The 125,290-nt window shown below is 38.2% G+C and overlaps 3 protein-coding genes and 1 long non-coding RNA gene across 32 annotated transcripts; 3 read left to right on the forward strand and 1 right to left on the reverse strand.

The window, feature by feature from the left end:
• Window positions 1-2,997: 2,997 nt before the first annotated feature.
• Window positions 2,998-79,425, reverse strand: SLMAP (sarcolemma associated protein). 29 transcript variants are annotated; one of them, XM_085072657.1, is made up of 25 exons: window positions 79,300-79,425; window positions 77,827-79,181; window positions 47,282-47,429; window positions 41,518-41,590; window positions 40,672-40,708; window positions 39,174-39,236; window positions 38,061-38,156; window positions 37,710-37,781; window positions 36,879-37,019; window positions 36,108-36,245; window positions 35,093-35,261; window positions 34,957-35,007; window positions 34,406-34,456; window positions 31,364-31,426; window positions 25,721-25,777; window positions 22,225-22,308; window positions 21,906-21,965; window positions 16,997-17,119; window positions 16,355-16,429; window positions 12,384-12,704; window positions 11,544-11,661; window positions 11,055-11,226; window positions 9,484-9,618; window positions 5,955-6,044; window positions 2,998-4,930 (listed from the first exon to the last, which is right to left on the reverse strand). In XM_085072657.1, the coding sequence occupies exons 2-24, from the start codon at window positions 78,022-78,024 to the stop codon at window positions 5,961-5,963; spliced, it is 2,529 nt and encodes an 842-aa protein (XP_084928783.1). In that variant the 5' UTR covers window positions 78,025-79,181; window positions 79,300-79,425; the 3' UTR covers window positions 2,998-4,930; window positions 5,955-5,960. The 29 variants fall into 29 exon arrangements, with proteins under 29 accessions (XP_084928783.1, XP_084928781.1, XP_084928789.1 ...); XM_085072655.1 differs by having other exon boundaries at window positions 47,276-47,429; XM_085072663.1 differs by lacking the exon at window positions 31,364-31,426.
• An 85-nt stretch (window positions 79,426-79,510) lies between these two features.
• Window positions 79,511-84,735, forward strand: LOC146431718 (uncharacterized). The gene is made up of 2 exons (XR_014854738.1): window positions 79,511-79,610; window positions 80,158-84,735. It is a non-coding gene; the product is annotated as an uncharacterized LOC146431718 (long non-coding RNA).
• Window positions 84,736-86,435: 1,700 nt separating this feature from the next.
• DENND6A (DENN domain containing 6A) lies at window positions 86,436-108,321 on the forward strand. Its single transcript, XM_085072685.1, has 20 exons — window positions 86,436-86,687; window positions 89,262-89,300; window positions 89,407-89,449; window positions 92,165-92,277; window positions 93,287-93,367; window positions 93,740-93,845; window positions 94,958-95,037; window positions 96,473-96,535; window positions 97,180-97,235; window positions 97,574-97,696; window positions 97,875-97,970; window positions 100,012-100,106; window positions 101,870-101,935; window positions 102,027-102,091; window positions 102,735-102,824; window positions 103,511-103,564; window positions 103,645-103,754; window positions 104,317-104,419; window positions 105,914-105,988; window positions 106,464-108,321. Exons 1-20 carry the CDS (start codon window positions 86,487-86,489, stop codon window positions 106,593-106,595), a joined length of 1,791 nt encoding a protein of 596 aa, XP_084928811.1. The 5' UTR covers window positions 86,436-86,486; the 3' UTR covers window positions 106,596-108,321.
• Window positions 108,322-109,793: 1,472 nt separating this feature from the next.
• On the forward strand, window positions 109,794-120,485 carry ARF4 (ARF GTPase 4). The gene is made up of 6 exons (XM_085072687.1): window positions 109,794-110,099; window positions 116,106-116,186; window positions 116,685-116,794; window positions 117,942-118,013; window positions 118,516-118,641; window positions 119,531-120,485. Exons 1-6 carry the CDS (start codon window positions 110,033-110,035, stop codon window positions 119,615-119,617), a joined length of 543 nt encoding a protein of 180 aa, XP_084928813.1. The 5' UTR covers window positions 109,794-110,032; the 3' UTR covers window positions 119,618-120,485.
• Window positions 120,486-125,290: the final 4,805 nt, after the last annotated feature.

Here is a 125,290-nt window from a genome sequence, read left to right on the forward strand (position 1 = left end):
TAGAAGTCAGTGAATCACAAAAAAAGTTCTGGTAGACAGTCAAACAGGAATACCAGAGCAGGATATAAAGCTTATTGTCTATTTATATGATGTTAGTAAGGTAATTAATGTAAGGACACGTTCTATTCTGGCATCTACTCTTCAAAAAAGAACATTCAGAAAATGAAATAAGTTTTAAAAGCTGACAATAAAAATTAGAGGGATGAAGAAAAAATTTAAGAAATTCAATCCATTAATATAAAGCTAAGATTGGAAGGTATGATCATGGTATGTCAAATCCCTGGATCAGGACAACATTTGCAGCAAAAGAACATCCTCCAAGAGAGATGTATTGGAGTCCAATTTTTGGAAGCCAAAGCAAAATGAACTCAAACACAGGGCTGGGTTTTGGTTTGGGTTTTTTTTAAGAGGACAGTAGTTGCTTATGTACCTTACCTACAGAGGCGACTGAGCATTTTTCTGAAGTCCTTAAAGCAAGAATTCTTTTTTTCTAACAGATGTTGAACTTCTTCGCATTCTGATGCTGCTGAAATCAGTCAGTGAAGTTTTATGACTGTGATATCCAGATTAGTGATCAGATGAGTTCCCCTTACCTTTATAAATGGGAACTTGAGCCTGTAATGTCCCTTCCCACCAAAACCTGTGTTTCAGTTGCTGATTTACCTTCTCCTGCTGGGAGCCTTTAGTCAGACAGTGGCAGCACCCAGCCTTTAAAGCAGTAATGGACGCAGCCCCTCTCTTCCAAGCAGAAGAACCTGGCTCTGTAGACAAACCTCTGCTCACTTTAAACAAGTTAGTACAAACTAAAAACCCAGGAAGGCAAAAAATTCCCCCTATACTGCAGCCCAATTCCCCACCAGAGAAGAAAGAGGAATTCTGTGTTCATAAACACATGAAAAGAGGGACAGGGATGAGCAAATCAGCTGGATCTGGGGAATTCAACGCAGCTGTTTGCAGGAAGCAATCACCCTTCAAACAGACCCAGAGGTATATGCAAGAGAGAAGGAAAGAATATGGCTTCTAATTCTTTTATATGACCAATTACTATTATTAATGGAGAATCAACATTTTGAGACAGCTGCTAATGAAACACTAACGGTGGATGAACAGTCAGAGGGGAGAAAAGGCCCCTGGTGAAACCCAGCCAGCACCACTTGCAGAGCCAGTGCAAAGGACAGTGGCTTCCCAAAAGCCATAGTGGTGACCTGGTGTCTTAAAGCACTCAGATGCTGCTGGTGGAATGAATTCGGCAGTGGATTTGTCATGGAGAAGATTCAAGCTGAAGAAATGATTCTTGCAAGTGGCAGAACCCTATGGATTAAGGCAGGAAACATTCAAAATCTTACATAAAGCACACAGAAATCTGAAACAGGTAACATACTTCAGAAGACTTGATTAGAAAAATAACTTAGGGATATACCCCCAAAAATACATGCACAGGTGATTGGTTACCTTTGCTTCAGCCATCAGTCATTTGATACTAATTCTCACTGTTTTATGAGAACTCTTGCAATGTATTGTGCAGGCTCACAATTCTCCATTTAGCACCAAAAAATCCAGACATTCTGCAAAAATAATGAGGCTCTGGAAGAAGACTCTGGAAGAACATTTAATTCAGCTACAGTGAACAGGAAAGTCACACTAAATTTTTTACATATTTATATTTTTAAATAAAAGGCCTGCTATTGTAGTCCCCATATAGGTAAAATTCTTTCAGAATTTAAAAAAGGTGCCTCAGTCAAGACACCAGGACAAATCTGAAGAAGTGTTCAGATATTCTACTGTACTAAATCTTCCAAATTGAACTAGCAACTGATAAAACAACTCTCTGACTAACTTTGCTACTATGAGGAACCTTTTTAAAACCTCAAACTTCAGTGCAAGCTCAGAGCACTTGTTTTACAAGTGCAGCATCTCACCTGTGAAAAGCTGCTCATTACAGTAACTCCAAGGCTTAGCTAATCAAGCCTCACAAAAGAAAGAACCTAAATATGAATGTAAAAGAGCACACGCATTTACCATTAAAAAAAAAAGCAATAAAAAACCAGAAAGGTTTGTGCAAGGAGTCCTTGCAAAATAACTCCACTTGCTGTTTTAGTATCGAAGCACTGAAGAACAGCAGCTTCCCAGTTACTCAACCCTTCTCCAGGGATTCTCACAACAAAAGAGTGAACTGTGCATTTTAGCTCATTCCTCATCATTCTGAACATGCAAATGTCAAGAACTCCTGGAAAAGGCACTGTATTAGGGAACCACAGGTATACTTGGTAAGCACAAACCCCCATGCAATGTGTACTATGCACCTGTGTATTTAATATAAATACGCACACATGCACATAATGAAATTAGAAATATTCCTCCTTTAATACAACCATGTTGGGCCTCAAACTGCAGCTCTCGATGCTCTTAAGATTTCTGAAAACACATTTGTCTTTAATACAGGGACAAGACGAAGCCCCAGGCAGCACTGCTGCAGTGCAGGGCTCCCCACTGCTCCCAGGGAACCTGGCACCTTCCCTGCTGCCAGTGGGGAGGAACCCACAGCTCCACCTCCTCATGCCACCTCGACATGCTACCAGCAGGGAGGAGGGAAGAGAATCCACTGCAAAACAAACAGCAGCTGGAAGAGCGACAAATAGGGAGTTTGAGGTGCTGCAGAGATGAGGAGGCAGCATCAGGCTCCCTTCCTCTATTGCCCAGGACCTGCAGCTCCTCCCATCTCACCACCCCTGCCACGGGCACATCCACCTGCAGCTCGGAACACCTTTGTCCTCCTCCATGGCTCTCTCCTACCCCACTTCCTTCTGAAAACCACCGAGGGATCAGCTAGACCAAAACTCAAATCAGTGCAAATGTGAAATAAAAGATAAAAAAAAAGTCTTTTGCTCTTACTGGACATGCTGCAGACATTGTGCCTAGTAACTGTGGCAATATCTAGTGCAAAAGAAACTTAGCATGAATCTCTTGTTTTCAAATGACATTCAACTCAAACATGCATAGGGAGAGTAAAGTTATTTTATTAAATCATGCACATCACGTGTGTTAGTGCAAATAGTTTAATCTGTACTCCAGAAATTCTATTGTATTTTTATATCTTTACAAAATAGATTTAAAACAATTATTTACTTTAAAAAATGTAATTCTGAAGTTAAGCATTTCAGAACAATATTTGCAATAACCTATATACAAGAGGTACTAAGTACCACTGGCATACGAGTGTTTTGTGGTTGGGTGGCTTCCTGCAACTGAAAAGGATGAAATGAATGAACTAAATGACAATAGTTATTTTCTACAAGTCACTTGTGGACTATTTTCTCCAACTAATAATCCTCCCATTAGCAAATCCCATGTAACTTAAGATAGAACCTTTAATTAAAGGACAATGACCCTTAAAACCTCACAAAGTAAATTATATGCTAAAATTCTATTTAAATATTTAAACTGTCGATTGCCACAACATTCTTTAAAGCCAATTGAATTGCTGAGATTACCTCCCTATTTTGAAGTTTTCTTTAGCAGAGCCATTTTATTTTACCATTCTTTAGCATATTATTTAAGTCTTTAATAAACTTTTTCGACAGAACTGTTGAGCTGAACAAGACAACTACTGTCTACATATAATTCAGCACTAACTACAGTGATTCCCACCAAAAGTCAGCAAATAGCAATAGTTATAGTACTTAGATAAGGAAAATAAACTTTGTAATGGGGACCACTGCATCATACTTACAGCCATGTGATAAGGATCCACAAAATTTTACTACCAAATCAAAATCATCCTCCCCTGACAATATTTCATCAGGTATATGATTCCAATTTCATAGTATTTTATGTATCTAGATTTTCTCAGCTGATCACAGACGTACTGTAGCAGTTCTCTTAATAAAGTTACGTCCACAAAAGCTTATTCTAAAGAGCTTCTCCAGCTCAAGTCAGAAAGTATCAAATGACTGAAAAAATAAACTGATACATGTGATATGTGAGAATGTATTCATACTTTTAAAGAATGTATCTCTTTAAATATATGAAATTTAATAAATTACATTCAAACTAAAGTTACCATAAGTTGAACCACTGCACTATGTCCATCAAATGACCAAGTACTTGCTCCCAGAAACACCTTAGTTCACTCAAGAACACACACATGCTTACACTCGCACACGCGCACACTAAATACTTTAGGCTGGTCTTCACCATCAGTATCTCTATCTCTTTAAGGCTGGACATGAATTGTGTTTATTCCCAAAACCCATTAATAAAGCAATCCTTATGAAAGAAAAATATGCTTCCTTTGAAAGGCGTGGTAAGAGAAGTTTTCTTTAGTCTTGTTCCCAACAGCTCAGTGACTAACAGCAAGTAAAATGATATACTAGTTTAAAATAAAATAGATCATACTGAAAGGCACTGAGCACACTGCATCTGTTTCCCAAGTATCTGCAAGGTTACTTGGCTTGGATGTCCAAATCAGTATTTTCCTCTTAAATCTAGCAATCAGATTCTAAAGTCAGTGTCCACAACCCTAGCCATTATAAATAATTTGGTACCAAGAAGCCTACTTTAGGCCACCATTATAATATTCAGAATCCCAACATACTAATTTAAAACTTGCATGAAGTTGTAAGCAAAAATATTGCTCACAGTATGATGAATCACAATTTTATTCCCTCTTTATAGACAGATACATTTTATACAGTTTAAAGCAAATGACCCTACTGCTGTTCTCACGCAGAGCTGTGCTGTATTAAGAGGTAAAAAGGAAGAGAATTAATCTGTTTTCCCTCAGTATATGAATGTTGCCAGCTTCTAAAGGGAGGACGGTGTATGGATTCAACAACAGTTCTCATGGAGAAGCTCTGGTTAGGCCTGGGTACAGCACCACGGCTGTTACAGCAACCAAAGCTGCCATCACAGGCATCCAAGGCCATTGTCTCTGTGTGGAGAGAAAAAAGAAATCAATATCATATTTGTTCTAATTCATACTAATCAGTTTACCTCGTGGTTCTTGCAAGTCCTGAGTACCTGTTGATAGGCATCTCTACAGCATTACCCACGAGCTCTGCTGCAGGCTAGTCCTGACTTGGAGCACCACAGCAAACCACGTTTCTCTAGCACAGGGAACTCCACACCTCTTCATGACTGAGGATCATCTGGAGGACTTTTGGCAGCTCCGTGTTCACAGGTTTGTTACTGTACACACCTCAGAGAAATCTGCCACTGAACATGCGAGGGCTTGAGATGTTTAAAACATCGTTTGTGCCAAGGCAAGGCTAGACACGGGTTTTTGCACATCTTTAACTTTGGACCGTTTAAATCCAGATCTGTGACGTTAGTTTGTAGCAGATCCTTACAACATCATTTTTAACAGACTGTCACAACATTGCATGACAACAATGGCATTTTAAGAGGAGGACACACTGAGAGACATAGGAGAAAATGCAAGCTGAGAGTTCAGAATACAAACCAACCACCTATTTCTTGTCTTTTTTTCCATCTTCCCATCAGCAATAGTGAGAAAAATTAAAGTGTTTAGAGCCAGAGAGGAATTTCTTAGTCCATAGATAGGAACCAAAGCTTGTTGAATTTTATTATTAGAGGCAAACTCTTCATTTTTTCATAGTTAATTAAGCAATTAAGTTTTCTTACAAGCCCTAGCATCACAGCATTGTGCAAAAGGCAGCCCATTTGCTAAAGACAAACTGAGACCGAGTTAGAAGAGGCACGTTCAAGCACCAGTTAGAACAAAATTAATTGTTAGAATTAAAGAAATCACAGAGATGTTAAATGATTAGTGGATCGCTCAGCTCGTCAGTGTCAACAAAATGGCATATTAAATGAAGGGTTTGCTTCAGGTACATAAATACCTGTGAGCATTTCACCATGCACTATTTGATACAGAAATGGCACAAACAGGTGAGAGGGACAAACATACATTGACTGAACAGTAGTGCTTGTACCTTTCGCTACCACAATGGGCCGTAACACCAATACAGGAAAGCCAGGATTAGGCCGATGAATACGGCTGGGACGGGTTGTAATATGGAAGGCTAAAGAAGGGAAGGGATATTAAAAATCACTTTGTGCTACAAATCAATCAGGTAAAGATGATTTAGAGAGGGGAAAATAAGTCAGTGAGTTTTGTTTTAATTGAAATGTATTAAAGACATCTAACACACTGCAGCATTATCTAATCTGGTATACAAAGTTAGTACACCATTCTACTCAAATGAACTGGGAAGTTTAAAAATAAAGGGAAGTAAGCAGAAAATGTTCCAAGAAACCTCTTGTCACAACTTGGAATTTAGCACTTGAAAACATTACTAATCTTAAACTGATTTGCCTGTATCTTATTTATAGTTGGTTGCAGTTTTTTTAAGTGAGAGGAAATCCCATTTGGATTTCTTGAAAGACAGACTCACACCAAATATTGGATTTTTCAGCTATTTCTTCATTCCTTGCTAGTTAGCCTTTTCCATTTTCCATCGCCAGCCTCCGGAAAAACAATCTTTTTCCTCCATTAGTGAATCAATTACAGCTATGTCCACAGGCAAACCCAGTAGCTCAGACATTTCCGTGAGATTGTAACGTAACTGTACAATCCACACTCAGTTACTAAAAAGCAGAGAAGCACATTTCCATCAGAGATACCACAAAGCTCAGCATCTCTGCCAGGTCAGCAGCCTTGTGACCAAATGCAATTCTGAAAATTGATCAAATGCTGCAGCTGGGCCAAACCAGCAGCTGGCCAGACTGCAGGGTTCATCCAGTTTATGGCCTCCTCAGAACCATTCACAAGTTTTCTCAGCTATGTTCAATTCATGTAAACTACTGCATGTTCTGGATGAACAACCTCTATCTGTGCTATGATAAATTAAAAGCAAAAATGGACCTAAATTCTTTTTAAGCTGTCCTTGGAAGACATCTGCTTTCTCTGATCCTACTCTATATATCTGTGCACACACAAAGACACACAAAGGTTAAGGTCAAACCATGCCAAATATTTTTAAAACTGTTTGTGCTGAAGCTACCTTGATTTTGTCCAGTCAAATAAACAAATGATAAATTCATGCTTAACTTTTCTAAAACATTGTGATTAATAAGTAAAATCTCATCCTGCTATGAATTTGTAGGAATCACTTATTCATAGAACCTCCAGTATGGTTCAAAACACAGGAATGAAGGTCTCGTCCAATTAAATTTTTTTTCAATCAAGGCAAATACTTAACAGAAAAGTCATGTGTAACTATTGATGTCTTTTCCATGCAAGATTATTTTGTGTCATGAGTGCCATGAATCACAGTGCCACCTTCCCACAGAAAGCATATTGGCAGAAATAATCACAGCAGTGTTCAAAAAGGTGCCAGAAGTTTAAATCAACCAGAGCAGCTGATGTTCTCAAACCATTTTGCATCATTAAATGTCATGTAAAGCGCATCAGGAAGTAACCAGTGACTACAAGCATGCAAGCACAAGGAGTACACCACAGTGCTAAGCATTTCATAAACACAACACTGCAATTTTTTTTGAAGTAAAACTTAAATATTAAAACTTAATATTTAAATGATATCCCAAATGGAGTACAGAAGCCTTGTCTTTTCTATGTGAACAATTCTATTTTTTCTTTTTTTTTTTTTTTGGTAGGTTATACACATTCATGGCTGTGGCATCTTGGCAAATGAAACCAATGATAAATATCCATCACATTCAATGAGATCACCTCCAAATGATCAGATTTGCTCCTCACAAACTTATCAATACACAATGAATCTCCCTATTGTCAAGGAGCATTTAACTAGGTGTAGCAACAAAATTGTGCATCTTTTATCAGAATAAGAAGAGATGCAAACTCAGACACAGATGGGCTGCAAAAGGAAACAAATCCCAAAGTGGGAAGTCGTTTTCTGTCCTCGGAAATGAAGTAGCAGATAATGATTCCAGCATAAGGGGGCAATGGTACTTGAAAAATTTGACCTTGGAACTCAGCCCAGGATCCATGATGTTTGAAACAATCCCCAAGATGGATATGTTTTACATTACTGACTGTGAGTAATGTTTGCTGAGCAGCGAGTTTGCCCTTATATGGAGGATGCTCTTCATCACACCCTGACCTCCAGGTTTCAACTGTCACAATTAACTCCTCTTCTCCACGCAGATTTTGGCAACTGCTACGGTTCCTGCTTTCATTTTAATACTCACCTCTAATTCTTCCTAAAATTTTCTTTTAGCTTTTTCACTTTCATCAGGTGCTCCAATTTCCTTCACAGTATTTCAACCCTTTACTATGCTCCTTTTTCCACTGATCATTTTGATTCTGAGGTTAATGTTTCTAACAGAGCAGAAAATCTTACATTCACAATTACCTATTCAGTGTGATTTTAAAATGGGGTGGGTTTTTTGTCTGGTTGTTTTTGACTTCTGTTTTAAGTAACTCAAATAACTCAGCATTATCTGAGCACTGCAGAAAAATTCTAAGCAAGAATCAGGTTCCAAGAGAATTATGAAGTCATATTCCTGAAAATATGGCTGAGAAAAGTGAGGAAGGCTTTGAATTCTTTACATCTTTTGACAGCTCTATGATGTTAAAGGTTTATATTCAAGAATTGATTATGACAAGGATATTCATACAAACTTTGGGCATCCAGCTTTAGAGGATGGGACCTGTACAATTTTTTCTTTGTAGTCAAAGAAACAGTTTGCTGAAGTCTGTTACAGAGCATTCATTATCCTTCTGTTTTGTACTGTGCATTACAGGAGCTGTTCACCCTGCACTGACCACAGAGGCACTACAGGAAGACAATACAAGCCCTCCCAGTATAGTAAGGGACCTAAAATAAGGCTATGACCACCTTATGATGGTTCTGCCACACCCTTAATGTTTGGAGGATTTCAGAATCTCAGTAAAATTAAAAGTTGTCTCTAGAACTGATTCTCAGCTAATGATACAACCTCTCAAATTGCAACAGAAAACAGTATTTTCATTAGTGAATAGAAAGGACAGTTCAACTGTACTGTTTAAAGCATGAACCCATCAGAGATAACCACAGTTAAGAAGCATGAGCAAGAGTAAGGAGGGAACATCCATTGTAATAAATACTAATAAAACAAGAGCAGCTTGAAAAAGCTTGCTTAATTCATTTGGATACAGGTTTCTCAGCTTTTACCCCTGTATCCTTCTTTGAAATCAGAAGTTTTACTTAGCTCTGATTCGCTAGTATTTAAGCCACATGTTTTCAAGCCAGCAGATATCTAAGGACATACTTAAAACTGTCAAGCAACTGTAAATTTAACTTTCATGCATAATTGTAACAGTGTAATGATCTGCAAATCTGCACAGGCAGGACCAGGATGGAATTTTGCATAATATGGTACACAGCCTTTTTTTTAAAGTCCATCCTTTTCTATTTGACTCTTCCATAACCATTCCTTCAATGAACAGGACTGCCAGTGTCATAACCTGACTTCCCCACACATTTGGTACAGACTTACGTTGTTTCCTTTTTCTTGTAGCAGCTTCAGGTTTTCTTTACATTGTTTGAGCTCTTCCGCGAGTGACTGGTTTTGCTGTTCAGCCACCTCATACTTTGCCTTCAGCTCCGAGAGCACAGTCTGTGTTCTTTCATACTAAAGACAAAGAGAGAACAATCTGTGGACCCCTGGACACCCAACACATGCTGACATCTGCTTAGCATACAGCTTCCTTTTCTGTCATCTGCCTAGACTAACTCGCCTTGGATCAGTGCACTGTCTTTTCATAAAAGCAGGGTAGAATTTAGATTTCTTTTTTTTTTCTAAATTCAGATATTTTGCCCAGCTTGGCAGGGCTAGGATTACTAAACCCAAGGAAATACAAGGTAAATGCAAAGCCCTAATTAATATCTCATTCCATTTATTCATTATTATATTGGAAAGGACTGTGAAAACTACAAAGAGACAACAAGAAACAGGGGAACAAGGAGTCCTTCACATTTGAATAGGGGTCTTACATCTAGGCTGCAGCTTAAATACCTACACCCCTTTAATAGGTGCAAAAATCAACACTTTATATTAAGTAAATCAAACCATCTTTCTACACACCAAATTCAACCATAAGAGCAAGGCAGGCATTAAAAAAATATTATGCCTTGGTACTGCCATGCCATAATCCTCAGTGTGGGTCAAATACAAACAGTACTGGGTGAATGTGACATGTTCCTACAGAATGGATAGCTTTTCCTTTTTCAAACCCACATTCCATTTTTTCCTACAGATCACAAGCTTTCTAGCAGTCCTCCTGACTGGGCTTAGTAAGGACGGAACCAATGACTTTCAGTACTGGCATTTACCACAAATTTAGAAGATGAAACATCTTTGAAAATACTGATCTGATTACAAAATAGAGGTTAGGTAACTGGGATTTTCAGATTCTGAGAATTGTAAGGAATGTGACATGGATGAATTAACCACAAAGCAAACAAAAGGACTGCAAAAGAAACTAAGAGCAGTGACTGGGGAAACACTCAGAATGCTCATAAGAGGAAGCAAATAAGTGTTGGAGACTACAGTCTTCTACCAGACATAATCTTTAGAGGCCAAGAAGATTAAATACATGCTTAGAATGCTGGCTCTTCCTCATGCACGTACAAATCCGCTAAGATAAACTGAGTTCTTTGTAAAGAATGTGTAGTCCCATTGTCAAATAAAAGAGTTCAAATCTAACTAGGAAGATCAGACTGTAAAGAAGAATTTACTTTGACTCATAACAGCTAAAGAAACTCTGGACCGTGATGTCCATGAAGATTCTGAATAAGGATTTACCTGTCTGAACAGCTTAAAAGTAAATTCACTACAGTAGTGCATGAAACGAAGGTTTAGGAAGTTACCAAAGAACATGTGTTTTTACCTGAAATCTTCATATTTAGATTTGATTCCCATTTTATATTTTCTTAGCTACCATTTAAACTGCTTGCAATAAACATATAAAAAGGATTCATTACTAGAAAACTTCCCCTTTTCTTTTGGCTTAAAAAGGTCAGTCATTGGGCATTACATTCTTGCAAAATGGAAATATTTCATGTTACCTCTTTCTGAACGTCTTTTGCTTGACTCTCAGCTTCACTGAGTTGAGTTTTCAGACTGGCTGCATCCCGCTGATGTTTTTCTTTCAAAGATCCCATCTGATTTTCAAGCTCCTTTCGAGACATTTCAAGAACACTTATATCGCTGGTTAGTGCTAAACTCTGCTTCTGAGAGCTGAAAAACAAAATCCAATTGATTCCTTACGCATTTTAAATTTAAACAAACAGGCACTTTTCATCCTTGAAAGCTTAACACACTGGTTTTATTATGTAAATATCAGCTCAGAGCAGTCATAGAAGTACAGACCATTATTACTGTCCCCCTATCCAGAGTGCTGACACCAAAGGCTAGCCATGGTGCTGCTCTTAAATATATGTCCACAGCTTAGTATGTATAATTAACATTTAGCACTTCTTTTGAGAGGAAAAGCCACCACCACCAAAACTCTTCAGCTGCTGTGGTACCTCCTGGACAAACCGTTGTGCCCTTACCTAGAAAGCTCCTTCTCTTGTCGCTGAAGTTCAGATGTAAGTAAAGTATTTTCCTTCCTCAGTTTAACACATTCAGCTTCCAGTGCAATCCACTCTGCCTTCAACTTTTCAAGCTCACCTGCAGTGAATAAATTTAATTCAATTAAGTAAAATTATTTCATGACTACTTCATGTAATATTAGCTAATAAACAGAGGAAAAGCTGGTATCAGCTGTAAATCTCAAATATACTTGTTTGTAATCATGTCACATTAATTCTTTCATGAGCACCTGTAAAACATTACAGTATCTTCTTCTGTTATGAGATTTGTGACTCATTCCTAGGCAAGCTACTTTTTTCATTAAAGCTTTTTTTCTCAGGTAAAAGGAAGTAAAAAAGTCTTTTTATGGGTCAAGTCCAGTATATTAGAAATAGTGGTAAAAAGCTTGCTTGAAGAAAGTAACTTCTCAGGCTTGAAAATAGCAAGAGAATCATTAGATACCATGCCTCTGTTACAAGGAAAACTATGTTTAAAGCAAAAAGCTCTGGGGAAGCTTTGGTAGAATTAAAAAGTCAAGAGCTCCCCCTTTATGGGCGTTAACCATAGAGAAGTTACACAAGTCCTCTTGGAAATCTCTGGCAGTATGGATCCCTCAAACTCTAAGTTTTCCATCTTTTCTAAGTGGAATTATACTTGATCTACTCCAGATATAAAAGAGTACCTAAGTCAATTTAGGCATAACTGACAATTATATTTAAAGAAGCATACAAAAAAAAATAGCAATTTGGATAACTGGCATTCACCACCTTGAGCAGGATGCTCTTTTAGCCATGCTCTGTGACATCCTTTCAAACAAGTACCTTTAAGGCGAGAGGCCTCTTCTTTCTGCTGCTCCTCGCACTGCTGGCATTTGAGCTGAAAACTGGCTTGCAGATTGACAATTTCTTTTTCATAATCCGAGGCATCTTTCCTCCACCGTTCAAGCTCCGCTCGCACCGTCTGCAGCTCGGCTTGCAATGTAGAAATATCTGTGTCTCGTTCTGAAGCTGTCTTTTCTGCTACTTTTTGAAGTGACAGAATCTCATTTTGAGCACTGACTAGTTCATTTCGAGTGGTTGAAATTTCATTCTCCTTTTCCTTGCGAAGATTCTCAATTTCTTCTTGTAACCTTCGCAACTGAGCTGGAAAGGAGATATTCACAAGACATTTTTACAAACTGCATTTAAAAAAATGTAAGGACCCTACCTCCCTTTCTTAATCTGTTGATGTTTAACAGGACTAAAGAAGCCTATGCAATTGAAAAAATACATTAATCTTGTCAAATGCTGTACTCTTTAAAGAGACAAGTATGTGGGCCATGTAACACAGAGAGGAAAAAGAAACAAAAATTATGTCTGGACAAAACTTTCTTAGAAAAGGCTTTGTTGTGTGTGTGATACCAAAGCAACTTTCCAAAATCTGAAACCAAGATTTATATCCAACATCACTGCAAGCAAAACAAGTATTACAGGACAAGGACATTGGGGCTTTCAGGGACAAGAGGAATAGCAAGAAAGCTTCTGTGATAAGCCAAACATTTGCAAAGGTACACTGGAAATGTCTGCCTGTTCAGCAGTTAACTGGTGATGTCCATAAATATTTGAGGCAAAGAGTAATTTCTACTCCATTCTCAGCATGCAGGAGAGGAAATAAACATTATTTTGCAAATGCAAAAAGCATTTTTCAAAGCAAAAGATGAATTTTAAATTGAAAGGGACAGCTGCACAAAATATACTGAGCTTGAAGAAGGTTCTTTAGCATTTACAGCTTACTGTAAATGTGCAGCAGTCACACACATACATGAGGCCACTTGACACTTCTGCATGAGGCAAATCTTATAAATTATTCCCATCTAAAACCCTCTCATTACTAAAGACATCTCTGAGCACCATTTTTAATAAACATGCACAAATAGAATCCAGTGCAAACAGCTGGAATAAAAAATTACAATACAGTGGAAAGAGAAGTATGAAAGAACAACAAAACTACAGTTATAAACCTGATTGGTGGGAGCAAAGTGTTTTATTTGCTGTGGTTTTGTTTCACTTTTTTAAAACCATGGATTTCACTGATTTCAACATGCAAAAATCAATTATTAAATTATTAATAATTTCTCAGAGAAGAAAAGGTAAAATTCTTAAGAGCACTTGAAAACCTAATGTAAAATACTGTAGAGGATCAGAATTACACATTCAAAGTGGTATATTTAAGAACCAAAGGGCAAAACAAGGACAATGAAAAGTATAGGGTGGATAACCAAGCCTGAGTAACCTTCCTAGATTACTTGTATTTATTTTTGTCCTCTCAATCCATTATAGAACATGACAGGAAGAATGTGAGTGAGTCTTGCTGTAAACTGATAGAGCTACTCAAGAGAAACTTGCACCTCCATGACAATTATACTTGATGTTTTTCAGTAGCTACATATACAGCAATAGAGAAAGAACGCATATAATGGTACAACCTAGAAACTTTATTGATGCAACTTAATTGATGTACAATGAAGAAGAGAAATTCACCTTTTTTGCTCCCTCCTCTAAAAAGGCTCCAACAAGACACTTGTCTCATTAGATACACTAAAGAAGCGAAGAATTAGCCAATTCCCCACTTTGAAGGAAGAAGACATAACGGGAAAAAATATGGTACTTATTACATATTCTAATACCTAAGAGCTATTATAGACAACAGTAAATTTATTTCAAGCAATTCTCTGTAAGATGAAACAGTCTATCTGTTCCATAACAAAGTCATTTGCAGCATGATGGATTTTGAAATACAGATGAGCAAAGTGAGGGTTACTACCACCTTGTTTGTTTGAAAACAATTTCTACAGGCTTAGACTAACAGAATAGTAAATGAAATAGTGGATGAGAACAACCTGACAGTAAGACAACACATCAACAATTGCCTTTCCATGTATCCTTACATTAGAAGCCTTGAACCAACCAAAAACAATATGCTCTAAAACACAAAGAACTACAACTTGCTGGTACAGCAGGTGCCTGAGCAAAGGAATGCAAACCACATCTTCCTGATAGTATTTATCTTCATGCAGCCAAATTAAACTCCTGCTTCTTGGTATTGGCAGCATTTCAAAGAAAGGTGTTTTTTTTATTTGTGCATGTTGTTGATGAACAACTCTCCCTTTAGATGTTCAGGCGTGAAAATAAGCACAGTCTTGGACTGGAAATCCAAAGACACGCGTGAGTTCTAAGTTTGGTGGAGTTGTAGAAATAACTCACACAGGAAAATTACCACTAAGAATACTGGAATGGTTTCTGAAGCACTGGATATAATTTGAGAGGACAATTAGAAAGAAAACTTCCATTACATCTCTCGTTTACGTAAGCCATTACCTCATCTAAATGGAATGCTTAGCTTCTTTTATTTTCCTTAAATAAGGAGCAACAAGTTACTTGAATTTCCTTGTTCTACCTATCTGTTAATCTAATGGACCTGACATGTAGAGACACGACCTCAGTTGTTTCTCTGGCACTTTCTCTTCCCTATCACAAAGCCAACAACACTGGCTGGCCTAAAATACTGATTTCATGAAAATACTTCTAGAAATGTTATTGCATGAAGTGGCCAGTTGTTTGGGTTTTTTTTTCCCTGCAGTTCACAGGGGCTGCCAAGGGAGAATCCTGACAACTTTTCCCAAATTGTGAGATGTGTCACACCCTAAAAGTTTGGGAAGCAGCAAAGCATACAACGAACATCAGAACATTTTGAACTACAACACAGAGAGAAGAAAACATTAGCAAGACCTCTCTTGAGAAGGATCCAGAAAACAAAAAAAGTACTCAATTGAGAAGAGGCATCTTGAAGTTAAGTTTGGCTCTGTCAAACTTCTACTTTCATTCTCTCTTTCTAGGAGGAAAAAACCCTTTCTGTTCTGCATAGAAGTAACTATCAAATATTTTCTAATTTTTGTTACAGTATTTACTACTTGAAGAATTTTCATTATTCGCATAATAACTACTGCCCAGAGAGTGATTTTCTGGGGTTATTTTGACTTGCTAAGAAAGTCAGGACTGGCAGACAACCTGCCTTCCTGCTCGTCTGTCTTCAGGCCATTTTTGGGTCCAAACCAAATGACAAGCTGACAAAGATCCCAAGGGATGAAACTCCTAAGTTTTGTAACAATCAGTAACTAAATAGCTCCATAAACTAATGCTTGCTCTAAGGAAGTCACAACATAAGATAACCTTTACTGGCCTTAAGGCAGGACAGACTGACAGACTCTTGACCAACAAGCTCAATCACACGGACAGATGACAAATTACCCTGAAACACAGTATGTGACTCAGAAGTTATGTGAAGCATGGGATTACATCCTGCTGTCATCATTTTGGGCTGAAAAGAGCATGGAAAGCATGGACAGGGTCTCTGTTGCAGAAACTTTACTGCATGCTCTGAGGTTGGATGTGGATGAAAAATTTCTTTAAGAGGATCCTATAATGAAGTGAAGAGACTGAGTAGCACAAAAACACCTGAAGCTTCTGAGTGCTGTGAATGCAATCACAGTAAGAATCCCTGGATCATTCAGATCTGAGAAAGACTGAAGAGAGATGAACAAGAGGTATTTACTACCGATTACATCTTTTGCATTTTCTAAATTACTATTATAACTATAGGAATTGACAGGAAACATTCCACAATAAAATTAAAAGATACAGTGACAAATCAGATTTAAAACATACACTCAAACATTTTCCTTTATTGGTGATTATGATGCCACAGAAACAGTCAAAACTATGTATTTTCCCTAAAGAGTGAAAAGAATTCCTACCTTGCAGAGCATTTATTTGCTTGTTAGATTCTTCAACTTGCACTCGATATGCTTTTCTCTCCTCTTCCAAGAGTGCTATAAATAAAAGTGAAAATGTGCCCAAGAGTTTTTGTTATTAACATGTATTTCAGCTGTGTAATTAATTTTAGACAACTTCCCCTTAAATGAAATATTAAACAAACATATTATTTCAGGAAGTTAAAGGTAGTAGCTGTGTAAGTAGTTTAATAAAAGTTAATACTAAGACATCATTCCATTATTGTGGTAGTATTACAATTAATATGAAATTAATATAATCTGTTGCCTGATCCGAAAACTCCATGTGTGCTAAATTCAAACTGGTGTGGGAGGAAGAACAGAAAAAAAGCTGTAAATATAACCCCTAAAGAACACTGAACAATATGCAATTTAATTGGACTATACTATTTCCTCTCAAAAACAACAGCTACATAGCTGGTAGGCTGATCTAACAAAGAGCTAGTGAAGACATTCAATTACATCCATTCTGACTGAAACAAGGATGGAATATACAGAGTTCAAGTATGAATCTACTACTATGAAAACATGTTGGTTTATCTTGAACTACCTGATAAGTACAATTTTAATGAATACCCTACAGAACCAAGTTGATCTGGGTCTCACCTTGAAGTTCAAAGCATTTTTGTTTACTTGTCCTAGCTAGCTCTTGGGCTTCAATCAGCTCCTTGTGCAGTTGCTGAATTTCTTGCTTAGCCTCAGTCTCTGATTGTGCACCCTGCAATTCATCTGATAAAAGAACATTTTCTTTAAATCATAAATTTGGACAACAGCTTAATTTGCACTGCCATGTGATGATTGGAGACTTTTTACTCTAATCTTCCAAAGTTAGTTAAAGTGAACTCAAAATTGGATTAGGCAAATATTAGCAAAAATATTAATACACTTTTAAAAGGAATAAAACATATGCAAACTTTAAAACATTGATTATACATTACATGCAGCATGAAACAAAAAATAACAAGGAAGAATTAGAGAGTTTTTAAAAACACTATAGGTTGGCAAGAGCTTCTGGATTGACAAAAACACGGAACAACAAGCCTAAGACAATCCTTGACTGTTTTTACAACTTGTCTCTTATTAAAGGAAGCTGCTCTAAGCCTGTCTCAGTGCACAGGCTCAGGCAAGAGCTGCTATTCCATGTTTCACTACTGCCACCCACCCACCACATTGCCAGGCTCAGCCTCTCCCTCTCCCTCTGGGGACCAACAAGGAAAGAAAAAACTTACAGAAATTTTCTAAAACGAAATTAAGAAGGAAATTACAGCCTCCTCATTTCATTCAGTGGCCTTAGTGAATACAAAGATAAATTTTGCAACTGACTTTTTTATTATATTGGAAAATATTAGGTATATCTTTAATAAGATAATATGTCTATGCACATTATTTAAACTCTACATAAAAATATTTGCTCTTCCCCATAAGTTTTGTATTAGCTAAAATAGATATTAAATGCCTCTTGGGTTTACAAGAGATGACTTGCAGTCACAGACAAATTAAATACTTTTACAGCCGAAGTTTTGGGAGAACTGGAAAGAGGAAAACTAAGTGTTTGTAACTAAGAGCAGGGTCCTCTAATGGGCACACACTAGAAACTAGATGCAGGAACACTTTAGCCTGCAGGCAGCTGCAAAGCCAGGAACAGCATCCAGCAAACTCTCATTTACTAGATTTTCCTTAAGTAGTATCTGTGCAGAAACAGATCTTTCAATAGGCACAAACAGCACTAATAAACTCTATCGGTAGAAGGCTAAAACTTAATATAAAACTTGTTTGGTGAGAAAGGTAAAGGAAGGAAATTGGTGAAAGAATTCCAGCTGTGTATCATGGGAGAAAGGGAACAGAAAAGATGTAACAGGGGTAGCTGTTATACAGCTACCTGGTCAGTAAATGTCTGCAACTACAGACCATATGGATTTAAAATAAAGGCTTAGAAAAAAATATTACTTTGGTTGTCTGAACCTTTCACTAATAAGGAAAAAATAAAAATAAGCTATAATTTAGTTCATCATTATACTTTTGACATTCTCATTTAGCTGTGTACGCTACCAATAAAGTAATTGTAGGTTTTTTTCTTGTTCTGTTAATTAAGAAAGCTGTTTAGCAAATCATGCTAAAGTATTCATACTGCATCTCTCTAAGGGGCTGTTTTTCTTGCTCTCACAGTAATGAATTGGTGGGTTTGAGTAGAGCTGAGGACACACATGTGCTTTTAGACTTTTTCAGAATGAAATTATGAGAGCAGAAAGAACAGAGAGGACTATGTATTTCATCCAAATACTTTGTTTTATAGTTTATTAGTTTCAAATCCAAGTTTCTCTTTACTGAACATGTTTTGTTCTTAGCTTCTCATGGATAAAGATTTGGGGCAATTAGACTTTCAACCCTCCTTAATGAGACTTTTCAGAAGAAATGGATGAGGAAGTTGACAAATTATGCTCAAATCATGCCTGATAAAGAAGCAGTGTCCCAAATCCAACAACAGACACCCTAAATGAACTTTGTGGTGTTTTTTAGTCAATGAAAGCATACATCATAGAAGTATTGCTTCAAAGTACTGCTTCAAAGGAGACAAGACAGTACTGCTTCAAAGGAGACAAGAGTCTCAGTTTAAGGGACAACATAATCTGTTTAGCAAAGGCACACTCAAGGTAAAAATTCTTTCCTACTTCAACATAAAAGGGGAATTTCCATGTGCCTGACATGGTTCTAAATCAAAAACCAAGAAACATAAGCACAAAAAAATATTAGCTTTTTAGTCTTACTCCAACCGAAAATTTCTTTGTCTTTTAGTTCAAAGCAAATACAATCTTTGTGCTAATTCTAGTTTTGAAAAGGAATTCTTCAGTAAGTAGGATTGCCCTATTTATAAATAATAAAATGAGTAAATATCATTCTTACAATCAGTTCCCTTAAGAAGCAAATTCACATCATCACTAACTGTTCTCAGAGAAGGCTAAGGAGTTATCACTAATTACAACCAGGTGCCAGAAAAAATTAAATAAAAAAGAAAAGGTCAAATACAGCAGTTTGAGAACCCTCAATTTTTTCTACCTTATGGAAAATTTTATTCTGTGATCAGTTTGTTTGTGATCAACAAGAAATGTTCTCAAATAATATCACTTTGTTTCCCACACAAGTACAGTGAGGCTTCCCTTAACATTTACTCTAATGGTAATCTAAAAATCATTTAAAAGCTTTTTTAAAATTGGATTAGGCAAATATCCTAATCCTAATTGTTTAAAAAAAGCTTTTTTAAACAATTTTAATTTTAAAAAAATCTATAAAGAGATAATACAGAACCACACATAGGCTGTGGTCTTAACTGATCCCTTATCTGTATGTGCCTGGCCTGTGGAAGCAACTTTATGAGCAGCCTGGTATTTCTTCAAGCCTCCCTTCTGAAAGTTCACTTTCAGAAGTTTGCAGGATTTCTCAGGGTATTCAGAAGACAATTTTCAGGGTAGTCAGGCGAAGTCAGACAAAACAATTAAAAACCTGGGGTTTTTTTAGCTTCATAAGATCCACATGAAGGAAATTGCATCATATATTTAAAATAAAGTATCTGGCTATTCTGACATAAAACAACAGTTCCCAAACCTTCTGAGCCAACAGACCACTACTGATTTTCAAAATTTCTTATATAAATTACCACTATTCAACAAACCCTCAGCTGAAAACACTTCCTACTAAGATTCCATGGATCAGTCTTGTAGTTAAAATGAAAAGACAGGGACATTGGTAAGAACAAGATTACCAACCTTCCAATGACATTTATAGTTTCTTTTCATCTGTTTAACCTTTACCTATCCTTAACTTTGCAGTAAGTAGTCACAAACAGCCTGTTTAACCAGAAGTGTCCAGGGAACTGTTATGAATGGTTAATAAAGTCATTTACCTCATGGGGGAAAAAAACAAAGCTAATTAATCTGTGACAGCTTTCCCCCTTCCCCTCCCTGACAGATTCTGACTTGTAGGAAGTTGAATCAAATTCTGAATGTACTCAAAAATGTTGATGAAAAATACTTGGAGGAAACTACAGCAATTAGAAGTCTCATAATTTTCTTGTTCCATTAATTTGTTTTGTAAATTCCAACAAGACCGCTGCCTTTTCCAGCGGCCGTTTCCGCATTCCAAACAGAAATGTTCTCACTCTTCCTTAATTGTATGACAAGTCCACTTGAAAAACTTTCTGTGGCAAATAAGATCCTTTTTAGGGCAAAGTCAGGCACATGAAGTAGCTCTCTGAAAAAAACTCAAACAAAACTGTTGGTTTATAGGCTCTTCATAAAAATTAAAAGGGCAAATGATTCATTGCACAGATATTTTTTAATGGTTTCGTGAGAGCGAAATAGGAATGCCCATAAATAGCCTCAAGAGGAAGAGAAAAGTTGCTGCCAACCTCAATTTTATAACCAGAAATAAGACTATCAAAATCAGTACAAACAACATTATCAAATTCTACCTTCTAGCATAGGAAGTCACTGAATATACTTCTTATTATTTGCAGATATCAGAGCAAACCCCAAATGGAACATGCTCAGTATCTCAAACACTCCTTTCTAAACTGCACTGCTGAACTGATGTCCACAGGGAAATATCAAACTCCATTTTATACATGTTGCCAAACAGCAAAAGTAATTTGTGCAATTTTTGGAAGCCTTTCTGTCGTAAAATTAGGGAGTGTAAACAACTGCAGAAAAAAGCTCTTTTACAGGTCTCCTACATTCCATTATGGTTTCCTGTCCTTCTGAATCACAATGAACTGTGACATTCTTTTTACTTGTGATCCCAATAGGAGCATAATTTTAAGATCTTATCAAGTGTCTAATTGTACAAAAAGCCTAACATTATTTTCAGTAGGCTAAATGTAACAACTAATTAATTTTCAGCTAATGAATATGTAAATATCAGTTTCCTAATTAAGTTTTAAGTACATACCTTCAGTGCAAAAAACAATAAGAAATTTTACTTTGATAGCAATGAAGCTCAAAGCTAAGCCTCACCAACATTCTAAATTCAGCTACAACACAAACTTCAAATCTTGATTGTGTTAAAAAAAAATCTAAAATCTTGTTTTGATTAACCCATCAGCTGCAAACCAACAGAAGCATTTCTGACAGTGATGGAAGCTTTGCAAGTAAAATTTGACAATGCTTGAAAAATGTCAGTGATGGAAGAATACCTCCTCCCCACAGCTATCAGTCTTAAACGTGTGCTGACTCTACTTCTCAAGTCGAAGTTATAACATGTAAATTCCTAGCAGAGCATTGGTGAGTGCAGAGATTACCTTTATACACAGATTATTTCTATAGCAACACTCTAAAGTGTGCTTTTATATCACATCACCCAAAGGTGTCATTACTGATATTTAAATTTAACTCTTCCATACTACATTATTAAAATCTTTGAATTTCAGCATTTTACTTCAATGCACATTTGATAAAAACCAGGGAGGTAAAAAGACTACATATACAGATTATGTATCTAAGGTGGCAAAAGTAAATTTCTTTACCTTTTAGAAGAGCTACTTTAGCAATAGGTTCATTTAGATCTTGGTCATCCATTTGAGCATCTAAAAAAAAACCCCACACCTTTCAGAGAGCAGGCAGACTGCAGACAGTTCTCATAGACACATTCTTTACATGGAGAGAAGCTTTTATGTTCTTCTCAATTTACAAGAGTTAATTATGAAACCACGAAACAGATAACACTGCTCTAAGCTTGTATCTGACTCTGCATAATACACTCCATTCTTCTAAGAAAAAGTTCACGATTAATTAGATTTACTTCAAACTAATTAGAAGTTAGAGAAATCTCAGTTAAACTCTTACCTGTAGTGTCGTCGCTGCTTTTCTCCTTGCTTGGGCTAAGGGTATCAGACAAATCGTTCGATTCTTTGACTCGTGCTTGATTCTCTGCAAGAGACAGGGAAAAGCAACTACAATCAATAAATGCTTTGTTCATAATTTCTCCTATACACCAAACTAAATGTCAGTAGAAAACAGCTTGGTTCAAGAAACAGTTAAAAACCTGGTGGTTGCTTATTTCTTTGCAAGTCTGGGCTAAAATGGATTCCGCATCCCTGGAGTCATTAACCCAGCCTAGCCTCTAATACGGGATGCAACTGCCTCGTGCACAGCTTGAACTTGGGTTAATGCTGTGTTCTTGCCAGCTGGAACTGGGCAAAAGCTGATTCAATCAGCAAACAAGTAAGAAAAGAAAACTAGAACAATGCAGATACTGTAGCAAGTAAGAAAGAAATTGCTGTTAAGAATAAAACTGTGCTTTAGTATTTTGGACAAATAAAATAACAAGTCTTGTACATAGTGTATTGTTCAAAAGAAGTGTAGAGTGAACCATTTAAGAATCACAGCAATATAAATCAATAGACTAATTTCTAGAATGAATTTTCAGTTTAAATTGTATTAAGAGAAAGCAGTATATGTTCTTTCCACCAAAAAAAAAAAACCCCATGAAATATCTGTTCATATGTAATTCCGTACTTTATTATGGAATTAGTGAATTTATTATGGCTTAGTGAAGCCACACAGGGTTTTTTTGTTGTTGTTGTTTGCTGGTTTGTTGTTGTTGGGGTTTTTTTCCCCAGTTCTAGATTTTCAGCAGAGACCACATATTTTCAGAAGATGAGGGGATTTAATTATACCAGTGCATCCCTTTCCCACACAGTATCACCCCGACTCAAAGCCTAAATATTATATGTAACTGAAATATATTTTAAAATTTTTTTCTTAAATAACGATTCCAGTTTAGTGTTGATGGGTCCATAAAAGAAGGACACACCATCTCTGGTGTGAGCTAATCCAGCAGGTCTGTCAGCAAGGAACTGTCACCAACATGCAGGTGAGGTTAAGCAAAATATCCTTCTTGGCTGCCTATTCAGAGCCTTGCTTTGACAGCACTGCTGCCCACCTGCAGATTAACACAGAGGCTTCCTCTGAGTCTCAAGTTCCAGGCAGAGATATTATATAAAAAGGGATGAATACAGCATTCCCAGTACACAGACTTTACTTCTACCATTCATGCAAAAAAGGACAGTGAACACAAATAATTTCACCACATAGAGATAATGTGCATGCAACAATGAAATAGCAGGACATGGGAAGAAAGAAGCACATCAATAAATAAATAGTGTTATACCAACAGGGTTAGTGTACGAAAATAAGTAAAAACCAAAGGAGTAATGAGACATCTTTTAAAATAACAAGAGAATACACAGAACTAAATTCCCCCAAAACAAAAAAAGTGGAAACTAGAGACAACCTGTGCACCTACTACATGGGGAAATCAACATGACAGAACACGGACAAGTTACCAGGAAAAAACCCCAAATTTTCCTTCCTCTACCATGAACAGTTTTCTATCACTCTGTGCCAGAATAATATCCACTTGTACATGAAACAGAAGGCAGCAAGTACAAACAAAGCAGCTGATGAAGAGATTCTTTCCATCCTAATGCAACTGAAATCACTGGAGAGGAGGAAGAGGAAAAGCACCTGTACAGTTAAAGCACACTAGAGGTTCAGACCTGGCAGCTATTCCAAACACAACTACCATGATTTCAGCAGACTTCAAAGTTCATAATGACTGCTGTAGTTAAAAACTTAACTTTTGGGGGTGGTTCTTTGCTAAAACAAAAAAGGGTTCTTTCTCATTTTTAGGAATAAGGTTTTTAATGAATATCTAAAGATATTACAAATCAAAACATTTTACATTATCATACAGAACCAAACTCACAGGATTGTCATTGAAACTGTAGTAATTACTAAACCAAGTAATACATTCTTTCTAAAGGATTAAGAAAAGTATAACCTAAAAGCCTCACCCATGTCACTTTTATTAGTAGCCGGTCCAGAAGCACTAAGCTGAGCAAGATCCATATCCAACTAACTTTACCATATCTGGGCATCCATGGAAATAATGCTTTCCTGCTCTGTGTAAAATGGGAGGAACAGTGCAAGCTCCAACCACTGCATTAATTTTCTCTCACATAGCTCCCCCTTATATACTTCCCTCCCACCCACCCTTGGTGCACCAGCTTCTTCCTCCCTCCTGTCCTCCTCCCTCTGAAACAAGGCACAAACGATTAGGCACCAGAAGAAAGATGCACTAGTTCTACATGCGAAACAGCAGAAGTCAAAAAGAGAAATTATTAGAAACCTGCTTTCTATTCTGGAACTACAGTCATAAGCACAAAGCTCCTTCCTGTACTATATTATATCACAGCAGTTGTTCCTATTTCCCATAATAAAACTGAGCTGAATAAATATAGCCAAAGTGATGAAGTATATTAAAATGTGTTGACATCATACTTGATGAGTTAGAATATATTACCAAACACTAAAAATAGCTCGGGGCTTTGCAATGGAAGGAGTATGCAAGTGTTACGTTACATTTATTGTATGCATTCTTTTGCCAAATATGGCACCTTGTCTATAGCTTCCTCACATACAGAAAGGAGTTAAAGGTGCCATTCCATGCATGAAGGGAAGATAAATTAAAATGCCTCTAAAACACTGGACCTTTGAACAAGCTAACATTTTTTCAATGCAACAACACTTTGCAGAAGGACAGAGGGTAAAGAAATGAGGTAGTGTGTCTAGACATCCATAAAAAGCTGCAAGAGACGAGTGAGCCTACAAGTCCAAACAATCTTACATTATTAGACACATGGGAAGTATTGACCTCCACACTTTGTAACATTCCTGACTTCAGCACTGCAAGGTAAGGATAATCGTTCCTGGACAAGATAAGTCTTTTCTAATTAGCTCCCTTAATTTAACTTGCTTTATACATTAGAGAAGAGTTAGAGATGCACAGATATATTTTACTCAGAAAAGACACATTTAGGAGGTTAATACTTATTTTAAAGTTATGAGGGTATAAGTGAGAAAATAGACAAATTAATGTATTATTTAAAACTTAAAATGACACCAAACATTATTTCTATGTAGCCCTATAATAAAACCAAAATCCTTTTTGGAATTCATGCAGGCAATAAAGCTTGAATTGAATTTACAAAAATTACTGTATTTTAAATTCTTTTAGAATGCATTTTCAGGTAAGAACTCAGTCAATACTGAGAATAGCATTTCATGCACTCAATCTGCAAAAATGGTTTCCATTAGATCTTTTTACCCTACAATAGTATTTGGAGTAGAATTCAGCAAACAATTTCCCTCCCCTTTATTGAATTTCTCCTCAAATGCGTATTCAATCAAATCTCAAACTGCTAGCTTAACACAGAACATGCACTGAGTGACAGGAAAAGCATGCTTCAAAAACAGTTAAATAATCCAGAAGTCTAACCTTTCAAAAGCTTTGTTTCTTCCACTTTGGTTAGATGTCCTTCATCTATGATCTTGTCTGCCAAACAAAATAAGTGTTACTTTCCAAGCTCAAATTTAACCAGCTTTTCCCTGCACGCATCTACGTAGAGTACATTCCATGACCAAATTAAAAGCTGATAATATTACTTCCTACTCAGGCTTGAACAAAAACTTTATTCTGGCATGGAATAATGAAACAGAGCACACAAGCTTACCAGAACTTTGTGATACAGTGCATAATGATTTCTCCTTATTAACTTACATAATGCTGCAGTTCACTAATGAGACTTTAGAAAAATTAATTTTATGTACTTAAAAAAAATCTAATCAGAATCAGTAAATAACTAACGCATTACTCAAGTTTAGCTATCAAAAAAGGAATTTGAAGAGCTGATTGCCTGAAATAGACATCAACCCAACACCGGAGAAATGTGGAAATAACACCACAGTAAAACAGCAATAGAGAAGTCCCCTCCGCATCACAATTGCTTTTAATAGTGCCTGTGAAAGGTACATGGAGACAGCCTTTCTTCAGTTAAGTCTTTCAGGAGAGCTGCACAAACCCCCACAAAACTAGAAATGCATCACAGTCAAGTTCATGAAAAATGGAGGTTTTATATCAAGTCTACTTTAGGGAAGTCTACTCATGTGCGTCAGGTGCAAAAACCTTAGCAGTGGAATTTGAGACTAGATTGCTAACTCCTGCTAGGACATGAAGGTAAACAAAAACACGAAGGGAAGAACAGGACTGGATTACTCAAAGACACTAAAAGAACTATTGAATAATTGATTTCTTTTTTCAGATGAGATTTCATTTTTTCCCATTCCTTGGGAAGTGATGCCAACACAGAATTATTGAGGGTCCCATCTTACAGATCACATCCTCAACTTCTATGCAGTAGATTTTGCCACTGAGACCATGTTGAAAGCTGTTAATAGCCCCTGAAACATTAGGCTTGAAGCTGCCTCTGCCTCCCCTCCGTGCTCCCCCTGCCAGATCCCTGATAACCAGGCAGGAACACAGTTTGCTGGATAACTCCATGTGCTGTTAACGGGTAACAAACACAGAGAAGACTGAATGAACAGCACGAATAGGAGAGTTCATAGCAAGGAAGCTGGAGGACAGTAAATCCTCTTCAAATTTTTAATTAAAAAGAAAAGAACTTTCCTCATCATTTCCAGCTTCAAGTATCTCTGAAGATTAACTCTTCCCTCTACTCCTCTGATGGCATGCTGCTGCAACTATGGCAATCTAAGGACAGATGCAGGACAGGATCTGGGAGAAGCTATCTTTAACAACCCTAGATGGCAGACAACCTTTCAGACAAAAAGCCCTGAGGTCTGAAATACTGTTTGTATGGCCAAGAGGTTATCCTATCCTCTTGCCTCCCCACAGTCAGATAAACCAGTCTAAAAGAGATGTTCCCTCCACCTTTTATCTAAAAATATTGTCCTGCATTACTGTAACCTTTTACTAATACTGTTCCAGAAATACATGGAACAGCACAGTGGATTTTCAGAACTGGCTTTAGGTCTCAAGCAACTGTAGGAGATCACTCATCATCCAAGTTCAGAACAGCCTCAAGTTCCTCAGAGCTGGTGAGAATGACTGTGCCTAGACTGAGGAAGGCACCGTGGAGGGAATCAAGTTACTGGCAGCCACAAGTCAGGAGTTCGAGTGATAGATATCATGAGTCCTCTTCCATTTCAAAATAAATCTAAACAAAAGTCTTTGTATATAATTATTCCAGAACTCAGCTGTGGCTGGAAGAGGGGTGGAAGGAAAGGCAGCAAGAAAAGAGCTGACGAATTCTCCCTGTAGATCTGAAAAAAATCAGCTGAATGCAAAAACAAGTGGCTATGAACTGCTTGATCTGAAGGGGTAACACCTCATCTATGCTAGACTGCTAGCTTAAAATAGGCTTCTATAATCAGCTTACAGAAGAAAACCTAGCATTATGAATTGATGGATCTTCTAGCTCTCACAATTCAGTAAGTGCTAAATCCCAAATAATTACAATACAAACCAGAAACTACCCTTCTTGACACGTTTTCCAAACAAACTTTTGCAGCAGTTCTTTACTCTCCATTCCCATGACTAAAAGAAGCTGCAGACTTGGTTGGATTTTTTTTTTTTTTTTCATTTTTTCACTGGCTTACTGTTTCCTAGTGCCCATTACTGATTTCACCATTTGTACAAAAGGTGTCTCCTTGGCACTATTCAGCCAAGACCTTGAGCAGCAGCACACGAGTCCCTTTGCCCAGCCTGACCAAAGCTGGCACAGCCCATGTTTTTCACTTGGTGACTGACACCTCTCCTGACTTCCAGAACAAATGAACCTTCTCTGTTGCAAGAATGCTACCATTAGTATATGGCATAAGCCAACAAAAAAATAGTTTATTTCAGCATGCTGGTGTGTATTTAGATAATAGACAGAAAATTGGATGTTGGTATCACTGAACTACATAGAATCTTATTTTTCACTGTTACTATCCTAGTCACTAAAAATGGAAGAATCCAGACAACAATCAGAAAGTAAAAGATAAAGAGATACTGTCTTTAAAATATCTCTTTCAAATCTCTGCATTTTTTTCATTTTACTATTTCAGAAAACTTCATATACCTGACTTATTTTCAAATCAATTAGTGTTTTCCCTGAATCAAGACAAGCAATCTTGGCTACCAAAATATAAATTAGGGTGAGGATCCTATCTTTAATTTCCAGCCCAAAAGAATTTTAGCTGTAGTGCTATCTAGTGACCACTTAGCAGAAAGGAGAGAGATACATATAACTAATGTTTTTACTGACACAATGTGTTATGACGTTAAGCTTTCAGTTCATCTTTAAGATAATTGACATTTCCTTTTGCTGATGAATGCAGCTTAAAGCTGGCTTTCCTTTAGGTTTTTAGGCATTTCCTGTATTTTCAATTTAAGAACTCCATTTTCGATTTAGGTTGCCTATCACTATGTGCAATGTAACAGCTAAGATCTGTTAACGTTACAATTATCACTTAGGTAACATGGCCCCTCTACATTTATATTTTGGCATCAAAATAGTCTTTGAAGTAGGCCAGGTTTGAAAACCAATAAAAAACCTGGCCCTCAACACACAAATTTCCAACCATCTGAAAAAAGTAATATTAAACTGCTTTAACTTTACTTGACACCTGCAGGTCAAAGGAAAAGTTAAAAATAACCATTCTATCCATCCAAAAACTACTATTAATAAATTTGAAAAAATCAGCTTGGTGAAAAGAAAAAAAAGTTGACTTGCATTTAAAACCAAATGCAAAAATCACAAACTAAGAGGAAAAATAAGGACACAAATAAAGAAGGGTTAGATTGGAGTGAAAGACAGGAAGCTAGCAGGGCAACAAATTTCACTTTGGTCTATACATCATCACATTTTTGCTAATAATGTACTAATCAAAAAGAAGCACCATGACTTTTGCTGTTGATATCACTGTTTTTCACCAGTGGTTACTGAAAAAAAAAAGCTATGGAATGAGCAACAAGTGAACTGATGTAATGATCAGAAAGTAACAGACTTCCCAGATCATTCAGAGCTGGATTTTGTAACAGTCCACAGATGTTACAAATCGGGACACTTTATCGATGATTTGTGAGCGCGTTGTGCTTAAAAAATAATTACAAAATATCTTTAAAAAACTACAGAAACTGGATTTTACAAACCATCTGGTTACTGGGATTTTTATTGTGTTATTATTGTTTAAGTAATAAACCTGCTCCTTTGAATACTTGAACCTCTGGGTAAAACCCCAACGTACTACCACATGATGAACTTTATATTCTTTCTCTATACTGCGAATCTTTATGATATTGTTCTACACTATTTGCTGGGTGCCTTAAAACTCCAGCTCCTGACAATCTCTGGAACAGTAACTTTTCTCCCCAGGAGTTCCCAACCCTTGATGCTACACAGAGCAAAGAACAGGAGTAGGACTGAAGGGCAGCATTTACATACAAAAGGAAAATAATAGATCCTGCAGTTTTTAACCTGATGATATTGTGAGGCCTGACTAAACAAATTTGAATGTCCGAAAGGCAAACTTTCAGTCCAAGAAGTACAAGAGCCAATGAGCTGGAATTTTTCTTGATGTGAGAGTAAAAACTTGTAAAATGCAAAATACTGAACCCGTTTGAACTGACATTCATTCCTTTAAAAGTGAGGCAGTCAAGGCCTTGCAGTGTCTTCACTCTGTAGCTTTCAATGTCTCAAGAAAGGATAGGCATAACTACACTGTTTTTATTTCAGTCTTAATAGTACTTCTATCACATCTTAGAATCTTTTACTAGATACTGTTGATCACTTTTCCTTCTCAATAGTAACAAGACTGGTCACATTTAATTTGCAGAAGGGCTACTAATCAAAGGTTTGCCAAAAGGTTAAGCTAACATCCAAACAATGAAAACAGGCAACCAATTTGTATTTGAACATCACACCGTGAGCTCTTCATGCTCAGTCTAGACAAAAAAAAAGTGTTTACTCAAATATTTAACTTCATTTTTACATACTGAACAAAAATGATTCATACAAGATCTCTGCAAAATTTAGAATTATTTTAAACTGCAGCCTGACAGAAGACAGCTACCAGTCATTAATTTTTTAAAATAAACATTTTTCAAATAAATAAAGTTTCAATTTTCTTAGACAAACGTTAGCAGTATCACATGATTTGGTTTATAAAACTGCAATCTGGATCACAAGCAGTAAAGTCAAACAAGTCTGCTACACTTCCTCATGAAAATTTGAGAGGAAAGCGTCCAATGGGCATAGTGTCAAAAAAAGATACTGTCTTATTTCTGCTTCTAAATGCACCTCTGCTCAACTTTAGGTACATAATTTCCATAAACTCTGAAGTTTTAAAAAAGCAGGTTTTTTTAAGCTTAATACCACTTTGCTCTCTTCATTCTAATACATTTTGCCTACCAAGAAAAAAAAGCATTAACACCTTTGGTTTCACTTTAATTATGTGCAGACAGTGCTGTTTCATTACTCATTTTCAAAAGCCATTTGCTCTGAAAAACATCTTTCACATTCCAGCATAACATCTCTTGCTAAAGACTGGTACTGCACATTTATTTTCTGTTTTTCTTAAAACAGTCTCTTGGATTTCCACATACAAACCATGGACTTGTTTTCCTTTTTGTTCTTTGTTACAACTAATTTGGAGAACATATAAGGCCTTTAATTATCAGATAAATGATAGATACACGAAAGGCACCTTATCTCTGTCCTGCTGCTGCCTGATGTTTGGTTAAGCTGACAGTGTTAGGCTTTCAACTTAATTTGGAACAGGTGAAAAATTACACTCAGTTTTAAACATCATGTGGCAGTATCATCACCCTTCTGTTGGTCAGGGCACAATAAGGGATGAACTGATAAGAAGAAACAATGTGATCATCACTTTGCAAGAGCAAAGATATCCTATTACTGCTTCTACCAGGTATCTGCTTAATACCACCATGTCACAATTCTACACCTAGAAAATTTCTGCTACTACAGAAAAATTAAATAGTAGTGAAAATTCTTGTTTTATCCACCTTTTCTGGGTTTTCTGTTGTTTTTAAAGCAAATGTGAACACTCTTGTACTCACTCTGACATTCTATGAATTGATGAATAAAAGTGCAGTCCCCTCCACTCTTTGAAAGAAAGTGCTCTAGTAGAGAAAGAAACACTTCAGTTTATATCTTCTTATCATTTTCAAATTGATGCAACAAAGAATTTGAAAGGCATATTAACAACATTTGTCACAGTGTATTCACAATGGACTTTTGAAATCTGAGTTAATATGCAAACAGACAAAACATAAAATTGAAATGATGTCTGAGTGATACTAGGAAATAGATTACTCTTTTGAGCTGATCAGAAGAAAGAAGTACTTCAACTGCATTTTCAAAAGAAACATTTTAAACCTATATTCTTTAGCGTATTTTTTAGCTTTAAAAGGGTATTTTCTAAGTTTTTCATTAGTCTTCATGTTCATTTTTCATATCTAACACCCTCTATTTTAAAAGTGTTGTTGAATATATCCCTACACTTTTTAAACAGTTTCACTTTGAAAAGACAGTTCTACAGCAGAGTTCCTAAAACTGAGCTCCATCCCCAATTTACTCAAGTCCTTGTTCTGCTCCCAACTCCATCAGAATCCTGCATCTTGTCAAGGTGGAAACACTTCCTAAGAACCTCAAAAATTCTTTGACCAAGAATCCAGAGTCTGAAAAGGCTGTCATTAGCACAAACCTGGACAATGTGATACATTCTAACCAAATTGTTCAATCATTAGCTCTGACATCAGCTCAGCCACAATACTAAGCTTTACTATATTTCAAAGTTAGTCTAGAAAGTAAACTTTTTTTAACCCACAAGGACAGAGCCTTTAAAAAACAGCACCATGGCTATAGAGTTCATTTTTCAAATTTAAACTTGCCTTTCCCCCCTCCCCATTTTTACCTGGTTCTCTATGTGACTCTATACAAATTTCTTGTATCCCTCTTTAGGTAATATATGGCTCAAAAAATTTAAAGATGGAAGCCAGGTGTGGTGCAACTCACTGGGAAAAATACCACTTTTTGAAACAACTTAGTTCTACACAACTTTTATCAGGGGCTTGATGCACAAATAAGTTCCTCTCTTCTGTACTGGCTTTTCCATAAGTGCTATGAGAGAAAAAGAATGCCTAACCATCATCCTCTGAACACACTTTTTAATGAAAAGCCTGTACAGAGGCTATAACATGAATTCTTTGATCTTCTACTCTGAATACAGCTCTTGACTGCTACAGCCACAGAAAAAAGTAATGTAAAATCATTATTCTTGTCATGGCCACGTAGTGTGCTTGTGCACACACTTTGAGGACTTGACCTGAAGTCTTGAGAGAGAAAGAGAGAGACAAAAGGAATTTTAAAAAGCATACTGATTTAACATGGTTTTACAGTTTTCCTCCTTCGTTCCCAAAATTGCTCAATCTGCATTATAAACCCAAAATTCTTAGCTCTTCTAAAATAATGCAAAACTAACACAGAAGAAAAAAAACCCAAAAACCACCAAACCAAAAACCCAGCAGTAACTGTCTCCTGCTGCTTTTAAGGGAACGAAATCCAAAATCTGGCAGAGCAAATAACTGCCCATCTGTCATACAAGGGCTACATAAGGGACCGGAAGATGCAGAAAGGCACAGACTGTCATGAAGAGAACACAGGGCAGCAAGCTGTAAAATGCCAGAGAAATGGGGATGGATCAGGTAAGGCGGAGATGCAGAAAATGGGGTACCACTGACAGAATAAAAAACTACACTAAAATGCAGAATAATGAAATAGCACGGTATGTGCATGACAAAAAAAGGTGATAGATTGTATAAACACACAGAAAGACAATTTGAATGAGCAGTTATATGTTGTCTGTACTCAAAGAAAAATAACTTGGCAAACAGCTTCCTAAAACTTCCAGGAAAACTTTAAGCACAAGTTGCACTGTCACTAATAGGAGGGAGGAATCTATCTTGTCATGCATCCATTCAGATGACATTGACTCTCATGCAATCCAAAACCTCAGTGTGCACCCCAGCTAAGTGCCTAAAAGGCTAAGACACTTAATAGCAAGCAGTACTCTTAGATTGAGGGAAGGTTTTGGTACAGTTCCTGTGCATGTTTAACAGGTCTCTCCTCCTGCTGCCAATAAGGACTACCCATGAGATTATGTCATGAACAACTTCTGATTTTGCTGCTGATCTTCCTAGCTAAGAACCATGTAACTTACAAATAGGCATATGGAGCTTTAAAATTCTGTTACAAATACAGTAAGCCTTAAACACTGTGAACATTACTTAAAACCAAGAGTTCTCTATAGAGGTCCCTGAACCTTCATACTAATACTGCCACCATTCCTCAAATTGCAGAGGCAAGCTACATCTAGGAAAAAAATAAGATTGACATAAGGGGACAAATATATCTCAGCCAATTAAACAATTTGGAATCATAACAGGAATACTCTTTGCTGTATGGGATATTAGACAATTTTACTCAAAAAAATCCACGCATATGTTAAGACACATGAACTAAAATATTTGGCTTTAAGTAACTGGCCTTTAAAAAACCCTGTCACTTAGTTCAATCTGTTTTAATTCCTGTTTCCCATAAAAACACTCCTGAGTTTTAAAAAGTTAGTTTCCACTATTTATAAATTTTATATACTCACATTTTTCATATTAAAGTTACCAAAAAAAATAGGTTTTGCTGACTTTACTTAGCATACCCAACTTTACTAGAAAAATACTGTATGCCTGTGTGTCACAAGGGAAAATTAAAAGGAAAAACAGTCAATGAGTTCTCCACTTTCTTGTGTCACAAGCCAGGCATCATTCATTCAGTAGATGTCTACAGATTCCAGTGACAGCCCACCAAAACAAACAAACAAAAAATTAAAAAAAGACAACCTCCAAAGTGATTTAGTAGTATTTTACAGAACTTTCTAAAAACACTGTGACTGGAAGCATAAGCAAATATAAATGCTGGTCAGGAGTGGACAAATTCATTTTCAAAGAGAGTATTATTCAATGCAAAAACTTTAGAGAACATTTTGAATTTGTTCATCTTCAAACATCAACCATAAGACAAAAGGTAGCCTTCAGATACACTACCTTTCTCTGTGCTCCCATTAATTTTAGGTATGAAGTCGTCAACTTGTATGCCTAGGATTAAGAAAGGGCATTATTTTTGGAACCAAGAAAAATGTTTTGGGTTTTGTTTCTTTATAAACACAGCATTTTGAGATGTACCTGGCTTTTCACACCACCTCCTCACAAGCACCTAATCAGACAAACCAGGCAAAGTTTGATGTGTTTCCTACTACAGATCACGTTGCTGTTTGTTCAAACGCATCAGAGGTTACTAACTCCACAGAATTACTGCCTACTGCATACATAAATGTGTGTTTATACATAAAAAAGTGTTTAAAAGGGAATGGCTCTGAGGCCCCTCCCAGCCGCGGGCTCCGGGCCAGAGCGAACACCCGCAACAGCAGCGCCCTCTGCCGGCCCTGCCCCGGCACGGCACCACCACCCCGGAGAGCTCTCCGCTGGGCTAACTGGGATCAGGACTGCCAGACACCGAGAGCACAGAGCAGTACAGCAAAAGGAACTGAACAGCAAATCCGGAAACCAGCTCGAAACAAGAAACTGATCGCACCTACCTAAGCTGTTGTGTTCTTTAAGAGTTTTCTCTTGAAGGTGTTCTAACCGTACTGTAAACAGAAGTCCAAGAAAAAGGTATTTCACAGATTAAAAGAAAAACAAATAATCAAAGTTTCTTCCCCGCTAGTGACTAACCTTGTAAAGCAGTCAGTCGCTCATTGGTGAAGTCGTTATCAGCCTGCAAAGCTTCTATTTTTGCTTGAAGCTCTTGCTCTCTTTCTTCCATTTCATCTATTTTATGCTGCAATTCCTTTTTCTCAGCAAGTCCTTTCTGTTGGATTTCTTCTTGTCTTCCTTCTGCTAGCTGCTCAAAAAGATTTTAAAAATTCCCAAACAAATCTAAATTAATCGAAAGTTTCAAACAGTCTCCTCCCTCAAAACAATGATGAACTCATTACTGGGAAACCAACTGCCTCAAGACCAGCAATTAAACATTTTAATTTGGAAAGAAAAATTTCTGTGAGGTGCTGAACTAGGAACCTAGGTTCCAATTCCAGTATTTATCCAAGACAAATGCAACAACTATGTCAGGTCTCCAGAGGTAACACCATGACCTTCCTCCTCCACAACTCCTATTTAACTAGATTGGAGACTCTTGGAGAAAAGGCTTTATCATAAAGTGATTATTCTGTTCTCTAGTATAAAGGACCTTAAATATTAATATACTTAGACATTTAGTTTAATAACAAACCTGACACCAAGATGGAAGATGAGCCATATTATTACTATGTGGTGGACTTCTTATGTTTGTAATTGCACAGAGGCAACGTGAAATGCAAATTTATTTCTAATTCTAGTTTTCATTCCTCTTTAAGATGTTTCGTTTTCAAATTGTCTGTACAAAAGCAGCTGGATATAAAGTTTTACACTACACATCATTTTATACTATAATATATTTCAGCTCCAAAAATATGGTAACTTTCAAAGTGAATGAAGAGGAAAGCTTTTTAGGAAGCTACTTCACTGATGACAGTTTCAATTGCATTAAAACTAAACTTAAAGAATATGTTAAAGATGCTAGGCATCTTTCTATTGTTAACATCCTGTTTAACTAAAGTTTCTTAACCTTTTTTGTTTGCTACATTAGAAATTAAATGTATTATTTGTTCATCACAACTCTATCCTTGGTCAGATGAAGTTCTGTCATTACCTTTAGCTTGTCAGAAAGATCTTTAATTTCATTTACAGCTCCGTTGTACTTATTAGCTAATTCCCTTAATTCTTCCTGAGTCCGTTCATTCATTTCTTTCAGGTGTGTACATTCATCTTCTGTATTACTCAAACTCCGCTGCAAGACAGAATTATTATGCACTAAATAATAACAAAAGACAGACAACAAACTACCAAACACAGCAGATGATCTATTTTTTCCAAACAGTATATATGCACAGGATACCAACTAGTCTTATGAGACTTCTTGACCAAGGGAATATAGCAAATAATGATAAAAGTAAAGAAAATAAATGAAAAGAGAGTAATGAGAGATATTATAGGGACAGAAATCTTATTTGAAGAAAGTGTCCAACACTTTAATTGTAAAAGCTCATTGTAAAGTGTACTTTGTACAAGTGGTGAAGCATAGGTTTCCATAAATTCTACAATTTAAACAAGGTCTTCCAGCATTTTTTTAAATGCATGTTACGTCATTTTCCCCTCATGTATGTCCCACACACAGTAACTTTTCTAAGACAGCTTCATGAATTTTGAAACCAGGCAGAAAAGGGAGGAGCTGAAAGAACAGTTTCTCATTAACTGTTTAACAATCTTAGTCCTGTCCAACAGGAGAAACAAACACTACTAAACATCCTGCAAGTGTCAGAGTACAACAGATACCAGCATATTACAGCAACAAAACAGGGATCTAAACAGCAGCAGTTACAACTATTTCAGCATTTCCAGACTAGGCATCAAACTTCAATACCTCCACTTCAGACAATTTTCTGACCACTTCAATTTTCTCCTGAAGGACCCGCCTCAGGGACTCTTTGGCTGTTGTCTCATAGTTGTGTTTGTCTTCCTGTAATGCTATAAGTTCTTTTCGTATACTGTCTTCTGTTTGATTCTGCACATATAAGATAATTCAAAGACAGAATATAAATTACTATTTTGCTCATTAAATAAATTACATTGTGATAAAGCCTGTTCTATTAAAAATGTTTAGCCATTTCTGATAGATGAGAAAATGTTACATACAAGTCAGTGATCAAAGATTCTTGACATGACTGGGTGTAAACAAGTTATTTTTTGAAGTTATGTATAGTTGCACACATTCAATGGTCAGCTTTGATTCCAGAAAAATGATGGGTTTTTTTTTTGAGTACAGCTAAGAAAATGTCAAGCCTAGGAGACCTACAATTGGACAAAACAAAAACCTGCCAGGTGCAAGAGGAAAGACCTTAAACTTGACCTGCAGAAGAAATTCTTAGAATGTACAGTTGAGAGTAAATAGAAATAAAATAAAAATTAAAATCCAAGGCAGGCACAGGTGGCCTAAACAACAATCAGAACAGCTCATGCTTGTAACTGCATATCAGACAGGACATGGGCAATGAAAACAACAGCCACTTATTGAGGTGCTTTGAATTACAGAGCAGATCTACAGTTTTTCTGCTGCTCAGATTATCAGAACTGCACAGGCTCATTTTGGAAAGTTTACATTTCAAATGCTTTCCTACAACTAGCTACTTTCAAAACACTTGAAAAGAGTTGCCTTTCAGCATTCCTACCATTCGACTTCAAGTGAACTACTTACCTTTGAACAAGCCTGTAACTGATTTCCCATAACCTCTAGTCTTGATAGCAGCCTGTCTTCATCTATTAAAGCCTAGAAGAAAAGAAGTATCACCTTAGAATTATCATGTGCTTAGTGTAGAGCCAATGGAGTTCTGCTTTAAAGACCTGAATTTTTTTTTAGTACTTACTGCTAACAGCTATTTCAAACTGGTACACAACCACTAGATTTATTAAATGTTGACTTTTGCACAGTCCTGGAGAACCACCATAAAGTTCTTATTATTTCTGCTGCTTTTTTACCCCATTAATAGCTAAAATTTATATGGCACTGCATAGTTCAGTCCATAAGGAAAAGAATGCCTGCAGATACCTGCCAACTAGTATCTGAAGCCTCTTGTGTGACAGCAAGTAGTCGCTGAAGGGTTGCCAGCTTCTGTTCCAACATTTGTTCCCGATGTAAGGCTTCCTGTGAAGAGAGCAGGGCACCAGTCAGTTCAGCTAGAACAGCTCAGGAAATCAGAAGCAACAGAAGAGATTCCAAAACACAACAAAAAAAGGAAATGTGAGTAGCAAACACTGTCACTTCTTCAAAACCTTAATAAGCCCATTCCATTTTATCCATCCACACATTTATTTGGATAGTTTAATTAGAAAATGCTATCCTATAACCTCAGGTTCCTCAAACCTTCATTTTTCATGCATATGTTGCACATGCTGAGGACACACTGTTTTTCTTTCCAAGACTTAAAGACACTTTGTCTTGTCAATAATTTGAGTAACAGAACTGCAGACACCAAAAGGCAGCTTGGCAGCTCCCATGCAATGAGCTGTTCATCCTCAAATGAGGTCACAAAAGAAAAATGCCAAGCAAGAACAACTATTTTTGTTTGAATTTTGGTTTATAACAGGAAGATAGAAGAGCGTCGTTGTTAACAACTCCAGGATATGGAGAGTGAACAGATTGGAGAGTGAGTATGTATTTGGCTTCCCAAGAAAGAGCATCTGCATGAGCTGCTTCCTGCTATGTCAGCAAATACATATAAAGATAATATCCATCTCAAAAGCCTTGATGTGAACAAATAAAAATTACCATTATCAAACAAAACCAGACAAAATAAATTAATAAAACTTACACACAGTTAAACCTGGACAGAATTTACCAGCAAAAAAGCTTTCATTTTTTTTCCAGCAAGCTGATTTTATCATCCTTTCTAAAGAGTTTACTTTTATCTATCAGCACACAGTTTAATGTGCTGCCATTCTGCAGTCTCACTCTTTTGTGACATGCCATCTTGGGAAAAAACACAACTATTAAAATTGACACAGAAGCAGGCACAGAAAGGCTGGTGATGCCAGGGAGAAGGAAGAGCTGCCAGCACTGTCCTTTCCTTTGTAGTTTCCAATAGATACTAGCCACAGTATAAGATTTGCATTTTGAACAAAAATATCTAGCCAAACTAAATGCCCTTAAAAGAAAACTTACTTGAAGATACTGTGAAAGCTGAAACAATTCCTGAGAATACATACTGGGAGTGTTAGCAGCAACCTGGAAAGGAAGATAATTAAGAATCAGAATGGTTTTTGATTTTTCAATAAATTTCACTTAAAATTTAAAAATTCAAAGTCACCTAAATCTAGTCACAAAGGTAAACTTCAGATTACCTAATAACAGCATTTTCCTTCATTTATTGTTCTGTCACTATTTATGCTTTTATCATAGAACTTTCCAACTCAAGACATAGGACCCACTGAGTTTGCACAAGTTCTTGAACCACCAATACACCAATGAGTTTAAAGCTTTTGTTACAGCTTAGACTAAACTGACAAAAAAGAAACAAGGGGTACAAAGGTGAAGCCATTCAGCCCAAGGACAAACACGAACTGTGGGCTTCCAACTCGATGTCATCCCACATATTACAATTGCACATTTCCTGCTGACCTACTCATCATCATCATCATCATCATCATCATCTCCCGGTATAAGTTTCTATCGATTTAAGGAATACCTGTAGTATCGCTAAATAACAATGAACTGTTGCTCACTTGGAGAGAAGTAGGGGGCTGTTCCATGGGTTTATTTCAGCCAATCTATTTATTCTATAATTCTTGTAGGCTTCCTACACTGAAATAATTTTTAACTGTTTTCCCACAGTTATACCTGCAGTTCCTCCTTAGGACTTCTACCCTTGCCCTGGATTCAAGCCACACATATCATTTTGAAATCTCAACTTAAACACAGTCTATAAACTCCTCAGGCTGCTGGCTTCACAAGTAAGTTTCCACTGTTCCTTGAAATTTTGCTCTTCATGTTTAAAACTCTGACTGGAACCTATTCAATTCTTCTTTTTAGAGACCAGAGAAATAATCAACTCCTGGTCACTTTTCTCAGGGGAATATCTATTACCAGCTTTTCTACAAGACCTCCAGATTACCAAAACTGAGTTTAAGAATTACATTTGACAATACTGACTCCATGATTCTACAGTGAGCAACTCTGGTTATACAAGAGAAGCAGAGAGGTTTGGTCTCAATCTTCCTTGGGAACATGACAGGACCTTCCAGACAGTGCAGCACAGCTTCTCCTCCATAAAAAACATGATACAAAGAAAACACACCTCATCCAAACACCAAATCAAGAGCTACTCTTGGGTCCCACAGAACCTCAAGCATTAAATTATGCAAGACCTGTTACTCTGTCAATCTGTACCTGTAAATTAACCATCTTAATATCAATGGTTCTGTTCCAAAGCCACATTTCAGGTGCCACAATGTAAAAAGTCAACCTACCTTCCAATATAAACTGTAATATTTTATTACCTTCTCTACCTTAAATGTCACTCAAAATATTAAACTAGGTAAAAACAGGCAGTGGAAAACATCAAAATGTAACTGGACAGATTTCACTATTTCTTCATCCATACAGCAAGTCTGAAAACAGCATGTGGTGGAATAAGGCATACACCAGCAAGTTACTGAATTACCTTGTCAACAGGACTTGGTAATGGAGCATGGATGACACTAGAAAATAAAAAAAAAAGGAAATTAACACAAAATGTGTAAATGCTGTACTTGGACATTTTCATCAAAACTAAATTTTTAATACCATACATTTCTACTATTTCTTATTTGGACATGCATTTATATGGAAAATCTCTCATAATTTACTTTTACTTATCTTCCCACAAGCAAAGACACCATAAAGCTTTGTGCAAGTATTTCTGGATACTAATGATAAAAGGACATTTAAGTAAGCAATAAACCCCATAAAATTGTTGATAATGAAAGATGACTAAAATTACACCATTTGAGATTAGCACTCAGTGCAAACAAAATGATAATGTTTCTGGTTTCTACTACTCTTGGAAAATTTCTCACAAATGTGCACATATACACAGAAAATGCTGTCAATATTCATCTGAGTTTCCATTAACTTCACTTTAGTTAAGTCTATGCGCATTTAAAAGAGCAAAAATAATAATCCCAAATAAAGAAAGAGGGCAGGAGAATTTTCTCATTTGCTTTCTTTTTCTCTATATTTCTCTGTTTCTAATACCTATTTCAGTAGAGTAAACCACAGCCAGAGAAGCCCGACTTCATAAGAACTTTATTCTTCTTTTAAAGAACTTTATTGTTTGTAGTTGTCCTAATTACTAAAAACAACAAGCAAATATTTTTTTTTTCTCATAACTTCTGCAAAAAACCATACTCTCAGTTACTTGCTTTGCAGGATGACAGGAAAATAAACTGTTCCTATGGTTATTTTAAACAAAATGTCCATCAAATCTTCATCATAGAGTAGTTGAATTTTGGTCTATGTGAATACTTACTCCGATCGTAATCGAGCTTCCATGCCATCTGGAAGGAACAGTTTGATTGTGGAGACTATACATCCATGGGTAACTGAAAAGAAACAAATACTAAGTCATCACAATCCATTACTATTTAATTTTAAGTTCAGTGCTCAATGTTATAGTAACCAAACAAACTGTCTTAAGAAACTTTGAGACAGGCAAAGAGGAGGAGGAGGAGGCATGAACGCCTTCAAGCACCAATGCCTGAGCACCTTCTCAAACCTCCTCTGGATGCAGGGAACTTCATCCTTACACACTTGAAGAGGTTATGCTGTGTGCTCAGTCCTGGCTGTGGAGCAGCTCCAGCTCCAACTCTTCCATGTGCAGCAATACCTCAAACTTGTCTTTACTACAGTAAGCTCAGAAAGTGAATGGTATGTTTTGATCATAAAATGAGGGAAGAGGAATGCATCTTACCTGAGCTAGGTAACGGGAATGCAGAGGTATAAACAAAATAATGAGCTGCCTTTTTGACAAGATTCCTACAAGCTTACCCAGGGAATTAAAAGATAACACACCCAATTTGTGTCAGTCACTTCAAGATCTGGAACTTGCCAAGTGATTATTATTTACAAACAAGGATCAGAAAGGGAATGCAGAGAAAATGTGTAGAAACTGCTGAGTACATCCTTTTGAACACCATAAGCAGCATCACTCAAGACAACACATCTCTATTTCAGGATGCTTGTAGTGCACATCTAATGCATAGCCCTAGACAAGTGGCCTTTCATTTCAGAAGAGGTAAACTTGCTCCTTGAGGACTGAATTCAAGATTCTTTGAACTCTAGAAAGATCCTAAGGAATAAGAGGAGGAAATGCAATATTTGACTCTTACATCAAGTTCAAATTTTCTACGCAGTGTTTCAAAAAATGTTACTGATACCATTTTCAATGCTTTTGCAAACAGTCAAATTATGTCTGTGTCTTGGTCGGGGTTTTTTTTTATCCCTATATGGTTTTATGAACTGGGAAGTAAAAATTATTTCCAGATACATGGAAAGATAGCTATACATTGTTCCCAAAATATTACCACAAGTGAGATGCAAACAAGTATGCTGTCACCTATCATGTACCACTAAATCCAGCACCCACTAACATACAAAGACAAATAGTGCTCTACTTTCTCAGTTATTAATATCATCAAAACAGTTAATCTGGCTTTGAAAAAAAGGGCAATGGGCGTTTTAGGACATTGGTAGTACTCCAGGGAAATGAGACAGGTCTTTAAGGAAGCTACCTCAATAGAATCTAAAAATACAGGAAAAATGACCCAACCAAGAGGAGTTGTTTTTAACATTTATTTATAGCTAAAAGATAATGCTTTGGAGACATATTCTCCTGGCTAGAGCACCTTGTTTTTCCAAGCTGACCTGATAAAGTATTAAATTTACATGCCAGGGCAGAACAGATTAATCTGCAGGGTTTGGGGTCTTTATTTATAATGAAATAAATCCAGTTTGGAAAAACATTTTAAAAATACATCAGCAATATTAGCTGTAGCCTGTAATACACAGATTTCATAATGAAGAAATTTTCTTTAAAAGGAAATTAATTATTTTAATAAGAAAACATTAGTATACCTGACATTAAATACCAACAGACAGCTTTACCTTTGGGTCACATATCGGAAGGTCTGCTGTAAGATTATATAATTCTGAAGTTTTTCTGTCAACAGCTAGACTGACAAAAATCTCCTAAAATCTGCAGGAGCTTTATTTGTGCCAAATTCAGATATAATGGATATCTAGCAAAAGATCTCAAATAGACAGTGACTGGGAAAAGGTACCAAGCATTTTAATAAATTTATAAAATTAAAATAATAAGAAAGGAAACAACAGCCAAACCCTGCAGTCTGACCTTTAGCTATCAGTTCATTGCAATTGGAAAAACAAGGAGAAAGCCCGAGGGAAAGGCAAAGCGACACAGAAAACAAGAATACAGTACTGACCGCACAGGACAGCAGCAATGGTTTGAATTCAGGTCTATAGTCATTCTTTCGGGGAATTAATAAGCAAAGGCAGTAGAGAAAGCCCCGGTTTCCCGGCGGGCTGAGACACCCCCTGTGCCCGTCGCTCACCCGCTCCATCCCACTCACCTGCGGGCGCTCCGCGGGAACGCCGCTCAGCCCGGCCCGGCCCGGCGGGCATGGCGCAGCGACACCGCCAGGGGGAGCCCCAGCGCCAGCCACCGCGCCTGCCAGCCCGACCCGACCCGCCCCGCGCCCCGCCGGAGCGGCAGCGGCCTCGCCACAGCCAGCGCTTCATCACCGCTTCATCCACACACAGCCAGCGCTTCATCACCGCTTCATCCACGGACTGAAACAGCCTCCCCACGGCCACCGCTTCATCCATAGCCACTGCTCCCTCCTCAAACTGAAACAGCCGCCCCACATCCACTGCTTCATCCACAACCACCGCTTCATCCACATCCACAGCTCCCTCCACGGACTGGAACAGCCTCACCACATCCACTGCTCCCCCTCCACATCCACAGCTCCCTCTCTACAGAATGAAACCTCACTCCTGCTCCATACTCCAGTCACTAACTTGTGACTCCCCTCCCAAACACGGAGCTGCCCCACACTTCACAGCTCCAAAACCCCTCAGACCTGCCCTGAACCCCGACAGTTCTGCTGCACTGGAGCATAATGAGAACATAGAAACCATTTCTGTTTGTCTCAAGATTTCCTTCCCAGAGAGACAATTCACCAATGATGCCCTTGTTCTTATTTTCACTCGTTAATAGGGTACCCAGCTCCGAGGAGCCCCCATGCCCCTCGGGGGTCTGTGCACTGCCCTCTAGCACACTGAGCTCCCCACTTACACAACCTCCCTCCAACACCCCATGACAGAAGAGATGCATGAGAGTCCAAACCTGACTAGGAAAAAGTGCATAAACTGTAGTTGAACTAAATCACCTTGGTATTTTTGACCCTGTTTTGCAACGCTGCTGGTCCTTTCCATGCAGGGAAATATCACCAGTTAACTCTTGGAATGCTTTACCACCGAGTAGGAAATTTAGAAAGTGCTAAAAGAATACAAACCAAGCTTACACAGAGAAAAGCACAGTGAGATGTTAATAGGTAAGTGCTGTGTTAAGGAGAGGGAAACGGCCAGGCCCCTGTGCTTGTGAATAATACAGCAAGTGGACAAATAAGAAAGCTGAAAGGATGCAAACACTTCTCCAGGAGCTGTTACTGACTTTGGCTCAGCAGCAGGAAGCTGAGGAATTGGTGCTCATACCTGATAACCTGAAAAATCACATACTGAACATGCCACTATTTTAATGAACCAAATCTAGATCACATTTGCAAGGAAATTACTTACTAAAACACAGCCTGAACAATACAATGAATGTATTCTAGCAGCATTGACACAATTCAGAATTTACATGGGCAAGTACACTCGTCCTGTCCTGTCATTATCTTATAATTGCAGACAGCAGATTGTTGAAGTATCTGGTGCAAGTAAGGCATTATGTAAATACCAGAGAGCAAAGTGCTTTTAAAGGGAATCAGCAATTTAAAAACTACTTTTCTGCCTGTTTCATGACTAGATTAGATTAACAGTGACATCTAAGACTACTGAAATGAACTGGTGTTTATATGCACTCCAACTGCATTTCCAATGCACAGGTAAACACCCTGTGATGATACAATCTTCATTCACTGCTTGGGGGAGCAGAAAGGGAGGAAAGCAAACTCGTATCCTCTTCCCATTAGCAAGCTCAACACATTCATGAGTAACATGAGCACAGCTTCCATGTTCAAAGCTAAAGAAAAGGACAAGGAAGGCTGCATAATCTGATCACTCATTACACAAATGCCAGGCCACTGGGATCATGCTTTGTAAAACTAACATAAAACCACAGCTAAGAACTACTACTGGCAAAAGTTCATGGCAAGGATTTGCTTACCATGAACTTTCCACAAATGTTTCCATAAACTCACTGCAAACTGCTGATAAAAACAAGTCAAGTCCAATTTTTCTTCCAACTAAATCTTATAACAAAAATTGTTTTAGTCTAAATACACTTGAACAAATTCAGCTTCTCTTAGCAAGGACAGCATCTCATCAAATTAATAGCTCCAATTTCATTAGATGCAATGCATTCCTTTGATTTCTTCCATTTATACTGTTAGCATTCATAAATATTTGCAATCACTTCACATGGAAACATTTTAAGTAACTCCCAGGCAATTTCAGTTAGGCATCCTGGAGTATTCTGAATCTTTGCAATATCAGTTTTGAGAAAGGTAAAACAATGTGATGAGACCTTCACTGCAATGAATCACTCAAAAATACCACAGCTCCAAAAGTTATCCATGACAAAATACTTAACCACCACCATTATTTAGCAATGTTTTCTTTAAAGACAGTCATTGACCTTCCTCTGATACTACAGAGCTGAAAACTACAACCCACCTGGCTAAAGACAGAGTAACAGAGCCAGGTGTGATCTTCAGGTTTTGTTCACTTAATGTCCTTTAACAAATTCTCCCATTGTACTGTGGTTTGGTTTGTTGTTCTTTGGTGGGTTGGTTTGAGAGGTTTGCTTTGATGGATATTTTGGTTTTTTGTTTTAAAGAACTTTATCATCAGTATTCCAATTTAATATTACTCTTTCATTATTTTCTAATACACTACTCTTTAAGGATAAGCTCTGTGAAGGTCTTGGTCAGAAAAGTAGTAAAGTAGGAAAGGAGTGATGGCAGTTCTGACGTTGTATTGCCAAATCTGGGTGTCACTGAGTAGGTAGGATTCTACAGAACATGGCCAGAAGTTCAATGCTTGCAGAAAGCAGCAGATCCATTAGGAAAGTTTTTAAAGTCTTGGCAATACTGATTACAAGCTAATATCCCCATACAGACCAGTCTCCAGAAAGAAAAAGAAATGGTTCCTGAAATACTATGTAATTTCAAAAGAAAAGAGATTGAGGCTGCATTTGAATTAACACATATACAGAACACATAATAATAATATCTCCTGAGTGTGCATACTGGGAAGAAGACAGCAAGAAAAATAAACCAAACAAAAATGCCATCACCTCATTCGTCAGCTAGCAACCTTTTTCTGTTGTCATTTTAAAGTACCTACAGAAATCAAAATCACTAGCAGTCACAGAAAGAAACAGTGTGTATCTTGAAAATAAGTATGTTAGTTTGTTTCAAACCTATGCTGACTACTCGATCAAGAAAATTCAGTTTCACACTTCAGCCACACTATTAGCTGAAACCTTACGGTTCAAAGGGCTTGAAAGAAAGGTAATTACAATTATAAGATAATAACAAACTCCAAACACAAAAAGCCCAACACAGCACTACATAAACATGCTTATGTTGCACTTTTAAAACTGCTGCAGGTCAATTTAAGTCAGGCAATAGATGAAGATGTGGCCCCAGTTGAGCCTCCTTTTCCAGACTTGCATTTCCCCTGCACACAGTAGCAGCCACACAGCCACAGAAGAAGGTAGGCCACGGAAATAACCCAGTAAAAATCCATCTGGGGGCGTTGGGGTAGAAATAGAGTCTGTGTTCTCAGCAGAGGAGTTCCTTGATCCGGTACCACATGGGCACAGGGCTCCCTGCCAGCACAAAGGAGGGAAGAAGTAACAAAAAACCCACCCAACAAAACTATGTTCTTACAATGGGAATGCCATTTAGTTTTAAAGACTGGATTGCAATAAGATGCTCTAAACAAATATACTTGAAAAGAAACCAAAAAATGATCCATACCCTTACCTTTCCGCGTGTTCTCCGTCACATCTACACCAAACTGGATGATGTCACCTGACATAATTTCACATGGTGGGCTTTCCTCAGATCCTCTACTCAGTCTCTGACTATTAATAAAGGTACCATTACTACTTTTAGTGTCTTGAAGATAGAACTGTAAAAAAAAAAAAACAAACAAACAAAAAGAATGGTAAAATATCTGGGAAAAGTAAGACAAGAAATACAAGCTTAAGTAAAATTTTATTTACATAAAACTTATTTACAGAAGATAACAAATGTATCAAATTCCAAACACCCTCCTCAGGATGCAACACCTTCCCATTATCAAGAAATACTTGTATTTGATTTTGAGTTGTTTAATGTATGAGTGAATTCTAGCACATACACTATGCAAATAATTGCTACAAAATGTACCTGAACTACTGCTTGCAGTAGAGAATCAGAGAACATTAACAACAATACTTTTTGCCACATACATGTAACAATTCACATTTAAGTTGGTCAACACAGAAATTCTAATTGCTTATACATTTAAGGTAACACTGTTGTATGACAAACATGCTAGTAGGGAAGGCTACCACTGAGGGCACAAGGAAAACCTCTGGCAGAAGACAGAATTCAGGAATTGCAATAAAAGACCATGGTGAAGCTAAAGAAAAGCAACAGGATGCTTTTACTTCTCAGCAATACTGGTTCACATCATTAACTTAATTTCAAGATTGATGTATCACCAAATACATACACATTTGTAGAGTTAATTAAAAGTTAATAGCAACTTATTGAATCTGAAACTGCTTATTACACAAGACTTGTAGTCAAAACTGCCACATCTGAGAAGAGGTTACAAATGAGTCACCTGGCAGAAGACCGGAGTGACTGGCTAAGACCTGAGCAGTGAGAGCATAAAAGAGATGACCAGAACGTTACTGACAGCCAGGTGTAACTACTGGAATGAGTCAATCTCAGTACTCCAAGATAACAATAGCTTCTACAGGAACTTGGTGGAATGGTAGAAATCCCTGGCTTCCTGCACTCAAAGAGTCTCATCGACTCATAAAGCAGGCATAAGGTTGGGGGAACAGATGATGTGTTCAGAGAAATGAATGTATTCCCATGTTTTTCTTATAAAAGCAGTTAACTTTTTTTTTTTCAGGATTCCTTGCAAAATTTTTCATGCTTTTATTTGCCTCTATTATCACACTCCTCAAAAAAACTGATACACAGCTCAAAACCATGGTGTTGAAGGGAAAGACAGGTTTAGAATGCAGTGAGAATGCAGCACCAGGGCTCTTCAGATCTCGTACTGGACAATGACACCAAGTGTATGATATGGATCTTACATGGAATAACACAGTGGCCCTAAACAGAGAGGGACAGGACAGAGGACTTGATTACTGAGTCCAGGACACAGGACTCAGTAATCAAGGGGAATGCCAGCACAGGAAAGCTCAGGCAGGTGTTTGAAATGAAACACAGTATGTGAAAAGAATAAAAAGCAGTTCGTGAAACCTTTTTTTCCCCTAACAGATATGCCTTAGATCTTCAATTGAAGGAAAAGAAAATAAGAATCAGTCATAAGTTGATAAAGATGAAGGTAAACATAAATTATGAATAGATCAAGAAATTATGACTGCCTTCACTGTATTAATAAGCAGACCCACCCTACTCTAAATAATACTCTCCATATTGTGAAATATTATTAGCATAATAGTATATAATATAGCTTTTATAACAGTTACATACTTAAAAGACAATCAAATTAATTAGCTCTTTAATTTAATAGCCTGAAAGTACCAAACCCTCTCACGGTTCAGTGCAGAGGTAATTATTTCTTGCTTCCTGTTTGTTTTGAATTAGCCTTCTTCATTTGAAAATTCTTTTGTTATGAAAAAGTGAGTCACAGGCAAAGAGAAACAAACATGCTTCTGCTTATTTGCTTTTCCCCACCCTTTTCTTCTCTGTGCATATCTGCCTTTTATCCCTCCCAATGTTTTGATCAATCATTGTCCCTTGTAAACACATTTTTGCAGAATCTGCAACTGGGGCTCAGACAAGATGGCACAAAGAAATACACAACAGTGACCCCAGGAAAAGACGTGCAACATAACATCAGCCATACAAATCTTATAAAATAATAGCAGACACAAAATTCAAACTGAAAAAGGATATTTGTAAACAAATGTCCACAGAAAATACACATGACATTTAATATTACGTAACTGATGTCCACTTAAGTGCACACTACTGAATTGCATTACATAAATTTTAGAAAAGTGATGTTCTTCAAGTCTTTTCATCCTGTTTGTAAATACTCCTCTTCCTGCATCTAGTGAACAAGTAATACCAGCCACATGTTAATAGTTGATGTCTAAGGAAGGGAAAACACACTGACTTCAAATCTTGCTATAAAGGATTCATTTATCTTTAATGTAGTTATTGCTTGGGAACCCACTGAGCTGGTCCCTTTCAAATAGCAAATTCAAATGTTACTTCCATGCCGGTTTTCACTAGTTCAAATGGTCTTTTCTCAAAGGTCAATCCCTCCATGCCTTTTGCATAATTACTAAAGTTATCTTCAGGAAATAAAATCAAGCGCAAGCCCTGAAACAAATGTGTCTATATATTAACTAGCACTTGTTACAGTATACTGATTTTTAATGTACTATTTAATTATGCAGCCTCCTTAGAGGGCTCTCTGATTGGCAAACCAATGCCTTTTCCACAGCAGCTGTGGAGCACGGCGCCTTCTGTGAACCCAGCACCATTTGTCCTTCCTGCTCCCCAGCTCGGGCAGCAGTGCCAGCTCTCATCACAGAGCAGTGATGAATTCTGCCTTTCCCAGCTCTCACTGCCGATGAATCCTGCCCTTCCCAGCTCTCACTGCTGAGCTGTGCCACCACCTCCTCACTTGGACTGGCTCAGGCGCTTGTTTAGTCACTGCAAACCAGTTTCGAGCTGATGCAAGGTACCCGAGCAGGTGCTTCAGCCGGTGCCACCAGAAAAAAGGGCAGCATATACTGGCCTAATTACACTTGCTTTTATAATTCACTCCTCTCTTCAGAGCAGAGCCCCAGCCCTTTTGTATCTCATATTAACAGCAAGCCCAATGTAGGGCAGAGATGGCACCTCACACACATTCAAAACAACTCAGCTTTATGAAGACTTCTAAAGAATGATCACATCCTTAATTCAGGTGATAGCTGTACGTATCACTCGAGTGCTGGTTTCCCCTCCTTTCTTAAAAAATACAAGGTAACACAAAGTATTCAAGAAACTTTCTCTCCAATATCATAACAGGTCTCAACAAAAAAAAAAAATTCCAAGCCTCTGTTTCTTCTCTAGTAATTTATTGTTTACATCCCCTCTCACTTACACACCATTAATAAGATCAGTTAACTGCAGACACCTCACCCTGCTGCTTCCACCAAGTTCATGAAGGTTTTATTCTAAAGTAAAACTTACAGTTCATCTGTACATTTAAACTCCTCCAGTAAAGCCCACCTTCCTTAGAAACTACATTATGGAAGTTTCAAAAAAACTATGGATTTTTGTTTCCCTGCTCTGCAATGAATGATGTACTTATTTCACAAATTTAGTATTTATAATATTTCAAGTTACTATTCAGTTTTGCAATCAGAACAAATGTACCTCCTCTGCTCTGACCTGAGGTGTATAAAAATCACATTCCTTCTTCTAGGTCAATGACTCAGAAGAGCATCAACAACCTGCCTAATCACAGTTCATGTGTTATTTTCATGCAGTTGGATACCACTGTGATTCTTCCCCTATAACATGTTCCTAGTATTTTCTGATTAGAGGAATAGAAGATTCTTCTGTAGGGATCCTAAACTATAATACAACAAAACTAAGCACATAAAATATATTAATTCTAACCGATACTAGGAAGTTGCAAATTGCTATGCTCCAGGAGGACAGATTTTAACCTTACTTATGAAATGTAGGTAATCTGTTTTCTTCAAAGTAATAAAACCAAAAACAACAAGAAAACCCACTCTGTTTAGTGATTACTTCTGCAAGTTCTTCCAGGAGGCAGGCAGAAGAGAAATCCTTACTTAGCCTGACAAGTGAGAAAGTCATGAGGTGTTTTCTTTCCCAGGCCATATGCAGGCCTGATACAGGATGAGACACTTCTGAAGGATCTCAGAGAAGACAGAAAACGGGCTCAGAGATGCACAGAAAAATCTTGAAAAGAAAGTAGCACACTTCTTCAGTGATTTAATAACCTGGATTTAATTACAGTAGAACTACAGGAACAAACAACTGGCCAGCTTTTTAATATTTCTTAATATTTGCTATTACCATGTACAGCCATTCTTTACCATTTTAAGAGCACATTACTGCTACTCCATTTAACCCAGCTTGAAACTACAGCTCAGTACAATTATTCTGAGACTTCAAGTGAGGAGAATTGCTGGAGAACTGAGGCAGTTTGTCCACAGACATGTGAGATTCAGTATGTGAAGAGGAACAACTTCTACATCAAAAAATGCAGACATAGACTCCAGCATATAATTAAACCTATTTCAGCCTCATTCCAAAGCTGAATTAATAATTACATAAATAAGTACCAAAAGGTAGGCTATTGCCTTTTACAGAAAGTAAAAAATTAATATATTTTATTTATTAAATGTATTTTCACTGCCTAAACAACTAATGTAGAAAGAGAACCCTAATTTCAGAATCTCCTAGTTTACCATTCTTTTTCTCATCTCTTCCTTCCTTTGTGAAACAAGTACACACAACTCCCATGTGTTTCAGGGCCCTATTATCCTTTTATGGCTTTAGCTTAAACCAGAAAAATGTAAATTGATTTGTCAAATTATGAACTATAACAAGTAAGGAGATGGCAGCTTCATTTCTGCCATGGTTACTGCCACAAAGGGGCAGCAAGGCTGTCAGCCAGTGCAGTTAAGCCATAAAATGCTGCAGTTAACGATGACAGATTCTTCCCCTACTCACAGTAAATAATCATTGAACAATTAATGCAGGCATTATAAATGCACCCCTTGAGTACTAAAGCTAATACTCAAAAGCAGCAAGTGAACAGGGATCTAGAAACTGGAATACTTGCCCTGGAGTAATACTTGAGCTAAAAATTTGACTAAGCAGTTATACAACTGTGTTCGTTCTCTCATTGCAAGCTGAGAATTCTACCACAAAGTGAAGTACACTGTGCATGAGTCCAGCTGTGCAAAGCCAAAGACTTTAAAACAACACATACCAGGGTCAAAAGAACATGGCCAACATTTGTCACACTGTGGCTAGAAAGCTTTTTCTCTCATATTGTTAAAAGATTATTTTATCGTCTCTGAAGGCTTAACAGCGTGTATTTTCTCATTTTGGGAGCAGCACTCTGCTAGCAGGGTACACTGTGCAAACCATACTAAATTCCAGGTCAGTCCTTAGCCTGTAAAATAGAGAAGTTCAAACGCTAAATTATCTCCAGATACATTTGATTGAGTTCCTCATTCTGGTCTGCTTAGACAGATCCTGAATTCCTTTCCTCTCACTTGCCTAACTCCACCCGCCTATCAAGGAAGTAGAAGTATTTGTCTCCATAAGCAAGCATAATTCAAAGGGTGGGGTACATCAAGCAAAATTGCTTTTCTATTTAGTTTTCTGTTTCTTAAACACACAGATCTAATAGCTCTTTGCTTACTAAACCCCTGCTCCTTCAACTTAGAAACAAAACTTGTGCATTAAGTTTTTAGTTCTTATGAAATCTCCTTTTTAAAAATTATTCTAACCACCCGAGGCAGGCATACACTATGAAACTAAAAGCAATCAGCCGTGAAGAAAGGGATTTTCCAGGCAGATTGAACAGACTGAAGGAGTGGCACTTGGCTTTTCAGGGACCATAAGCATTGGATTTCTCAAGTGAAGTAAAACTTGCTAATAAATTTTCAGTTAAGTTTTCTAAAAAACTAAGAAAGTTAACCAATCTTTCTGTGCAGTAATAAAAAAAAAAAAGGAGAAAAAATTAACATTCTTTGACACAGCACTGGACAAAAAAGTCACTGCGTTTTTAACTTAAAGTGTAAGCCGAATGTAAATCCAGTTACACTGATGAAAAAAGGTTGAATTTTTACCCAGGAATTCAACATTATTCTTCCAAAGTTGCCAGTAGTTCAAATGAGTAGAGGGGAAAGAACAGCAGGGAATATGCTCTTCTGCTGACCACGTTGTTCCCGTGTCTGTTTACACCTTGAAGTTTTGTTGTCTGTACTGCCAGGACAACCCTGCTGGTTGCTCATACCTGTTGTCAAGCAAAATAAACTGTGCCAGTAAAAGCAGCTTTGTGCCAGCATAACTGAGTCTGAGTATAAACACAGTTTGGCCTTTCTAGATGTATTATTTGAGGTGCTATAAAATATTAATCCCTGTGCTCCTTGCCATGTCCTGGTCGTTCAAATGCTTTGGAGTTCACTATAGGCTCTGTCACTCAGCTTAACTTTTGTGGGAGTGGAGTCAGCAGACTTCGCCTGAAAAGGACACAAGGGACTATGACTGGGAAGGGAAGATGGATGGATTTGTGGAGAGGAAGAGGAAGCACTATAGGCAGGTAGAAAGGCAGTGCCCAGCACTGAGAGGCACCAAGAGATGAACTGTGCACAAAACGTGTTTGTCTACAATCCTGAGTTCCTCCAGTGCCTTCCTCAGCAGCAAAATGTCACCTTTTTCAACAGAACAAAGCAAACATGTCCAAGTTGTACCTGCAAACATTTCAGCACAGACTTTTTTTGACACATGACTTGGCAATGCTTATTTTAACTGCTGACTTTTACAGAAACACACCTATCAGAATTTTAAATTCTGGCATATTAAAATCATTGACAAAAAAGAAAAACACAAAAGCATATTTGCAGACTTAATGCCACCTCTTATGTGCTGTGCCCATTTAAGCATTGTATTTGCCTTCTAAATCACTATTCAAATCCCATGTTTGTTAGTAGTTATAACTCAATTTACTCATCTGAAGGTGAAAAGCTCAAGACTCAGGATTACTATTATTCAATAGCTCTATAATGTTCTTCAACATCTGCAGTTCCAGATAATCTACTTTACATCCAAAAATTCATAAATAGGATATTAGACATTTATTTTACAAGGATTTTTGATTTTTATTAGGAAGAGGTCATCATTAACAGAAAAGCTACTAAAAATATTAAGCAATACTTTCTAATTATTCAGTTTCACAACTAGCTACACGAAGCTTAAAAATACTCCCCTTAAATGGTTTGAGCTATTTTTATCAAATCTAATTCTCAGGCAGCATTGTTGTGTTTTTCCAAGTAATTCAGACTTCAGAGAATGGCAGAAGATGGCTAAAAGTTTAAGTGTAGGACCTGAAACTATATCACAATCCAAGTTCTCTAGTTTAAAAGCAAAGCCCCATGCTCACAATTCAAAATTTGTGCATGAATATGAAAATGAGGAGAAAAATCTCTACCATTTGCCTTCAAAAGTTTGTGTGAGTATGCATGGCTGCCCTCAACTTTAACCCGTAGTCCCCCACACCTTTCACAACCACTACACCTATCCAGACTGATGGCTTCAACTCACACATGGAAACAGACAAAAGAAATGAGGCAGCTGCACCAGGATGGTGGTGTGTTATCTGCTCCTTAGCCATCACAGAAAGCAGCAAAGTTGGCTTGATGGCAGGGACAGCTGAAAACTCAGTGTGGTTTTAGAATTCTTATCATTTTCAGTTTGTCTAATTTGCTTGATATATAACAATGACCTGAGCTAAAAATGAGCAAACTTCAGAAGCTGGCTCCTAAGCCACACACTCACACCTCCCACAGCAGTAGCATCAGTCATGAAGAGAATGGCAGAGAGCAGGCTGTATTTACAGTGTCAGCCACCTGACTTCTGTCATTGTTATATGTCAGAATCAGTACATAAATTACATAAGTACCTGAAGTACAGTTCACAACCAGAATTTGAAGGTCTCTGTATTAAGATGCAATGGTTTCCAGCTGAATTAAATTAAGCAAACCATGACCTGCACCACCTTTGCTTTCATGAAACACATGTTCCTTCATAAAATATATAGTTCTGGGTACATTGGTATAGGGCAGACATGCAGCTCCTGGAGCAGGTCCAGCAGAGGCCACAAGGATGATTAAGGGACTGGAGCATGTCTCTTATGAGGGAATGCTGAGGGAGCTGGGGCTGCTCAGCCTCAAGAAGGGACAGCTGAGAGGAGACCTCATCAATGTCTACCAGTATCTGCAGGGAGGTGTCAGAGGTTAGAGCTGGGCTCTAATTAGTGGTGCCAAGCAATGGGACACAAGGCAATGGGCAGAAACTGATTTATTCTATGATTGTGCACTATGACTTTGCACAAGCAATGTGAATGGAAACATTATCAGAAAGGATGGTTCCCCTTGCTAAGCTATTTGCCTTCACCTTCCTTCAGCAGAACTGGGGGGATTCAAGTAACTACGCAAACTATTTTCTAGAAACAAACATTTCTAGCCTAAGCTGACAGTTGTGAAGTTAACACCTCCCAGTAATCACATTCCATAACGAAAAATGCAGAACACCGAGTCACAGAAGAACAAGTCCTGGACACTCACTATTATGCAGTAAAGCCTCCTCAACATTCTGTAGTAAGTACACTCTTCTACAAGATTCATGTTGAAGAATGTAAGCTGAAGCAATCCCAGGCATGATACAAAATACTCATTCCTCTTCTAAATAAAATTTTCCGCAGGAAACACAACGTGTGGAATGAAGTAATTGCAAAAGGTAGAAGTTGCTCATCTACCTGAGTGCTGATTTATCCCTAGATTATTCCAATAATCCAAAAAGGCATTCACTGTCAAAAGGAGTGGATTGACAAGATACTTACCAAAAACCTCAAGATGAAATGTTTTACCACACAATACGACAACACCGTACAAAAATAGACCCCTCTCTACACATCAATGTCACTAGTTTTGATGCAAAAAGCTATTTTTAAAGAGAAGAGATGTAGAGGAAGAGTTCTAATTTACAAGTAATTTGGTTTATATATAGCTGACTGACTTGCTACAGTGAGACATCTGTCACCATAGTTACTAATTACTACTCTTTAGAATATCTCTTTTACTTAACTTTTGTCCTCACAGTTCACAAGAATTTCTGTATATCAGCCTTCTGCTTCAAGTGCTGGATGGTTTCAGGATAACTAGAAGAATTTTATATTTATTCTGTTCACAGCAGAATGAGTCTGTCCCTTCACACATGCCATGCTGTAAAACTTCCTTTTGTACATGAATCACAAAATAGATTAAGGACATTAACACTCTCAGAAAAGATGCAATTCCATTCTGAATATAGCACAAAAAGCACAAAAGCTTTCCACAAAAAAGAATACCCAACTCAGTACTAGTTATATACAATATTCTTGAGGAAACTGAATTTTCAGCCTACATGAAAATTCTCAAGTACCATTTTAATTCCATCCTCAAAATGCTGAGAGAATTTTAAGGTACATCGCTGCTTTACGTGCAAAGCAAAAATCCATTAACAATAAAGTACAATCAATGGAAAGATTCCCCAAGAAATGGTTACTCACACATCATCCCAAGACACTCAAATTGACTCATTAGAATACTAAAACAATATAAAGAAGAGACTTATTTTGTCTCACTGCTGTCATAGACAACAATATCTTACATAACACAGAGAGACTTGGGAGGAGTTTTTCCTGCTCCATATTAAAATGCTGACTTGTGCAATGGACTCATAAAACCAGTAAAAAGTAGATAAAAACAGGTTTCTAGAAGGAAATTGTACTTCTTGCAAAGAAGTTTTCTGCTTTATTTCATTAAAGAAGCTCAGCCTCTTATTACATGAGACATTTATACAGCTACATATCATGTGTCATTGTGACACCAGAGATTACTTCGTATAATTTACATCAACTTCTATCATCACATGAAACATGTGATGGACCCTGGGGAAAACATACAGCCAGGTGACTTTTGGTTTCTGAAGTTTCACTTAATGCTTCTGTGTTCTCTAAATTAATCAATTACAGTAATATACTTAATGCAGCTTTAAAATAAAGAAACAAAATGCCCTAATAGGCCATTACCCACAAATCCAGGCTTCTTCAGGATAATTACTTCTAAGTGTAAAATATTGCTGAAATACTCATCAATCCTGATGCCCTTATAGGAATACTTTCCTACAAAACTAGACTGAAAGCTAAACTTTATCATTTACACTAATAAATGTAATTAAAACTTGGCAACATGACACACTCAAACTTTGCAGTAAGTAAAGTTAATATACTCTCAAAAGTGTAAAAATTCCCAAAGACTGTATTTGTAGGACACATCTGTCCAGGTAAAATAAATATGCTCCGCAAAGAGCATGTTCCCATATACAATCTTAATTTCTTTTCAAATACATGTTTCTAAAGGCTTGTAATATATTATTGCAACTTACTCTTACCTTCAGGAGGAAAACCACCCATAAATATTCTGCACTAGAGAAAAACACTAGTCCAGGAAATTAAAACTTTTATTCTTAAATTCACAATCAAAGAATGGAATCTTGATAGTTAACATTCTCTGGCCAACTTAATGAAGCACAAGACCAAAATTAAGTGTGGTTTTGTCTCTAACTACTACAATGAAAAGTATGGCAAAGAGGGAGATTTGTCATGTTTGGACACAGCTGTGCCCTAATTTAAGAGCAGAGGTAAGGCATAAATCTCTCCTGGTTTTTAGATTTTGACTGACCTTATTACAATCTTGCATTAATAAAAACTAAAATCAAATTTTTGTAACACCTTAAGAAACTCAACTAATTGTTTTTATGGCAAAACATTGAAGAATAATCAGAAATGACAGAAAAAGTAGAAGACAAATGAAAAACAAACGTTATAAAAAAGCAATCTTGAAATACTATCAGCATCTGTCAGTAAATACTCAGAATGAGAAATCCAACACCAACATTACGCATCGTTTCTGCTTCCTCAAAAATCTTGAGCTAATGACAAGTAAATAACTAGTAAAAAAGTTAACCAAAATGGAAATTTTTCTTTAAGAAAATTACACTACTGAACTTCTATCAGCAAACAATTACATTTTCATTTGCAAGCAAATTGGAGAAAAACCACAACAGAAGCCAAGATTACCAGATACTCTGCCAGAAGAGGAGATCTACTCATACAAAAGCGAAAGGTTATGAGGCAGCTCGTTAGTTTATCAGGAAACTCCAACTCCCAACATAATCCCAGACATTTCAAGGCAGGTGCAGAACTGCAAAAGCTGCTTAACTGTCTTGCTACTTGCTGCTAAGTTTCTAAATTAGTTAATCATTACATCAAAGCTTCTCTACTCCTGACAAAGAAGAACCTCTTCTCATATGCTGACTTTTCAACTGTTTAGAGAATAAAGGGAGTTACTGAAACTATTTCAAACTATTTCTCATTTCCACTCCTTCCACAAGGCATTATGTTTACCTACTATCATTAATCCCATACTGCTGCTGGTTTATGGTGGAGAAAACTCCCAGTGATCACACATTCAGATAAAGAAAAAAAACCCCATATCAGATTTCACAGACACCTCCAAATGCAATGCAAAAGTAGTTTTGTATCATCACAATATATATAAAAACTCCCAAAATATCCTGAAAAATTTAGGACAGTTTCTACCTTTTATTAAGGCACATATTCCAGCTGAAAGGACTTGTCTAATATCACTACAGTTTGGTTTTTGCAAACAAACATCTGCAGCAGGCCTAGTTAATTCATCTGTCCTTTGCACAAAGTCTTCTTGCTATCTGCCATCATCTGCTCCTGAACTATTTATTAACAGAGCACAGGTGTCACAAGGAAAATAATATTCAGCACATTTCTAAACTACAATTAAAATGCCCATACTGAGGATAAGCTTAATGTTACGTGATATACATTCAAGGCAGCCAATAAAGATGCAGAAGTCCTAACTGAAGGGAACTGCCTTAGTACAAATGACACTGCACTAATTTTAATAATGTCAAACAAGATATTTTTGTAAGAGGTCCAAACCACAAATATTACCCAAATAGAGTGTAGTGAGAGTTCACTGCACAGTTCCTCAAACTGAAAACAACGGGTCACCAGAGCAATATGCTCCTCCTTGCTTTTCTGAAGATGTCTCTGCATCAAGGACAGACCAAAACTTGAAAAGAAAAAAAACTAAATTTAATTTATTTTCATTCTGTTCAATCTGTGTTTTGAACTTCAGCATTCCACACAGAGAGCAAATGCAATTAACTGGAAACCAAACACTGAAAGAGAAGGGTGCGGCTCCATCCAAAGATGGAAAATTCATTTTCCAGCACAGAGGAGAAATCTGACAATTGGGAGTTTAATATTTGTACTCAAGGCATTGCCAAGCCATACCTCCAACAAAGTGAGATCGAAAATACCCTGGGAGGAGCCTGTATTTATTTGCAATGCATTCCTAGGTTAGGACATTCAAAGCAAGTAGTAATTAAATACTGGTATTCATGAACAAAGGCTGATTTATTCTGGTACTCCTTTGAGATCAACAGTTTCACAATAAAGAAAAAGATCATTTATTTTAAACTTATGTTAAGAAATCCATATATGGAGATGGGTCTACCAGCAATGGGAGACAACATATGAGCTGGTTTTTGATAGGCAATCTTACAAAATATTGATCAGCCATTTATTTAGTTGTGTCCTACTGACTGCAAAACAAGGGGCAACCATCTCACAGGTTCACAACGTCAGAACAACCCCACAGAGGAACAGGCAGAGAGCAGATAAGGTGTTCAAGGATATGGTAATTACAGCATAAAACACTGTGACTCATGATTCATACCTCTTAGTCAAGGGCAAAAATCACATCCACGGTACATTGGATCACAGATTAGAAGGGTTGCTAACACGGCAAAACTTGCCAAGGTACAGCTTTCTACACAGACAAGTATTTTGCTGGCTTTTTTCTTGGCTATTGTCCATCAGGGTCATCAGGGATGTGACACTGGTAACACCTGTGCCCATAAATGTGATTCTTCAGACAAACTAAAAATAAAAACAACACACACACACGCACACACACACACAAATAACCCAAATCTCTTAATCTCTTTGTCAATAGAAATGTACCCAGAACAGACCAGTGCCCATGACCAATCTGCCAGTGCGCATTAGGAGCAGGGGAACTGCAAAGTACTGCTGGCAATCCCACACCCTTTCAGCTGAACAGCCTCAGGGAGTGGTCGTCCACAACTCTTAAAAGTCATTATCAAGCCTTGTAATTTTTTGTACTAAATGTGCCGTATTTCCCTCTAGAATACAGACTAAAAATTTCAAAGTACAAAAAGAACCTCTTTCTAGCATCAGAGGTTCTGGATTGTCAGTCTAAGAAGAAATAGCCTCCACTGATGTTTTAATTCTTTAAACCACCTTAAGGAAATTTTCCAAATCCCTTCCTTAAGCACTAAAATGCCTTTTCCTTTCACTATTTGAAGTTGAGTTGCAGCCACTAGAGGGCAAGGCCACAATTCACAACACACTGCCCGGCCCGGGTAATGCAAGACCAACGCCACAAGAAGCACAGCAGAAACTACAGCTGAAGACCATTTATATGATGAAGATTTCGTTGTTCAGGGTTTTTTTTAAATACTGAAGTTTCCATTAATTATAGGAATATACCCACATATTCTGTGGGATGCCTAAACTGTTAATTCCATCTTTACAGTCTAAAGCCTCCCAGACAAGCTATTTCTACACTTCAACATCCACATTAACAATCCTCGTACTTCTCAGATTTTAAAATTAGGTTTCTCAACTTCAGTGTTCCTGATACTGAAATTATGCAAGTTATTGGAATTCTACCCAGAATAAGCAAGCATACGTAACAACCAGAATGCTGTCAAAGGCTTTTCCCATTAAATATAGAAATTGAACTTCCTAATCAATGGTAAAAAATATCTAGCTAGAAATCGGCCATATGCTGCAAAAAGAACCGGAATTAACATGCAGATTTTTTTCTGTGTCTAATCAGCATTTCAAAAAAATTGCTGTTCTGAGAACACTTAGGCTTTTTCTGTACAAAGATGGCCCTTTGTTGAAATGTATTCTTGACATTTAATATATTAAATTCTGCTACAATCCATTATCTATGCTCTTAGAAGAACAAAAAACAAAGTCCAGAAGCTAAAGCAAACCAGGAGAATGAGTCATTTACTAAAAGAAAAAAACCCCATGCAACAGAAGGACACACACTGGCAGCTTAAAACAAAAACATTTAAAGAATTACTTCAAAATCTATGGTTCCAACAGAACATGGAAGACAGCTCAGCAAGCTTGTCATTAAAAATGATGACACTTAATAATAGTGGCAATGCACTGGTACTGTGCATGAAATCAGTCCCATCTACACTGGCCCATCTACTCTATGGAAAAAAAGCATCTGCACTATATATCACCAAAACAGATGAGCCCTCAAATTAAGTTCACATAACATTCAAACTGCACTCTCAGTACAAACACAGCCTTCCCACAAAAAACATGTTTGCTGTTAAGTAATAAGCTTTGACATACCAAGAGGTTTGTCATCCAAGCTTAAATTTAATACAGCTGCAGACAAGATTACACTTTGATTAAAGAAAAATCAGCAAGACTTTTACACTACCTATAATTAGTCTACTATTAGTACAAAGTTTTAATAAACTTTAATTAGGATTAGATGCTATCCAAAGCTTGTTTCAAAGGATATTTTCCTTTGGATGGGCCACTGAGAATTGGCAGCATTAAGAGCAACATGGTTAAATACAAGTTTAAGAGAAACATGTGTGTCCCTATTTCTTCTTTCAACTTTTTTGGAAAAAGGTTTTCTTCTGGAGCTAAGTAGTGTATTCAGGTCCCAAGCAAATACAAGGCATATCAAACCCAATACATGATGCATGTTGGCAGAATGTTTCATTGGATTATTACAGCTTTCCACTATTTCATTAAAAAAAAGAAGATTTAAAAATCCCAAACAAATCTGTGACACTTGCGTTCAATGAATTTTAAAGTATTTACCATAAAAAATGCTTCACAAGTTTGCCCAGACAGACTTAAAACAATTAGGATGTTATTCTTATAATAAAAACAGAATATGAAATTTGTATATAGACCAGTAACAGCTCTCCTGATTGCTTAGACACTAATTCATGTGAATATACACCGAAGCTACAAAATGTAGGAGATACAGGAAACAAGTAAAGGCCCTCTCACACAAAAGCACCTTTCCACACTGCTCTAGTTAGTAGGCAGGAATTAGTCTGTCTACCGCAGACTTACCAAGAAGTATGCTAGTCCTTCTCCCACTTGATCTTAAAATTATTCCCTGCCTCTGTTGCCACCTGACAGCAGCTCCTCGGGGCTGAGGAAGCGGCTGTATTTTAGACACTCTTAAATGACAGACTGCAACAGCAAAGCGCTGCAGGCACAGCCTCAGCCTTTACATCTCTCTTGGCTTCACTGCATAGTGCTTTCCTTGACTGCACTCTGAATCTCCCGTCTAGGCTTCCAGGGAAGTGTCATGAATCAGCTCTCTGCTTTCTTCTCTCTGTATTTCAAGTAGTTTTCATCCCACCAAGTTCCCCTGTTCCCACCAGGTCTATGCTGGGAGCAGTAACATTTCACAGCAACTGTGGACACACACCCTGTGCAGTACACAGCTGTTGTGCTCTCCCTAACATCCGCTTCAAGGGTTGCACCACGGGACATCTCCAGCTTCCTCCCTGTTTATACGTTCTGGTTTCTTTTGGAATAGACAAAACCCTCATGGACACACGGTAGAAGTGAGTGTAGAGCAGCTCCCACCCAGCACACAACTGCAACAGGTGCAAAGCACACAAGAGACTAGAAAAACATCACAGAATATACTCTTTCAACCTGTACTCTTTCAACCTTCAGCAAGGTACTCTAAAAACAAAGGGGCGCTGAACTTCTGAACTGACATGATATTAGTTAATTCTTAACAACCTCTCATGGAACAAACAAAGTGAATTTTTCCTACATTTACTTCAGGGCTTGCTTCTCTGTCTCTTAAAATTACTTCAAGTCAAATAAAATAAACATGTACTGTTAACAAAGGTGCCTCATTTACCTTGTTACATTACACTTTTCACGCTTAATTCAAAACTGGACAACTTGAGCAGCTTATCTACCTCCTGACTGCACCAACTGGATGGACTGCCACCTTCCAGACTCGTCAGCTGAGTGTCTCCAGACTTCCAACACCATCCACTCATCCAGTGCCAAGCAGCACTAATGCAAAGCATGACACACTATCATCAACCACCACCCAGCAGCTTTCTGCCACCTGTTTCTCAACCTCAGTGTTTCTTAACAGGCACAGCAGGAACGTTGATGTTTTCTTCACTTCCCTTTGAAAGGTTTAGCTTGAGAACTTCAGTACCAGAAACAGCAAACTAGTAAACAAAATTGTGCAAACCACATCAATAGTTCAGAGTAACAAAACAGAGAAGAAAAATCCCAAGAGAACTCACACAGCTACTATTCTAAAAGCAAAAAATGGTAGGCATTTCAAACCAACTGAACTTAAACCTTTATTCCTAACCATTCTCCAAATATGTAAATATTTTGCAAAAAATAATTTACAAATATAAATTCTTACTATTTCAGTAGGTCCTTTTGGATTTTATCAGTCACTCATACATACAATAACCAATATGCAAATTATTAATCCAGTTTTCACTTTTGACTTTACAAAGAAAACTCATGATCATTTACAAAAAGGAAGCCACTTGACAGTAATATTCCATGATAAGTTACAATAGAAGTATTCTTGCAAGTCCCAATATAAACCTTAAAAAATACCTATTTAAAAACAGGTGAAGTTGTCAACAATAAGTGTCTCAAATATGGCAGAGAGACAGCACACTCCTATCACTAGGAACAGCCTTATATAAAGAGCTGAAACTATTTTTCCTAAAATCTTTCATGGCAGATGACCCATCTTCCAACTACATGACTAGCTCAATTAAAAAAATAATAAAAATATCTGTCTGCTCTACAAATACTTTGCTTCACTACAAATGAAGCTACTTACAACTGCCATTCCTGCATTGCTTGTAACAATGACTCTTTTCAACACACTAAAAATATTTTGACAGAAGCTGAGAAATTAGGCTGAGAGAAGTAAGCATTTTTTAAAATTAGGTATTGAAACAGCAGAACACATTAAATTGCCAATAAAGAGCTCTGTTACCTTAAATGATAATTTTAATGTTTACAATCATTTTTCAGCAGCGCAGAACTCTGCTCTTCGGGCACCTATGATAATGGTACAAGCAAATTTAAAAAGGAGAAGTAGAAATGCATGTTTCCTGCTGGTTTTTTCTTTTTTTTTTTTTTTTTTTTTTTAGAAAGGGCAACTTGCAGTCTAGAGTGTGCAATTGTGACTTCAATTGCTCTTCAGTTTCAATATTCCCTTTTGCATCACTTCATCCACTTGTTACACTGATCCCTTTGTCTCTACCCCATCCCATGCAAACTCCACAGTATCTTCAGTGATATGCTGATATGAAACTCATCTCAACAGTTCTCCAACCTGACCATACAGATGTGCTTCCTGCCCTCACAGCACCTGAGCACCTGCAGACCACCAGTGGGGAGGTGTTGTGAAAAACAGACAGGTAACTCTTTTAAAAACCAGGAATTCTTTTGATCCCAAGGACTGGAAGGAAGACAGCACATAACAGAGCACAGACAAAGGAGCTGAAGTCTAAGTTTAGTTGTTTTAAGAGCAGCCCAAGTGTGAGAATCAGCATAAGGATAGGATGAATAATGGACCTGTTACGCAGAAGGGCTCACCCAGCATTTGACAACTGGTTTAGAAATATTCTGTGCAGCCATAATCTTTTCTGCCACAGATTTGTTCCTGTATCTTCAGTTTTGTCAAATAACCTTCCTAAGAATCAGTATTTTGCAGAACATTTTATTTTTCACTTTCTCAACTAGAAAAAAATAAAGGGAAATTTAATTCTACAGCCTGAAGTATTGTATTTTCTGATGGTAACATATATACATTAAAAATGAAAGGACGCTAGTACCCAGCAATTGACAATGAAACACAGCACAGAGAGGAACTCCCTGCTACAGAGGCTTTAAGCCTCAAGAGGATCATCTAAATGAAACAAGAAACACCCTACTCTGATGTTGGGGCTCATTGTGCCTTTTTCTGCCTACTCCAATTCACTATTCCTTTTCAGTTAGATTACTGCCCTAATGGTGGCAAGAGCACCTTGCTCTAAATCAGTGTTTCCATCAACATTTTCAGAAACTTATAGGTTCAGTGACCTTGGATTTTATAAAATGTATTTTCACTGAACAGTGCAAGCTGACAAGGTTTTGTTGTATGCTATTTGCTTTAGTTTTCTCTCAAAGGTACTAGAAAGCACAGAGGAACATAGAAATCAATAGTGAAAAAAGTACCTTTCAAATTGGAACAAAATTCTGTAAGAGTAGAACTGAAACTGAAAAGCATGAGTTCTCTCTGCACCAAAGCTCTGAGTTTTCCAGCAAATAAAAAAAGACTCTATATCCCACCACAGTTTTCATAAGGCAATTTCTCATTAGCATTGTGAGAAGATGCAAGACATGCAGGCTTTCTTCTGTGGGACATCTTTAACAGTTCTACCCAAGCAGAATATCAACCCATCTGAAAAAAAACCTGTTAACACCTTTATAAAGAACAGTTACCCGTGTCTATTCTCCAGAACCTGAAGCTCTAATACTTGAAAAAACCTAAACAACTCAAGTATTTAAATGATAATGTTCTCAAAACTTGTAAGTTTGGCTTCATACACTGCTAACATTTTAAACAAGTATGTTAATTATCATAATTCAGACATTTAAATCATAATACCCTTACTATGCCTTGAGTGTAGGCAGGTATCTAAGTGTTTTACACTGTAAACAAGCCACATTTAACTGGATTTACCACTTGTGATTATATAAAATAAATATACAAGACATTCCTCTCATCATAATCCTTCTTCAAGCAAGGTCATAGAGCTCTTTCCAAAGGCTTGTTTATCAAAGCAGATAAACTTTCTCCTCGTTCTTTTAAGATGCCAGCAAACAACGCTCTCACTTCAAAAGCTGCATTTAAAAGGCAAGTACAGCTCATATCTTTCAAATGCGCAAAAATGCAATGCGTGAAGGAAATAAGGAGCTCACCTCCACCAGCCTAAGCCTACAAAGCACAAACCAAAAGAACCTTGCCATCAAAATAGCCCTCAGACCTGCTCATGGACACATGATACAACTGATGAAAGTGCACTCCTGACAGCTGTATGAGCAAATGCAGTGCACATACTACCTATCTGATTTTGTGGTCATTTATTACTGGTGTGCTTTTCTTCCACTGAAATGGGACATTTCATCAGGAATTATTAAAAGCACTGACAGAAATTGTACTGCTTTGGAACACAGAAATAACAACTACTACTACTATACTAGTACTTAATGAGTACAATGCAGTTAAAAATACCAAGAGAGGAATAACGATGGGGGAAAAAGAAAACCCCAAACAACTGGAAGGTGTCCCATCTCTAGAACTGCTCAAGGCCAGCTTGGATGGAGCTCTGAGCAACCAGGTCTAGTGGGAGGTGTCCTTGCTCATGGCAAGGCTGTTGGAATTTGATGATCTTTAAGGTGCCTTCCAATCCAAAGCATTCTGTAATTCTGTGATCAGTAGCAGATACAGTGATCCTGTCCATTCACTGTATCATCTCTAGCTTTACAAAAAGGAAACCCCAGAGCAGGATTTATATGGGTCAAAAAAAAAAGACTGAATTGGCCCATTTTTCATATTTGACTCAGTACACTCACTAAAATACTTTTTCATATCCTAGCAATTACATTGTCACTGCTTATACTAAAATGAAAAAAAAGTTGGCCCTTTCCTATATTCCAAAATATTTGTTTTGCTTGTGACTTTTTTTTACCACACTATTTATAAATTCAAGCAGAATTTAACAGAAGTCACAACTTCGTTTCACATAGAAGAGACCTAGAAAGCTGATGTACCTAGAAAGCCGATTTGCCTCTTCTTTCTTTTTTTGTCTCCACTATCTCACCCATTAAATATAAATATTAAACATAATTTTAATATATTAAATGAGTTTTGAAATAAAAATACATGTTGGCTGTCTCTGTAAATATAGTAATTAAACTTTAAAGTTAAAAATATTTTCTGTCCATACATAATCACAAATTCTCATTTTAAAATAGATCCTTACACTGCAACTGTCCCATGAAAAAGAATATTTGGGATGCCTCAACATGAGTGTAGCAGTTGAAAAAAATTACCTCTTCCAAACATCTACAGGTATTACCAAGCACTTACTATTTCTTAAATCCTTCTATTGTCTGAAAAACTTTGGTCTGGACGAGACAGAAGAGTCGCCACTCAGCTTTGCTCACCTGTATAATAACTGTCTAAAGCAATATTGAAAGCAGAATGGTTTAAGATACTTTCTAGATTTGAGGCACAATACCAGCAAGAAGATCCAGTCACCGAAATAATGTTAGAAGATTACAGGTACCCTAACATTAGACTGAAAACTACATCTTCATAAAGGCTTTAAAGGATATTACCAAGCTGTTATTTACAAAACAGCAATTATGAAAGAAGATGCGTACAGCAAGTTTAAACTATAAAACACATCAAAGAGAGCACAAGTTACAGATCTCAAAATAAAGAGCAGTAGTCATCAAGATCCTTTAATATTAGTTTATAAAACTCAGACCATCTAAAATTTATCCAGCAACACTTGTCCTGGGAAGACTCAACATTAAGCTGTGTGGGAAAGGAAGGAAGGAAAATGAGCACACTTGCATTTGATAACCAGGGGAGACCAAAAAAAGACCCTTTTACCTGCCTATCTGCAAAACTGTTCAACTGCAGGCATATTTACACCAACCAGTGAAGCAAACAAAATCCCAGAACCCCTAAGGAACCCACAGGAATGCAATCTGGATGTCCCAGAGTGGCTCAGCGAAAGCAGGACAGCTGTGTTGGTGCAGTGTTTTGCCAAACCCTTCCCAAGCCCACTTCTGGAACATGGGGTCAGGGAAGGTCAATCTGCAGCTAAAATGCAGATCTGCATTAAATTTATCAGGAGGCAATATCCTGCAACAGGATGGATGTACAATCTGTGCTGACCTCAATCAGTGAGACAGCATATATACAGAGATTGCAAATCAAAACATGAGTTTTGAAAGAAAGGTTGTCCTTGCGTGTTGATGCAATGCATTTGTTCAAGTACCAAAACCTCCAGAAACATTTTCCTTTCTGTTAACATGGAAATTAGAAGTTATCTAAACACAGCACACTTAACTTTCTAATTAAGAGTCATTCATAAATGTAACCAAAGATCAGTATGACGCCATGGGTAAAGAGCATTCAAATAGACTTAGAACATCCACATGCCTTTCTGTGTTATAGGTAACATATTATTAATATAAATAGCAGACTATCAGTTCTTCCCTTAATTACACGGACTAAATCACTGGCCTTCACTGCCACAGACAATATTTATATACCTACCAAAGCTCTGCTTAAGCAGCACAACCAGCAGCTTTACCTAATGTCAACCAGCTACAAAGATTGCAAAAACAAATATGCCCTTTCCGTGACAATTTGTATTCCTGGCTTTCTCTTACAAGTCCTGGAATATGCAGTGTATGAAAAGTCCTCAAACAGGAAGACTGAAACAAAAAAATTTCCCCTTTGAGTTCTCAAAAAGGAAGTAGTGGTTGACAGCTATAAGTGAAAGTGTTGTATTATTTCCACCCTTATGGAATTAGGGGTGGAACTAGGAACACTCTTATGCCTTTCATTTAGTGCTTCTTTTCCTCCAGAAATTATTTTAAAATTTACCTGACACATTTTGGTGGTAATTTTAAGTTACACTATAAAAGAAGTACTCCAGATTTGTCATAATACTAAATTCTATCTGTCTATACATACACTGCAAGTCAGAAACATAACTTAAGGCAACAGCAACACATGCTAACCTACCAGCTAATAGTCTAACAATGACCTACAAACTTATTTCCTGGTAGGGATTAATGTTGTACCCAAAATCATCTACCAAGTCCATAAGCAACCTCAACTCATTAGATCTGCTGTGGACCAGCAGACTGGACTGGAAAACCTGCTGAGGCCCACACCAACCTTGGTATCCTCTGCCATTTCATCCATGTCATAGAATTTGCTGTCCTTGTTCACAGTATTGTAACCTCCCTCAAAGTAGATACCACTCAGACTACTTAATGACCTAAAGTTCTAGAATCCACAGAAACAAAAACTTCATCAAACTTATTCTTTGTCCCTTAAAAATATGTGTTAATATTGACATAACCTTAAAAATCCTCTGACATCCAGCAAGAGGAATCCCTGTAATGACAGCAAGAAAAAAGCAAGGAATTGCTACTACCTACAGAGATCAAAGACCTGCAAAAATAACTTGGTTGCAGAATGGATTCTTTCACAATCAGATATAAAAAACAAAGCTTTTTTTTTAATAATGAAGTCAAAAACCTGAAGAATTACAAATAATTCATTATGCCTCCTGAAAGCTTTCAGATTCTTCAAGCACCTGGAAACAGTAGGTATAAGTGGAAAACACAGCCATGCCAGAATAAAAGCACAAGTAATGCTACGGAAACTGATTTGCAATTCTATTGCCCATAAGTTCTGGCATAACTATCACAGCTAACAATCAAAAAAAAAAAAAAAAGACAGTTAATTGTGCCATGAGTAACTGGGAAAGCTTACCAGAATATTAAAAGGCAAAACGGTAGGCAGGCTAAAAGCTCAGCTTTGCAGAACCAAGAGATCTGGTTTCTCACCTATATAATTAAAGATGACACTTCAAGAAAAACAATTAAAAAAAAAAACCAAACAAAAAAAACCAGAACACAAGGCATAATCATCAAACTCTGCTGGGGTGGGGTTAAACAAGCAAAAAAACCACTTAAACACTGATACTGTGGCAAAGACTAAGTTTTAGACAAATGCAGGTTTAAATTTAATCTCGCTCAACCTCCAAAAAAGGAATAACTTTGGAAAAGTTCCAGTTAAGAGCAAAAACTTCCATATCAGATAGGACTAATGACATATGCAGATAGCAGCAGCCAGTACCAAATGTCTTTAAAAGAACTCGCTGTACAAATATCTATTTGGCCCATTACAGAGCTTTTAATCTTGGGTTTGAAACGTAAGCATTGCTATTCCTTCCTTTAAAAAGGGTATTACTCAATACATGGTTACAAGCATCCACAACTTTTCTTAAGCTCTTGCATTTATTTTATTTTTATGGAAGAAATACTGCAAGTGTAATCATGAGAATATGCAGCACTGATAACTTAATTCTTAGGTTTCTATTCAATACTCTCTTCATACAAGAGTAAAAGGTCACCTTTCTGGTTTTATATAGCTTTTTTACATATATGAGACATTGCATGGTTTCTGTATTGAAGACTGTCTGTAATAAATATTTTTAACACATTTGAATTATCACATGAAAACTAAAACTAAAGAAGGTATTCCTATTGGGGAAAAGCTTATTTTAACAGTAGCACAATACTGTAAAAATTTTTTGTATTTAGTTTCAAGTTCTCCTATTTTACACTATTAGGACATTTGCAATTAAGCCCATCTCACTGTCAATTCTTCAGTCTCTCCAATGGTTGGTTAATGTTATTTTATAAGCTAAAGGTTAGGAATAGCACATTTTTCCTTCCACTACACACCACAGTTCAACTATGAATACTGTAATGTTCCTTAGCTCTGCAAAGATCTTATAAATTCCTCATGCCCTAAACTACGTTTGACTAATCCCAGTACTTTTTATGTTGACTTTTTACAAAAGTAAAGAAAAAAAAAAGTCAAACTCCTGCTAACATTTTCTGTGTTTTTCCACTCAACTACAGTGTTACTACAGGATTTTGGACTTTCTATTATAAGCCTGCTGGAAGTTCATCATTTATTTATACTTACTCAAGACTGAAATAAACTCTAAAGCATTGCTCAATCACACACAAGTCTGGTACAACACAACAGGAAAATTGTATCCAATTAATTGTCTGGCTCCAGCACAATGATTTTCCTTTTCAAGGAGGAAACTGTTCTGGGCCTCTGGCAGACAGATATGTCTTCTTGCAAGATGGTACAGCCCAACCCATCCCTCTGCCTGATGTTCGCACTCCTAGGGCAGACTGAAAAAACACTTGCCTATATTCAACAAAAATGTGACAATGCTGAGCCTTCTTCCAACAATTCTGCCACAAGCAGAAACACTTCTGGAAAGACAGACAAGCTGGGAACATTAATGCATTGTCACAGCAAGATCTAACAAAATTCAGGACTCTTGGATAATCCAAAGTCTCAGCAAGTGAGCAACATTAACAGCAAGCAAGTATTGATGTGATTCAAAAGAAAATCCAGAGACAACAAACAATCGTATAATTTAGCAGCAATAGACTGTAAAATTGCTAGCTATAGGGATGGAGACAGCATTCTTCCTTTTCACTGGCCTGGTTCCACAAACAGTAATCATTTTCACTTGATGTTACCTATTAAAAGAAATGACAAAACCTAAAATGCCACAAAAGAGCTGAGTATGTATCAACACATTTTGCAGAATTTTAGCTAAATCAGATTCAAATCAACACAGCCGAAGTAGTACAGTGACACAGACACTCCTCACCCACACGGTCCTTTACAGCATACATAAATTCAATTACTTTCATTAGATAAATAAGAAAATGAACCTGTCAAATTTACTTTAAAAAAAATGAGAAGATAAAGTCAGATCAAAGTATTTCTCCAGTGCCATGTAAATCCACCTGCAAACGATCAATGGATTGCCCAACTAACTTATGAAAAAGTAAATATCAAGAACAACCTTATATAATCAAAGTGTAAGGCAGCAAGTTTTTGCATTTATAAGCCTGGGACCAGGAGCAAACCCAAACCATCCCATTAGAGATCTAAGGAAAACACATTTACTGGCCTTCATTCCGGCTAAGTAACCTGATTCATTTGAGGTTTGTAAAAATTCATTGCAAATACAAAAGGGATTTTTGTTTGTTTTTAAAGCCTAATCAATGTGTTGGTGTTCCTGGCTCAGGATAGATGCATCATGACTGCAATGGATCAGCTCCAAGAATTACAGTATTAGCTCTGCAGCAGTGGCTCTAGATGGTATCTCTGCAGGGAAATCCTTGTCAGCACTGACTTACCTCTACTATAAAAGGCCACCCGCACTCCTACACTGGCTTCTAAAACCATGGTGCTGAAGTTTGTGGAAAGCAAGAGCTCCCTAGCCCATACTATCCTCATGATCATATCAGTATAAAATTGGATGGTTCATTCAGGGTGAAAAGCACTTACATAAAAACATTAACAGGTGTACGTAAGGGCTGCCTGACATCACCCTCTTGCCAGCAGCACCTAAGCACTGGAGTTTCACCTTAGTGCATTACAGCAGATCCCAGGTCAGTCTCCCAGGGCACTTGGAACAAACAGTCAATGTTTGGAAGATAAAGTGTCTCCACTGCAGACTGTAAGCATACTGCAACATTGAGAGTACTGAAAGATAAAACATCTGTTCGTCTCTCGGACAACAATCCTAACAGAAAGCTGAAAAGATATAATAGAGGGAAAAACAAATCACAGACATAGGATCTATCAAAATAAATGCTACCAATGTATGAGAAATTAAACACCCCTTACACAGATCAACACTAAATAGACCACAGTATCACACAGGAATCTCTACTGCGTCTCTACCCCTGCAATTCCAAATACAATTTTTCATATCCCACTTAGTTTTTTAAGATGAATCTACTAAAATACTTCTAAACAAGCAGAATGACCAGAGAAAATGTTCTGTACTTTCCTGAATCATGCCAAGCTCTTGATATCCACAAAACACTTTATGTAATGTTGAGTAACATATTTCCTCTTTATCAATTTTCTTTTCTTTCTTTCATATCAATTCACTTTTATCCCGAGTACAATACAGCACAAAGAAAGACCATCTAATCTCAGCTCCTATTTATCAATGTATTTCTTGCATGAGTGGTCCAAAATTAGATGCAGTATCCTAGATAGGGTCTAATAAGCTGCAAGGGGTTCTTCCTTTCCAAGTGCAGCCTACACGTTTGTCCTGAAGTTGCTGTCTGCCTGTTCACTCAGCAAGGCCAAGTCCCTGTGCACAGCAGCCCTGCCCTTGAGCAGATCAACTCACCCACACCACACCAGCACTCACAGACTTGGTGTCATCCTCAAACATCACCAGAGTAAACTTCACTGGGTCAGATTAATGCTAACAGCATTCAACAGGCTGCACCTTTGGGCTGATTGTCTGCAGTAGTTGGGGTTTGGTATGGTTAGTTGGGTTTGGGTTTTACTTGTTGGATTTTTGGTTGGTTGTTGTTCTGAGGTTTGGTTTTTGAGGGTTTTTTTGAGGGGGGAAATCTATTTTGTGTTTGTTTTCTTTAAAGAGGATGTTTCCTGCAGGAAGTCTTTTGTAATATTTTTATCTCACATATTTTAAGTCTAGAAGCCATAAAGCATAGCCTTAATGAATTTAATTTACTATTATGGAAACTATGGCTTTCAATATACCAGTTAGCATTTCTGCCACCAAGATATGAATGTGCTCAATTCAATTCGTATCTGCTTTAAATTAAATTAAAACACCAGTATTAGCTACCATTAACACAGCAACTTGTACCTACAGGTTTTTTTTCCAGTTACTAAAAATGACCAGTTCTTTGGAGTGCTTTTGATCTAAGAAAATACTTAATTTTTCACAGTTTCTCAGAGCCTTTGGTAAACTGTGGCAATGAATTCCATATAAAAAGTACTTATAAAAGCAACACAACAATCTAAGTCACTGAATAATTCCAGATTTTGAAAGCCTGGATATCTGTCAGAAGCTTCAGGTTTCTACTAAAAGATTCTACAACATCTGTCAAAAGCATTTCAGCCTGGAAGAAGTCACATACAAATTCTCAAGGGTTTTCCACTTGCCTATTTTTAAAAATGAAAACAAAACCCAAAAAACCAAGTTTAAGATTATTTCAGTTACACAATTTTAAAGTGTTTCCTCCCATATGCAGTGACATGAGATGAACAAACATATTTAGATTTTCTGAACTATAGCCCACTTTTTCTTTTGCTTTGATTCACACTTTTTGGAACACTACATGCTCAGCACAACATCTACTTCCTACGTATCTAGTGAGTCACTTTTTCAGGCACCTCTAAAAAAATCCCAGATTCATTAACTTGTAATTACTAAAACAAAACAAATCAAAATGAATTCTAAGCATAATATTCTAATGTTATCACTGCATGAAAAATCCACTAGTTAACTAGGAGTTATTACACTCTATCTACAAGCATGGACAAAAAGAAGCATTGCACTGTTTGTCTATAAAAATATTACTAAGCACAGAGAAAGTCTAAGTACAGATAATCCCACCACCATCTCCTTCCACCTTTATCTTACACATATTTAAACTTACATATTATGTTAAAAACATTTTTAAAAGCAAATCCAACTTTAAGTACCTGCTTTTACTTGCTATATATTGGTGATCTTGAAAACTCATCCTACTTTCATCCTCAATAATGCTGGTGTTACATAGACATTATCTCCTTGGGCAAATAACTTTTTCCATACATAATTAAAGTGCCTTTATACAAAATAAACATTCACATCTTTCAACTGCACATAACATGTTATCTTCAACTTGGTCTACTTATGTGACATATTTCATCTTATGCCTACCTCTGCCTCAGGAAAAAAATTCTGTACTACTTCCCTTGGCATTGCTTACTGATGCTCCCTCTCTTCAGGTTCTACCCCTATTTACAGATGATACTGATAAAATTGTTTACAGACTATGTAGTAAACAGGATCACTCACACGATTCACTAAACAAAATAAAACTTCAAGCCCTCAGGAAAAAAAGAGTATTGGAGTACAATTGAAAGGCAGCCCAAGAGGCAGCACAGAGACTGGACTAAGTGACTAGTAATGCCAGAAACTGGTATTGCCAAAGTCCACAACTTATGAAACTGCAGTCCCAGATCATTCATGAACCATTTTGAAATATCTGAAGATTTTTTTCATTACCAAATTAACATTTGAAGGTCTTTTATCTTTTGAAAACCCCAGAATTGATAAATATCCTATAGATAAGCTTCTAAGAAATGTTTACAAATACTATGACAAAGAGAATTTGCGCAGGTTTAAATATAGGTCATTGATAGGATAATGACAGTTTTCTAAATGAGATGTGCTTATTAGCTGTTATGTAAAAAATTATAGTAGACATTAGTGCATGTAAATGTTCTGGCATAGTTTTAGGTTTTGGGTTGTATCTTGAAAACACCACAGAATTTTTTTTAAGTAGTTCTTGTGATTCAAGATCAAACCTGTATTTATCGGCATCTTCTACCTGCCTTTTCACAACAGCATTTGATACCAATTATCTCTAATGGTGCATTTCCCCCTCTCCTCCAACTGTCTCACAATTTACCATTCAGATACTCAACCAGATAAAAAACTAGTCCATACTGCCAAGAAACAAACACAAAATCTGAAATTCTCCTGCTATAACAATGCTTTAAACAATGCTGCTATATTGTTTATATATATAATATATATATATATATATAAATTAACACTGTTATAACAATGTTTTAAACCTTTTACAACACTGCCACATTTAACATGCAACAAGAATGGATTCCAGGGCATGATCCCAAACCCATTCTTTAGCTGATCACTATGGCTACAGATCCCCACCTTGGCAATTTTCATCAGACCCCTGTCAAATCTTCCCATGATGGTATTTCAAGAACTATCATTTACAATCCTCTTATTTACTACAACTACTAAGTTGCTATTTTAAAACAGATAAATAAAATGAGTAAGCATATATTTTTTTTTACCTACATTAGAGCAGCCAAAGCTTACTGACATTCAAAAACAAACAAAAAAACCCACACCTGATGGCCTTTGAAGTTTTTCTATCAGTTAGCAGACTTGCTTAACACTCAGTGCTATGTCAAACGAACCATCTTGAATATGGCAGACTGTTTGTAATCATAGTAGAGCATGTGGGGGTCTCAAAATCTTTGTAAGTCATGAGAAATGTTCATTAAAAAGCTATATGCATAATACTTTCTAATTTAAAGACAGCACAATAAATTGGAACGTTTTCTCTGTTGAGACAAATGAGAAAGGTTAAAGACTAAAGTGAAAATATCTCAAGCACTTAAGTGTTCTAGAATCCAAGAATGCACATCACATACACAATAGAGCCAAAGCAACACACTTAATGAAACACTTAATACAGATAGCAGTTTGCACAATTACCTACAGGTAACTTGAAAGCCATGCCATAATCCAGCCTTAAGAAATTAAATGCTTGTCTTGTCCCATCATGCCCAAGTATTGCGTAACATAGGATAGTTAACAATGGAAGGTTTAAGAACTTTGACTGCGTTGTACTGCTCCTCATGCTGTGTCATACTACTGAAAAAATCTGCATTAATTACAGAGCATATTATTCTTAAAATCCAGAGCTACACTGACTGCATTTTGTAGAAGGGCTTGGTGTGAAGCTAAAAACCAGCTGATTTAGAGCACGTTAAATTCTAGGGCATAATATCAATATATCTGGAAAAAAAATACAGTGCTGAGCAACTGTAGTCTGCACTTGGTTAATTTTTTGCTGGATATTTAAAATTAACTTGACAGTCATTAAGTAAAACAACTTTACTTGTCCCAGTTCAATCCCTAGTGGACAAAACACGCACTACAGGACCCCTCAATTTCACTTAACAAGACTGCCAGACTTGCGAGAGGGACAGTTAAGAACACAGGATGTATTTTAAAACCATTTTCACTATCAATAAGCCTATATAATGAATGCTACTCATTACACTCCTGTTGCCAGTAATAAACCTCTATCAGAACCAAACAAAATACTCCATAAAATTTTTAAAGGACAAGTAGGAAGAGTACCAAACAAGCACAGTATTTTTTGTTAAATCCATTTTCCAACACTCCTCATAATCAATTTACATACACAGATAAAACAGTAACTTCTCAGCATTTGAAAAAAATACTATTACACTACTATATCGATACAATGTGCTTTCACATTTGCATGACTCACCTCAAAATCACCTACTTCCAGCAACGATTAAGAGACATTCAAGTCTTTCAGTACTCTAACCATTTTCAACTGTTAGTTTTACGATTTTCATAATATTCAAAGACTCTGCTTAGTAAGAAATTACCAACTTACCTGTGAAGTCATCATTTTAGAACAAACCTTACTCCTTTGCCATGCAACTGCATTTATTACAGCAAAACCAGAGCAATCCGCAATCTACAGGGACTTGCCAAAACAAACGTGCAGTTCCAGTGTGCTCAAATAAACATCTTACCTTGCCTGTCTTGTGATCAAACCAGACAAGAGCATGGTTCCTGGACAGCACCTTGCAGTCAAACGTGGCGTTGTTCTGGGCTGGCCGGCAGCGAGCCACGGAGCGGCCGATCTTGACGGGCTCGTCCAGGTAGACATGACGCTCCTGAAACGGGTGGGAGTTCGGGCGGCAAGTGAAGATGGCCAAGGCTGAAGGCATCGAGGACAGATTGTGGTTGCCACACCAACCAGAGATGAAGAGAGCCTCTTCTGATGCAGACTGTCCTCCACAATTTTTAAAACACCTCCACAGCAACTTTATATTAAAGCAGGACAAATATTATCGTTTGAGAAGCCTAACAACTCATTGTTTCAGTGTGTAAACTAATTCTGGCAATAATCCAGTGAAAAAGCCCCATTATGTCTTTTAACAATATCAGCAGTGGCCCAAAAAAAGTCTAAAACGTACAACTTTCAATCCATCCTCCTCTGGAAGAATAGGAACAAGCATCTGATTCCTTCAGAGAGAAGCAAAGGCCCCGTGAAAGAAGGATACAACGTCTTAAATCCAAGTAGATGAGTCATACAAGTACTTTTGTTTGTAACCTCAACTGCCTTCTTTCCCCCCCTTCCGTAAACAACACTGACCAAAAGTCTGATCAATGCAACATGGAAGCAAGGAAAGGTTTAGGGAAGGGGGATGAAGGAGAAAGATTAGCGTCCTCTCTCACAGGGCACAGATCAGGAACTGGAAGGCGAATACAAAGCCCTCGCTCCACAACAAGGATCTACTGCTTCACACAGCAATCCGCATTTCACCATCTTCGTGTGTTAAACCTCAGCAGAATAAGTGGTCCTCGATTTAGGATGGAGTGCGAGAGCTACACTGTTTTTCTCCCCTATACCAGATAAAGCTGAACTGGTCTACAGCTTCTGGGAGCCGCTCAGATAAGGAACTTGATAAGGCATGGACAGGCTCCCAACTCTCCTTCTCCCGGGACAAACCGAGGCGTGGGAAGGGTCCTTGGGGCCGGCCTGCGAGGTGCGCTGACAGGTCGCTCCCCGGCGGCGGCTCCGGCTGGCAGGGCTCGGTGTCGGTGCCTCGGCGGCGGCTCCGCAGGGGCGGGCGGCGGGAGCTGCCCCGAGAAGTCCCCGCCAGGAGCCCCCGGCGCGGGGCGCGGCGGCGGCGGCTCCGCTCAGCCCCTCCGCAGGTGGCTGCGCATGAGGCGGGCCCGCTGCGCACCCCCGCGCTCTCCGCCCGCCCGGCGCGGCTCCGCTGCCCCGGCGGCGGGAGAGGCCTGGCGGCCGGGCCCGGACGCTCCCGCTCGGTCGCTCTGCCGCTCAGGCGGCCGCCGGCCGCGGGAACTTTCCTCCGACCTGCGGGGCCGAAAACAAACCGGGTCAGGCGCGTCCCTCGGCGCGTCCCCCGCGTCCCCTCGGCCCCGCGCCGCGCGGCCCCGCGGGCGGCACGGGGCGCGCCCCGCTCCCCCCTTACCTTGCGCGCAGCCGCCGCCATAGCGCCTGGAGCCCTTCCCGGTGTGGCCGCGGCGGCGGGGCCGGGGCGGGGCGGGGCCGGGGGCGGGCGGCGTGCGCACCGGCAGGCCCCGCGCATGCGCGCTGCGCGCGGTGAGGCTGCGGCACGGGCGGGCCCCGCCCTGCTCCGGGCGCGCGGGGAGGGGGCGGCGGGCCGGGCCGGGAGGGGAGAGGGGAACGGGAACGGGAACGGGAAAGGGAAATGGGAACGGGGCTGCTGCTCCTCCTGGAAGGGCACGGCTGGGACTTGTTGGCACGGGGCAGGTTGCTGAGGTGAGTGAGCCCCGGCCCCGTGCCATCCCTTTGCCCTCCCTGCTCTCAGCTCTGCCCTGGCGGGGACGGAGGGGGCGAGCGGGGCCCGTCAGCCCTTACAAATAAGGGGGAGGGAATGGCCTCAAGTTGCGTCAGGGGAGCTTTAGGTTGGGTTTTCGGAGAAGATTCTTCACCCAGAGGGTGGTCGAGCACTGGAATAGGCTCCCAGGGAAGTGGTTACGAGTTCACAAACCCTTTGGACAGCGCTGTCAGGCGCAGGGTGGATTCTTGGGGCTTCCTGTGCTGGGCCAGGAGTTGGACTCGATGATGTGATTCCAACTCAGAATATTCTATAATTCTGTGAAAGAGCGGAGCTCAGAGGGGAGCTGGGGTGACACGTTCTCAGCAGAGCTTGCATGAGAAACTGCAGGAGACTCCTGACACATCCTCCTGCTTTTTCCGTGCTCTTCTGGTCGTTTTATGATTCCAGATAAGAACCTAGGGAGCCGCAGCGTGGTCTGCTGTGTCCTGGGGCAGTGCTGGCCACGTTTGCCGTGTCTTGTTGCAGGTTGGCAGCTGGAGCAGGGCGACTCTCGGAGCAGTGGCTGCAGGGACAGGACTGAGGTGGGGTCGCTGGTGCTGTGTCTTCCCTCAGTACCTCACGGAGAATCATCCAAGGTCACATTTATACCCGTTTTCTAGAAGCCAAGGAAAGGTCACTTGTCAAGGTCATGTGGTAAGCTGGTGCTGAACGAGTCTCTCCAGTCCGAATACGTGTTTAATTCCGTCACTCCCTGTAAAGCAAACAAGTGGAAATTGTTTGATATAGGAGAGATGTTGGGGTCATGCCAGCACTATAATTACCCTGTGACAAGGTGTTGGGATTAGGGATATGGGAGGGTTCTCTGATGGCAGAAAGAGCTGGCAGCCCTGGAGGACAGGAATGGAGCTGGGCCAGGCGGTTCAGCAATGGACGAGAGGAAAAGCAGCGATCGAGGTAAGGCAGTGCAGTGTGTGAGACAAAGCACGATTGCTGTGTTCTTAGCTGGAGCACAGTAAAATCTCAGGGCTGTCTTCATTATTTTTCCCTTTTTTTCTGACTGCACTGTGATTTGGGGAAGGGGGTTGATTTATAAAAGACTAATTTTCTTCCAACAATCCAGCAAGAAAAAGACGGCAAAACCAGACTGTAGCATCCGTGTTTGAAATAAATAAATGTAATCCAAGATTAAAGACAAGTCTGATTTTGTGAAGACAAAAGCAAGCAAATGATAGCTGGAAGCTTTAGAACTGTTTATCCATAGTTTTAATTCTCCTGACAGGAAAAAAAAATGTCTGGCACACCGCTTCATGGCTTTCATCAGCTTATGAGATTGTTCTACTGTGATAAATATAATTGTAATTTACTTTTGCTAATTTTTTTAACAAGTGGAAATTCAATGCAGCCGTTACTTACAGCACACAAGGTGCCATAACTAATCAAAGGAAGAAGGAAATGGGTATAAAAAGATGGAGAAAGAATAAATTTAGGTCCATTAGGTGTTATATTTGAGGGTAAGAGTTGCAAAAGTAGAAATAATTGAGAGTGCTTTGGAATTGCAAAGGTGTAAAAAGTGAGAACAAAGGGTACTACAGGTTTTGGAATTAAAAGACTGTTTGTGAGAGCATTTTTTATAGTTTTGTGTGCATGTTTAATGGAGAAAGGAGACTGAAAGTAAAATGAGGGATGAAGAAGGTCCATTACCATCTATAGAGCCTAAGAGAATCAGGTAAAATAATAAACTGAGTGGTGGATACCATTTTCTGATGTTCTAAGTATTTGTAATAGTGTAATAATATTATAACTATGTCATTTAAACTGTAAGCTGCTGGCATGTTATGTTTTCCTGAGCCCTTCTTCATCCCCTGGAGAAGCACCACTCTGACAGTTTCACAGGGAATCAATGGTATGTGCCAGCTGCCTTTCTAGTTCTCTTTGGCACTGCCAAATGGCTCATGTAACAACTGAGCTGTACCCACTGCTCATCAAGGACATTAATTTGAACCTTCCTTCTTTGCATGAGTGCCAGCTTCCAGGGGAGCTGCACAGGTGGAGTTATCCTTCAGACTTTTTAACTCCTGTTCCAAATTGTCTATTAAGTTCAGAAGTTATTAGGGGCAGAATTGTAGGCTAAGCTGAAAATATAGAAAGCAGTTGCATTCTGAAATAAGGACACAATTATTGTATGGGTGTTTGATGAGGTGTCTGCTGCTTACCAGAAAGTGTCCATCCCAGAACTGTGGGATGCTACAGGTGGATGCTGAGTTCTGTGTGAAGCGCTCAGCCGCTGTGCTGTGCTCAGAGGAGGAGGAGGAGAAAGAGGAGGAGGGAGGAAGTGTCAGCTCCTGCTTCGTTTCTGCGAAGGCTGTCACACAGCTGAACCAGGCAGAGCACCTTGCAGCCATGTTAGCTAAGGGCAGCAGGATCCCACTGTGTCCATCCTTTTTCCGGGCAGGAAGTCCATGAAAATGTTATGATAGCCATCAGAGCTGAGGGCGGAAAGAGCCCACTCCATAGGCATCTTGGATAAGGGAAAGGGAGCGGAGGGGACTGTCACATTTGTCCCCTAAAGAGCTGGTGTGTGTTTCAGGTGGATGAAATGCAGCTGAGGTAGTTTGTGTGCATAGCTGAAAAACGTCTGGATTTTGGCTTGAGTGTGTCGAAGTCTTAATGACTTGATGAAAAAGGAGATCTTTTGCTGAAGGAAACCTATCGCAAATTCTGAGCTAACTGTAACTGACTCAAAAAGAAAAATACTGAGCAGCATTACAGGCTCCTCAGTGCTGGATTTCGGAGTTCTGTGCAGTGATGATCTAGAAAGCTACCAAAATAATTAATATATATCAGACTGAGTTTGCAGTGCAGAGGTATGAACCAGTTGCTTAGTGGGAGATGCTGATTCTAGAGAAATTGTTACATTTGGAATGACTGAGGCATGCATTATAGCAAAAGTTCAGTTTATAGTGTAAAAATTAAGATGCAAACTGATAATGAAAGCAGAATAAACAGGCAAGGAGAAAGTTGGAGATGCATGGTTTTCTACTGAGTTCTCATCCCTGAAACTCATTCATCAGCAATTTTGTACTGATTTTCAGAAATACAATAAATTCCATGTACAATTGCCCTACCACATTTCAAAATATGATAGTCTAAGAATGCATTTGCTGCTAGATAGAGCAATGTGGAAATGTAAAACAAAGTTTGAACTGTGACTTACATCTTATCTATCTTTTGCAAAACAAACCTGCCTCAGAAGTTGCTTTGAAAACATTCTGAAGCAAGCTGTCAAAAAGTAAAGAACTGTTTTAGAGACTTTTTTCCAGTGTTTAAAAGATTGATTCTAATTATCACTGCAGATTTAGTAGTGGAGTTACACTTTTTTATTTTAGTGCTATTATTGTTCTTTAGTTTCAGACTTATTTTTGGTTTATGATCTTTTAACTCTCTTACTGGTTATGTAAGGAACAATTACATTATCTTTCAGCATTAATTTTGAAACAGTAAGCAACTCAGTTTAATCCTCTCATCAGGTATGTTCTCCATTTATTCCATTTTCTTTCAGATCCATCCCTGCTCCTATTTATAGTTTGCATCAAAAAGAAAGATATTTGTATCCAGTATAGAAATGAATGTCTTACCAACATAGCCATTACATTAATGTAATATATGTAGTAAGCTTATACTGAATATACTATTCAATTTACATTATGTAACAAATATGAATGTGTTATACAATGATTAAAAATATATTATTTATTAGTATGTGCTATATATCCTGTCTATTTATATATATAATGTACATTGCATAGTACATTGATAATATATGTATTTGGTATATACATGTGAGTATCATGTAACATGCATACCATTAATACATGTTATGCTGATATAGAAGTAATTTTACTTGCAGTCTTTTTTAATTTCAAATGAAATCAGGCAAGTTGATATATCTGGCATTTTCTCTGCATTATTATTTTAGCAGAATATAGTCATCATGTGACATCTTGTTTGCTATTCTATTAATATATCAATTAAACAGTTGATATTAATACTGACTTTTTGAAATGTTTGATGTTTTCTGTGGCTGTTTGAAAAATAGAAAAGATGCTTTGAAAATAATTATTACTTTTTGTATGTGTGTTTATTTGTTTTAAATGAATATATTTATTAGACCAGATCGAATTTTCAAATGCAAGTAAAATACTGCTTTGAACTGGAATCTCAAAGCGGGGGATGGAGGGGGAAGGTGAGATGAGCAGATGATGTTTATGCAGTTCTTTGGTGTTACTCTGTGGATGTGAGCAGTCTGCACAGTCACTCCCTGCTGAAGCTGATGGAACCTGGCCAGCCAGCAGCCAACACAACATTTGCTGCTACCTGATAGAAAGCATCCTGCTGAGAGAGGGAGGACAGAGCCGTGGAGATCACAGCTGTAGGAGTAAGATAGAGCATGGAGGAAAGCAAGGCAGGCTCAAACACTGAACAGTTGTGGATCTTTAGAACCCAGCTGTCCCACATGGGCCTTTTGTCACTTTTATTCCAGCAAATGACATCACAGGGTATGCTTTTTCTAGAAGTCTCTCTTGTCCAAACCCTTCCAAATATTAACAGATGGCTGTGTTTCTACAAAACAAGGCAGAGTTCCTGGAGATTTGTAAGGGCACATTCCATATGCAGAGCCCTAGTGTTTCATGAGGCTTTATTGTAAGTTGTGGCACAATGCTCTCAGTAATAGGTTTCCAACTCTTAAATCTGTCTTTTGTCCTGCACTGATACTTCTTGAAGAAGAAAGCAGTCTCAGATGTTTCTAATATTAAGATACATGCTGAAATATTTTTATTCTTTTTCTTAGGGTATGTTCTTTCTCAACGGAAGAAGATAATCACATTTTATCAAAACTAAAATATATTTGAAATGGGTAGGTGAAAATCTTCTTGAACCAGTGTTTCCCTGGTTTTTGGGAGTATTTCCAGTAGGTGAGAACCTTTTGTTCAGTACTTTTTTATCCAAGATTGTGTGTCTATTCTCTTAGCTTTCTCCTGCCAAAAGATTATTTGTTAAGCATCAAATGGAATTAATTTACTGTTTAATAAAATGAGCAGAACACATCTTACTAAGTACTTCATTCTTATTATTTCACATATACTTTTTATTCACATGAAAACTTAGAGGCCAATAAAAACTAGAAGGACATACATGATGATAATAGCTAAAATTTTGGTTTGCCTTTGACAGCAAGAATATAAACAAGGGAAAGCATAAAAATGTAAACAAGGGAAGGCTTAAAAGAAGAAATTAGATGGAATCTTTTCTTAAACCAAGTGATAAAAGCTTTTGGCTGGGCCCTGTTTCAGTTCTTAAATGGAAACAGCAAATGAAATGCCACTGAGAGTCATTGTGAGGAGTTTAACTTGATTTAGCTCAGTCTTAGTCATGTCTTTTTTTGGATAGTAATCTTTTACAGAAATCAGGAGTTAACTACTTGAAAAATTTGTGAATCTTCCATGGTGTCCCAGTCAAATACCTGAAGCAGCTGGAGAGAGTGAGAAGCTTCCTGTAGAGCCCTGCCTGAGGCTGCACACTGCAGAACTCCATTCCTATCTCAGTTTGTATCTAACATTCACTATGCCACTAATGGTTTATGATAACTGAAGGCCGCTATATCTCAAATTATTACCATGATAATTTTGTGTGTTATAATTTTGTCTGAGTTATATGTTTGTTCTTCCTTTGTCTAGAAAATTACTCTAATGATCAAAGCATACTATAATTTCTAGCAGTTTGGTTTTGATAGATAAACAAATGTTGTTAATGGGCCTTAAGGAAACTGCATTTAAGGAGTCATAAATTTTCTTTCAAGTATGTATAGATGTATTATCTTGGGTTTCAATATTTGCAACTCCTATTCTGGAGAAAAAATGGCATGTAGTGATTCAGGTAAGCAGCCTGTCTGCATCTATTGCTGCTGAAGCTGTTCTAGTAGGAGTAGTTGTTGTAGTGAATAATTAAATAAAAAGAGGTCATGAGTTTGGGGGGATGCATGCATATTTTTTTTTCTTTTGTTAAGTAAAGTAGAGTAGTTATGTAGCACTTCTAACTCTACAGAGTGTTTCATAATGAAATATAAATAGCTGGTGGACTGTGCTAAAATAATATTTGAAAGCTCTTACATTATTAAATAAAGAGCTTGGGCTTTGGCTAAGGGACTAAAGGAGGGTTTAAGAGATTTGGATGCTTTTTTTATTATCCCAGTTTCCTGTGAGGGCCAAGTTATCCCGCCATCAGCCAGGGGGTTATTTCCATCTCCCTGCGGAGCGCTGCTCAGCGTTCCACGGGACACGCTGGAGAGCCGACTGTTCGTCACTTGGCGGCTCGTCCCCGGGCAGGTGCTTTCACTGACACGGCAAAGAGAGGAAGCAAGCCGGCTGATGCACTGCCTGCAGAGCTGCCCTGAGGAGCACCGCGCCGGGCACGGCAGGGCTGGGCTGGCGGAGCGGGTGCGGTGTGTGCCGCACCGGGGAGCGCCGTGCTGTGCCGTGCCGTGCCGTGCCGTGCCGTGCCGTGCCGTGCCGGGCCGGGCCGGGCCGTGCCGTGCCGTCCGGAGGGGCCGCGCCGTGCCGCACCGCCGCCCTTCCCCGGCGGCCCGCGGGGGGGCGCTCCCTCCCTGCCGCCGCTCCGGCCCCCCGCTCCCCGCGGCAATGGTTTGGCCTCCCCTCGCTGCCTGCTCGGCCCCCGTCCGCAGCAATGGTTCGGTCTCCCCTCGCTGCCCGCTCGGCCCCGCCCGCTCCGGGCGGCCCCTGGGGTGGGCGGGGCCAGGCGGGTCACGTGGGCGCGCGTGGCGGGCCGGGGTCGGGGCCATGTCGCGGCGGGAGCGCGGCCCGGAGCCGGAGCCGGAGCTGGGGCCGGGAGGCGCCGGGGCGGCCGCGGAGGATGCGGCCCTGGGGGAGCCGGAGAGTCCTGAGCAGTGCCTGTCGCTGCTGCCCTGGGACCGCTTCTCGGCCTGGCTGCACTGCGTGTGTGTGGTGGGCTTCGACCTGGAGCTGGGCCAGGCCGTGGAGGTACGTGCGGCGGCGGGCGGGGGGCACCGCTCGGCCTGCGGGCTGCGGCGGAGCCCCGCCGGAATCGGGCGCTTCCTCTGGCCCCGCTGTTGCACAGTGGCAGGGGAACCTCGGCTGAGCTTGAGGAAACGGGATTGTGCGGAACCCCGGGGCAGCGCCCTGGGGAACCGGCTGGGCTGTGCCGGCTGAGGCTGCTCGGTTTCGGGCAGCTCTTGTCATGGTGCTGCTTGTGCTGTCAGTGGGCTTTAGAAAATGGTTTGTATCTCTTGTCGAGATTTTGTATGAAGTGCATCACTGGCTTTCTTTGCACACGGATAGCGCTGACTTCCATGGCATCTAGGTGTTAAAGAGTGTAATAATAAGGAAAATGTGAGCGGTGTTCATAATTAACAGCGTTCTCCAGGTCTCTGAGGTGTGCGAAAAGGTTCTCTACAGGTTTGAAGCGTTTTCCTTCAGCACGAGCTGGATGCCCGCCGTGGCAGTGCCACAGCTACGGCTGCGACTCCAGCTGTGCCTGCTGTGCTACAGGCAGGGACAGCTGTGGCACTGCTTTGGGGGTGCACTGCAGGGACAGCTGTGGCACTGCTTTGGGGGTGCACTGCTGGGGACAGCTGTGGCACTGCTTTGGGAGTGCTCAGGAAGCTCACGGTGCTGGGAAATGCAGAAAGAATTATCGTTCGGATCAGTTTCACATCCTGTTTCACCCTATTCACCATGTGACTGCACAGCAAACTCTTGGTCTGCAGGGAAAGTGTCTTTTTCTTTCTCTTGCCCCAAAGGGGTGCCAGCATAAATGCGTGGCTGACTGGCCTGAAATTCAACCAATCCAGCTATTATAAAACATAAAATAAATAACTGTTGACCACAGAGAAATGCAAATAAAACCCCAGCATGCTGTGCTAATGATCTGAGTTCTCTTCCCTTGATGTTACAAGGTGGTGTTAACAACAAAGAAGCATTTCTGTATAACCTGTGACTTAGGCAGCTGCTGTGCTCAGTGGCTGAGGGAAGCACAGCCTCTGTCCTGGCTACAGATTCCTCTGTTGACAGTCACGTTAATTTAATTGACTGAGTGCACAGAACGAAACTTAATATGTCTACAGAACTCAGGCCTGGGCTTTTTTTTTTCCTGTATGTAGCTGCAGGGAGAATAATTAGTTTTCAGTTTATATAAGAATTCTGGGAAGAAACACCTGCTAGTGAGGAGGAGGAGGAGTATGAATTCAAGTCTGTATGCCTATCTTCTGATGAGATGTGGATAATTTCAGCATCATTCAGTTACTGAATGAGTTACATTTAACGTACTGCTTAGCATAAGATAGCAAAGGAAAATAATAAGTTAGAAAAGAGATGGTGATGGGTTTACTACCTGCAAAATGCAGGTGTTCCACTCATGTGTCTGCTTTCAGCTTTAGTTGCACTAATGTCTTAGAGCTGGACATCATTTGATAAGAGACTGAGGGGGGAAAAAAAATGCACTGGAGACTTTATTGCCGAGGGACAGAAAGGTGCTTAGTCAGAGAGTAGCCAGTGGGTATATTTGTTGTTTTCTGTGGAGTAGGATAGTGTTGTATTATCAGGAGATGAATTTACTTACATTTTGTAGAACAAGGTTAAATGAGATAACAAGATGTTAGCTCTATGGTAATATGAGGACTCTGCATGAAGCTACTGTTCCTACATTGAACTTCTGCTCTAGGACTAGGTCCCATCTTTGGAAGCCCTGAAACCTTCTTTGAAACATAATCCTGGAATTTATGACAAATTTCATTAGGTTACAAGCTAGCCACCCATTTCAATCGTTTTGGAGTGGGTTGTGGGGTTTTTTGATTACCTTTTTAGCTGAAATTTAAGTGTCTCAGGTTTGTCCTGTCCTGTATATTCTGTTCTCATGTACTTGCATAATCACTGATTCTGTACATCCTCTTTTTGTTTTTCCAGTAATGGGTCTTCTGCATCTTATGTTGTGTTGCATCATTTTTGATTTCTGTGTTGTAAAATCTTATTACGTCATCTATCTTTTTTTCAGTAAGTGCAAAAAGCCATGACTTTGAGTGTATTCCTTGACTTTTCACAGTTGTTGTTTGGCACCAGCATTCGTCTTCCAGGAGTTAGTATTAATATAGAGGATGTTTTGTGGTTGAATTTTGGTTACTCCAACCTAACTTTGCATTGCAACAGATTTCAGACAATAATGTGTGTTTGCTTTAAATGTAATCACCTACTGCATTTTGTATATACAAGTTAAATCTATAAGATGTAATCTTGCTCTCCTTTGAGACCTTTTGCAGCAAAAATTTCAAGTACTTTGAATGTACACTCTGAATACACATTTTTAAATGTATGTGTATGGTCTCTAAGTGGCATCCAAAATACCTTATAAAGATAGGTGATCAAGAAAGCTTAAAAGCATATAAAGATAAGAACTGAGACATGTTATTAATAGCTTACAGTTGAAAATGTCCTAAAGCTAGGCAGGTATTTGAGGGTTGTATTGTTAAAATATTTAATGGAAACTTACTGCTTATACTGAATTTATTTTCAAATAAAATAATACTGGTTTTTTTCCTGTAGGTAATATATCCTCCACATTCCAAACTCACGGATAAAGAGGTAAGCTATGGGTGCTATATATCATTGGGTTTTAGTTTAGGAAATACATAAATCTGTTATATCTCAGGAATTATAACAGCTCTCTTTTCTTTTCCCCACCCTTTAGAAAACCAATATTTGCTATTTGTCTTTTCCAGATTCTAATTCGGGTAAGTGCTTCCTTCACTCTGTAGTTGTCTGTTGTTGGACTGAACTCAGTTTAAAAAGATAGAATTTGATAGGATATATTCTGGGCTTTAGATCAAATATGTATTTATGTATCTTAATTAATATGGCAATACAGAAATGTTGCACCTTAGGTTAAATATAAAACTGCAACTGTCTGCATTGCAGTAAGGTCTGAGGATTCTCCTTCAGTTTATGTAAGTGTGTAAGACCTTCCAGATGACATTTGTGCAGATGCTTCAGAATACTTGGCAAGTGAATAATGAACATCTTAATCTTGCTCTTTAAACAAAATAATAGTGTTGCCACTGTAGAGAGGAGAGTAGGCATGGAATTTGAAGGATTTAATAAAGCAAATGGAAGGATATGGAACCCTCTTCTCATAAAGGACTAAATGTATATTTTCTAAGTTCATGTCAGGGAAACTAACTTTTAATTCAAAAGCAGTTAGAAAGAACAGTTGTGAAGGGAAAACCTCGGCTGTCTTCTCCATTCTTGCTGTGTCTGTGGCTGTGTGTGGTCCTGCTTGTTAAATTGCTCTTGAATCTAAACTTCTGCTCTTCTGCTGCCAAAGAGAAATTGGGGCATGTGTTGATGGGTTGGACCACCTGCAAAAAGATATGGCAGAAGTACAGAGACTTCCTTTTACGTTTATTTCTATACAGAAGTCAAAGCCTGAAGTACCAGCCTTGTGCCTGTAACTGCACTGACTGTGCTTTTGGATGCTCTGCAGTGTAACAGCTCTGACAGGGGATGATGCAGATGTGTGCTTTTAATGTGTGTGACCTCTCTCTTATATGATTTTACAGAATATTTTGGCTAGTTTTTCTCCTTTGTCTTAATGTTGTTAGAATTAAGATATTTTCTCTGTTCTTGCTGTTCTGTTTGTAAATAGAGGTAGAGCTTCTTTCTGCTATTGAAAGCAAAGATTACTAAACTGTGTCTTCTAATTTATAACCACTAACAATGAGAGTAATATCTTCTGTCTTTAAAAAGTGTCTTGAAGGTACAAAATCATGTGTTTAGGGACAAAGGTTGCTTTCTTAATTTTTTAGCGTATTTTTTCAAGTAAGAGTGTAGTAAAGTTGCTTTAGGCAGAATAGGTATATGTAAGGAGGTTTTAATTTCAGCAGGATAAAAATCCCACTTTTTATAATGTTATTATTAAGAACTGTTGGTTCTTGATTATTCTTGGTAAGTTTAAGTTTCAAATAATGTAGAGGGGATTACCTGTGTAAAAGCTGCCTTCCATGAATGAACTGGAAGTGTATCCTATATGTAAGGATTTATTTTTTCATTGTAGGCCTTAACATAAGAAGAAAAACTTTATGTAAGATAGCAGTGAAGGAAGTTATTAGCTTGTAGCTAGATTAGAGGTCAGTCTTCCTTAAATTTTCATGGCTTAAAAGGTTAATTCAACTTTTTTCTTTCACAACTACAAAGAGATATTATTCCAATACTTGTGGCTATGAATTTAGAGGAGAAAACTGATTTAATCAGCTGCTAGATCGTAACAGTTTTTGTGGTTTTAAGCTGTTTTCCAGTACAGTTATCTTTATAATAATGCTTTTACCTTCTCTGCATGGGTAGTTGAAGAAAGAATATACATTTACCAACCTTTTCTGGAAGAGCTTGTTAAATAAGAAGACATCATATTCTGAACTGTATTTCAACATATTAATGATTAAGGGTAATTTACTTTTAGATCTTCTGTGTGTAGGTTTTTGTAATAGTTTGTGGGGTATTTTTCTTTGGATGAAGTGAACTACCTCTGAAAAGTTGAAGCAAATATCTAGTGCTGTGTTATTGGTATAACATTGGTGATGTGGATTTTCTTGTTACTATTCAATCTGTATTGCAGAGCACTTGCTTTCACTACCTGTTTGAATTGGATAGTTGTGCCATCATGCAATGTTTTGCTGCTTTTGGTTCTGTCTTGTTGCATTGAGGGTTTCTGACTGCAGCTTCAAGGGGTGCTAAGACTCATACCTGGGTGCTTTGAGTGTGTCAGTGTTAATCTGCACAGCCAGGGACTCAGACTGAGGGATTGGGCTGTCTGTGCTTGCTGTAGCAGAATGTGTGTGATTGAAAGAGAAAATGAAATTGAACTTTCAAGTCTGGCAAGTAGTTCCCTGAAGGATTAGTTACATTTTTAAGAAATTCGTTTTGATAGAAATGAAGGAAAACTTCACTCCTTGGGGATATCACTGGGAAGTCCTACTCAATTTCACTCAGTTTTCAGCAATTAGCTTTACAGCTTTCAAAATGATGAATCCTAGACCTGCCTGTGGAGTTACAGATCAGCATAATGCACTCCTACAGTGTGACTTCTGTATGAACTCTTTGGTGTCAAAAAAAGAGGAAAAGTGCAGCTATTTAGCACAGAAATGACATGGTTAAGATGATCAAAACTATCCAGGCAGACCAGTGAAATGAGTAATACCAGCAGGAGAACAGCCATTAGTTGACCTGTTTGAGGACATGATAGTCATTGTAAGGCAGTGACTTTTGTTTCCTTGTTGTAGACAGTATATTTACTGTTACTAAAGATGCCAAACTGTTCACGTATAAAATTATAAATATAGAAATGGTCAGAATAGCAATGCAAGATAAATGAAGCAAAACACTGATACCTCTTTGGCTATAAACAAGGCTCAAACTCAGAATACTGTCTGTTGTTTATCTCTTCCCCCATGTAGGTTGTCTTGGAGACACACAATTTTGTTTTAGGTTCCGACGGTCTCCTGGAAGGAAGGTCTCATTCTGTTGCTTTCTGGACCAGTTGGATAGAGATCTACCAGTTTACTTAAAGGTTGGAAATAAGAAAAAATGAAGTCAAATTTCTTTTGGGTAATGTTAATGTGTGGGTCTTCACCTTTAAATATAACGTTTGAAAAGAGAAATCTCTGAACTGGATGTCCTGAAAGTCAAAGCTCAGAAAATGTTTGTTGTAGCATGTTATTATGATTGTGATAATACTTAGTTTCATTAACTATTCTTCAAGTTTTATTAGTATGGATTTCAGACCACAAGGGATTAAATTGAAGAACAGGTCTACTTTGTTATTGACTAGAAACCTGTAGATCAAATTGTAAGAACCATTACTATTGTGGAAATGTAAAGTGCTTTATAACTTCATTAAAAAAAAAAAATCTGAGCTACTTGAACTGTTGCTCTCAGTTCCACCCTTCACTTTTTGAAGATGGAGCCGTTTCCTAAATGAGGCAGTAGCCAAAAAGTTGTTCTTATCATGTCCATGGGGAATATTGAGGCCTCTCAATATTTTGTTTCTCAATAGTTTGATTCTCAAACTCAATTAAGTTCTGTTTATGTGGCAAATACTTGAATTTCTACTTGTAGGAAGGATGAAGCTGATGTCTTTGAAATGTGAGAGCATTTCCTTAATATTCCAAGAATCTTTTGTAAAACTAATACATTAAAAGCCGAGGTTTATCTCTACAAGTCAGGGCTTTAAGGTTTTTAACTGCTTAAATCTTTTTAGTGCTACTTCGCAGGATTATAGATGTTGATTTATTCCTCAAGAAATTATTTCTATTTTTGGTTTCACAGTGTGTCAGGAAAATGTAGATATAAAAATAGTAAAGCCAGAAAGCACAGCTGTTTCCACACACTGATGTTTTCTCTTTGAAGTACTTACTGAAAAAAGGGTAATGCCAATAAACACAGTAATCCTTCTAGTTTATTGTATCTAATCAACTTTGCAGCTTGCAGGGAAATAGGCTTTTAAACTGTACGTTGAATGCTTCAGAAAGGAGGGCACTATCAGGTGGTTGTATTGAGTTATTTCCTTTCTTTTGCAGAAAGATTCAGCATATTACTATGGCTATGTGTATTTCAGACAAGTTCGAGACAAATCATTAAAAAGAGGCTATTTCCAGAAGGTAATTTCAGTTCTTTTAGGAAAATATTCATTTGGAAATTAATTATTTTTCAGTGACTGCAGAGGAACAGGAAAAGTGTCTTGCTCTCTAACTAAATTAGTTGTTAATTTGTGGTAAATTGGTCTAATTTTACATCAGCTATGGTATGTTCCAGCTCTACTGTCAGAAGAGATAGTTTTGTGTCTGTGTTTAAAAACAAAATATTGGGAAGTTTTGGGAGTTGTTTGCAGTTTGCCTGTAGACAGATGTGTGGTTGGCTTGCATGTGTGAGAAAAGTCTCAGCTGGTGTTGTCTGAGGGTAACAGGTGCAGTAGAACTGAGGGGAAGTGTTAACCTGAAATTCTGTTTCTGTTTTGTTACTCTTTATTCCAGTCGCTGGTCCTCATCAGCAAGCTGCCTTATGTCCATCTCTTTCGTACCATGCTTAAGCAAATAGCACCAGAATATTTTGAAAAAAGTGAAGCTTTCCTGGAAGCAGGTAGTGGTCCTATAATGTTGTTCTGGAGGAGCTCTTACACTATCACATACTTCTTCTGGATAAATGAACAACACAGTCATGATCTAGTTTGTAGTTTTGTCTTCTTGCAGGGTAGGGAGTTGAAATTTTAGCAAACTGGCTTGACTTCTAGATCATTGAATAGAGCTAATCAAATTCTGGATCCTCCCTGGGAGAGTTGGAGGTCCCTCCTGAAACACATCTAGGGTTGTGTGTGTTTCAGGACCAGCTGTTGAGCACAACGAGCTGATGGCAATCCTTAGTTTGCACTCCTCACCACCCTAGCCCTTTTGGGCAGTCTGACAACTTTTGCTAAGCAACTGTACAAATGTCATCTTGCTTGAGGTTTGGTTTTTTTGTGTGTGTGATTTGTTTGTTTTTTGACCAAATGGAAAAAGCAACAGAGCCAGCACTGGTAAGAGGTGCCTCAGCCTTACTGCAGGGCTGAAAGAGCTGGAGAAGGACAAATAGAAAAGTTATTTGCTCTTTGCCTGGAAAAGCTCTGTTCTGTGTACTGTGCCTACTCCATACAACTTTCACGTCTTTGTGCTTTCACTGAGCAACATTTTGTGTAAACCATGAAGGAATTGTATTTTCCAATCACCTATTTCCTTGAGAGGTTGTATTATGAGCAAAATAAGCTCTGCAGAAATTATGAGAATTACATATTCATAATGGTTTACAGGAAAATGCTGGAAAACTTTCTAGCCAAGCTAGAAACCAGCTTTTTCCTTAACTGCTGGTGTTTATTGGTCTGCAGTAGCCAATGTACATAAATGTAGGTGTTCTTTTCAAAGTGTTTTTAATATGTACTTTCATGGTTTCTCAGATAACATTTCTTCAACTAATTGTAAGTCTCATTTCTACAAAAAATGGAAGACCAGAGGATACTGTTTCCTTGAAATGAAAAACTTTATAGTTCTAATGGGATAATACATAAAGAGTGTGTAAAAGGCTGTAAAACTTGTTTAGTGTCATCAAGAGACAAGTAGAACTGCTGTGGACTATTAGCAGTAATTTAAAGTTGCAATGTGCACAGAGGTGACTCTGGTCATGGTTTATAGCTTATAGAAACTCTTGTATTTTTCTTTCAGTTTGTAGTGATGTTGATCGTTGGCCACCACCAGTTCCAGGGAAAGTTCTGCAGTTGCCTATTATGGGTGTTATAATGAAAGTAGGTACTCCTGCACTTCATCTTGTCTGAGGTGTTTTCCCCACTTTTTATTGTACACATCCTCACTGCCTTGTTTCATTATTCTTCCTAACAGGAGTAGATGTTTGCTGCACTCAGAGTGAAGGTCTGGGAAATCTTGATTAGGTTCTTTGATTGGGGGGAGGAGGGAAGGATCTTTTATGGTGCTTAGGTTAATGTTTAATTTTTGTAGGTACTAGAAAGTGATGTTTCAGTACAACTACTAACTGCAGTGTCTATATTATCCCTCTGGAATTTGCATTCTAGAAGACGAGTGCTAATTATATTAGTCAAATCAAACATAAAGTAGCACTTGAAAATACTGAGAATTAAGTTCCAGTCAAGCAAATTAAATATATTGACGAAAATCATTCTTGTTCCTGAAAGCTGATAAGTAAAAATCTTTTTTGGCCCACACACCAGAGATAATTGCTTGTGTTGTTTATAATTTTGAATGGAAGTGAAATATGTCTGAAGAAAGCTATTAAAGAAGTTGTATCTAGTGCACAGGGAGGAACTGTAGAGTTTAAACAGTGGTTAAGAACTTTCTGTAACAGTTTATCTGTGCCTGTGGGAGTCGTAATATTTTCATATTAAATGCAATTTAATGGATTTGATGAAATCAGAGGTTAAAGCCAGAAGTACATTCTCAGCAGATACTCTAAAGTTTATGGCAAGGCATGTGCATCACCAGGGAGAGAAAGAAGTTTCTGAGGCTGTTCTGAAAGCAGAAATATAATGAAGCAGTTCTGGGTGCTGGGTGGTGAGAAGTGTCAGATATGTCTTGTTTGGGTATTGCCTGCATTTATCTCATCAATAATTCCTACCTGTGAGAGCTGAAATTGCATTCCTAAACTGAATAATGCCACAATTACTGCCCAGTGATACTGTCCCTGGTTTTTTACACTGTTTGGGCAGTTTTAAGTGTTGTGTGTAACTAACATCCATTTGTACATACCAGCTTCCAGTGTGATTACATTTGTAGTACTCAAGACTTACAGGTGCAAACTGTGAGGCCAGAGAAGTATACTTACGTTCAGACTATTTGGAGTCTGCCTCACCAGGACATCTTGATGTTTTAGGAGAGGATTTTTTCTAAAAGTAATTTTGTGCCCTCTTAAAACCCCAAGACCTTATTTCGGGTCATTCTTTCCAACACTTAGAGGTATTTTTATTGAAATTACAGTAACAGTTTTGACTGATTTTAGCAATAGTCTCTTTTTAGCTGGAGTATTATTTTCATATTCTAGTATTCAATTTGCAACTGGAAGTTCTGTAGGTGGAAGTTCTGTAGGGTAAATAAGCATCATGCTGTAGTATATACTGTTTAAGTATTACAAATTGTCTCTTAGTCAGCATTTTAAGTGTCTGCTGGATTCAATACAAGGGAAAATAAATCTTTCTTTTTCTTTCCAAGTTGCGGATTCCAACATATCGTGACAAGCCTGGAACAACACCGATAGTACAGAATATGCACCAGGTAGAGATTAGATACTGATATTGTATATAACCCCAGACAAAGCTAGAGATCTTTCATTCTTGTACTTTTAACTTGTTAGAAAAGATTGGTAGCAAATCATCATATACTTTGACAATAACGAAATCCACGGTCTATGAAACTTGGAATGGAGGAGTCCCAAATTGGATTCTTCATAAAATGGATATTCTAACACAGTTATCCTAAGCAGGGAGAGATATCCAGGTCCTGGAAGAAGATAGTTGGCTGACAGAGTTACTAACCTGAATCCCTTCAATGTCTGGATGGTTTGGGGGTTTTTTTTGAGGATGAATCCAGAATTAAGTTTTTCGCCATACAAGATGGATACAAACCAAATCTATTTGTGCTTTCACATGCAGTTGTATGAAACAGCTTTAGTATTTTATATCTTTTCTGGACTGAAAGTTACATGCCTGTAAGTGGTGTGTGTGTGTGTGTGTGTGTCTTGGGGGAAATCTTGCTCTTAGAACACAAATAGTTGTGCAAGTAACGTACTATATGTTGCAGCAGTACATAAATAATTAGGGTATATACTGTCTACTGTCTGTAAGCATTTAAGGGAAACCATTTCATTTAATACCTAGGTGTTCTGATGACTAAAAACCAAGCATTGCGATGTCTTTTAGGCAGATGCTCAGATCTCCATGGCTTTACCGACTGTTCATGAAGTAGATCTTTTCAGGTAGGAGTTTGGACTGATTGATTTCTAGTTGTGAACTTCCACATGTCAAAGATTTCTGGTAGTTCCATAACACATCTCATGGCTTGCAAGCTAACACTTACCAGTGTTGGTTTTAATATTCTTTTTCTGTAAAGTTTGCTAAAATACAGTTTTATATGCAGGCTGAAATTGCAATAAATAAGCAAGTTCATTAAATGTTCCATTTTACAAGAGTATTTTATGGTTTTCAAATTACTGTTAAAATACAACTGCAAACTTCCTTTTTATCCCTTTATTAACCAGAAGAAATATGTATTTTCTGATGTCAAATGTATTAAAATACCTCAATCTGTTTTTAGGTGTTTCTGTCCGGTGTTCTTTCACATTCAGATGCTTTGGGAGTTGGTGCTGCTGGGAGAACCACTTGTTGTGATGGCACCTTCACCATCAGAGTCTTCAGAAACTGTGTTGGCCCTTGTTAGGTAAGTGTAGTAGAGCTTCCTAATGAATTGCTAAGGAAGTCAGTGTAAGATTCCAGCTGAGTGGACCTTTGCTTGGTCTGAGTGTGATTACAAATTACAGATTTTAAAGTTGCTTGTGTCTTTCATGAAGGTTTGCACTGAATACGTAAACCAAGCTCATCCTCTCTGTACCTTACAGCTGTATTTCACCACTGAAGTACTGCAGTGATTTCAGGCCATACTTCACCATCCACGACAGCGAATTCAAAGAATATACAACTCGCACACAAGCCCCGTGAGTAAATCAAGCTCTCTGGGGAAGATGTTGCTCAAAGCCACTGGGAACCAAAACTTTGTGTTAAAGTACTGTTGTAGCTATTCTGAATTTCTGTTATTAGAGAATTAGGTTTAGACTCTTTTGTTAATAAGATTTATCTTGCAGAGTGCAGTAATTAGCTGATTTAAGTTTTCACTCCAGTTAGATAGGAAAAAGAAATTATGAAACAATGCCATACTTAAACTAGGCTTGAGCTTCATAGGATACTTCTCTACAGAATAAATAAAGCTGCAATTGTGAAACCAAGAAAAGTTCTTGCTTTTCCATGAGCGTTTGTCTGTGCAACACCAGCTGCAGAGTAGCTCCTTGGGAAATTCTGCTGTAATTGTTTTCATTTTAATTAACTGCTAAAGAAAGTGACTTGTAGAATTCAACATCTGTACAGCTGTTTTGTAAAGCTAAGTCAGTTAGTGTCCTAGTTGAGACAATTTAAAAATCAAATATATCTTCACTAAATTTCTTATGTTATTTATTATGTAAATAATTCAGAAATTAAGCTTATTTTTTTAAGAGTGTGAATGTCCAAAACCGGTGATGTTTGAAACTGCTTTAAGAACACATTTTTCCCCTTTATTTTTTTTAAATCCTGCTCTTATTTTGAGAGTATACATCTCCAATATTTATTAATGTAAGTTACTTAAATGCAGCTTGATTTGGGAATGGAGTGCATTTGTTAGATGCACTGATCTTTTAATAGATAAATTTCTTGTAATGTCAGAACAGGCAGAGGTTGTTGGTTTGGATTTTTTGTTTGCTTTGTTGGTGTTTTTACTGTAGTTTTCCTCTCAATGGCTGTATTGCCAGAGATAGAGCAGTGGAAAAACACATAAACATAGGCAATATGTTTTATATTGTGTTCCATGGGAATGGTTATGCAGCATGTAATTTAGTTTCTAAAAATAATTCCAGGAAGAATTTGGTTAAACTTTAGTAACCCATGTTTCAAAACTGCATCCACTCCTCTGTAGCAAAATAAAAAGGTTGGTCACTATGTAAGTTAGTATTTGAAATAGAGCTGAAATTGCTCTGAGTTTCTTATGGAAAGCAAAAAGTTGCAAAGATTGGAAATAGGTTTTAAAAGCAGTGGCTCTAAGAAGGTGAAGAATCCACATGATGCCAATTCTGTGTATTTTATTACCTTAGTAAGAGGGGAGCAGGGAAACTTAAGGACAGTGTACAGAAAGTGTTAAATTTGGGGATCTTGAAGACCAATCTGACAAAATGCTGATAACCTATTTTTAAGATGGCAGTTTCAGTGAAACTTGTTGCTATACTCCTTAGCTGATGTTTGACTGTAAAATGTATGGCAACCACTCTACTGAAAAATATGTTCATGTCTCATCATAGCAGTGCTCTAAATCCCAAATTCTGCAGGCCTGTGCTGTAGCAGCAGCACTGTGCTCTTACTGCCTCTTGTTCCTTGGGTGTCCCTGTGCACCCCCAAGCCAAATGCCAAGCATGGAGCAGACAGAAAAATCTGGCAGGTTGTGAGCTGGGGCACAGTGCTGTTAATGTGCTTGTGCTGAATCACTTGATAACTGCTGCTTAAAGCAAGTGGGTTATTGAGTGTCTCATTTTCTTAATGACATGCACATTCGAGTACTAAAGAGTTTGTTGTAATCAAACCTTAAAAAGTAGCAATTTGTCTTTCAAATATGGGTCAGATTTCTGCTCGTTAAAATGAAAAAAACAACATGTCACAAAACTCCAATAACAGATAATGCCCTGTACTCACCATTGCAGATGGGCAGAATTTAGCCAAGTGTTTAAGCAGATGATGTCATTTTTGTTCTTCACTGTCATTTGTACTTTAAGATGCCTCTGTCTTATTTTCTAAAACTTTAAAACTTTGATAAACATTTGTGCTCTCATGTGCAATTTAAAATGTAACTCTTAAATACCAAAGGAAAAAAAATTTAAGAATTTAAGTTGACCTTTTGTATTTGCTAAGGCAGAAACTCTTGCTGTCATATTTTAAACATTGTCATTATTTTTCTAGGCCATCTGTCATTCTAGGGGTGACAAATCCATTTTTTGCTAAAACACTTCAGCATTGGCCTCATATTATCCGAATTGGAGATATCAAACTTCCAGGTAAAGTAAGAATATCTTTTACAATACTATGTGACAGGATCTAGTTGTGTGCTTATTTATGAATGTATGTAATTATGTTCCATTAATTTAGTTTACTACTGACTAAATTCTCATGGATGTAAATCTGTCAAGTGAAATTAGACCCTTAACTGCTCTATGGCTTCTCTTTTCAAATCTAGTATATGAATAATAGAAATGCAAAAGGTAGTAATACTCATTAGCAGTAATGTTCTACCCTTCACAGAGTCCTGTTTTTTTATCTCTACCAATAAGGTATTAAAGTGAGATCTAACACATTACTGATGTTAATTTTTGTCTGAGTAGAATGTAATAAATCAGTCACAGCCAACACAGAACATAAGACCTAAGTGAAAGCTTAGTTTGAATGTTATAATAATACAAAACGTTGTTGACAATATTTTGATAATGTATTTCTAATCTGGCAATATTCCAGTAATTATTAATTGTTCAGTCTGGATGATTTCCTTACATGATTGAGTAGAATTTTCATGTAATCTTTGGATAACATGTCAGTTGCCAGCCTGTAGTAAAATACTGCACCACTGTAATTACTGTATGAAATTTCTGAATGTAGCTATTTGCTGTGACAGATTCATGATGCTGTTCTGACAGTGGGAATGCATAAATACGCAATTAAGATAAAACAATGTAAAATTAATTTTTGTAAAAGTTAATTTTAACTTCTGAATACACTGAATTATTTAAGGATGATGCACTGTGTTCAATGTAATTAGGCAGGCTTTTGCTTTACTTTAGAATACCATGTCTCTCTATGGTCAGAATACCTGTGGGGGCTTAGGGTAGTGTGGGGAAGAGTTACTTTGCTGCTGTGTAGTTAAGGTTTGGAATATAGAATCTTAATTAAACTCTGAAAAGCCATATAAACAAGTGGCCTTCAAAACTGATACATAGTTTCAAGTATGAAATTCTGGTTTTGATGTAGCTATGGGAAATGCTTAGTCAGGAAGTTGTAGAGATGTATCTGTTTGATCTGTTTTTAAAAATTTATATTTTATTTCTTTAGGGACCAAGAGAGGGCTTCTGATTATTTTTGTTGGGTTTTTTTTTTTATTTTCCCCCCAGTCTGCAATTTCAATAGCATTTTAACTGTTATTGTTTCTGAAGTCGAGCATCCAAACAGATTTAGGAGGAAGGTTCTGCTGAGGCTGCAAGACTGTTAACAGGGTTTAGAGTCTTCTGGTTGGAGCAGGATAAACTGGAAAAATTAAACAAAAGCCCTTAGTACGGCCCATGACAAAGGAGACTTAAATTCATTTTCTTGCAACACTTAATCCATGGCTACTGTTTTATTTTCTTCTATAAAATTTTTAGTTTTGCCAAGGTACCAAAGATTTTTTTCCATAAGTAGTTACACTTAGGGGAACAAAGGGAGATGAAGTAAAAATACGAAATTAAGAAAACAATTCTTCACTGCTATATATCTGTATGTTTATTTGGCTTCTTGGATTCAGGAGTCATCCTTTGGCTGCTTTTGTTTATTTGTGGGGTTTTTTGGTTCATTTTTTGCTTATTTGTGTTCTTGTTGGTTTTCAGGTATTTGTGGTTTTGTGTTTTTTATCTTTTCAACAAGGAATCCTTAAGTGAAGTGAAAAGTCTATTTCCTTTTATTCATGTGTTTGCTGGATGTTTCTGGATATATACGTGGATTCTTGTCAAAGTTTCTAATGTTTCTTACAATATTAGATATTCTTCAAGTAAGGTGGCTTTATGTGTTTTGGCAGGTGAAGTTCCAAAGCAGGTGAAAGTGAAAAAACTGAAGAACCTAAAAACTTTGGACTCTAAACCTGGTAATAACTTCAGAGTTCAATTTCCAGCATTTTAATTTTTAAAAGGCATGCACTGTTGCTCCTTTGGCTATATGCTCCTTTTTTTCTTTAGGTGTTTATACCTCTTACAAGCCATACTTGAACAAAGATGAAGAAATTGTTAAACAGTTGCAAAAGGTAATGGTGTAGGTCACTTTTAATGGAAACTGGTTTGTGTATTTTGTGTACTGTTGTACAGTGTTTTCATTTAAGGCTGCACTTCGTGTAATTGAAATGAAACTTGATTCTGGTTCTGGCCCCAGTTCATAACAAAATAGATGGATATTCACCCTCATTGTAGAAGGACTGCTGCCTTGTTAGCAGCTTCTATGACAATATGTGAATGGTAGGACTGAATAAGTTAGCTTAATAATTTAGAGGATTAAAGGCATTTATCTGTTCATCTGTTGAGGTTTTCCGTCCTCTGCCACCTGCACTGATCTCTTTGGTCTAAAAGTCTCACATATGAGGTGTACAAGAATCAGATCTTCCAGAGTTTAACTGATTTGTAAACACTTGTTTATAGAGACATTTCTTTCTTTGAGTTTCTTTACATGAAAATAAAAAAACCCAGAAATTGCAAAGACAAGTATCTGTACAAAAGAGCTTGATGGTATTGCTTTCCTTTCCTGGTTCAGGGTAGGAGGTGCTGTGTGTGGGCTTATGGCAAATGAATACAGAAACACTGCAATAAATGTTCATGAAAAGTAAACCCACTACAACAACCTACATACTTTGGAGTAATGGACTGACTGTGTTTTGGTTTGTTTTTTTTTTTAAGGGAATACAACAGAAACGTCCTACAGAAGCACAGAGTGTGATACTTCGGCGGTATTTCTTGGAATTGACAGAAAGTTTCATTATTCCATTAGTGAGTTCTTAGACTAATGGGGTTCTTGCATAAGTAATAAGGAGTAGTTTTCCTGGAGTTACCCTAAGTCCCATAGCTATCCAGTGTACCCCTGGAATCAATACTGGGTCCAGCTGGTGAGGCACTGCTGCCTCCTTCTGTCACACCTGACACTTGGCAGTGGCTCCACTCCCTGTGCCTTGGTCACCTTGGGGCTCTGGCCATGCCTGTGCCAAGCCTTGCTAAAGCAGAGATGGCCACAGCTCACACAGTGCTCTGTGGGTTAGTTCCAACTCTAATGTTTGGGTGAGGAACTCAGAAAATCTCTTCCAAACACTTGACACAAAGTGTGGTTCCTGTTTGGAATCACCCACGATATGAAGGTACCTGTGGACTGTTTCCAAAGGAAAGAGAGATTGTGTACCATGGGCTGAAGTTCAGGATATAGATATTCCATGTGTACGTTTGCTTCCTGTCTCTCTTTGCTTCAAGTCCTTCTTGAACTTTATTGGCTTAAAGTTCTGCAGTTGGATCTGTGTAAGATAAGCTCCTTCTTGTCTTCTCATGTGGTAAATATGCACAACCCCACCCTGTGCTAACACTGAGAAGAGAAAATGCTGCGGTCACAAGCAATAAGTAAACACACACGTGGACTGTGTATCTTTAATACTGGTTATGCAAACAACCTTTCCTTTTCCTTTCCCTAGGAACGTTATGTGGCAAGCCTAATGCCTTTGCAGAAATGCATATCACCCTGGAAGGTAAGGAAGTATAATTCGAATGAGCTGGAAATGGGTGATCAGAGAAGTTAAGGTCTGCTAATTTATTTTTTTTCCTATAGAGTCCACCACAGCTGAGGCAGTTCAGCCAAGATGATTTCATGAAGACACTGGAAAAAGCAGGACCACAGCTCACCTCAGGTTTAAAGGGAGATTGGATAGGACTTTACAGGTAATTTCTTTCAACAGCATAAAAAATATGTAAATTAAGACAGATCAGTAATGTTAATTTTGTTTTTTCTTAAGCAAACTTACAATCAGGATTAATTTGAATAAGACTTTCTTTTAGAATTTATGCTTTAATAGAAATTGATAGTGCTAAGTATACTTTTTTAATCTGTTTCTCTGCTAACATTACAGGTTTCTGTAGATTAATGTTATTAATGGTTTTATTTCTGGTTCTAGCCCAATTCCTCCTTCCAATCAAACACAAAGATAAAAATCGGGCTATTTCAAACTGAGCCTTGATTTTTATTTTTTTTCCCCTAAAATTTCCTAATCTTTGTTGTGTTACAGACACATGTTCTTTAGATTATTTTCTCAATCCTTGTCTTAATTAATAGAAGTACTTGTTAATCTCTACTTCAGAATATTACATCTTTTTGAAGGTAAATAGAGAAATGATCCTAATATCTTCTTCAATCTCAAATATAATTACATTTGGTGATGCAGAGAACACTGTTACCAAATTGCACTTAAAATATAAAATGTATTTTTCTTTGGTGTTTTACCAGGCATTTTTTGAAATCGCCAAACTTTGATGGTTGGTTTAGGAGCCGGCAGAAAGAAATGACACAGAAGTTAGAGGCCCTTCATTTAGAAGCACTCTGTAATGAGGTTAGAAAAATGTGTACTTACGATTATATTTATCATCTTGTAATAAAAATATATCCTCCCACAAGTCAGTTTTACTCCTGTTTTCATAGGCTGAACGTGGAATTGTTGACAGTTTTGTGAATTCTGATTTAGTGAAACATGATTTGTTAAACAAGTACGAACTAGAACTATCACAGCGAGAACAATATCAAATACAGTTCCCTTGTCATAACAACTGTCAAACAACTGTTAACATAACAATGGTTTGTAAAACATACCTTTAGTACTTTTTGTTTTGCTGTGTATTTTAAAGTTAAAAACACACACCCACTCCCAAAAAAATCTTTTTCCTCTTATTTGATACTGTTATTCTATTCAGCTTCCATTCTTGGCATCCTTGACAAAGTATTTTCGTTGTGATATAGTTTGTAGCTTTAAAGGTACAAATTCGGCAAATTTGACATTCGAATTGACAGTTAATTAGATGTGTTTAGTAAATAAGCCTACAACTGATCCACAGTAATTGAAAGCTGAGAAGTGAACTCTGTTTATATATAACAAAATACCACAAAAATACTCCTATGTTGTAAGATCCATCCCCTAATTAAGAAGCCAAAGTGGGTATCAATATAGTGTGAGCTGGAACAACTGATAGAGAAAGGAATTGCAAGAGAAGACATTGTACAACTAGAGAGGGAATAGGAAGAAAAAAACCAAAGTAAGGCAACATCACAGCTTTAAAACAAACAAGAAAACAAAATTGCTGTGGTTATTTTTCAAAAACCATTTGTTTTTATCCCTTGCCTAGTCAATTCCCAAACAACACAATGTAGCAAATCCAAGCAGATTGTTCAAATAGAGCAGCCCAAATAATTTGCAGGTCAGTTATACAACTTAGACTCTATCCAACTGCATTTGACATTAGCTTAATCAAAGAAAAGGAAATGTGTTACAAATTTATTACCAATTCTGCTCCTTTATTGTTTCTTCTTTTGATCCACAAAGAAAGGTATCTTTGTACATGAACAAATGTCTTTCATAGGTGAGTTGTAAGGGGGTAGGGAAACAGAACTTCCCTAAGAAAATTCTCTTGATTGTATCTTACTAGTTATCAACTGTGATCTCCTTTAATGCCCTAGAAACAGTAAGCACTGCCTTGAACTACTTTAATATTGTATTGTGCTGGCAGTTCTGATTTGGTAATCATTCACTGGCATTTTGCATTGTAGATTTTTTTTTTTTCAAACTAAGCCTGTTTGGCAAGATTTTTTTCCCCATTAATTTATTTGTATTGTGTTTGTGTGCAAGTTTGCTGTTATGCAAAGTACTGGGCAAACATGCAAATAAAGCAGATTTTGCAGTTCACAGTAAAGACAGTGCATGTGTAAAATGAGGTTAGCAAATGGCATGGGAATAAGGAAAATACCTCTTCTGAGCATCATGTATAGATTGACTACTTTTGAAAATTACGTATCTAACCATAAATATTTCAATGCTTAATTTTTTTTATTTTAGAACTTGGTTTTCTGGAGTCAGAAGCATACTGAGGTAGAAACAGTGGATCTTGTCTTAAAGCTAAAAAATAAACTGGTAAGTAAATGAATTGAACGTGATTTAGCTACATAAAAGCATTATATAGTTGTTTTTGCAAGTACATAAATACTCTTCATGATCTAGGTAGTTTAGAGAGTCAGTTGTTCATTCAGGCTTTTAAAACAAAAACAGTTAATTTCAGCCATGCCTGAAAAGTGATTTGGTTTCCCAACATCATCTGGCTATGTTGGGAGTATTGTATTGCTGGGGTTTTTTTTAACTAGTTGGAACTCTGTGACTGATCTGAATTCCCAGGGAAGAAGAAAACCAAATTTTCTTGCTATTACTAAAAGTCCAAATCAGTGTTGCTCTCGCTGTTGTGTGGTTGCTGAGGAAACCTGCTGTTGTCCAAATTCCTACTCAGCCAGCAAATCAGGAATTCATTTTCCAGATTTTCTAATATATGATTTTGATATTTCTTCACGTAAACCTGCATTTTTAGTAGAAATCATGTTTTCTGGTACCTTTGCAGTTGCAGGCTGACAGAGAACATCTTCCTGTGAAAACTGACACACTGAAAAAGCTGCAGACACACATCAATGATATTATACTGGCACTGCCAGATGACTTACAGGACATCTTGCTCAAAACTGGCACAACATGATTTCTACTGGGTTTTTTTGGTGCAGAAAACCGAAAGGCAAGTAGTCTCACAGAAGACAGTGGCTTACCAAGTTTGGACAGCTCTAAACAGTACATTAACACTACAAATGGACTGTACTAAAAGTATAGCCCACTATACAATTTTCACTGTTTTTTCCACTTAAATACCAATGCAACTAAAGGGATTTTTGTGTCTAATATTGTTTGAAATAAGTGCTCTTAAAGAATAATCTGTGGACATATGAAGCTGTGCCACAGTATAGGACTACAGTGCAGTGCTGGCATTGCAGAATGTTTTCCAATTGGTGCTGCTATACCCAATCCTACTCAGGGGTAAGCAATCTTGATTCTGTACTGTCCTGTTGATGTAGTATCTGATTGGTTTTTCTTTCTTTTTTTCTTTTAGTTTTTAGCTAGTGATAAGTCCAACTGACATATTGGGTGACTTGGCCAGAATACCTGGTAGTTGAGGAATTTTACTGGTAAATCATGGCTTTCAAAACTGTTTCAGGAACAAGTGAAATGATCAGATCGGTTCTTTCTACATTTCTCCATTTTACCATCTTTCCAAAGTGATACTAATTTAGCATCTTTAAAGAAGAGAAGGCAGCTGACAAAAATTTCCTGAAGGGAAGTCTCAACGTCGGTTAATTAGGGTGCTCTTACACGCCTTAAATAAAGTAATTATATCCTAATTTGTGGTTTTAAACTGCTGACATCCCAGGATTTTGAGTGGATCACTAGTGTAAATGTAAGTATGCAGCGTTCATCACAGGAAATAAACACTGTGGTGTTCTAATAGGGATTTTGAAATCAGGGGTTTTGGTAGAGTTAGCTGATGCACAATCTGTTTCAGTTGGAGATCATACCAGTTAGCTCCTGTTATAATTTTTAACTTTATTATTTTTGGCTTAAACCAGTCAGGTGTTTGAGGAGGTAATGAGGCTGGAGGGAAAAGATGTTGGCTTCAGTTGAAATAAGCCTCTGGACAGGTCAGACTGGCAAAAAAAATTGTAGCATGAAATTATTCTCAGTATGTGCATATAGCAGACATGCATAAAGAATAATTTCCTCTTGCATATTAAGCAGCAAGAATGGGATGTTTTAATCTTCTTGAACGAGTTTCAGTGGTATATAAGAACTCAGCTGCTCCACATGCAGTGTTGTACTTTGACCAGTTTCAAGTAGAGTAAACATAATGCCATAGTGTACACACAGCATATACTTTTATATGTCAAGTGGATCACAGTTACTGAAAAAAACCACTCTGCTTTTAAGTGCTTGGATAGAATTTTTTAAAACTTATGACATAATCCTGCTATGAGAATATGCTTTTGTATAACAAATACTTCATACCATCTTTCTAAAAATGTCTTATTTAGATATAAAGCGTCACGTTATTTTTATGAAAATAATGTATTTTAATACTGTTATGTTTTGTATACAATTACTCATGACCAAAAGTTTAATGTATCTATTATGTTACTTAAACTATACCACTTCAGCATTAATTGCTAACTTGCAAATTTTTTTTGCACCCCCTGGTGAAAAGCATTTCTAATCCAGAAATTAAGTGGCCATTCATACCCTAAATTATCTTAAATATTTAACTGGAGCACTGTATAATTTCTTGGAACCATGTCAACTGGTAACAACTATGATAACTAGCACATGACTGCAAATACGTATTTTTTTAAACAAAAATAAAGACTTTGATTTTTTTTTTTTTCTCTTTGGAAGTTATGTGACTTAGATGATGGGTATATTTGGTTTGTTTGGGTTTTCCCCTCTCTTGTGTAAGCAAAACCATTTAGCTTGCAGAGACTGCTGCTTGATGAAGCTGTACCCCTGAGCTGACCAGAAATGTGATGGAGTGGTGTTGTAGTTTGATTATGCATCATGGTTGGAATATGACAGAGCTGCAGCATCCTCAGCAAAGCAAATAGCAGGGCCTGGATTCTAAAGTATGTGTTCACTTCTAAAGCAAGTGTTTATTAGACTGTACTGAAAGAACTGAAATAATGAAAGGTATCAGTAAGAATAGGCCGGCTTGGAGATGTAGAAAGTAGCTGTCCTCAAGTTCAGGCAAGCTTAACTTTCCTGGAAAAAAAAAGGGAGTGTAAATACTGAATGCTCTGAATAGAAGATAGGTAAGTATTGGAAACCTAGAGCTGAACTCCTTAGATTATAGCTTCGTGATAGTTTCATAGTTGATCAGAATCATATTAACATTTTAAGCACTAACTAGATTAAGTTATGATTTATTTATTTTACAAAAATACACCTTTCCATCTTAATTTACATCTGCTTATTTGTTCAGAAGAACATAATTTAGTACTAGAATAAGGTTTTCAACATGATACCTAAGAGTAGCTGTGGATGCCTCATGCCTCGCAGAGTTGTTCAGGGTGGGGTTGGACACTGACTACCTGCTCTAGTGGAAGGTGTCCTTGTCCAGGGCAGGGGCTGGACTGGGATGATCCAACCATTCCAACCCAAACCATTCTATCATTCTACGAAAAGAACAGCCTCATTTGTCTCACTCAGTAGCCAACCGTTTGGATGTTCCAGGACTGTCTTGAAGGTGATCTTTAGTCTAGGATAAGTAAACACCTGTTGACAGAATGTTGACCCTGGCATGGTTCAGTTTCACTCCCCTCTCACTTCCCTGGGTCGGCTGCTCCCAGTTTGCTGCCGGGAGCCTGGGGACGCTGGGGAGGCTCAGGGCGGCTGCGGGAAGCTGGCCCTGCTGTGACCCGTCCGCCTAATAATAACTGCTATAGCAGGGGATATAGTAATACAGTAATGGTAACATGTCACAGCGCTGCCTTTTGTTGGTCTGATTCGGTTTGGTTTTTAGGAGTCGGGTTGTTTTTTTCCTTTATTACGTGTCCCTGTCGCTACTGGGGTGCATTTGGAGGCTCTCTGAGGACTGGTGTTGCCAGTGTCGCTGTTGCCATCCCCGCGGCGGCGAGCGGAGCGCTCCCGGCGCTGCCCCGTGTCCCGCGGCTGGGCGAGGCCCGCTCGCACCCGGCGTGCCCCGCGCCACCCGGAAGCTGCGCGGGGCGGGCGGGCGCTCCCGCCTACATCCCCCGTCCTGCCCCGCGGCGGCGGCAAGTGCGCGCGGGGTGCCGGGCGGCGCGGCGCCTGCCGGGAGCCGTAGTCCCCGCCGCGCTGGGGCCGTGTGGCGGAGGGCGGTGCCGCCGCCGGGGGATGTGGCGAGTGTGACGTGATTTTGTCCGCGTTGGAACCGGGGCGGCCACGGCGAGCGTGACGTGGCAGAGACCGAGCGAGGTCCTCGGTCACAGAGCACCCGCCGCCGCCGGGCTCCCCTCGCGCGCGGAGGGATCCGTGCGTGCACACCGGCCGGGCCGCGCTCCCTCCCGCCCTCCTTCCCTCAGCGCTCCCCCGCCGCCGCCCAGCGCCGCCGGAGCCGCCATGGGCCTCACCATCTCCTCGCTCTTCTCGCGCCTCTTCGGCAAGAAGCAGATGCGCATCCTCATGGGTGAGGGGCACCGCGGAGCCCGGCCCGGCCGGGGCCGCACGGCCGAGTCTCGCCGGGCGGGGGAGGGGAGGCCGCAGAACGGGCCGCGGGTCACGGCGGGGGAATCGCCTCGTCCCGGTCTGCGGGGCGCGGACACCGTGCCGTGCCGCTCCCGTGGGCTGGGGGGGCGTTGGGAGAGCGGCGGGGAGGGGAGGGGGCTACGGATCGGGTTGTATTTGCCCTTCCTTTTCTCCCGCCGTGTTGCCGTTCCTTTGCCTGCCTTGCCCGGCGGTCCCGGCGAGGCCAAGCGCCGCTGCCGCCCCTGCTCCGGGCCGCGCGCCGAACAAAGATGGGATCGCGGCCGGGCACTGCCGGGTGTCCCCGGGAGAGGGGCGAGCGAGCCCCGGCCGTGCCCTCCTGGCCCGGCACTGCGGCTCCGCGAGCAGGATGTGACAAAGCCTGGTGTGTGCAACACCAGGGGCGTAAGAACTGCCGTATAATGGCCGATTTTCGGCAGCTGTAGGGAGCTGTAGTGGCTGTATCCTGACTCTTGTGAAAGGGCGTTTCGGTACAGCATCTGTGGGCATTAATTCTGTGCCTCGTGTACAAAGCCATAAAACTCTCTAGATTGCTCTTGCAGTGCTTGTTTAGTATTACTGTCTCCCCATAATGATTTATTTCAAATATCCGTTTATTTTAGAATTATCTGTTCCTTTGACACGGACTGTGTAGGAGTTGGAGCCAATGGGTCTTGAAGATTCTCACTTTCAGATTATAGTTCAAAAGGTCAAAGCCAGCACATACTGCATTGGTATTTCCTCCTCCGCTTCAAGTTCTTCCCTGCCTTCTTCCACCCACCCACCCACCCCTGCAATCTTTATGTACAAACAGTTCTTAGCCCCTAAATTTTTCTCAAATTCTGTTACCAAAGTGAATGGAATTTGGTTCATGGCCGTTGACTGAAGTAGCTTGTCCTAAGGAACTATATAAAGTGCTCATTTTAATATAGCCAGCAATGGGAGTGAGTTCTAACTGTGAAACTTCCTGGCACACACCCATCCCTAATGCTGCCTGGGTATGCACAGCAGACACAGTAGTGCAGCTTTTTTAAATTATAATCTTTCAGGTTCTCCATATATTTTGTGATGACAAAGTTCATTATTGCATACGCAGTATTTTTTATTGTATCTTATCTGTTTTAAATTAGAGACTCTCATCCATTTCAAAATAATCTGACTAGTTTATTCTTTGAGACAGCTTAGTATATGTGTTGGTTTCAAGGAGGTGATTTGGTTGTCTCCCTAACAGCCAGACTCTTTATACGACTCTTAATGAATGAAGTCAAGTCTTCAAGTGAGCTTGACTGTAGGATGCAGGATGAAACAGTGTCTGTGGTATTTGTAGTTCTGTTACATTCTGCAAAGTACTGAAAACAGGAAAGTGATGTCATACAGATCAAAACTGCTTGCAAGGCCTTTCATTGGTAGGAAATCAGGTCGAATTTAGGTTAGAGATGGCTTTGGAAGGTGCACTCTCTAGCAGTTTGTTCAAATGAATTTATTTTTTTTATTTCTTAAAAATGTTGATTTTAAGGCCTTATATTAAAATGCAGGATTGGATCAGGGCACCAGACAGCACCATATTTGTTACGTAGAATAGAAGAGTAAAACTTGGGGTGTGTTGTGGTGAGAGTGTGTCATAGAACATAAAGTGGATGTTCAGAAGCAGAATTTTGCACTGGATATGACATAACCTGTGTATACCTGTAACATAAAAAAGAATCTCTTCATAGCATTCTACATCCTATATCAGGACTTTGAGGAGAGCTGTCTGAGTGAATACTGGGACAGAATTAAAACTTTTCCTCAGGGTTATAATTTTCAGTGTATAGTTTAAAAATGGGCTGTACAAGGCCAAGCATTTGAGTTTCCATATGTGGTACACCAATTAAGAAATAACTTTATGGGTTAAAGTACTTCAGGGAAAAATATTATGTGAGTTGATAATGAACAGATGATTAATTTATAATTCTAACTTCCTTTTCACAGCTTTCTTCTGTTTCTGCAGAATTGAAGACAAATCAGAATTAATTTAGCTCCTAAAACAGACTGTATGTTATTGAGTTTTGCAGAATTTGAATATTTCTCATCGGGGACCATTACCAACAGCTCACTTATCTTTTATGTTCTCAAACTACATTTTCGTGTTACATTTATGATAAGAGGTAGACATTTAATGTTATACTGTTCCTGAAACTTTGTTTTAAAAAAATGCACTTGTATAAATAAGTATTTTTCAAAAATACTGAGTTACTGTTTGGAAGAAATGCATGAAAAAAGATTCACACATTTTCTTTATAAATAGGCATAACATGAGGGAAAAGAAAAAACTGTGGGATAGGGTTGAATGTCTGAAAGTCAGATTAGGCAACTGGGGCATTAAGAGTAGAAACACTGCATTCTAACCCTACATGTACCTGTCTGTGAAACTTCATTCATGGTTTCTTGTCCTTGAAAAAAAATATTGATTCATTGCGAACCTTTCAGTATCATAATTTAGCGTTCTGTCTCTTGGTGTGGCTGTGCAAGTGTTAACTAACATAATAACTACTCAGGAGCATCAAATACAAAGGTAATTATTAAATAGATTGGGTGGAAAATGTCAGATTCTTTGGGAATTGTGTCACTGTCCAGATCATGACCATTTAGCAGTTTTTTATTTGGAGGGGAGGGTGTTGTTTTCTACAACTGTTGGTTTGCATGCTGTTGGCTTTCTGTAGCTTTTATGAACTTTTGTGCTGCAATAACAGAGGCAGCTTGATATTCAGCCACCAGTGATCAAAGTAGGAAGTTGGTTAATGAAGAATGTAATTTGGTCAGGGGTGATGTTCCCAGGGACAAGTGAACTACAAGCCTGAGATTTAGAAACACATCTGACAGGCTGTGAATAAAACACTTTTAAAGAGGAGTAAAGGGCTTAGAACCACAGTGATTTTAGCAGTGCCTGAAAGCATTGTAGATTTTTTTTTCTCCAGCTAGAGGAAGAGGATGTTTGACTCAGTTTAAAGATAAATGGTTGCAAATACAGGTCTGTGCTTCTCATTTGTACTTTATTGTAATCTTGGTGCTTTGCAGTACAACTGCTAAATGTTATGCCCTTCACTGAGTCTTACACCTTGGTCTTGACAGTGGTCAGTCAGGCAGTAGAATCTGTGAAAATGTAGAATTGGAAATTTACTGTGGGGATTTAAGATGTAGATTTTGGTGAAGTTTGTGACGTGGCAGTAGCTCATAGGTTTACATTTAGTGTTCAGTTCGAATGTAAGGGTGTTTATTCTTGGATTACTAAAAGCAGTAGTTACACTTCTACCAGCTCAGAAGATTAAATGTGATTTAGTGCCCTGAAAATTTTTAAGAGGGTGGTAAATTGCAAATTGTAGTAAGAAATATGAATGGAGGCTATGCTTTTAGTTACTTCCTTCTTTAGACTTCATAACATTTGCAGTTTGGCCAAAAGAGGCATTTTTTGCAAATAGGGTCACAGTGATTTACACAAGGTCCTTCCTTAGGAGGCTCAGTTAAGCTTCTGCCTCCAGTGTGAAGTCAGAAGCAAACAGTATCCATAACCCCATAACTCAGCCTGCCTCAGTGCAAAGTCCAACAGCTTAATCAAGAGCTGTGGGTAAGAGTGGATTTAAGCAAAGTCTCTGGGCTTTGTGGTTGTGTAGCACTGAAGCCTTCTTCCAGCACCACTGAGGTGTTGCTGGGTCCTGGTACAAGGGTAGAGTGGGTAACTGGGGCAATATTTTCTTAATTTAACAAAAAGTTTAAAATTCTTGACTAGTTTCTGATTTCTTAGCTCTGAATCATGTCTTCAAATTGATGTTGATACCCTGTGTACATTCTTTGAAATGAGATTAGCTTTTTTCTTTGTCTTTATCTGTGTAAGTATTAAAACCTCAAATAAACCTCAAATACACTCTAACAGTTTGTGTAGACAATGGCAGCTTTCTTACATTGTTAATTTTAACAGATATTGTCAGTGCTTGTTATATTGATAATGGAGGGTTTTTTTGGTGAGGAGCAATAACATAAGAGATTTGAGTAGTAGTTGTAACTATAATTGGTGGTTTGCTAAATGATCTTATCAATTTACTGGAAAAAAACCCTATCATATCATGTACAGGCATTATATGTTCTTCTCAAGATGTAGGCATTCTACAAATGCTTACTTGAGATTGAACTGTGTGAAAATAATGTTGGGCTTCAAGCACTGTGCTGTTAAAAAAATTGGGTTTTGGCATAGATGGAGTATTTGAGAGTTTTGAAGTCGGCTTAGAGGGTTTTGTAAGGCGACCTGACACTTCGCTGGTGTGGGGAAAATTGTGGCATTTACAAGTTCCATGACTTGCAAGTTCTTGTGTAACTTCACCATGACTTTTTTTGTTCATGCTTGTTTGTGGTTCTGAAAGAGACCAACTCTTAAACAATAGCAAACTAAAACCCCTTAAATTTCATTTTGAGAATTTTGGGAGTCAAGGAGCTTTGTTTTTGATGGTAGATTCCCACCCCACCCTCTTTCTTTCATGCTTTCATGACATTAAGAATTAGTACAACCTTTTTTTTTTTTATTTTTTAACATGCAATGACACTACCAAAGAAACTGCTTTGGTATGTTTAATCCTGTGCACACTATTAGAATATAGGACAATTATAGATAGGTTTTTTAATTAGTTTGCTGCAACAGCATTTTGTGTCTTGAGAAAGTGGAGGTTTTTTCAAGAGTTTGGTTTCATTCTGAGTAAGTAGGTAATTTTGAATTCCAGTTTTTTGCAATGCTAAGGAAACAGTTGTATTATTAATAGGCAAGTCACAAAACCACTTAAAGCTTAATATATTGCAGTGGCAGAGTGGGAAGTTAACTGAGATCACTTAAGAATATGTGTTGTCCTTATCAAATGAGGATAGCATTTGGTTTCTTGTGAAAGTATTCATTAATTCTTTTGATGGGGGGTATTTTTGTTTGGGCAAAATGCTATTGACTGGTTTAAGTTTCACAAATAGACATTTTGTGCTGTGGTGTTTAGCACCTGCTGTTTACAGAGGTGCTTGTGTGCTAGGTATTGGGTTCTAATTTAAAGAATTCTATTTTGAGTTACATTTGTGTGTTCTAAAATGCATAACAATAAGCAGTTCCACAAACAGTTTTAGAAAACTGCATTGCATGCTTGCAATGTTGGTGATATGTCTCAAAAAAGTCTTTGAGGCTTCATTTTATCTTAAGGATCACATATTTACCACGTGGCTTACATTGAGAAACAGCAGGCTTAAATTTTATTTTAGCAACAGAAGGGCAAATTTAAGTGCAGAAGGTCTGCTGTAAAGACCAATAGTGGAGACTCCTAATGGAGGCATCCTAGTGCATCTCAAAGTATAGAAGTGATATCCCGAAGAAGAGTTACAGCCCTTGGGGTATATGTGGAGGGATGATGAGAGATTTCTGATGTATGTGGTTTTGTCAGGGCTACAGAAATGTTTTAGCAAAGGGAGGAGAGACTGGAATGAAGGACACAAGAAGTGTCTTTCGTGGATAGTGCCATCTTGGGTTGGCCCATGTGCCTGTGAAGCTGAGCTTTGCACAAAGCTGAGTGAGGCCTTCCCCAGCTTTGTGAAGTAACAAATGTGTGATCAGTTAGAAACTCTGTGCTGCTTGTAGATTGTTGCTAGGCTTTTAAAATCTTCCTCATTTACACAGAAGGAACTTTCAAAGTGAATGATAAAGCTTAATTAACACAAATACTAAGGAAGATTACTAGAAACTTGTTTTCTTCATGGCTTGTTCTCTCTCAGTGCTGGGCAGAGAAGATGGGGAAAAACACAGTAGTTTATCAGCAATGAGTTAAGAATGTTTAAAAAGTTGTTCTCAGAAAAAAACCCCTAGTACTCAGCATGTAAAATTGCATGTTTTTAAATTAGCAGGTTGTAGTTCAGTTGGTGAAGTAAATTAATTTTTTTCTCTTCCTTCTAGTTGGTTTGGATGCTGCTGGTAAGACAACCATTCTTTATAAACTGAAACTAGGAGAAATCGTCACCACAATTCCCACTATTGGTAAGATCACAAGTTCTTGTATCTTCATTCTTGTTATTCTAAACCTGACAGGCCTCTGAAGGGTGCAGGGTTTTGGTATCTTTGTTGTTAGAATTAGAATCAAGACAAACATGAACTGTCTGGTGCTGCCATAACATAACTTTGTCAGACCAAAGATACATCCAGACTAGAATCCTGTATCTGACCGTGGCCAGGAGCAGCTGCTCAGGATAGGAACCAGATCAGTAGCACTACTTCCCCCAAACATCATGAGTCTCACAGCTTGTGGCTGAAAAGATTTGCTCAGCCACTTGGATTGAAGTGATTCATGTTTTTCCCCTCTTCAATCGGTTTGCTTCTTATCTAGTTTTATCTGCTTGATCAATTCAGTATTGATAAGGCATTTGATGCATATTTGGGAGAAGCATAGCTTAGGAAGTATCTATCTTTGACATGGTTAGAATTATGTTTTAACACTAGAATTAACTATTTCTAATTACTGAACTGCTTCATTTTTAGGTTTTAATGTGGAGACGGTAGAATATAAAAACATTTGTTTCACAGTTTGGGATGTTGGTGGTCAAGATAAAATTAGACCTCTTTGGAGGCATTATTTCCAAAACACACAGGTAAGAGTTCTCAGATGGCAGTAGTTAAAGACCTGTTTTGTAAAGCTTCATTGTGTTTTCTAGAGTATATATGCAAAGTTGTTTTCTTTCTTTCAGAAGGGCTCTGCACTACTTCCTGCAACTTCCGAGGGTACCCAGATTTTATTCTAGCTGAAGCTAGTTTGTTACCCTGAAGGTTTCAAGCCTAGTTGTGAGTGTAGCTTCTCAAGGATCAAGTCCTTTAGGATCTACCAGTGTTCTGTAATGTTCCAGAGCAACTGGTTTGTTGTGAGGAACTCTTAAGATATATGGCTTTTACTATGCTAAATCAGTGTTTTTAGTAAGCTGAGTGTCTAGAATATGGCTACAGATCTTGTTATCAGTTGATTAAAAAGTGTCAGCTTCACACTGATGTGGCTGCAGTCAGTTTTTGTGACATAAATATGATTCCTTTGGTTCACAAGTTGTGAGGTAAGTTGCTTATTAGTATCAGAGAACTTTTGAAGTGGGTTTGTTTGGGTTTTTTTTTATGTTGAATACAGAACTGTTTCCATGATACTTGAGTGCAGCATGATGCATTATGATTGGTACAGAAAAATAGAGAGGTCTGGATTGACCAAAGGGACCTTGCACCATACTGTTTTGAATAGAGTAATAGAATTCAGTTCCTTACGACTGTCCTGTTACTGACCACTTTTTTAAAAGATACTTCTCTTTCCTTGAAGAGAATAATAAAAGTAAGGTTTTCAGACTGAAAGGTTAAGAGTAAATTGTGCAAGAAGGACACTCGAATAACAGAGATGCTGTTGGAAACACTGTTTGGTACAAAGCTTTTAAACAAATTCAGGCATTACATTAAGGGTTTGGGTTTTTTCAGTGAAACATGAGATGGTGGAGCAGCAGTTATTTTCAGTACAATGAATGAAAGGGGAGAAGGAAGAGCTAGTTTATGTAATTGAGCTGTGGTTTTTTTCCTAGCTTTATTTTGAAGTCAAGACTTAGATAGTTGTTCAGACACACATCATGCATTGTTTAAACAGAAGTTTCTGTTCAATTTTTCCCCTTTCTTAGGTAAGCAATCACAGTATTCAATAGGAGTATTTTGGTGGTTTTAAAATACTGCTGCACATTTACATTGTTTTTTTGAAATCTGCTTAACCTTCTACAGGGCCTCATTTTTGTGGTAGACAGCAATGACAGAGAGAGAATCCAGGAAGCAGCAGAAGAGTTGCAGAAAATGGTAAATATCAATATCTTCTGAAGTATCATTCTTGTTAGATTGAGTTTGTCATATTTTTGGATGTTTCCCAGTTTCCCTAAGATATTTAGGATTTAGAAGTTTTAGGGAGTTTGTACAGTGCATATTGTATTCGCCTAGTAATTCTGGGTCACATAGTGCACCAAGTTGTAATTTCAACTCTGTAAAGAGCTAATAATGTGTCAGAACTTTTCATTCATTAAACCTTGATAGAAATGCAGCAGAAAAATTGGTGCTGGAGAGTATTTCATCAGCAAGGTGCCCATGAATTTAAACTTTGTAAAGTGAAAGATGATTTCCTTAATTGTAGGAGTTCTGTTGTATACTCATTAAATTTCACTCAGTACTTACTAGTGACTTCAGGAGCAAGAATGAAAATGCTTACAATCCGTAAATCAGTATTTAGATTTTTTTTTAGTGTTTGTTGAAGTAACTGAGTTACTTAACTGAGGTAATTTAATAACATGCCTGTTTTTTCTGTTAGCTTCAGGAGGATGAGCTGCGAGATGCAGTGCTGCTTCTGTTTGCAAACAAACAGGATCTGCCAAATGCCATGGCAATCAGTGAAATGACAGATAAACTAGGTCTTCAGTCTCTGCGTAACAGAACTGTAAGTGCTAAACTTTCTGATTGCTGAACTCTTTTCTCCATCTATTATATATCATACATGCAAATTTCCTCTAAAGGAAAGGGAAGTTGTCACCTTTTTCTGTAGAAAGATGCAGACACCTGCTGTTAAACTTTTTAATGTGTAATTTAGGTCCTTGTTCAAAATAAGTGGTTTAGAAGTATAATCCAGTGTGTTGCAGGTGTTTCATTTCTCACCTTTTTCTGAAAACATACAAATACTCCAGTCCATCTCTGAGATATAGCCATCCAACATTTGACAAAGTGTGTGATGGACTTTCCTGTTTTCTAAGTATTCTCAGGGAGCAAATGCATTCTGCATTCCCACCTCCAGGAGGAAATTAGATAGCTTCTGAAGCATTACATTCCATGTGCTCAAGCTTTAGAGACATCAGTTTGCTTCACATAAACCATCCCACCTTTTGTAGTCTCAGTGTCTGTGTTGACACACTAAGATCCTGTCCATAAAAGCTGTTTCAGAGATCCATTCATTTAGATAATTCCCTGTTCACTTCCGGAAGAGCAGCTTTTCTGAGACAAGTAGTTTTCAGCATGTAAACCAAATACAAGTTCTGTATTTGTTTCTTGATGCCTTAAACTGTGTTTTAGCCTTTAGTAAGCCAACACTTGAGTTTCTGGATAATGTCTGAACCTCCTCTACTCTGTATGTACTTCTCAAACCTTTTAAAAATACTGTTTCAAAAAAAAATACTGTTCAATCTTGACTCTACTGATGGCTCAAAACAGTATTTAAAGAACACTATTACAACACTAACACAGTTATAACAATACTAAAGAGTGTCACATACTGTCTTAACTTAGCTTGCATTCTGTCAGTATTTAAATTTAATTTTTGTGTTCTACATTAACAGTGGTATGTCCAGGCTACCTGTGCTACGCAAGGAACTGGTCTGTATGAGGGACTTGACTGGCTGTCAAATGAACTCTCAAAACGCTAATTCCAACTGGATGACTCTTTCACCAGGGACATGTTTGATATAAGTGGTCTAGGCTTGTTACAACAAAATTAGTTTGCATCTTGGTTATTACAGTATCTGGAACTGATATTTGGGCAGGATATTACAGCGTTTCAACTTATTTTGTTGCCAATTATTGTTTACCGAGCTACATGTTGCAAAGGTAGCAATATGCTTGGGTAAAAATCTCCTTAACTTGGAAAAAGTGTATCTTCTGATTTTATTCCCCTTGTTAGCCTAAATGCCTGAATATAGTTATTGTGACATCTTTAAGATCTGTTTTGAATACTCTTTGAGCCCCAATAAATTAATGTTTTAATTTTTTTTCTCCCTGCTACTCTTAGTTTACTGATGCCCTGTTTCATTCCTCAGACAGTCTGCTGATTTAAAAATGTAGCATTCCGTATGTATTTATTTCTCTCCCTTGCCAAAAAGATTTCCTAATACTGCTTGTTCCAAGCCAAGGAAATGCTCTAAAACACTATACGAATCTACTGCACTGAGGAACATTTTATTAATCCTTGGGTTCTGTCAGCCCAACTTGCCTTTGTGTGAATTGGATTTGATGGGTAGAATAGTTCTGTGCTGGTTGCGAAGAGCTCATGTTGAGGTTGTTTTTAATATTCAGCAGATTGTCTTCCTTTATATTGTATCTTTTTTTTTTATGTTGCATGTTGCTTTTTGGTATCAGCCTGACTATTTTTGCCCAGTGTATAATAGTTCTGCTGAAGTTTTACTGTTTGTTGGTGAACATATCTTCATAAGGAAATTTTGGAAAATTCATCAAACTCAATGGATTAGTTTCTTCATAACCCACTTGGAATTATTCCTAATAAAATGATAAAATGTATAGTTCTGTGTATGCTCTTCTTGATTCCTGAGATAGTTGAATGCAAATTATCACTTATTCTTTTTCCATATACTGAGCTTTCCTAGAGCTTGAATATGAACATCAGTCTCAGATTTTCACTTGTTTGGAGCTGTGTAGAGCGGGACATGGAAGGGAGGCAACCAAGCTGTATACAGTGCAGTAGAGTAGCTGTCATCGGGGCTTACATAATTCTGTAATGTCTTTTGAAGTTGTAAATCTAAAATTCTTTTCAAGATGTCCAGATATGAAAATACTAACAGTTAAAAAATTGTAATAAAACAAATACGAACTGCCTGAAAAGCATGTATGTCTGTTTCATAGTTGCATGTACATGTCAAAACCAACATGGGTTCCAGCAGAAGAGTCACCTATTCTGTTGGTGGCTAGCTGGGAAGGTAACTTGAGTGCTTTTACAGAGGTGTAGCAAATATAATAATGTTGGTAATTGCCCCCCCAAAATCATCTCTATACAACTGCTGCTGTCTGTTTTCATATTTCTGTCCCCTTACACCTCTGTAGTTCAAAAGACATAAATTAATAAGTGTTTTGGGGCCGCTACTAAAGGGTAGTTTAAAATCATTTTTCTGTTGCCTATCTGCTGTATCAAGGCAAATACTGCTCAACCTTCCAACTAAAATGTGCTGTTCTATTGATTGGATGTCTTTAGGAACACAAAGCATGGTTGTGTTGCAGTTTCTGGCTAAGTGCTTCTCATTTTCCACCCAGGTCTGGTTACCCTTGCTACGAGAAATCCCAGTGACAAGGTCTGGTAAACCTCAAGCTAGTTTTGACAGAGAACGCCTTCCTGGGCAGCTTCTGCTCTAAGTGAAGTTTAAGTTCCTAGAAGGTGCTGTTACTGGGAGCACAGCTAAGCAGGGAACATTCCAGAGATCTTGAATACTGTCCTTAAATGTCTTCAAATGTGTAATGGAAACCCAGGAGACTGTAAGGTGAGAAGGGTTTTGCCTGCACCTTTAATGAATTGCTGATTACTTATTAACCAAAGCTGAAATAGTCATGCATTTAATCAGTAGCTGTTGATGTGCATATTTCTAGCAATGCATTTTGTTGAATTAAACCTTAAAAGGCACACCTTGTTCAGAAGAGACAGCCTGTGCCTAATACAAGTTGATATTTGTAGTCCCAGTAGATGAAAATGGAACTGTGCTTGTTACAATGTTAGAGGTAGACTAAGTGAAACAGTAGATACTTAAAAACAAATTAGGCCTGTTACCATGAAAGAAACATTCTGCTTGGTAGAGATTTAATTATTTAAATGAGTAAATATTCAGGTTTAGGTGAGCACTGTTGAGCCACTGTGCTTTTGAGTTGCAGCATGTGTATAAGAATTTCATATTTCAATTCTTAAAATTGAAATACAATACAAACAATTTCAAACATGTTTGGGGTTTTGTATCAGTAAATGTAATTCTGCTAGAAAATGAATAGTTTTCTCAAAGTCAGAAAGTAATGAAGATCTTGAGCCTCATTAAGACTGATGGAGTCTGTATGAGGGTTAAGGCTACAGCTTGCACTGAAATGCAGTAAGGCAATGTTGTATATCAGTAACAATGTACAGTACAGCTCTGCTCTCCAGAGGGAGATGAAATTCCCATGAAGATCCAATTTTGTCATTTCTGTTAAGTTTCGGTACTAACATGGTTTGTCATTTCCCTATCAGAAGTCAAATACCTGAACTGAGCTGCTGTCCCAAAAGTTCAAAATCTTGAACAGGCATGAGACAGCTAAATATGTGTTCCTCATTCACTGTAATGACAGGAAATCCTGAGTTCCAGTAGCTGAAATTTCTCTTTGTATACATCAACTTCTATATTCAAACAATGGGTAAGTTCTACTGCACTGGGGAGTTAGTCAAGTAATACTTGTATACAGGAGGATTTATTTCAGTGTGTCAGGTGGCCAGCTTAAGTATAGAGAGCAAAATACTGAATCATGAGTGGGTTTTCTTTTCTTTGACCATGGTGACACAATTTATTTCTAGAATATTAAGTACATGCATGATTTTCACTTTTTTCATTGCTTACAGGAAAGGCCCAGCTTGTATAAAACATTGGTTTGGGTTTTGCCAGTAATGAAAATTCAGAGCCAAGTTAGTAGTCCCTTATTAGTCCAAGAAATCTTTCTATAAATGTTTGGACAACAGCAATTTGAGTAAATATGATGAAACTGCACATCACTTTGTCCAAATACGTCTTTCCCACCCTTGTCAAGATTGGGGAGTTAAGAAATTACATCCCATATGCTGCTGTAGGATTTATGAATAAAGCTGAGCTGCCAAAACTGAAATGTTTAAGGTCTGTCCTCTTACTGGGTAGGAGTCAGAAGACTTGAAATAATTCTCTGTTTATGCCAAGAATAAGAGAAACAAGGTAACAATGCACTTAATTTGAGGTGTTGAAAGATCTGATGCCTTAACACACTGGGTATTTTTCCCCTTGATTTTTTGGTACCATTTTTCTCCTCCCTTTTCTTCCTCTTTCTCTGAATCACATACGGCATCATTGCTTGCTTTATCATGATACATAAAGGTACTTCATTGAATGTTTGAATTATACCCTTCAAAAATAGCAATGACACAAGAGATGTGCGAGAATTCAAGTACTGTCACAGGCGGCTAAGAGACCCCTTTGTCTGGAATGGATATGGTCAGGGAAAAGAACAATAGGAGTTCCAAGTTGCCAGACCAGTTTGAAGGATCTGGCAGAACTAGGTTGATTTTGTACGTATCAAATACACAGCTAAACATTTCACAATACCCAGAGCCTAAAAACAAGCCAGGTCTGCTGCCTCCAGAAGGTCAGTGTTTCAGTGCCCTTAGTTCTGTAATGTTCTTGTCAGTGATGAGTTTGTCCACAGTAGGAGCCTGTGTGAAAGAAGAAACTTCTCCTCCTGAGACAACAGCCAGGCAGGAGCAGTACTGTCTCTCTTGAGTTTAATGAATCAGAGATAGGAAATTCAAGTAGAAGGCAAAGAAGCTTTCCCTTTTCCTTAACAGTTGGTCTGGGAAACTAGAGTGACATAAACAAGTCCCACACCCATTTACGAAGATGCAAAGAAAATCCTACCCGATTTTTTGTTGTGAAGGACATGGAATATTCCAGTTGCTGGATGAGGAACAAATACAGGTGAGTTTAGGCTTGTGAAATAAAATTGAGACAAGTTGAATGGGACTTCTACAAATGTGGGTTCTGGATGTGATTTAGAGAGGAAGAATTAATTGCTGGGCAAGGTCCACATATGTAGGGGGAGCTAAGATGAGAGTTAAAATCACCGTATGTGCAGTAGGAAGCACCATATGTTGCCTTACACAGACGTAAATACAGCTGGGGGAGCATGGGGGCTCTGGGCCAAAGGTGTACCTAAGGGTTGTCTTTCACCCCAGAAAACTCAAGTTTTTTTTAATTGTGCTTTTCCTAATCTAGACCCTAGTCCTGCATTCTCATTCCAGACATGCTGACAGGTTCCTGACAGGTTGCTGCTATTGGCAGTCAGCCTCTGCTGCTGCATTTTACTAACTAAATGGAGGATACTGTGCCTGGAGATTGCCCAGCATCAGCTCATGGGGCTGAATTTCCTCATAAGCATAGTAAAGGATTATCTGCCATGTGCAAGGGCCTATTCCAGTGCCGTGTTTGTCCTCACCACTTGCTTCCTGCAGATTCCAGCTTCCCTGTGTGCTCCCTCTCGCTGGTGTGCAGGGGGACAGAGGCAGCAGCCAAGTGCCAGCACGGCGAGCCGGAGGGACCTGCCGTTTCTCGAATGGGAGGCAGAGCACCAGGCAAGTCTGTTCTCTGAGCAGCTCCATCTTCTGGTTCCAGGGACAAGTTACAGATTTTTAATGTTTTGGGTTTGGAAAAGACTAGGTAACCCAGTTGCAATGGGTAGGTAAATTAGGAGAATAATGTTCTTTCAAGTTATAAGCGGAGTTCAGTTAGCCTATGTAAGTAGTATAATCTCACTTCCAAACTTCACAGTTGCAATCTTACTGTACCAAGTGACTGAGGCATTTCTCTTGCCAGCCTACAAGCCTGCATTACTCAGTGGGGTTTGTAAGTTTTCCCCTCAATTTTTTTCAGAGCTGGAAATTTGTAGGCCTCTGTATTTCTGACTCAGCTGTAACGCAGTTATTTTCAGTGTTTTCCCTGGTGTTGACACTGAACTTTTTTCTTGAACAGATTGTCCAATTAATTTTCCTGCCCTTTAAGATGCCATATGCTCGGAAATGTTAAACTTTTAGGTGTAAGCTTTCCCTCATTTACTAAATTAGTAAAAATTATTTGTCCAGATATGGGGTTAACAGCCTCCATTCTGTTTGCACGATTTTCTCCTCACTCCTGTATCTTGAAGTTTAGTTATGAATCACTGATACTTTTATTATCAAGTTTGTGGTCTAGAAGAATACCGACATCAACTCATATGCAAGACTGAATCACACCTTATTTAATTAGACATAAAAACAGTAACTGTTCAAAGACCCCACCCAAATTATTTAGAGTCCAATTTTTCAAGGAGAGTCCATCACTAGTGCAGTTATCCAACATCCTGCATTGCCACTTTAATTGCCACATTCCATTTTGCTTCCCTTTTGTATCCAAAGATGTTTAGCTACCATTTGGCTTAGCTAAAGTGCTGACTTAACAAAACCAGAAATCTGAGGGTTTACATATAAGCCTGGCAAAGCAGTTGGAATCAATGAGCACCCTTTCATTGAGGTCGTGTGGTAAATTTTGGGGTGGATCTGCTGAAGCAAGTTAAGGTCTTGC

Source organism: Lichenostomus cassidix, chromosome 12 (assembly GCF_008360975.1).
Source record: "Lichenostomus cassidix isolate B80296 chromosome 12, HeHo_3.0, whole genome shotgun sequence".
NCBI classification, from domain to species: Eukaryota; Metazoa; Chordata; class Aves; order Passeriformes; family Meliphagidae; genus Lichenostomus; species Lichenostomus cassidix.

Coding starts and splice junctions, on each gene's coding strand:
- SLMAP (XM_085072654.1), bottom strand. CDS start 78,024: ATGCCTTCAGCCTTGGCCATCTTCACTTGCCGCCCGAACTCCCACCCG. Junction 25,778..31,363: donor TCAATTCATAGAATGTCAGA/GTGAGTACAAGA, acceptor TTTGTTTGGCAG/ACAAGATCATAGATGAAGGA. Junction 22,309..25,720: donor AGAAACAAAGCTTTTGAAAG/GTTAGACTTCTG, acceptor TGTCTCTTGCAG/AGAATCAAGCACGAGTCAAA.
- DENND6A (XM_085072685.1), top strand. CDS start 86,487: ATGTCGCGGCGGGAGCGCGGCCCGGAGCCGGAGCCGGAGCTGGGGCCG. Junction 86,688..89,261: donor AGCTGGGCCAGGCCGTGGAG/GTACGTGCGGCG, acceptor TTTTTCCTGTAG/GTAATATATCCTCCACATTC. Junction 97,971..100,011: donor ACAACTCGCACACAAGCCCC/GTGAGTAAATCA, acceptor TTATTTTTCTAG/GCCATCTGTCATTCTAGGGG.
- ARF4 (XM_085072687.1), top strand. CDS start 110,033: ATGGGCCTCACCATCTCCTCGCTCTTCTCGCGCCTCTTCGGCAAGAAG. Junction 110,100..116,105: donor GCAGATGCGCATCCTCATGG/GTGAGGGGCACC, acceptor TCTTCCTTCTAG/TTGGTTTGGATGCTGCTGGT. Junction 118,014..118,515: donor CAGAAGAGTTGCAGAAAATG/GTAAATATCAAT, acceptor TTTTTCTGTTAG/CTTCAGGAGGATGAGCTGCG.